Source organism: Cuculus canorus, chromosome 3 (genome assembly GCF_017976375.1).
Source record: "Cuculus canorus isolate bCucCan1 chromosome 3, bCucCan1.pri, whole genome shotgun sequence".
Lineage (NCBI taxonomy): Eukaryota > Metazoa > Chordata > Aves > Cuculiformes > Cuculidae > Cuculus > Cuculus canorus.
The window spans coordinates 58,464,690-58,608,868 of NC_071403.1; the positions used below are offsets into that span (position 1 = coordinate 58,464,690).

Sequence of the window (144,179 nt, forward strand, 5' to 3'; positions counted from 1 at the left end):
TCCCTGGAGGTGTTCAAGGCCAGGTTGGATGGGGCCTTGGGCAGCCTGATCTAGTGGGATGTCCCTGCCCACGGCAGGGGGGTTGGAACTGGATGATCTTTTAGGGTCCCTTCCAACCTGAACTATTCTATGATTCTATCCCATGCAAGGACAGGAGTTGGATTTGATGATCCTTAGAGGACCTTCCAACTCGGGTCATTCTGTTTGTTCCTGTCTTCCTCACCCCTTCCAGCTGGTTGGCCTCCAGGAGAAACACACAAGGTGTCCCTGGGCACCAGCCCTCTGCAAAGACACCAGGGGCTCTGAGGTGCCGGCAGAGGAAGAAGAGGGCAGGGACAAGCCGAGCTGCCAGGACAAGCCTAAACAGCCTGACTGGGAATCAACCATGCCTAGACACAGGAAGCACCATTGCTGGTAGGCAAGGAGCTGCAGCAGGGCCCACATGTGTGAGATTCCACAGCCACTTCTTGCTCCAAAGCATTTGGGCTCTTAAAACTGCGCACCACCCTTCAGCACATCAGAGTTTGCTGCCAACATTTCTGCTGCAGAATTGGTATCAGTTCATCCAGAATAACTGGTCTAAAACACTCCTCCCCTTCAGCTCTAGCGCACAGCTTCAGACCTTACCTCCATGAGGCTCCCACACTTGACATACTGCACCTGATGTGTTGAGGTAACAACATTCCCCCCATCCCACGCTGTATCACTTTAGTGAACCTACACAGGATTTGCTGGTATCACAAGAAACCCAGTCTTCGGAGACAGGCTCATCCTATATATTCTGGTCAGCAGCAGAATACCCTAGCAAGCAAGGTGCTATTACTCGCTAAGCAAACAAAGACAGAGAACTTACAAAGCTGTTCAGTTAGATGACTTAATATTTGCCTAACATTTAATTTTACCTCCTTAGAAAGCTCCATCTGTAACAAGATGCTCCTTCCAGCATCCTCAAACTGAAGCTGGATAAGTCTCTAAAGTCCTTGAAAATTTTCATACAGGAAATACAGGCAGTACTGAACAAAAACATTAAGTACAAGACTGAAAATTATAAGAATAGGAGCAACACTACAATATCCAAGTACATTAAAAAAAAATTTACTACTTTTTTTTTTTTTCCTTAACACTGGCTTTAGCGGGCCATAACATCTAGAGAAAAGGGAACCCTAGTCAGCAAGCGTCTTCAAGAAGAAACGTGAATAGTTCTGTTATGGTACTCCTTTGTAAACTTTTGTCCCAAGAAAAGCAGAACTTTCCTTTATCCATGCCAGACTCTAGGCCAGCAGGTTAGGTGACTTACAGCAAAACACTTTGCATCACGTGGGTTGGTGTGCCTGTCCTCAGATGCAGCCCCTGGGAGGATGCTGACAGGATCTCTCTACACCCTCAGGAGTTCGCACGCTCGGTTTTCTGGACTAACCACCACAAGCAGTTTAACTTGTCTCTTCAGTTACATTAGCTCCCATTAGTGTTCCTACTAACGCAAACCTGCTTGACTGGGTGGGTCCTCAATGCCTGACAGAGGCCCCTTTGGCAATGTGCTACTGAGAGTGGTGGGGAAGAAAAGGCTGCAGTGCCTCTGGGTTCACCATCGCAAGCTGAGCTCACGAGCTACAGTCTGGCAGCAAATTTATTTCTACAACCTACTTATCTCAAATGGAAGATGTCACTGACATGCAGCTCTCGGAGGAAAAATGAATTGTAAAGATTCACAATTACCTTTTCTATCCAGACTTTATTGCAGGTGTACATATAATTATTTATACTTTATTTCAAACAAGAAATTCCTTTCATAGAAAGGAGAAACTTTTACCATTAAAATAGTGATTATACCACAAGTATTTTACAAATATATACAAATATTGGCAGCTAGTTTCTAACATCAGCTGATAAATGCTTACACATTACCCTCTACTAAACTATCAAACCCCAAAATAAGAGACCTAAATCCAAAGACAAACAAAAACCTATATCTATTACTAACAGGAACAGGTTTTGTGGGTTTTTTTCCATATGAATACAAAAATTTGCATAATAGATATTCACAGTGCTTATAAGATATTAATTCATTCTCAGTCTACGCACAAAAGTGTCCAGTCTCCCCTTCATATGCATATGTAACTTAAAGTACTGGAGGGAGCTGTGTAGACCACTGAGAGAAGACAGTCAGACCTGAAGTTTACCTTCCCACCAGCCGTGAATAAATACAAGAAACCCCCATGTACAAACAAGGCAGTGGATGCTCATGCAAGAGCCAATTACACTGTTTACAGGCATTGGTGTATTTTGTAACCAGCAACAGCAGGATTATACAGCATTTCACCAAATCCACTGAATGTCTGCTAACTGAAAAAAGAAAATGACAGCCTGTGTGGTGGCAGTGAACACTTCAGTAAGGTGGTTAGGGTGAAGCAGCTATGAATGTGATTGTCTTTGACACAAGCATGCACAAATGTGAGTGCATGGTGTACCCATGTTTTATGACACCTTTCAAATATCTATACCTGCTGAATTTTGATCTTTTTTTTCCCCTGCTAACAACCATTGCCAGAACCACAAGTACCTGTACGTCTGCACAGGTGGGAGAGCAACAGGCTAGCAGGACTGTTACTCCGAACTCCCCTCACCTTTTCCATAGACAGATGGGCACTGCAGCAGTAAGAGCCATCCCTCCAGCTCTGTGGCAGCTGCAAAAACCAGCACGGCCACTGGTATCCTGGATCTTGGCCATGCCTGTCTTACACAGCTTATGGCCAAACAGGCCCCAACTAACAGTAGGGGGCATGACTGACTGCTTAGGTGTAGTCAGATTTCCTTTACGCTCTTACATCTATTTAGGCGAGTTCATTTTGGATGCATTAACCATACCTGAAGTACTCTGTAAAGGCATTTTGGCTTTGCTTGGACGAAAGGACAAGAGGCTACAGTGAACACACAGGTCCTAATTGGTCACTACAGAAAAAAAAAAAAAAAAAGAAACCAAAAAACCAAAACAACAGTGCACTCAAAGAGGGCATGGTAAAATGGTAAATTAAGTTGTGGCTACAGTGAGCTTGTGCCCATCATTCATTCCTCAAACACACAGCTAGTGTTTGGTGCTAGATTAATCTCAGAGGATGTACAGCCACCGATGCCACTTCAATCTGCACCTGTATGCTGTCTCCACACCATACTCACTTGCACAGAAATAGTGAGATGACAGACTTTGCTATTTTAACAGTTTAGGGGAACACAATTTACCAGACAGCAACTGCTAATCCAACAAGCCTATAATCAAAGAAGCAGTTCGAACCCTCCTGACCATGGTATGGTTTCCTTCTATTCCTGAATTCAGCCATCTTCAGCTTTTGAGTGATCAATACTGCACAACACACACTTCCTCAGCCAGCACAATAGCATCAGACTACTTCTAGTGTTTGCCAAAAAATTATTAGCTCCCATCTGCAAGGTTGTGAAAAGCTGGGCACTGGTTACACGTGACTGTAAGTACAAGCTTCCCAAATGCTGGGAATTGATGAGGGAAGGAGGTACTGGTGGAAGATGGGGGAAAAAAATAAAATAAGCATACATTTATTTGGATGTAACAAAGTAGCAGGATGTTTTCCACACCAAATGTTTAAATCAAACAGCATAATTATCATTATTTACTAGTGAGAGCAAATGCAGCCAGCTCCACCACTCAACATCGCCAAACAAGTACCCTTAGTTTGGCACACAAACACCCTATGCTTTCACCATCACCAGCCCTGCAACACCACACACTCATATTTGCATGACCTATGTATGACTAAGTTGGACACAGTCACTCTGTCTGTCCTTCCAAAGTGACTTTCTCCAGTTCATCCTTGCCTCCTAAGCAGAGGAAAAAAGTCTAAGGGACAGATTTATTTAAAACAAAGAAAAGAACAACATAAAAGTATGATTCAAAGTAAGGGGTGATCATGCCTGGACAAATTCTCCAGTCACACTCCTGTCTTCAACAGCCAGTAAATTAACACTCTTAACCTGTCTGTCTGCTGTACTCTCAGAAGCAGCAGAGTCACTTGTTTTAGCCCTTTCCCCATCTCCCCAAGGATATAAGCTTTATTTACTAATCAGTATAACGACAGCAGTAGACAGCTGAGAGACACTTCCATTTGTTGCAATTAAAAAAAAAAAAAAAAAAAGACCACCACACATTGTATTTGGCTGGATGCTTAGAACAAAACAACAGAAAGAGAAATAAACGCCTGGCAGAGCAGATCTTGCTCCCAGTAAAGCTAATAGGCAACTTGTGTTCATTACAACAGGAACAGGCTAGACACTTCCATACACAGCCCTCCAAATGTGCTCAGAGTATATCCTGACCTGACAGCTGTTGGCAGTATTGCAGCAGCACAAACTCAAGACAACCAAACTACCTGTACACTAGCATGAACATAAGTGGACCACAAGAGAAAGGCAGGAAGATAAATTGACATAGACTTTAAATTTGTTTCTGATAAATCCGTTTAGATACAGTGTTTGCTTTACTACCTCAGCATCAGTTTTGGTCCAGTTTTTGGTTTACGTTGGTTGTGTCACTGCTAATGGTGCAGGCCACTTCCATTTTTCTGCTCAGGCAGACACTTCAAATGCCAATGTTAAGTGCTACACCACAGTTGATTTGCCCTGTAGTCAGGTCTGCAGAAGTGATGCCACTTACTGATTATGGAGCTGAAAAACAAAGCCGCTTGCAATCTCTTGCAAGAACCACAGTGACATCACATGTGTTAATGAGGTATATATTTCCATGATGAGCTATTTCCTGGTATGGAAATGCTCCAAATCTCATTACACCACAAATTCCTCTGGGAGCTGGTCCTCTCCCAGAAGATCCAAAGAGAGGCAGTTCATAGATCGCTTCCCGTAAAGGGCGGACTTGGTTTTGCAGTCTGCTGTGGAATAAACGCAGCCATAGATAGACAGCTTATCCTCCAGGCTGCAGCCAAATGTATAGCTGTGGGATGTGTCTGAAGACAGCGTGGCACTTAGTGGTGGGTGCTGGTGCTTGTAAAGGCGGATGTCATCCAAACTCTGGCTATGCTGGTCCGTGCAGCTCCTACTTTTGGGTGATCCAACCTGCCAGTTCAGTAAGAGATACAAATAAAAACAATGAGCTCAGACACAGCCTAAGGATGCTGGCTATGCATGCCACAAGTTTTCCAGAATAGTTCTTCCACTCCTTCAAAACAGCCTCAACAGCTTTCTGAAGGATGCTGACTTAACGAAGAAGCTGTGAATCATTAAGAAATTACAAGTGCATTAAGCTGCCTTGCCATATTGAGCCAGGTCCTGATCTCTCTCCACTGTCCTCCCAGTATCCAGCACAACAAACAAAACACTTAACATGTGAATGACCTGCCACTTCTTGGCAGATCTGTGTAGTCATTCTCAAATGGGCAAAGCGCATGTAACAAAAAAGTACCCCAACTGCTCAAACACACTAAGTTAGTTGAAAGTCTAACGAGCTGAAATGAACTTTCAGAAGGCAACCATGCAAATTAATGGGTTATGGTGTACAAAAATCACAAAGTACAACATACAGTTTCATCTACATAAAACTGTGCAGCAATGAAGGAAACAGGAGTGACAAACCAATACTAATCCCCAGAAGCAGCATCTTGCTACACAAGCTGTGGTGACTCAAGATCTGTGGAGGGATTACTGACTATTTGAGACACTTCCAACTTCTCTACCTGTTTTTTCTTGCTCTGTCTCTTCATAATCAGCTTTCTAAATGCTAATATTAAGACTTATTTCAGGAATATCACTTTTAAGTCAATATCTTTCTGTTTGCAACAGAAAACTTCCTCCCAGTATCACTTCCCTCATCTCCAAAGGATGAGAATTTAAAAACCACCCTGAGGAAAACCTGCTGGCTCAGCCACACTCCTAGAAATCCATACACACTGCACAGTCTGGTCAATGCTAAGGAAACCCAGTCCCGCAGTGTGTAGTTATAAGGTGTTTGTTGTTTTTTGGGTTGTGTTTTTTTTTTGAAGATGCACTAAGTATTTGATGCATAGAAGTGGCAGTCAGGTCCTAGTGATTGCTTAAACAATCCTGTATTGGAGAAACACTCCAATAAAAATAGATAAATAATAGACATAACATTCTAATAAAATAGATACCTCCCAATCAATTAATAGCATAAGCATGTGTTGGTAAAAGCATTAACACAAAAACATTACTTTAAACAAGATGCTCACTCCCTGCCTTGCACTTTTAAGTCATTCCCCTCAAACACAGGAAGAAGTTTGTTATGGTTTTTACTGCACCGTCTTCAGCTTTGGAAAAAAAAGAACAAAGATGTAAATAAAAACTATAACACTTTACAGACTATTTTGCTGATACGTGAAAATTTCTTATCACTTTTGACGGGGGCCAGGGAGAAGCACAGAAAGAAAAAAACAAGTCCAAAGAAGTGACTGAAGACTGTTCAAAAAAGTTGAAGGAGTAAAGGGGAAAAATGATGAATAGATTCCAAAATTCTTTTAGCAGATAAAGGTAATTTGGATTCAGAGTTAGAAGAAATGGTGGAGGGTTGTTTTGTTTTTTTTTAAAAAAAAAGATAGCCCACACAACATTTCTATCCCTGTGTGTCAGCTGTACTTTGAGAAGAGATATTGTTTGGCCTTAGATGACATTTTAATTAGCTTTTTCCAAGCACAACTTATGATATGACATATTTTACCATATATAGTTGCCTTTTCTCAAGGGTTTGATGAAAAGAAAATGTTGACAAAGACTGTAGCATACACATAGTACAATCACAAATGATAGCAATTAGAGCTTGAGCATCTGGTTTTGCTCTGATAATATTTCCTTCTGGCTGCAGAAGCAAGAAGATGATCAAGTGTGCAACCCACATCCAAACTGCATGGATGGTCTTGGCTCTATGGTGCACTGAAAATTTGCAAGTGGTTTATTTCTCATTTCCTGTCTGGAAGCCTAAGGCAGACAATAGCAGGTTTGCAAGGATTTCACGCTGGTCCTTCCAAACCTCTCTATCCTATTCTAGATCCAAACGCTGCTCTCATTCTATTCCTGATAGCAGTAGCTGGCTAACAGCTGGTTTTGGTTACACCATTATATCAGTCAAATCCACACCAATCAAGTGAATCTGATTTACAGCTGTCTCCATTACACTAGACCTTGGTTCAATGACTACACACAGACCCTCCTGCAGAGTGCCCTGCCTTACCTGGTGAAGGGATTCCACACTTCGACCTCTCATTTTTATTAGCGTGACTTGCACCACAGACAGTGATTCCTGATTTACATCTGCAAAGGAGAAGGAGAAAGTGGGAAGTGTTGCAGGTTTGATGTTTTGTGGGCTGGGGAACAGGGAAGTTGTTCTCACAGGCCACATTCAAGCAGCGCTGTAAGTATACATCAGTAAGCACCCTCAGTGCTATGGGAGTTTTGCCTACAAGTACTTCTTTTTGCCTCTATGGATCAATGTCTAAAAAATCACAAGCAAACCACTTTTCACCAGCTTGTCCCATATTCACCCACATTGCTTTGCTATAAAGGCCATATGTCTTAAGGCCAGATGGCTCTCAACTGACATTGTCTAGTATTCCCTGTATAATGGGCCACAAAACTTCACCTATTAATTCCCGCAACTAGCCCATTAATCTGTAGTTGAAACCCGACTCTTTTGTGGTACACAAGATTTTAAAGTAAATTCCTTCACTACAACAGGTTTGCCTCAGTTATCTTCTTGTCATTAACTAAGTATAAACTTGGTACATTTGGAGAAGGGAGATCTTGAGGAGAACAGAGGAGAGCAGCGCTGTACGATACAAAGGCCTTTAACCTCTAGAGGAGCTGATTTAAAATGCTGTTGGAGTACAGCAGTGAGTAGCACTGCCAGTTGTTTGGAAGAAAATAAAGCTTTCTGAGATCCCTCACATTATATCAAATGTATCTTCCTGCTGCTACAGCGTAAAGAAAAGCATTGAGCAGTATCAGAAAGCCATCTCACCTTGGCAGCTAGCAGCATCTAGAGGAAGAGAGTCAACAGATTCTCCCATAATGGCCTCGTCTAACTGGTCTCCCTCTAAAGGCTCATCTACAGGCACCTCCTCTGGCTCATCTACTGCCAGCTCAAGCTCTAGGAGAAAGAGAGCAGCAGGAGAAGGGTTAGGATTACACTTCTGCTCCAAGCTGCTTCATGTTCTCTTAGTTCCCATTCTCCTCCAGGAGAAGGCAAGAGCGGGCTTAGAAGCTGCTCCGCATCTCCAAATTCTTTACCATCATCCTGAGAGTCGTCTTCAGCCCGTCCTTTGCTGCCACTGTCAATGCCAGAGCTACCGTAGCTGATGGTTGAGCTGCAGGATTTCTCTTTCCTATGTATTCGGTCAATGCTGAAGGGCTCATCCACTGACATTTCCACGGACACTCGGTGCCTGGAGTCAGCCTCAATGCCCGATGTGTGAGAGCTGCCATGACTGCCCGTGGACTGTCGTGAGAGACGGTTATCCCGCTGGCTGCCCCCGCTGCTCCCACTGCCCCGTGAGTTCTTATCACACGGGTCCAGGTCTATGTCTAGTGTGTCACTGATATAGGACTCTCGGTAGCGCTTCTTCTCTGAGGAAGAAAAATGACAGAAACGAGTAGAAACTTCAAGCAAGACTGTAGGAACGGTAGCAAAAAAAGTAAGTTCCAGGATTGGCACAACCCAACAATTAAGAAACAACTGCTGCAGCTACTGCACTTATACAGCGACAGTTATGTATTTTGTTTGCTGAACAGCTACTGGGATGTCCAGCTGGTTGTAAAAGAATTAGTCATATTTGCAGTAAAACCAGCATGTCCTTAATTAAAACAGACAGGGAGAGGCAGAAAATGATAAATAGTAACTTCCAGAATGAAGGAAGGGTCAAAATAAAGGGAATTACTTAGCTAACTTAAATACTCAGTCTTTAAAAAGAGAGTGCATGAATTGTTTCTTGTAACAGTCACCAACGCGTGGAGACGGCTAAGAACAGGATCCCTGTGGCTGGGTTTATTAAAGATTTATTATTTCTCCCATGGCTTGTATCTGTTACCCAGAGAGAGATGTGCTGAGGGTGGCCAAGAAATCCATGAGACACTAGTAGACACAAAAAAACCCCTCTGGCCTTTTTCCCAAGCACACTTGATTAGTGAGCTTTCCTACAGGCAGTGGCATGCGCCACTGGTTGTGCTCACAAAGCTCAAGGTCGCTTCTATAACACCACCAAAGAGAAAGACAGAAATAACTAAGCTAGATAAGACCAAGGGCTACTTTGCCCTGTACACCACTTCCATAGAACCACTATGTGATCACCACTTCAGAGATGGACACAAGCTCCTTAGAGGCAGTCAAGACGGGGAATAACCAGAAACAAGTTTCTTCAGTTCTTGTCCCTGGAAGGAATCAACCTATGTCTCAGACTGACTACTGCTGGTTGACTTCTACCACTCCACTTGCCAGTGCAGTGTTTAATTCGGTGACAGATTTGTCTAATGACTTGGAATGAAGCTTTATAAATCTGCTCCAAACTACGGGAATATTGTATGACTCTGACAGTTAAAGTCAGTTTACTTGGCAATAAATAATAGTGGAAAGGTAGTGAAGTGGACTGGCATGCTGATATTGAATGAAATCAGATCCTTTTCAATTTCAGAAGACTCTTTTCTTTTCCCGTTAGTATGAGGAATTCTGTGACCTTGAAGGTAACGATGCAAGCCTTAAAATCCTCAGAGAAGACAGAGAAGGTGTGAACGGAGAATACCAGAAACAGTGGAAAGAATTAAGGGAAATAAACATTCACGAGAAGGTTAGAGGAAAGGGGACGCATTCCTCTGAAAGAAAACCTATGCAATCCATTAAAAAGTCATCAGGAGAATGCAGGCTGAGAAGCTGGCAGGCCCAGAAAATGGAAGGAGACAAGCTGACAGGTGATGAAATGACTGAAGCCTGCCTGGGAGGATACCAGGGACTGTCAGTGTTCAGTCACTGTTCCTATGAAGAGGGGACCCCATCACAAAAGGCAGCTCTCAGGCTGTTTCTGGAACCTGCAACTCCTAGCTCTTGACAGTTCAACACTATAGATCAAATTGTGTGCAGTGTTTAGTAAAAAAAAAAAAAAAAAATTAGCACTAAAAAACTAAAACACAGGCTCATAACTTGTTTTTCTGCTTGAACACAAGAAGATCTTATCTCAATGGAAAGCTTTTTGTTCTAAATTACTTCCCCTCAGAAGCATGTGTCAATGCGCGCAAACTGTGAGCATGGAAAGCAAAGATCTCTTTTTAGAGAGAAATTCCCCCTCTACCGCTCTCACACACGCTTTCTGATCACAGTCTAGCAATGTGGGAGCCATAAACACTTCCCAGTAATAGACTTGAAACATATTTAACACTTCCATTTCTATCACTGTCTTCCTGATAAGGCAGAAATACCATTAATTTAGATAGAAAGCAGCCACTGTGAAACCACAGCAGAGCCTAATGTGCTGTATTCTCACCCTTACCAAAGCCACCTGCTCTTCCACCACATACCTTCAGCCTCCTCCAGTTTTTGGATCTGCTTCAACACTGGCTGGATATTCAGAAAGAGCCGGTGGCTGTTGCTGAGGAGCTGTAACAAGTGCCGTGACCTGAAGGGGCAACCTGTGTAGTAAACCAATTTCCGTGCAGAGGGCAAACCATCTGGCTGGATCTCAAATTTTTTCCCCTGCGTAAAGAGGAGAGATGCCAGCGTAATGAGCAAGAGCATGTTTTCAGCCACACAGTTACCAAAGATAGCTGTGGTCTTGCATGTATGAGTGACAGGACTTGACATGGCAGTTTGGGCAAGCTGACAGCTTTGCCAGCTCCCAGGTTGACAGCCTGCTGCCAGATGGCCTCTGTTCAGTCATACTCACCAGAAACGCCAGCTTCCCAATGTGTGACCAGGGAAAGTCGTAGAGGAGCTGGCGAACATGGTTCACCTCCTGCAACACATCAAACTCAGAGTGACACAGGGACTGGCAGGTACAGGGTGGAGTCAGTGATGTGCAAAGAATTTGCAAACAACCAAGAATCCGAGATATGCGGAGCCTGGTGCTCACAGGGAAGGCAGAGGAGCTGCAGTGCAGGGGGGAGGACAGGGGAGCTGGGTGGAGTTAATGCTACACCAGGCGGCTTTCAAGGCAATCTGTTACCTGATAGATGTGCATTCCTCTCAGGGTCAGGCCCAGGATAACAGTTGGGCGATCCTCCTTCTTATCCTAAAAGAACAGAAGAGCCTGGAGTCAAAGGTTAATCCACAAAGACCACACTCTTGTTCTGGCACCTACTGCAGAAGAGGTAGCAGGACTACTCATCAGGCGGATGCCATCAACTCATTTGGGTTTTATTGCGCCTGTAAAGTGCACCTTGCCTTGTTGACTCTTGAAATATCCACACCTAAAATTCCCTTATGCTGAGTGTCTCAAGCATTTCACCAGCAAACAGCCATCCTGGATGAGCAATCCTGTAGCTTTAGTGATTTGAGGACATGGTACCTTGTAGCCTCTCATAATGCCACGCGCTGTCTTTCCTGTCCCCACAAACATGCACAACTCTTGCTCTCCAGGTGACAGAGAGACTAAAACAGAAGTGATGCCCACCTCCTTCTTGTTATAACACTGCTGTTCACATCAAGAGACCTCCTGGATCTTAGATGTCCCTTGGCTAGGAGGGAGCTATCAATTCCCAGAGTTACATGGACTTAGCTCCTAACCTTTTGTTCTCAGCATAAGGGACAAGGTGATCTTAAATGTTTGTGTCTGGGTTTGAATATTGCCTTGTTTCTCCCCACGCTGTGTTTTGGTATGACATACTTGGTCACTAATGATATTCCTTTGGTTGAAGACCAAACTTTATCATAAACTAGTTCTTTCAGTCTCTTTCGGTATGGCAGAATTAGGGAGGGGAACACACACTGTTCTTGCTAGGAGCAAGGAGGAGCAGAAGGAAGAAAATTCTGGGGTAAAAATTTTGAGCTCACAGAGCTCAAACCTTACATCAAAACTTTCACTCCTCATCTGGCTTATGCAAGCCTTATGCCATCACATTACTTCACTCTTTGCCTCTGGTACTACCCATGTCTCCAGTTTGAAGTCACTATGAAATCTTTCTGCATCCTAAGGGCAAGGAGCTCTGTAAATAAGTACTGGGCTGGAAGAGAGATATGAGGCTCAGTGCTGTGTTTTCTTTCCGAGTTCCCGACCTCAGTAGCAGCCATGAGAAGGGCATAACACAAAAGTGACTGCTTTTGAAACCTCAGGGCAGCAAGCGCACCAACATCTTCATCTGGCACCCCTGTGTGCTCTAACAGGAGTTCTGTGACCCAAGTGTCACGCAGGAGGAGGAAATCTCATCACAAGATAAATTAACTGTGTCACACAGCAGGAAGAAGAGCACATTGTGGATCAAACAACACACGAAGGAGTTAGCAATGCATAAAATATAAGTTCAAGTCAGAAAGGAATTTAGATATTAAGAACAACCAATTTCACAGCCCCAGTACTTTTGGATATAAATTGTATCACATCCTGCCACCTGGATTTCTTATGACATTCAAGTGTAACCAACGCTCTCATGACCGCATTGTTAACAGCATTAGAATCAAAACAGAGAGCACAGAGAACAGGAGGGGAAGCATCTATGGTTTGCGAGGACCTGAAAATTAAGCCTGGACTACAGACCAAACCAGAACTTATTTCCTCCAGAAAATATATTTCTCCAGTAATTGCTATATCTGGTCTAAGGACACTGATACTTCCCAGAAAATTCCCACAACCAACAAGTTTAATTGTGAGTCTGACAAAATGGAGTATCTCCATTTGGGGAAAAAAAGGTCCAAGCCATGCTTAATTGCATGAACAGGTTTCACTCACCTAAGTGGAACTGAAAACTTTAGTCCTACTTCTAGACCTAAATTCTCTTAGCATGTGAAACTGAAGTGCATTCTGTTAAAGCAGGCTTGGGTAATGAGTCTAAAACTCAGAGACAACAACCCAGGAATCCAAAAACTGACATACAGCTGAAAAAACACCAACCACTCTGGCAGAGTTGGAGGAGGAAGGGGATAAAAAAGTCAGGATGACTCAGTGTCACGTTATTACATGGCATCTGCGTGAAAGCTGGCCAACCTCTTATCATCATTTCAATGGAGCACAACAAGAATCAGGCTTGTTGGCGATTTCCCTGATGCTACTCCACTGACAGGGACAAAAATGAAGTTTTGCCATTCCTATGGCCATTTCCTTGGCGAAGGAACAAAAGTAGATTCCAGCTATACCTGTGTATTGGAAACAGATTTGTTTGTGGGGACGGGCCTCAGTGGCTGAACATTTTAGACTTCTTTGGCCTCTGAATCAGAGGCAACTGCCCCTTGAGTAAACAGAAAGTGAAAAATGCAACGATGCACTCAATTAATTATGGAAGAGAAGTTCAAAATAAGAAGTTCTTTGCCTAACCTTCTGCAGCCTGTAGAAGTGGACAGGCACATCTTCCAGTAGGCAGGACTCCTTAATGAACTTCAGTACTGCTTCTTTAGCGCTCAGCCCTTCTTGTTCTCGGTGCATCTCTGGGGCATGTTTCAAGATGTAGTCACTCCCTCTCTTTGCAATTATCTGAACCACAAGAAAAACAAACAAGTCAGCAACTCTTTAGTGATCCCCATGGGAGGCAACTGTGATCAACAGCAAAGCAGAGATTGGAAGTGGAAGAGGTTCATACAGTCCCTCAAGATGTTAATTCCACATTCACCTCCACCTCCCTAGAGGATAAGCATTTAAACCAGCACAAATAATACTGATGTCTCCAAACAGATCCTACATGGCAAAATCATAACAGACCAAGACTACAGAGCTCATGTCAGCTCTTTTCATTCTCAAGTGCTGGAATTAGTTTTCCTAACTCTTGGCATCTCTAAATGCTTATGGGCAGATAACAAATACTGCTCTGCATACCAACACAATCAACAGCAACATCTCCAAACACTGCATAAATGCTAGGTGGTCCTTTTAAGACCAGAAATTGCACATTAGGCTTATTTAGTATTTCCATCCTCAAAGAGGTGGATAACGCTATCTCAAGGTATTTTCTGTCTGTTGGGAGTGGTTGGCAGGCATGTGGCTTTGCTAAGCAGTATAAAAACCCATACAGGGCCTTTTGCTCTTGCCCTGCAAGAACCCCATTGCCATGCTTGCCCATGTTCCCTCTTTGTACAAGGTACAGGACAGCCTAGCCATTCCTGTGCCCAACTGGCCCTTTCCAGGCTCTGAGCAGCAGTGAGAGATAAGAGGGGTGTTGCTGAATTCACTTCACAAAATCTTCCTCTATAAAGGGCTTTTAAAACTAGATCCCACCAGGCACCCGAGAACATCCTGCCAGCTGAAGCTTGCCCTGGCTCAAAGCAACCAGATCTTGCCCTGGCTCAAAGCAACCAGATTCCATCACCACCCAGTTCCCACTTCCATTTTAAATTAAGCCTCTTGTTTACTCTGTTCAGTAACACCTCTGCCCTCCTCTGCATGCCTTGCCAGATTAGTTATCCTCCCACAAAGAAGGCTGGTCTTGGTGGAGAAAAACATCAATGCCATCGGCTGAGCAACATCAGCAGAAAGAGACACATCAGCAGAAAGAGATGCACCAGACTCCACAGTTCATCCTGGGGCAGCACCACCTCTCCTCACTACCACTAGGCTTGGGGCAGCCCTTGGCCAAACCGCCTCAAGCACATGTCGGAGGAGGAGATAGCTCAGTATCTCCCCACGGGAGCCAAGGGGCTGGGAGAGAAGCGTCCCTATGCCTGCCAGATTTTGTTCTTTGTAATGATGTAATAAATCACCCACATACTTGCTTGGGGTTGTGGCTCAGTGCAGGTGAGCCAGGCTTTGCCTTGGCCTTTGCAATGTTTGCCAGACGAGCAAGTCTGTGATAAGATTCTTCTGCCCCACAAACAGCACGCACGAGACCCACCTATTCCAGCCCTTTGTAAGCTACCTCCTGCCAGGCGCTCCATAGCAAGGAATGTCATGGGATGAAGGCCTGTTGTCTGGGAGAACAGCGCACTTCTGCACAGCAAGGCAGGCAGGTTGGGACTTGCGCATAAAGGAGACCACCAGCCTTGCCTTCCTCATGCAACCCCTGTCACTGACCTGAATCTTCTCCCAAAAGCAGAGGACAGTGCCATCTTTCAGGGGAGATGTGACTTGCCTGGGGACAAGTAGCCAGCTACCAGAGGCATCTGGGCTTTTCAACAGCTATCCCAAAGTGCAAGATGGGCTAAAATCCACTGTCACAGCACAGAAGGCGGCTACAGAACTGAATCAGGTTGCAGAGGAAAGTCTGTCCAGGTCCCAGGGAACGCCCTGCTGCAGCAGATGTCATCAGACGTTGCAGTCACCTGTCTGTAGCAAAGCTAGCTTCCCTTTCTATTTTTATGGGCACTGAAGTGTTTATCAGCAGTTTTCTTGACACTTCACCACAAGAGAAGAACTCTTTGCAGGTAACCAGCTCTGACAGAGTCTTAGCTGATTTACCTTCATTTCACAACTACATCAACTCTTGGCTTTCTAAGCTGTTTGTAAGCCTCGAAAGGCACAAGCCCATAAGCACACGCTTAGAAACAAACACGCACACCCATTTTCAGGCCCTTCCTTCTTCTCTTACTGCAGTTAAGCCAGAGATTAATGATCACAGCAAACAATAGAGGCATTGTGCAGCAGTACTGCTCCTTAGAGTTTGGGTCCATCCATCCCAGAGGTAACGGTTACAGAGATAGGAACAACAAGCAATGGACTTGGCTTTGCAGCCCTAAGGTTTTCTGTAAAGCTTGGGCTGTGCAGATCTTGCTGATGCAAACACACCATCCTTTGAGCCACAGAAGAATTAAACAAAGACAGTCACACTGCAGGAGTTATTCGTTTGACACCAACACATTCCATAACCAAGGAAGGGTACACACCACCCACCTCAATGATGAGTGTGCCCAGGAGGAATGGGGACCTAGAGAGGAGATATCTCCTGAGGGAAATTTAGGATGACACCCTGCTACTCTGCCTGATCATTGCAATGGAGTTTGAGAAGTTGCGTGGTTGCAGTTAGGCATCATCTAGATACAGCTCCTGCTGCGTGCACCATCTGTTGACAGAAAGATCCCCCAAAACTTACCCATTGTGGGAAATAAGCCTGAGGTTCAAAGTATTTGCCAGCATGGACCTTCTCTCTGTAGTTGCCCAAGTCTGCCTGTAAGCTGTAGGCAGCCAGCAAGAAGTAGATTTCTTCTTTGTGGTTGCAATGAGACATAAGTACTTGCTCTTTGAGATGGCAGTAGTAGAGCTGCCGTGCCACCTTATCACTGCAAGAGACAAAGGCAAACTTACTTGAAGAAGCAAAGAAAGTTCAGGCTCAGCTAAAGACCCTCAAACGCATCTTCCTTCTGAGAGGAGGGACTGAACTTTGACATCCCTGATGTGTGCGCCAATGCCACCCTGATACAGTTATGTGTGTGTACGGAGCACCAAGCCAAGATTAAGGCCTTCTCCCACTAAGTGTTGCACAAACAAGGGAAATTGTAGCTTCTGTCCTGAGGAGCATGAGATCTAAGAAGCTAGGGCAGAAGGTGGATGAAAGAAAAATCATGTCACACCTGTTTTGGAGACTGACTACATCAAGCACTTCTGTTTCTCTGGAAAGCATGTAGTAGTCAGAAGAGTCAACTCCCTTGACTCACAGTCCTGTTTCTTGCACACCTGTCCTTCTTTCCCCCCTAAACCTGGCACTGCTTTTTCATTTCACCTTGCCTTAGGCTTAAGGTACTTTTCAACAGCTAATTCCCTGCAAGGTAGATCAAAAGACGCAGGAGCCTTGGGCTTTTTTTTTTTTTTTTCCTTCTTCCTCAAGCTGCTAAACAAGGATAGTCTGATAAGGCATAACTAACTCACAGCATTAATAACCCACGCCCCCAGCTCTAACATCTCATGGGAAGGAGGCTGTTGACATGTATGTCTAAGTGAAGTGTTGGACACTACAGTCTGCTCATAAAAGTATGTGTCTGTGTGTGTATAGTTCGAAGATGCCGTGTAACTAGCTCTGCATGGCTCCACAAATCTCTCCAATTAAATTACTAATGCAAGAGAAAATTGTTTGTGATGCTAAAGGATATGTACATCGGGGGTGGAAGAATGATATGCAATCTTCCTTTGCACCTAAAAGTAAAACTAAATAAAAAACACTTAACAGCCAAACCGACTCCAGAATAAAGACTGCGGAGGGAGAAAAACAATAAACCACTAAGCTTTGTTCAAGATGAGAACAAATGCCAAAAATCTGTAAAGATATTAATTCACCCGAATGATCCCAACTCTTGGCTTGCCCCAGGGCCACAGCCACACCAGAACTGCTGATGCAAATTAACTCTGTCAGTTGTTCATTTTTAACTACCTCATCCTTTGATCTCTACCGTGCATTAGGGTGGTGGTTTGAGTGCAGCCCATATTCCATGTGAATGGACTACACTCAAATGCAAAACTCTAACTTTCGAAGCAATTTCTTTTGTCCTTTTACAGAAGCGTATTTCCAGGAGTAAAGTGCACAGAGCACTGCTAAGATACAAAAACCAGATCCGAATTTGTATTCTGGAGTATAACTATCTACTTTTGGTATAATCATCTGATGCTTTTCATATAACCAGAAGATGTAAGCAAGAATGTTAAACATATTTTGATACTGTTGTCATTCAACCTGCTTTCTAAACACAGATGGAAGAGCAGTCACAGTTTTTATAGGGCCAAGGAGTATGATTCAGGGGGAAAACATTCATGGCTGGGTGAGGAAGTCTGTGATGGGTTTGGAAAAAAAAAAAAAGATTTTTTTTTTAAGCTTATTTCTGGGAGCTCTGAGAGGAGAGCTTAATATAGAAACATTATTTTTCTTGCCTTTTAAGAACACATTGAATAATTCAAAGCACAGTAACAACCACAAGAGGGAACTTACCTTATCACTCTTCCATTTTCTACATAGTATTGCACTCTGAAGAATGCAACAAAAGGAGGGCTGAATTTCTCTGTTCCCTAGAGCCAAGACAGAAGACAAGTTAAATAACACTCAGCATCCAAAATTCTGCCTGGTAACATTCCCTTCTCCCATGCCCACTCCCTATGCTGCTTTACATTTTCTGCTCTTGGCAGGTTTTGGGGAGGATTTGACTGTCTTGGAGGCTCACAGAAATGAGGCATCATAAAATATTTAGATTGAATGGCAAAACATCTTAGGGAGGGCAGAAGATTTGTGATGAAGGGGGTAAGTAGCTATAAAAGAGTCAGCACAGCCTGGGGATGCCCAGTCTGGCCCAGAGTGAACTAGGTCAGCACCTGGCAGCACCGCAGATGCATTAGTGCTGAATGCAGCAAGTTTAGCCCAGCCTCCCTCAAAGCACCAGGCAGGGCAGCGTGCCACGCTGGCACAGCTGTGGCATTCCCAGGGCACACCTAGGAGTACCCAGCTATCTCTGCACTGCACCACATCACTCAGCAGGGATACACGTGCTGCTGCATTCAGCATTTACTGCCTGAGGCTGAGGCGCACCAGCCTGATATTAACTCCTTGCCTTTTGTTTGGCAGGGCTACTGTTTAGTTATTCACACCTTCCTGCAGCCACAGACCAAAAGGAGACATTGATGTCTGCTTTACACTGAAGATATCTGTTAGAAGAAAGCCAGCAAGAGTTCAGTTGTTTTAACTTACAGTCTACCTTTCAGACTTAGAGGCATGTTTAAACAGTAGACGAAATGAGAAAAAAAGCGGGGTGACAGGGAGGAGAAGGAACATTTTATGTTTTTAGCTCATTCTTGCATCTTTCCTACTTTGCCACTCGCTTCTTTAATGTTTGCACAGGTAACTTTGCTCATACAGGCAGTTCCAAGGCTTTGCCGGTCAGATCTATCTCACTAGGACAAGGTATGTAGCATACCACGCTCTTCTGATGCAGACAGCAACTTCTTGATCGTCATGCAAATATTTACACTTTATTTCTGGAACTTGTTCATAGTCACACTATTTCAGCAGCTGGACCGGGCTTTCTACCTGAAGCATCTTCATAGGAATTAAACCCCTGTCTGCTACCCCACTCCAGTAGCCTAAGTCCTTCAGTATGGCCAACAGGAACTTATTCTGCCTTTTATGATTCACCTCACACCAAAGACTTGAGACTTACCTTGAACTAAGAAGTGCTGCAAGAATCCAGACTCAAATCAACCACAAAGCATACCCCATCCTCAGGTTACCAGAAACATATGCCTTGGGATAACCTCACCGGCTGGACAGACAGCCCTCTAAACAACTGTTAACTGTCTTTGAAGTAACCCTCACTTGTTTGGGAGAAGCAGTATGGGATAAAAGAGATCACTGAACCTCACTAGTCATCTGCAAACTTCTCTAAACAGCAGAAATAGCAAGCGTGCCTACTCTGCAAAAGAAAAGCCTTAAGGAAGTTGGGAAAAGTAATAATGAGATAATTAAGACATTTAAAGGTAATTGCATACTACACTTTGTTCTAGGTTGCGGCTGCTCTAAAAATGACATATATAAACAGGCACTATCATGTCTGAATGACCGGCACTAAAAAAATTACATAGGCTTGTCTTTATTTCATGTAGACGTTCCCTCCCTCGACAGGGCTGGCTAGCCTTAAAGAACTAAGACTCTTCTCTTGCTCCACTGTCCTTTTGCATGTCTGGAGGACTCACAGCTCCAGCCCTCTCCTTCATATCAGGTTCAAGTCTCCAAAGGTCACTTTTGCACTTATCAAGGCTGTTTTGCCTAAGGATAACGAGGTCTCCAGATTCTTCGTGGGCTGGGCTAAGTTCAAAAGGCAGACTGACTAGCTGACCTCCTCCCCTCCGACAGCAGCTAAGCAGCAACCACGTGGCTACTATTGCTGATACAAAGCCGTGTAAGGGGTTGTTTTAGCTCTTTTAATTAATTGTACAACTGTACATAAATCACTGCATTTTGCTATTGAACAGCATTCTACAGACCACCTTCAAAAAATGCTTTAAGGATCTTAGTTCAAGAGCATTCATTTTACTGTGTAGTCCCATACCAAAGCAGTAGTCTCCGAAATTAAACATCTGTCTTACTTTGGTGGTCTCTTTCTTCCATTCCTTTGAAAAGTATTTACTAAGCTTCTGCTCCAGGTCTATAAAAACATATTCATTATCTGAAAGATAAAAAGCAAAAGCATTTAACGTTAAAGAATTAGAAATTCCTATTAATGAAGTACTTAAATGACTATACAAGTTGTTTCCAAGCAATACAATCCAGAAAAAGTCTGACCAGGAAATTGACAGGGCAGAGGAAAGAGAGGGCCCAGTGTCTCTTAGGTACATAAGCTCCTCCAGACAGTATAGAAAACATATCAGCTGTGCCTTGATTCAAGAAATGCTGAGCTAGTTTCCCAAATGCCTTAGCCAGAAATGCAGAATTCTTGCTTTATAAGCAAGAAGCCACTTACAGAAGGGAAATATCATCTTAGCAAGCTAATTGTACTGTCAGTTTACCAGATTCAGTTGTTCATTATTATTAATCAAGCAAGCCCTACCTAAACTTCCACTCTACTAGCACGAGGACCATGGGCCAACATGGCATAAGCAAGAGGACAAAGTCAAATATATGACAGGCCTGATCCTCTACATATGAATGGAATCCTCTGAAATGATAAGAAGGAAGAGGACCAAACCCAAATGCCCTCCTGTGAAGGTCTGGCATCTCCTACTCACACCCAACTTCTTTCAGGGATGAATGAAAGGCAGGGAAACCTGGGCTGCCTCAAATGACCAGGACTTGCTCTCCATCCAGGTGAGAACAAACAAGAGGCAGCTTGAGCAGCACATAATCCTGAAAGACTGGTGCACCACTTTCAAAGCCAACATTTTCCAACACTGCTTACCAATTATCAAATCCAAACAACCCATTTTTTTCCCCCCCTAAGCCTTTTCAAGTCTCTTAAAAAAAAAAAAAAAGAGCTGAAGGGTTATGCGAGCTGAGCACATTCACCTGACCAATCCCTCTACTCTTTGGTCCTGTCCAGGAAAGTGTTTTGACAGGTGACATATGTGCCGTATTGAAGAGCTTGTTGCTTAGATATGAAAAGAGCAGGTAAAAGAGGGAAAAAGAACTGAACTGGTCACAAAACAATCTTCTGCCCCTGAAGACCAGCCCAAACTTCCAAAATTTGGCTTTTGTTTTCTGATGTCAAACAAAAAAAAAAAGGGAAGAGGAGGATAATGGTGAAAAGTTTCTAATGGGGGTTTAAAACCAAATGAAAGTCTGCACTCATGTCTGTAGGCAGATAAAAGACTGGCAGAGGCTAGCATTACAGCAGGTATTCAAGAGGTCTCTGAGCTACTTTGCAGTCATCTTCCTAGACCATTCCAGTTCCTTACAGGAGCAGACACAGCAAATACTTCCTTTGCAAGCTTCTAAAAACAAGCAAGCAAAACAACCCCCTACCACCACCTCCTTCAGCTTCCACCTCAAGTGAGAGAAACCACACCTGGTGCTAGCCAGAATTGGTCTGCACACCACACTAACAGGAAGCCTTGTATAAAATACCAGTAACATAGAACACAAAGACTACAATCCCCCAAAAGTTCTGTTTATATCTCTATGGTCATTCCTGCATTGTACTAACTACAGCTGTAATTTTAATATAATTACACTGCTGTCACCACATGCTTGACATGTCACATTCATATACAACACAGTATTTAATAGGACTGTTGAAACTGCTGTACAAAAATCCTGAAAAAGTTAGCGGTGGGAATTAAAGTGCTGAAGCACACAAGGTACTATAGAAGTTGTTTTACTATTTTGACAAGGAGAGGAAGAAGTTTTAGCATCACAGAGACTGCATCTTGTACCTGCCTCTTTAAATATGTCAGCAAGACAGGGTGGCTGGAAGGGGGCAGGGGCTATCCTAGCTCCAGCCCTTGATTCTCTAAATTCATTAAGATCAGATAACATTGCCTTGAAAAGGTTAATAGAAGTCCCAGTTATTTAGAGAGATGGGTTTAGTCCATGTCTTGGACTTGTCTCTGTCCCTTGTCAGCTGCCAAGCTGATAAGGGTCTCCCTGTAAAGCTTTTCTCAAAAAGTAAATAAAAGCTCATTTAGGAAGCAATCGCACAGCAAGTGACGAGACTGGGATAACACAGGGATGGCACCCACTCCCTCCCTGGACATTGGCAGCCCCAGGGCAGTGTGCTCTTTCCACTATGGTCTCCTGCAAGGGAACGGGCTGCTCCTGATGATGGCCCAGTGGTCTTGCACAAAGCCTGTATCAGTCCTGCCAGGATTGTGGTGTTTAGCTTACATTTTTTAAAGAGGGTAGGGAACCTGCATGGCTGTAACAAGCTATGGGGACAGTTTTCCCTTCTTGCTCAGAAGGGTCCTGTGCCCAGGGGCATTTAGCAAATATTGGAATTACTCCTCAGCCGTGATGAAAAGATGGCAACAGCAAGCGCAGTGATATACTCTGAGCTGTCTCATCACACACTTATGCTGGGATAGAAAGGGGGGAAAGGATGCCAGAGCAGTTCCACCATAGTAAAGCCACTTGTTACCCACAGCCCCCATTCATCTGTTATGTTCATTAGGTCAGAGAGAAGGTTCTGGAAGAGCTCAGATGCAAAGCCTGAGGACTCCAGGTCATTATCATGCCTATTGAGAGGTGCACATAAATTCCCAGAATAAGCCAGACTAAAGAAGGAGGACACCCTGATATACCAGCTCTCCCTGGGGGTCCTGTTCCTCCCCAGATCAGCCCAGGAACCTCTCTGTCCTCCCTCTCTTGCAAGAATGCAGCACTACATTCCTACCTTAATGAAGCTAATATTGCTGGAATGTCAACCTGCAGTGCAAGCCTCCATCTACAAAAACAAAGAGTCATTTCCCTTCCCAGACCAATGTGGGTTGTGGGTTTCACTTTTTTTCTTAAACTACATTAGCAGTGAAACTTAGAAATCTTTTGTCAGATGCTGAAGCTGTCTCTATTTGAAAACCAGCATCTCTAACAAAGACGAGGGCACCAAATTACAGCACCTCAGAGCAGTGCTGTAAAAGACAGTATAGAAATGCACAGATGGCCACCTTTCCAAGGGAGAAAACGTCCAATCCAAGCAGGACTGGATACTCAGCAGGTACAAACCCTTATTGCTTCACTGCCCTTAGATGAAGGAGGACAACTGAAAGGTACCAATAAGCTGGCTCAGAAGCATGCACACATGGATATATACATATCCACCAGCAGCTACTGACACTGCACTCATGAATCTCGTCTCAGCACTGCTGGTGAGCTTAAAACTGTATCATACCAGCTTTTCTTAATGGCTTCCCTCATGTATGTGTGTACAGACACCAGATCTGGCACAACACACCATTGCACTGCATTGTAATCCCACAAAACTCATCTTGACAGCCAGATCGTTCGAAGCAATACAAGCTACATGTTTCTCACAATTTCAGCTTTTAACATCCCTCAAGTGAGATGGTAAGTTTGTGCTGTAAAAAGTATCACTTCAAGTTAAGCAGTCACCAGAAATGCAAACATTCAAGTGCTCCTGCTCTGCAAGATTGGCTTAGCACATTTACATATAAAGCAAATATAGGACAAGCATTGTTGGAAAAAAATAATGGGCCAGGTCCCAGTCAGAAAAAAAGTGACACAGTTCTAGTGAGTTACACAGATTTACAATAGATGTTATTTACATTACAGGGAAAATAGGACTACAAAATTATGGCTGTAATACAGGGTCAAATCAGTTCTGACTCATTGTTTACTTCAAACACCATTACTTTGCATTAACCAGTGCTTTACTTTTCATAAAAAAACAAAATCATAAGTTCCCTGCAGAAAAGGTAAGATAACCTGTTCTCCTTCTGTGCCCCTTTTGGGCTAAGGAGCACAGAAATCCCACAGAGGTAAGTTATGCACCTGTATCAGGAAGGAGAGCTCAGGCTCCGCTGGCCAGGAATGTTCCATTAACTCCTTTGGTTGAGTCATATATATTTTAAAATTATAACTATTTTAACAGTCCATAAGATTAGGATTCAAATAAAATACAAATCAGTGCAAAGCCAAACTTCCACACAGCAAGCATTTCCTGTCTTGAAGAGAAGGGAAAAAAAAAAAAAAAGTGTCCTTGAATATCACTTATTTTCTCCTAGATATTGCAAGAAGCCTTGTGGTAACACCACTGCTATCGCCCTCGAGAGGCAACAGGAAAGAGACTAGGAACAGAATGGAGGGATGCTGGGGGATAGCTAAAACTTAAACCTGCACCCTCCCCAGTCTCAACCCCCCCCAAATCCAATATGATACACACATACACACACTCAAAAACACCTGACAACACGTCATAGACTTCACACAACCCTGTTTATTAAGAAAAGCCAGCTACACACTCCTTTTGCATGTGGAGCTCCCCAGGCTTCCAAGTGCTGGTGGCCTGGAACATCCAAATCCACGTGGTATCTGCTTCTATCACCTTCACATAACTTCTTGTTGCTCCTGGGGTTACCCTCCAACCCAACAGAAAGAACTGTTGCCCACTTTTCAGTATCTAGTTTATCGGTTGCTAAGGGGTCTAGATGAACTTGGTTCAGGATAACCTCATGGTTTTAGTTTTATCTTGGAAGTATATGTATCCCAGATGAAGGAGAGTAGGACCACAACAGAGCCTGGGAATAAAGCAAGAGAAGTCCTGGCTAAGGTCACTTTACCTGGCATGGACAGAAGGTAAATGGAGGAAAGAGTGAGAGGAAGCAGTATCAAGAAGACCAAGATACTGCTGAGGTCTGAAGACTGAGATAAAGGCTTAGTCATTCCTGATGATGGGTAGGTACTGCAGGAATTTTATGTTTGCATCTTACAGTTTGCAACAAGGCATGCCCAGGCAAAGTTCTCTGGACTTCTAGCAGTGTCACAGGTGGTTCTTCTGCACAAAGGCAGCTCCAGAATCATTTCCAGCACTGCTCATCCAGGAGCATACAAACCCCTTGCAGTCTTCAGGCAGGAGAGCACTTGGCTGGATGTTGGACTGATGCTGAAAGCGAAACATCTGACAGCAGGTGCAGGCTAAAAAAACTACCTTCCTAGGAAGAGACCATACAAGTACTTCCAAAGAGCATTATACACACGTTAATACCTGAACTCCTGCAATTCCCTCTAGGTGGCATATTTCTGCCCACATTTTCCTTACGTTGCATTTAACTCTTGTTGGAAGTATCAAAGTCATTATATTAGAGCTGTATCTTCTTAGGTTGGGATATAGAAGTGATTCATAAAGGAAAGGCAACTATCCAAGCACAAATCTGAGGAAGGAGAGGCAGAAGCATGTATAGCCGGGAAGCCCCGGGGTTGTAGAAATCATGTGAGTCTACTTTGGAGAACTTCTATTGTCACCTGTATTCTTAAGAGACCCTGTGTTTTAATAGATACCCACATAATATAAAAATATTGCGGTAGTGCATTCCATCCATGAGTTTCATTACTGGAGGATACATAGACACAGAGGAGTTAACTGGAGACAGAGTGGTCTTGTCACAGTTAACCAAGCTCCTTGGCTAAGCACACAAGTAAGGAGGACTAGGAGGCATGGGTCTGACATGGTGAACAAGCATGGCTGTAATAACTGACCCTTGAGGCAGGAGAGCTGAAGAAAAGTTATTTCTGATAAACTGGTAAGAGAACACAGAGAGATGGTGGCAGGGTACAGGAGCTGCAGGCTTGCTCCTTCCCAGTCAAAGGCTTCCATCTGCTTGGGTCAAGCAAGGTTGGCACCTAGAAATGAAAAGCCCAAGATTCCCAATCACAAAGATCCAGGTTATAACAACAAAGGAGGCCTGGCTGTTCTTTGCCTGCTGACAATCAGTTTTGGGTTAGAAGACTGAATTGTGTTGCTGTGTACACATTCTGATAACAAGAGGGAGACCTCCTGCAGGGCACTAGATAAGGTTGACCCTGTAGGAGGAGCTACAATACAAGACCCAGCTGCTGAAGCGTATAGAGCCAGCTTGAACCTGGCAAGGTTGCAGGGTCTTTTCCCTGCGCAAATGACAAGGAAAAAGTGCTCTTCAGTAGGCTATGATGATCCTGACAAAACTAAAAGAGCAATATGTCCCAAGCTCTATATCAGTGAGGCTTCCCTTTAATATACACTCCCGAACTTAGCTTTCTAAGGGATCAGATTCTTCTTTTAGATGCAAGTTTTTTCTCCTCAGTACAGATGGCTGAATGGGTTTTTGTCTTGAGAATCAAAAAGCTCAAGGAGTAAAATGGGTGAAATACTCTGTTCTGCCATCATTACTGTTGTCTCAAATAATGAAGCTTGCCTTCAGCATCTGTAACAGTCAGAAGTGAAGGCAATGAATTTTGACAACGAATGCTGGAACACATGCTCGAAGTCCTAAAGCTTAGATATCAAAGCATTTGTGATTTGAAGTTTGCACCACATTTTGTGGTGCTCTTTTCATTTTTGCCACACTTAGGGGTTAAACTTCTGTTTCTGATTAAGGAGCCCAACCTCTCCCCCTCACGCACATACTTACTATGAGACCAAATGAGCATTAGTATATCTGTACAACGTCTGCAGGTCAAATGGGCTCCTAATCCAGATAATCCACCCAATGTGATTGGTTACAGTTCTGTAGAAATCCTTTATTTTTCATTTTCTTGCCACTGCTGACAGTCAGGGTTTTGTTGACAAATTAGCAGCAACGCAACGCATACAGGTGGATTAGAATACCTTGTTCTGCATGTGGCAGCATCAGACTGCCAAAAATAAATACACATTAAGAAACTAGGAATTACAACCTTATTAAAACAGAGCAGTGTTTCTCAAAAAATGACACCTCGGAGGTGCAGCACGGACAGGTGAAACCATGATGCAGAAGAGGAATACTTGAGTCTGAAACATGGAGGCTTCCTCTCTAGTTTTGCTGACATCTAACCTGCCCTCACCCTGCAGACCAGCCCCATGCCTTCCTTTCACAGCCTCTGCAGGTCATACACAGATTTGCTGCCTGGCCAAGGCAGCTGACTTAAGATAACGCCGAGCAATGCAAAACCTACCCCGGCCTCCCCACAACTTGACCAGGCTGCTTCCCCTTCTTGAGATGACAGCTTGCCTTGACACAAAAATCCCTGAAAAGCAGTAAATGCCTTAAAGGCATTTCAGATACCAGAAATGGGAAGTGTAACATTTGCAACAGAAGCAAGACCACTGGCAGCGAAGGAGTCTATCGCCACTCTGTTGGTCAAAGCAAGGCAAGAGGAAAATCAAGTTTGGGAATAGAAAATAAAACATTTCCTTTGCTACAGCTCTACAGTAATAAATTTGGAGCTATTTAAAAAAAATAAAGAAAGAAATCTCTAAACCCCACCCTACAAGATTCCTTTTGGCTGCTTACTGGACTTTCATAGACCAAAGGCAGGGACCAAAGGAAGCTACAACAAAGAGATCAGGTTTGCTGCTCCCTCTCTCAAGACTGGGCTGCAGCCTTCCTAGTGGCAATAGCTATTCAGGCAGAGAAACTCACTGCTGACACTTTCCTGTTGTCCAGCCCCAATAGTTTCTTAGACAAAGGCACAAACAAAAATAAACCTCATCCAAAATCATGACACCTGCCTGCGCGTGGCAGAGGGAGATGGCTGTCAGAAGATTAAGTAGCTTTACAAACTGAGTTACTGTGAGCAGGAGTGAGGAATAGTCAGGAAATCAAAACAAAACAAAAAAATAGACGTTACTCAGGCTACTTTTCCTTGACATTTTTCAAGGAGCTTAGCAAAGAATTAGCTGCTCTAAAAAGGAAGAACACTCCTGTGAAGCAAGAAGAAGATTGTGTTTAAAGTTATGGGCAATATATTTTAAGGGCTAGTCAACACAGCCTTATTATGCTTTTTGGGTTGGGTAGTTATACTGCATTTCCAACAGACTGAAAGATACCTGCGACAACAGGATACTTTGAGGTCAGAGCCCCTGTGCTTCACAGGGTGAAGAAAACAGCTCCATGTAAATGGTGGGATGAAAGGAAAAAGCAGGGTACAGAAAACATGAAACAAGAAAGATCCAAAGCGGAAAAAAGAGAAAGAAACAGATGCTCTTCTCCAGTTCTCCTCATAATTCAAATAAAACAGGAATGAAATTGCCCTGTCTTTCAGGGGAGGACAGGACCCCCAATTTCAGGCAACACGTCCTGCAAGCAGAATAGGCAAAAACTGGTGTTATAAAACGGTGGCAGAGGGGCAGATTCACAGGAACACAGTAGATCTGTGAAAAAAGTAAGTGCATTCAAGTCTTCCTTACATCTAAAAAAAAGCTGCACTGGCTTAAACTATGGGATATTTGTTAACTACCAGTTTAGTTATGTTGATGGAATCTCTTGGAAACTCTACAAACCTTATGGAGATAAAAATCTTATTCTAGGTCTTAGTTTGAATGCTGTGCTCCAAAGCCCCAAAAGTTGTTAGAGAACTTAGAAACTATTTTATCCCACATACTCATAAGGAAGCAAAAGAAACTTTATTAGAAGGACTCATGAAAGACTATCCTCATTTCAATATCTAGAGTTGCAGCAGTAAATAATAACACACTTGAGAAAATTTCTGGAGGGATGAAAAGTCCTTTTCGCTCTTGTGAAAATGTGGTGAGGCAGGATAATGAGGTCAACAGATCCATTTCTAATTACTAAGAGTTGAGCGGGGGGTTGCCAATGCATACACTACCCTAGAAATGTAATATCTCGTATCAATTTGCTCCTTTAAGGCATCATCTTACACTATTCCTTGGACAATAATAAGGCATAGGACCAAGCAGACTGGACTTCAACCCATGGACTAACAAGTTTAGCATTTCACGCACAATAGTTGAAAACCCCATGTACCCACATATGCATTCAGACTCCTCAAATCATTTGAGTTTCTTCCCACTGGTGCCACATTCTTTGTGTATGACGTCAGAAAATAAGTAACACTTTTGGCCCCAAAGTCCTTTTAAAATTCACCTCCCCTCAAACGACTGACAGTTTTGAATTCAGTGACAAATATGTTGGCGAGGAACTCAGCTACAGGAGTGAAAGAAAACCCCACAATGAGGTGGAACATAAGAACAAAGGAGGAGAACAAAAGCCCCCCCCCTTCTCCCAATTTGTCTGCCCACATACCAAAGATCAAAAGAGCTCTGAGAAGCCCGTGCATAATCTACATACTTTGTGACCTTATTACAATCAAATTCCCTGCTGCTGTGTATATATGCACACACTGTAAATACACAAGCCAGTCTGTGGACATTTGCCAAGTCATTTGCTCTGCGCACTGAGTTTGCTTACTTTTAACAATGCTGAGGCCAAAGAAGTGAGGCTCTTTAATCTTCACTAAATCACAAACTTGCTGAAAGAGCTCCTGTCCGGTGGCTTTAACCTGAAAGAAACAATCAATCCAACATTACAGATGGCTCACACACCTGGGTGGAGCAACTCTCCTTTACATTGGCCAACACAATTTTGGGTATCAGAATAAAATAATAATTAAAAAACACCAAAACCACAGAGAAAGCTTTGTTTTCAATATTACTACTACTATCACAGAATAATAATTAACGAGTCATTCTCCATCCTTCATAGTGCAAAGTGGTTCAGCTCAGTAAGACATGAATTTCAAGTTTCCTATCTGTTGGCATCTTTGTATAAGGATTTGGAACACCACTGAAGCCCTAGTTTTGTGCAGTACTGACTGGCCTATTTATAGGTACTCTTACAAAAAGCACATTTGTAATTACAGAAATGAAAATACTACTCTCTTGTAGATTTTTTTTTTTTTTTGAGAGGGTAAGAGAAAAATCAAAATAAAAGAAAACTTTCATTCAAGCAAACCGAAAATAAGAGTACACAAACAAACCCAGGAATGCATGGTTTGGCAGAAATAGCTTGTGGGTTAGAGATGAGGTTGCTCTGTACCCCACGCAGAAGAACTTGTTCTGTCCCCTGCTGACTTCTTGTCACACAGCAATTAACATCTTCATCTTCTGAAGCTGTCACCAACAGCCAATAAGCTCTGGTCTGTTTCCATGCCACACTGAGACCTTCCAGTACCCTTGCCCTCCATAACAATGTACATGCACTGAGGAAACACAGGGAAAGCAGAGATACCAGCACACCAGCTCCCGTAGGCAACCAGAGGCTGGTTAGTATAACATCGGCAAGCATGACACAGAACAAGAGAGAGCCTTGGCACAGCTACTGAATGCACTTTTCTAGCAGGGCTGCTCGGAGCACAGTCTTGCCCAGCATGAGAGTGATTATGGCTACCTGCATGCACAGAGCTAGATGCGTACCATGATCAGAAAACTCCCCCCTGTACGTCCTCCTACCTATAGCTTCATTTCCCCTTGTCCCATTGCACCACACCGGGAACACAGACAGACAGAGGCACAAACAAAAAACCCCAAACCCCCAACCCTTAGAGGCCTGGGGGAAGGAGCTTTGAGCAAGAGTGGATAGGAAGAAGAGAACAAACCAACACAGACAAACTCAGCCCAGGGTGCTACTAGCTGCAATACGGGCCAGGACCTCTGAATCCTGTTACATCACTGCAGGACAATGCAGATTCACAGAAGCCAGTGCAGACTTCCCAAAGGGTGACAGTGCAGCATCTCCTTCACAGCAGCAAAGACGACTGGGCAGAAGTCAACTACCCAACTCTCCTACAAACCAATCACCACCACCAAACTACTCACCACCATAATTGTTCAAGCCCTGTTAATGCAGGTGTGCCACACTCCCCAGAAACTGTCTGCACTCCCCTCCCTGCCCCAGCATGTACCATGTCACTAGACATGGACAATGGGAAGCTGGAGGTCATTTACACAGTAATTTTCTTCTACTTGGCAAGGCATCACTAGTCAGCCGCTCACTACCACTGCATCGGGAGCTTTGTAACCTGTGCTACAGCAACAGACGTGTGTGCATATATGTACTCTGGGAGGGGAGGAGGTAGTGCACAGTTCTGCTAAGACCCCAAACCACATTTGTGTCTTAATATGTGAGACTGCACCCTTACAGTCTCACACATAAATGCAGTATTTGCTCAGTGGCCAAGAACACGCAGCTGCAAGGGAAAGCTGGGCATGGTTCTGCCTCCTTTCTCAAGAAAGCAAGCTCTGAGCATGTTCCCCTACCTGGGAAGGACTCAGTAAGGAATAAATAACCTAGCGCTAGCCAGAATGGTTATGTACATACAAGAGTCACTGGCAGCACAGGACTCTATGTAAAAGCCATATGATTAAATGAATTTTCTAAGTGGCATGCTTTCACACCTAAGGGAAGAAAAACCTGGTTTAAGATACTCAGTTCTAGGGAACTGAGCACTTCAATGTTTTGTGACACTCAGCTCTAAAGCAGTATTTCAATCAGGTTTCTTGTGCAGCAGGTATGTGAGCTACCACCTTGTCCATTCTCCTTTGGGCACTTCCCTTCTCTATCAAGTTTTACTTCTATCCTTCAAGGCTACGCAATACTAACTACACTTGTAATTACTGATCGTTCGTCCTGTCTTCTTCTCTGCTCAAAGCAACCCACTTCCCTTTGCATTTTTTATCTGCACACTTCTCTTTGGTCTTTCTTCTCTTTGTGCATGGTTCCTTTGTCAAGCTGCATCCCAGAAACACCATGAAGCATTCCTTCCCCTGATTCTCAGCTGTGCCCCGTGCCAGACTCAGAGCTTCTTTGCACATGAAATTTAGCCCAAAGTGAAATCGCATGCAAGTTTACAGAAAGTAACTACTACTCCAGGGTCATTCTGTGTGCAAATATTCATGCATGTGGATTAGCTGTCTCTTATTTTTCTCGGTCCTCAGATCACGACTTTAGACCTACACTTGCCATTCACCAACACAAAGGACCTGACCAGATTTCTTCCCCTGCAAAAATTTCTGCTTATGCTCTCAACATTTCTCTGCAGCTACACAAGGACCAACACCTGCTGCAGCTGCTTCTCAACTACACAAACACAGGTAGGGTAGCTGTCTGCTCATCTTGGCAACCAGGTCCTTTATGCAGCTGCTAGCACCCCAGAAATTTTTCAGAAACCTAGTCATAAAAAGTAGTTGATATTGATTAACAAGTCAAAACTATCAGGGAGATAAGCCATAGTGCTGGCAGAAAAACAAAACTGAATGAACTGGACAACACTCCAAGATCTTTGGCGTGACCAATACAATTTTCAGTTGCACCATTCTCAATCACAGCCTGCTTAAGTTCCCCATGCTCATAATCCACTCCCTCCACTGGGGCTGCCTGGAGCAAGGCAAACTGTTTTGCTCCGTGCTCTGATGTCTGCTCTCCCCAGCAGAAACCTCCAAATCATTCTCAAGGCAGCTGGTGAGCTGCAGCACCCACTAGTTCTCCTCACTGCTCTGCTCCTCCTCATGTACACAGTTGGTCCCAGGAAAACAGCCCTATCTCTGAAAGGCATAAGACATCCATTTTAAACAGCACAGTTGAATCTACATGTGACCACATAAAACACATATAGGTAAACTCTTATCTGGAAGGGTGGAATTTATATGGGAGGGTGGAGAAAGGAATTACCTGCATAAACACTGTGCTTATCACTGGAAGGATCTATAATTTATTCTGCTGGAGGGATAACCATCCCTACCTACCTCACTGAGCTGCAAACTTGTTTAGTATTTGCATTCCATACTGAAGAGGTTAAAAGGCTTTGGAAATCTTAAGTAATGGCATTATTATTCTAATAAAGGAACAAAGTATCATCTGTGGTTGTGCTAATTAAATTTGGGTTCCACCAACATCACTAGAAAGTTGCCTTGATGTTCCTTTGGTAAAAAAAAAATATCTCCAGCTGCAAAATCTTAATTTTTGTTGTTGTTTTGAAGGGGTATTGTGGTGAAGCAGAAGCCAAACAAAAAGCTGGTTTTGGTGACTTGCCCAGCTGTAACAGGTCATGTTTCACTCTCTATGCAATTAGGACACAACTGTGCATTGAGATCTCATGTTTTGGCCCGGGCAGCTATTCCCTTTCATGCACAGGCATCTCCACATATATATTTTCCCAACTTCCCAGCCACCAAAGCAAGGAGCAGCAAAAAGCACTACCGAGGTAGCAGGATCCCCTTTTTGGGACAAGGTAGCAATGCTCAAGGTAGACATGCTCAGACATGTAGATGTGGGACTTAGGAACATAGTTTAGTAGTGAACTTGGCAGTGTTAGGTTTATGGCTGGACTCGATCTTAAGGATCTTTTCCAACCTAAATGATTTTATGATAAACTGCAGGAATCCACTATTTAGCATATGGTCTAAGCCCTGCCTAAATTTAATACAGTGAAGTATGACCCAGCAGTGGAGGAACAGCTGAGTGCCCAGCCCAGGGATGGCTGCAGCGAGAAGCGGTGACAGCATCAGCCATGCCAGCACACTGCCCTCTTGCACACCAGTCCGCATTTTCCCTGTGGCAAGACTGGCTCTGCTATCTTGGATCTTTAGCCTCCCTGATAAAAGCTCGAAGGTGGTGAGATTTAGGGTCAGTGGCAACGGACCATTACCCTGGCCTGTGCACCTGCCACCAAGAACTTAATTAAATGATCATTTCACGGCTTGCACAAAAGCCAGCAGATTGCAAAGGCCTTCTGGGGCAGTAGAGGGACTGGGTTTGAACTGATGACCTAGAAGCCGAGCACCCCAGATTCTGCTGTTAAAGCCTAGTTCCATCCAGCCCTTGTGACTGTTTCAGTTCACGATGCCACACTTAAACACAGCAGGTAGGGAAATTCCTATGTGGATTTTGAAGATTAGCATGCATACTTTTAAAAGCCATCATTTCAATTAAGCGCTTAAAATAACAGTTCACCTCAACTGTCTTTTCCCCCTCCTCATTCCAGAAAAAAAACCCAAACAAAGTAAAACCTTCCCGCGCACACAAGCACATAAACATGTTCACAAGAGAGCACTTATCTTTGAGGCTAGCTTGTTGTTTGAACGTGAAATGCCCCTGTCAGCTCATTTTCTCACAAGTTCAAGGAGCAACTGGTGTTGCACAAAGAGCCACCGCACTGTGGTGGACACTGTGCCATGTCAGGCTGCCAGCTGACCTGGCTCTGCTGTCACTCATGCACACTCTTACGCATTTGAAGTGGTAATCAAAGAAACGAAGCAACTCACCTCTAGTTTTTGTGTGTACAAGTACTCAAATGAGGGAGAAAACCCCTCAATAGTTGTTTACTCTGCCTTAGAGTCTTTGAAGGGATCTGCAGACTATCGAAACTAGAAATGGCTACAGCACCAGAGCAAACGTCATGGGTTGGGCACGCTTGCTAAGTTGCCAAGGCATTTTGGGTTTAATTTTAAAAATAGTTAGTTTATTGCTAGTGGCAAGATCACTCAGAGCTAATAAAAAAAGGGAAATAACAGAAAAAAAGAGTAGAAGGGACCCCCACCCCCCAGCCTAAAATATAACCAGGACTTTTAAGGAGCTCTGCAAATGAGTTGAAGCCGCCCAATTAGAAAATGGAGCACCAATTACCCTAAGCTGGCTAATAGCCTTTCGGTCAGCAGACCAGCACCAGGCTTTTAGGATAACAATGGGAGCTAACAAAACTGAACAGTCAACACACTGCGACCTCCCAGTCCTGCTCCTGATCACTCACCCCGACGACTAGGCTGAACTGCTCCCGGGTGGGCAGGAAGACGCAGACATTCCGGCTCTCCGGCTGCATCCTGCCGGCCAGCAGCACCCTGCTCATGGTGGGCAGCTCCGTGAGGGTTGTGGGGAGGTCTCCTCTCCGGGCAGGCGTCAAGCTCCCTTCATCCCACAAACCTGCTGAGAAGGTGAAAGCAGCAGTGTCATTCTCCTGCCAGTGCTGGGAGCAGCCCATGCCATGCATTGGACAGGAAGATTTCCTCCTTGATGTTTAAAATAAAACCCATAAACAAAACACTCATCCACTCTACAGCACCATGGTCAACATTTCCACCAGCATCACAGCACAAACCGGGCACAGGCAACCTTTAAATAGCCTCCAAGTCCCAGCTGAGTGCCATGAAACAATTAGGTCTCTTTAGAATAACAAACGAAACTAGAGATTAAGGATAAGGCAGATGACACTGCAGACTACTTCCCAAAAGCATTCAGGAGGGAGGGGAGAGCACCCTGTCCTTCAACTGGGTATCTTGCTCCTGCCCAAAGTGGAGTTTTCAATGAGCCATCAGCAGGCACATGTCAGAGCAGAAGACTTCTGAGCAGTCTTCCCACTCTCTCCACTCCTAGTCCCTCGGACACAGCTAAACCCAAATCCTCTATACCTTAACTGAAAGAAGGAGGTGGAAACACAAACTCACCGAGCTGAGCTGTTGTTTCATATTTCTTGTGAGACAAGCCCTGCCTGCCTCCTCCCAACAGCTGCACAAGCCCAAACTGCACAAGCATCTTAGAGCTGAAGTTATGATAATAACAGAAATAAGAAACAGAAATTCAATTTATGCCCAGAAGTACAGTAGTCAACATCATGCTGCAGCTGGATTAGACAGTTTCCTCAGGCACTCTCCAGGGTGAGGAAGCCTTCTGTGGCACCTCATAAATCCTGCAGGAAGGGGAGAGGATCCTCGAGGGTGGGTTAGGGACCCACAACAGCAGAGAACTGAACTGGTGGGACACCGACACTTTATGGGGTCTGCGCTATCCCCATAGAAGGCTTGATGCAAGCCAGCAAACCCCAGCTGCCCTGAACAAAGTTACCCTGGGAGGACTCCCTTCCACCAGGAACACTTGGACACGCATCACCGGTGCAGCAACAGAGGTGCTGCTTGCTGATACCTGCCCACAAAGACCCCACACCCTGGGGATGGGCACAAACCCCAGCAAAGGCAACCAAATACACCAACTCTGTTAGTGCCACCTTCTGCTGCCACCTGCTCACTGATGGTGGCACAGCTCACCTTCAGGAGACAAGCTGTGCAGGGATGCAAGGGCTTTTCCTTCACCCTCCTAAATGGATTTAAGGACAAGGGATCACAAGCAGCAAGGAAGCAGGTCATGTAACGCTACCACATGACATGCACACCTATATATATAAATGCACATACACATGTGCATTATACGTAAGTTTTAAGTTTGTCCTGCTTCGGGGAAAAATATGATGGAATCAAACTCTTGGGGAAGAGATGGGGAAAAAGCAAGCTGTCACAGGAAAACACAGTACAGTACAGAAAAAAGAACCTGGATTTACCCATCTCCATTCAATTCTGTGCTCAAAGATTTTTATTTTTTTTTAAAAAAAAAAAAAGCAAATACAAGAAGAAGATCTTTAAGTGTCTTTTTGCAAGCACACAAGCTGTCAAGCTGTTCCATGTATCCCTTCCCTGGGATGGCATATACAATGCATCTTAATAAAACATTTTTTGACACAAGTTCTTTAGGCAGAGCTTCTCACATGAAACAGAAGTACACAAAAATTGCACTACTCTATTAATGAAAAGAAGGGGTTATTAAAGGCTACTATTTTCACTTTTTTTCAAGATCGGAATTTAATTAAACAAGAACTAGGAGTCTGAAAAAGGAGATTGCTCTTAATTATAAGCAAGCAGGAAAGACATTTGACTCCGTGGGACAGGTGAAAGCTTCTATAAAATGAAATATTTAAAGAAAAAATCCAATTTAACCTCTCTTGTCGATATAATTATACTGATGAGCTCTCTTAGGCTCCAGGCTACACGCTACTAACAGCTGTATATAAATTACAGATGTCTACAGAATGACTTAAGGGCAACAAGGCACCATTATTATTGCCAGCTGATGTCATACACACCATAAACTTTATCAACAGCATAAAGATCTTGGAGTATGAGATCAGACTTTCCAACATAAGGAGGTTTGTCTTAATTGTCAAACTGCTGTCCTGGCTGGTACATATTCCCACTTGCAAGGGGAGATCACAGCCAGCGAAGATGTTCATGTGGCTCATTAGAGAATTGAAAATGGGACAAAGAAGTGACCAAGAAAAACACGCGCACACAATTTTCTGTGGATAACTGAAGAAACTGAATCCACTTACCTATAGCCCCTATAAAACAAAGCTTCTCTTTTCCCCTATCTCATACCTACTTTGTCCATTTGAACTATTAAAGAACACCCGTGGCCCCTGGGAGCAAGGAAGTGAGAAAGGATAGGGAGTAGTTTTTCTTCTTACATTTTAAAATGAATGAGCTTGCGGACTCCACAGCAGGTAAGAGGTTAAAGAAGCAATGTCCTTAATCTGAAGGGGGAGGTCAAACAAGCCCAGCTCAGCCTTCTCTTCTTTAGAGGTATGTTAGGATGTGATAAAACATAATGAATCATTAACTTTCTAGCATTGCATGTTTACACCTTTTTTTTAAAAAAAAAAAAAAAAATTACCCAAAGTTGTGAGCCAAGAGTAACTGCCCAATGAAAACAAGTGGCCAGAAGGAATGCTCTTACTTAAACATACACAATTTCAGGCCGCCCATATGCCATTCTTTTGTTTACCACAGATTCTAACCTCTTAACCTCAATTAAACCCTAAAAGCTCCAGCAAATGCACTGCAGATGAATTAATAAAAGCTAAAGTCAATCATCGCTCTGGGACACCCTAAAGGCTGTTTGGTTTTGTTTTATTTTTTTAAATAACAACACTTCATGTTTTAGCTCCCGGAGAAGTGTATTTTGAGATGTAATTGCCTCGTCAAAGGCCCCTGCAGTCTATCAACGAAACAGTCAAAGGCACTATTTATTTGTACTCTTCTGGTATCAGTCAGGAGACTTATTAGTGGCTCAGAGTGATGGCACAGCTTATTTAGCACTGTTTACTTTATATAAAAACACGTGCACTAGAGCTTTGGAAAACACACCTATCACTAATTTTAAGACTTCTCTGACAGAACAACTTAGATACAGCCACAAAAAGTCCCCTAATCTTACCCTCCTTTCTCGATGACTCCATGAGCTCCCTCCCAGCACCAGAGCAGAACTTCGGCATTTTCTGGGTCAAAGCAGTAACAGCTGAGGTTTGCCTCAGCAATAGGGCAAATAGTGGCAGAGCCCTCCAAGGGAGACGGATGAGGAGGAAGGAGACTCCTTCAGATACTAGTGGGGCAGCTAGATAAACCCCCTTTGCACAGCCTGTATACACAATAGCATGAGGATAAACAGCCACCTCTGAATTTGGGGCCACGCTCCAGGTGGCCCTTCTGGAAGCAGGTCTCATCCAAACAGCACGTGGGTTTGCGTAGCCTTACAAGCGCTGCTGTATTTTACACATTACTCACTGGGATCACTGTGAACTGGGTCCTAATCCTGATTTCAGACTCTAGGTTATGCCACAACCACATCTCAAAGGGATGAAACAATCACCTACCGACTCAAAGCAGCAGAACAGAACAAAGTATTCCTCTATTGAGAAAAAGAGGTAATTCTGTACTTCTCTCAAAAACACTTGGAAACATGCCTTGTAAGGTTTATTACAGTGAAACATCTTAGGAAAGGTGGTATTGCCGGAGCTGACAGAAAACAAGCTTTAATTATCTTTGTGATGAAACCTTACCAGGTGGCCCTATGAAGTCCCACTAAAAACTGTCCAGAAGCATTAAGACTCTTTTTAAGGTTTTCCAGACATTATCAGGAGATGTCTTAGGCTTCTAAGACACATAGACTCTTAGGCTGCAGTTTCACAATCAGCTTAAGCAGCTTTAATCAAGGCAGTCCTGCAGCAAGACAGACAGACAACTGCCTGGAAAGAAATCTTCCTTTAGCAGCAACCCACACTTGAGCAGCCTCATACTCATGATGAAAGCCTTAAAACTGACTCCCCCTCTCCTCCCTCACCTTCCAGGTATTTTGTCCCCTCAGAGGCATACTGTAGGGCAGCAGTACTATCTGCAAAACAGAGTAATAAAGAGACAGAGCAAGTAAAAATGTAATGATGACATATATTGGCCTTTCTCAGCAACTTGAAGACCCCACCCATCTCCTTTGACTATCCCTAAGATGATGAAAATTTCTCTGGAAAGATGCGTCAGTCAAGGAGGGGGTGGAGAAGTTGCTTGGCAGGGCACAAAAAAAGACTGAAGCTAAATAGCTTTATGTCATGGCTGCAGATGATGTGAAAAGTGCCACCTGCAACCAGCAGCCAGCACAACTAGGTCATGTTCTGCAGCGAATTCCCAGAAGCACATTGACTTTTCAAATCTATTTGCCTCAGCATCACTCCAAGACTAGCATGACACATCCAAGGGCGAGGATGCCACAAGGAGGTAAGGTACTGAATTTGATATCCACACACCTGCCTGCAAGCACTGAACACTGCTTAGTAGGAAGCCCCCAGTCAAAGCCACTGAATAAGGACTACCAGGACAGTTACCTGTCACTTGGGTGCTGGGTGCTCTGAAGGATTGGTTGCCAGCACTGATGCAGCTTGCAGCTTAGCCACAGGACAGATGCAACATGAGCAGCAAAGACAACTGGCTTTCGGTTCACAGATGTGAGAGATGCAACTGCAGCAGGCCTTCTCCATCTGCTAGCAACATCTGTTAGATCTGAGTACAGTCTTCTTGCAGGAATGGGATGTGGACTTGGATTCCATCTTTCGTTTAGGATTTTGAAAAGGTACAATGGGATATGCCTCCAAAAACACCAAGGCCATGGAGTCCTAGCAGACTTAGCCTTTACCCTATACTTTTTGGGACAGGGGGAAATGGCTGAACAGTGGTCTTAAGACACCAAGCGACATTCTTTTTCTTTTCTTCCTGTACAAGCAGTACTCCCTGGTGACATCAAGCTTTAACAATGGAGAGGAAAATGCTTTCTCATTAGTCTTCATCACAGGATTAGACACAGCTCTTAGTTAGGCATGACTGCCCACACTCCACCTTCCTGCTGCGAAGTTTTACTCCCCCAAGTTAAGCGGCATGAGTGAGTGCTAGAACATGGAACGCGCTCTTGTGTTTGTAACTCTTCTACTCTGCACTTCCCACAATATGGCCAGAAAGTGTGTGTCAGAAAGACGGGCTCTCTCAAAATTCCCTGGGGCATCCATTCCTAACCCAGGACCACACTGCTACGCTGCTTTGTCTGTAGGTTGCCCTAGTCCTAGAGTTCAAAGACAGGGCACAACTCTTGTACCCAGGGATGGTAGCATTCTCTGATAACCATGTAAGAGTGATCCACAGTTTTGGGCACACATATGTTACTGCTGCTAACTAGTCCTGAAGGAGGAAAACTGCTTAGCTGAGGACAGAGCACCAAAGGAGGTGCTCCTACACTGCATGGAAGCACAATGGCAGGACCACGCAGGGCAGAAGGGCCATGTTTCCATCCAGCTCTCCTACAGGATGAAAAAAGCTCCTCAACAGTTTGCTCCCTGTGCAGAGAGCCCAGCATGGATCATCTGGGCTTAATCCTTCCTTGAAACCAAAACTGAATTCAGGAGCCTTTTGAGAGAAACAGACAATAAGTACTAAACGCTCCAGGCAAAAAAGGATGAATTAAGCTCTCATAAGGACTCCATTTTTCCATGACTCCCAAGTGATGGAAAGTATCTTTGAGTTTTTGTACACAGAAACATGCAGGCTTTTAAAATACATTATTTTAGCAGAAGCAGATGCAAAACTTAACAGTGTACATGCTGTAAACAATACCCAAACAATAAAGTCTGCAACTACAACATGCATCTCCTTTCCTGCGTGCCTTTTTCCTGGTAACATAGGAAGACCAGTGTGTCAACTGATCCTGCCTTTTCATTGATTGGTAAAACCAATAGCACGTACCCTATTATGTCTGACTGCCACCATGAAGCTTCTCATTACAATGAATTTGTTTACTTCTGCATAATCTATTAATGGACTTGTTTACTGATCATTGATGGCTTATAGGACTTCCTCATAAATCGAGCAGATTAGTTAAAGCTCATGAGTGAGTAGCAACTCAAGTTATTGACTGGCCTAGGTAAAGGCAGGAGGATAAGAAAGAACCAGTAAAATATGGTTCACTGGCGTGTGCCAGCCTCAGCATCCATTACACTGTGCATAAAGCAGCTGCAGAGGAAGCCTGCTTAGAAGTGCAAAGCTCTGTTTTCTCAGCTGGATGACCAAGACAGCATGGCATGAGATCTTGCAAAGATTAAGGGAAGTGAATTGCTTCAATAGCCATTCAGTAACAGCAAGTTTGCCTCCACTTAAACAGGCACATGCCTTTTGAGAAGGACCCTTACAGGAAGCTTATTCATGGGCATACATATGCAGAGCCAGGAATGCAGTAAAGAAAATGCTGTAGTCTGGTACCTCAACGTGAAAGGCAGCAACAGAAGATGCTTCAGTTTGGCACTTATGTGCTCATCCTGCCTAATTCTGCCAAGTAGTGCAATCTAAAAACTGCTCATCTTTTGCATCTATGGAAACAGGAGAGGTAAAGCAAGGTCTTTAAAATATGAGAGTGAAGTTTCATTTCCTACTACTGTTAACTGTCATGAAGCTTAGGAAGTGCAGGGAGAGCAGCAGCAAGATGGGGTCTCTCTACTACCAACTCAAGAGAGAAGCATCTTTCTGTATCATTCAAATTGCAAATGTGAGGTCTCATGACCCAAAAGCCTATTGGTCAATTCTCCAAATGCGAACATACTCTTTTTTTTTTTAAGTTTACCAAGGCTACAAAACCAGGATTTCTTCCAAGCCGACCTATTATACTCTTGCCTTAAGCACAAGAGCTGAGAGCTACTCTCGTACAAGACTAATTTTGCAGAAATTATTCTACAGTGATGGTATTTTATATTTGAGCTGGACTGGACTAAATTGGAACAGATCATGAAGACTCCTGAAATACTTTGCAGGGCTGTCAAAAAAGCGTGAATAAACTCTTCCTTTGTTTCCTGCTCTTACCAAGACCTTGTAGCAGTTCTAGAACCAATAAGACTGTGCAATCTGCATTAAAAAACAAAACCAGAAACGCATCATTATAAATTTAGAGGCCATACCTGGAGTTACAAGACGAGTAAGAACAGACATGCTTTTACCAATATATCATGTAAAGAACTCCTCTGAGAGGGAATAGTTTTACTAACAGTAATAACTAGGGGAGAAAAAAAAAAAAACCTAACTGGCTTACTTCCCCATAGGAAGGAGAAAGTCCACTGCTGATCTCATGGCGTTTGAATCACTATCTAAATATTCAGCCCAACATAGCCAGCTTCTGCATCAGTCTGCTTCTAACTCCTTCCCCCTGAAGTGTACAGCTAGTCCTGAACACATTCAGAGCAGAGAGGAATATGGATTTATGCAAAGGAGTGACTCCTAGAAAGAATAAATAAAACTCCACGTGGAACACAGCTTGCTTCTATTACAGGTATGAAAATGCCCATCTGCCAATACCTCGACAAAATTAACACAAACACACCCAAGGTCTTTATAATTAGATGCAGCTTCAGAGGCTGCACACAGTACCGCCAGACATCACCTTGAGCAAAGCAGGAAGGAATAGAACAGAGTGCTGTAGCTTTAAAGAACTATCAGCTCTGCTTTTTTAAAAAAATGAAGAAAAAAACCAACCCCCAAACCAGAATTATATGGCCCTTATTTCCTTACACTTCCTCTATCAAAAAAAGCCTTAAATCTGAAAAACACAAATAAATGCATTTTTTTCTTGTTTGCTTTAGGATTCTTTTTGTTTCAAGAAAAAAAAAAAAAGGTGATGCAAATTTATTAATCACTGGTGTTTATCCCATTCATACAAAACTCTAGTGAAGAACAACAAAAATCCCTAGGGAAAAAAACATATCCAAAGAGCACAGAGTGTATGTTTTGGCAAACTGCTGAAAAGAATCTCTACAACTCATGTTCTTCAATCGCATTTTGTAGACTTGTTTTGTTTATACTTGTTTTACACTTTTATTGTTTCAGTCTCTCTGCCCTTTTTATTTCTTAAGTTGATCTCTGAAAAAAGCACTTTTTTCCCCCCCTTTTGGATTCCATTTTCTTCTGATTCAGTATTGCTTGTCTGAAGCCAAAACACTGGCTACTATGCAGACTCTCAATATTACCAGTGCTGAAAACAGAACACTTTGTTTAAGAGTGCATGACAATTAAATGGGAGGAATAAACAACAGAGTGAGGCCAAGGCATTCTGTTGCCCTTCCAAGTTTTCCAGGAACAAAACCAAACAAAAAAAAAAAAAGATGAAAGCTAAACAAATGAATGGGAAACCAACATTCAAAAAGTTGGTTTGTTTTCTTTTTCTTAAACATTACTCCAGATGTCATGAGTGCCAGAAATGCATCCTCATTATTTTCTCCAGGAAAATGTGCTACGCTTTGGAAGCATTTACTGTTAAGGCCTGGGCATCAGGGCGGTTGTCTGAAGAAGGGACAAGGTTCAGCACATTACAGCTTCCTGGTGTGGTGGAAAAACACCGATGTGTATTTTAAATGACACTGAGGAGTTAACCTGAGAGCCCATCACTGAGCAGCAGGAGAAACATTCCTTGATGCAGAGGATGATGATTTCTCCGCATTGGAAATCCAGAGCCTTTCCCTGTAAATCAGTACCAATAAAAGAGGTGGAGAAACAATGAAGTATGGAGACTTTTTCCTTCCCCCTTCCCATACACTTACACCTCTTGGGACACTCATCTCCTTCTCCGTCCTGTCCTGTGCTAACACATGAGAAGTCTGTCACCACAGTCAGACCACCCAGACCAGCCGTGTAGGATGCCTCTGCCCAGCCCCTCGCTCACGGCAGCAGGCACCGGAGGAGGTCCAGGTGCTTGGCTATCTGCCTCCCACAGCTCACCCTGTCTGAGGCGTTACAGCGTGCAGGGATCTGTATCTCGCTGGTCCCAAAGCTGTCCTGCACCACCCAGCCGTGGCTGTGTCACCCTCCCTCAGCACCTGCAAGGCAGGTGGCAGCCAACCAAGTGCCTAGTGAGAAACGCAGACTGATAGAATAGTTTGGGTTGGAAGGGACCTTAAAGATCATCCAGTTCCAACCCCCCTGCCATGGGCAGGGACATCCCACTAGATCAGGCTGCCCAAGGCCCCATCCAACCCGGCCTTGAACACCTCCAGGGATGGGGCAGCTACAGGTTCCCTGGGCAACCTGTGCCAGTGTCTCACCACTGTCATCGTGAAGAAATTCTTCTTTATATCAAGCCAGACCCATGCCATCTTCTGTCCCCAAGAAGCCTTCGGGACACAGCCAAATGTCCCGGAGAGTACTGGAGGTCTCTCTCACGGCGCAGACAGTGCTATTGCTGCGCCAGGGAACACAACCCAGCATCACCTCATCTTCTAGTACCGGTGAGACCCGCTAACAGCACAGGACAACGGTGAGGGATGAAGGAATCGTCACGACTCCAAAACTCCTCCAGAGCCCCATTCCCTCCCGTTTCCAGCCAGATCCCTCGCTGCCTCCGGGAGTCACACCTCTACACTGACGGACACCCTCAGCCCTGCGCTCACCACTGCTTCGACGGCGGAATTCATAAGGAAACTACAAATCGCTCCCGCCGGCGTTCACACCTCCCTTTACCGACAAAGCCCCAAGTTACTCTCGCAGCCACTAACGCGCCCTGCGCAGCTCCGCGGGCAGCAGGCACCCATGCCCTCCGCCGTCCAAGGGCTCCCGCCGCTCCCCGCCGCCCGCTCCGGCGCTCTCTCCGCTCGAAACGCCGCTCGCTGTCCCCACGGGCTCCCCGCAAGCCACCGCGGGCAGGTGTCGCTCCCGCCCCGACCTCGGGACCCGGAGCCCATCCTTTGTCCCCGGCAGCTCACCGGGGTGAGCTCCCCGCTGCCGGAGGAGCCTCGCCGGGATGCGGGAGCCCCGGGAGCTTTTCCGTCCCCCGGAGGGACGCGGGAGCCTCGGGAGCTCCCCGGTGCCAGTAGAATTCCGGAGGGATGCGGGAGCTTCCCCGCTGCTGGAGGAGCCCTGGAGAGATGCGGGAGCCCCGGAGGAATGCGGGAGCTTCCCCGCTGCTGGAGGAGCCCCGGAGGGATGCGGGAGCCCCGGAAGCTCCCCCGGTGCCAGTAGAACGCCGGAGGGATGCGGGAGCTCCCCCGGTGCCGAAGGAGCCCCGGAGGGATGCGGGAGCCCCGGGAGTTTCCCCGCTGCCAGCGGAACCCCGGAGGGATGCGGGAGCCCCGGGAGTTTTCCCGCTGCCAGCGGAACCCGGAGGGATGCCGGAGCCGCGGGAACCCCGGGAGCTCCCCGTGCCGCTGCCCCGCACTTACCGCGGGGTCACCCCGCTCTCGGGTCTCCGCCTTTCTCTCCGGGGCGGCATCCAGCGCCGAGCGAGGCAGCGTCCCGAGCGCCGGTGCCCCGAAGGCGGCGCGGGGGGGTGGCTGGGACCCGCCCCCGCCCCGCCCCGGGACGGCGACCGCGGCGGACCCGCGAGCGCTGACCCCGCCCCCTCGCGCCGCCGCCTCACCGGATTGGCGGAGACGGCGGGGAGTGGGCGGGGCGATATCGTGACGCGGCAGAGGATTGGCTAATCCGGCTGTCAATCAGCGCCGCGGCTGGTGGGGCGGGGGCTGAGCCGCACGGGGCGCGGAGCGCAAAGCGGGGGCAGTGGGAGGTGGAGAGGGAACCTGGGGAGTGAGGGGCGGGGGAGGGAGCTGCGGGTGGGAGCGGTTTGGTCGCTGTTTGGGAGCAGTTGTGTTCTTCGCAGGGTGCGTTGCACTGTGTGCTGACAGCGATAGAGTCTATGTAGGTGAAATTTTAATTACAGAACTACAGAATCATAGAATCATTAGGATTGGACACGACCTATAAGATCATCCAACGATCAACACACCACCACCATGCCTACTAAACCATGTCCTGAATCACAGAATCATAGAATCACCAGGTTGGAAAGGACCCACCAGATCGTTCTTTGAACACCTGCAGGGATGGAGACTCCACCGCTCTCCTGGGCAGCCTGTGCCAAAGCTTTACCGCTGTCTCAGTATAGAATTTTTCCTAATATCCAATCTGAACCTCTCCTGGTGCAACTTAAAGCCATTCCTTCTCATTCTATCCCTTGTTACTCAGTTGAAGAGACCAGCGTCCACCTTGCTATAAACTCCTTCTGGGTGGTTGCAGAGAGCAATAATTATGAGTGGTCGGAGCAAGGCATGAGAATTCTGTCTGGGTTGCTTTGCCCTAACCAGGCTGGCTGGGCAGTGCTGGTGGGGTAGGAGATCGTGAAAAGTGTAAAAAACGTGCAGTCGAAGAGGCAAGGTCAGGTTTGGAAACATGGAGCACCCTGAGGGGTCTGGGAGCCTGTGTGTGCAGCATGCAGCGTGCTTGGGAAGGAGCTGCTGCGTTGTATGCATGTTAGAAATCTTCCCTCGCTCTTCTATATAATTTGTTTTTTATTGTGGTAAATGTCCCAAAGAAGACCAAAATCTTCTCAGGTTCTGTAGTGTTGTTCCAGCTCCCTCTCCCTCATAAGCAGGGTGCTGCTAAACTTCCCCACATATCCTGTTGTTTTGAGGGATGCAGCCTGCATGGGAACTAGGGTGACAGTAAGCTGTAATGGGAGCAAGTGGGAAGGCTTTTGTATGGTGTTGCATGGCTCTGCAGAAAAAGAGTTGAAATATGCCTGGTAGGGAACATGAGATCAAGCCTGACTCGCTGGTGTGACAAGACCACCTGATACGGTGGAGGAAGCAGGGCATCAGGTCACCAATCCTTGCTCTCAGGTTTTTCTCCTATGTTTTAGGTTGAACACGAGACCGAATAAAATCTGGATGACTCGTTGCCCACTCATTCTCTTCCCACCATGGTCTTCTGAGAGAAAATATTGGTGTCTTACTCATTATCTAAGCAAATGTGTAAGCAGCTCATTTCAGAATTATTCCAGGGCTGTGGGTCCTATGTGGATAGAGGTGAACCCCAGTGACCAAGATTAAGTCCTTCACGGCTTGTCCTTTTGTTAAACCTAGGCTGATTTATAGAGTTGCCCTCACAGCATGCCAGCTGTTTCTACTGCCGTTCTGAGGTGTCTAATTGTGGTTTCACGGGCAGATGAACTGGCATGACAGCTCCCCTCTGCCCATTAAAAGATGTCTCGCTGTCCTTTCCTTTTTACTCTTTTTCATCTTCAGCCTTCTGTGTCCTTCGCTTCCTTTGCTGGTAGCTGTAGCACCTTCTGGTGCACATTCTGGTTGTGCCAGCGCTGGAGCAGTTCAGACTGCTAAGCTGATTGAATTCACTAAGGGACAGAAAATTACAGCTTTTTTTTCCTGGAAGAGCGGTCTGTCATGTTGGTGAATTAGATTGTCACATGGAGCGGTCCAGCCAGTGCTGGAGTTAGCATCTTGTAATATCATCACCTATGTCTCCTCACTTACTTTCCAGCATGGATTGTGGCCTAAATGCAGTTCAGTGCTCAAATGTAGGCTCTATTTTTGCACTTATTTAACCTGCCTAACACCATGCATGAAGCCTGCAGCAGATCCAGCGCAGTGCTCTGATCACAGGTCTTTCTGTCATGCCCTGACAGCTAGTGGAGAACTTGAAATGTTAGCGAACAGCTCTGAACAGTCACAGCATGCTTCTGGGTTCTGATAATTTGAAAAAGTAAATATTATGTTTGCTTACAAGCTCCTAGCTCAGCTTTCCTTGACAAGGTCCTGTGGCTATCTCAGGAGCAAAGGACCACATATAGGCTGCTGAGACAAGGGTGTGCTTCATGGCACACCGCGTTAACCTGCCGTCCTTGTCATTCCCACCAGAAACCTTAGGGCTTTTACCTTAGGGCTGTATTTCCTTCCCACAGAACCTGAGTAAGAGAGTAAGAAAAGTGTGGGTTGTGAGCAGCTAATGCTCCCAGTCTAGCCACAGTCAGAATGGAGTATAGTACAGTATGTCAGGTATGATTACCCTAATTATAAATACAGTAATCATCCTGCATAGCGGGTCTCCTAGGATTGGCAGACCTTATGTGTCACCCTGGAGAAAACAAGCTGCATCTTGAGAAACATCAGAACTGCAGGAAAATTGAGATAGTGTTAGCCTGTTTGTTTTTGAAGGAGACATCAAAGTGTTGGAGACTGAAGATATCTGTGTTCCAAGGAAATACCATTGCACATTTTCAAAGTGTCAACTCCAGCTCTCCTTCTTGCAGTGCAGATAAGCAATTTCATGCAGCTTGCTCTGTAAAGTAGAAGCTGGAGAGGGGGATTTGTGGAATGGTTCTTATAAACCAGTGCCTTAATTCAGAAAATAGAGCCCCTTTTGTAAGCCTATGTCTCACGCAGAGTTGTGCCAAATTCAGAGGGACCCCATGCAAATGTAAAAGTTTGCATAAGCAGATGTCTTTGCTCCTGGTTGTGTCTGCATTGCATGTAGACAAAGAGATTTCGCAGTGCAAAAGGAAAAGCTGGGGTTTGCCTTTGCGGTCTTGGAAAATTATCCCTTTCCTTCTCTTACAATAATTTTAGCAAAGCATACAGGAGATTATTTTGTTGCTGCTGTTTATTATCTAATTCACAAGCAGCACCTAAGCTTGGAGAGAAATGGGTTGTTTCTAGAGTCCCGAACAAAAGAAGTTTTCACTAATGATCTCGGGGAGCTGAAGCTGGCTTCAAGCTGTTCAAGTCATGAGAGGATGACTCAGAAGTCAGAAATTTGAGGCATCCTTATGTCTAGCGTTTAATCAACAGGCAAAGCGTGGGGAGGTAAGCAGAGGAAATCAATGGCAAATCAAAAAAGAATAGGTCAGCTATTCATTAAAGAAAGGATTGATCTCGGGGATATTAACAGAAAGGAGGACACGAAATGAATCCTAAAGAAAGTTTGAACTAGCTGTGGCTGCAGTAAGCTGGCAGTCAGAGAGCCTTAAAAAAATTACTCGACTTGTCTTGCATGAAAGGTTATTTGCAGAACTATGCTCTCTGTTTAAATCAGTCAGATTTAACTAACCAGCTGCACATGTTACAGACCTTCCAGCTATAACCCAGCTCTTGCAGGAGTGATACTTATTTGTGTACATTTCTCATTGTGTATACAGTCATCATAGGTATTAGACATGAAATGATAATAATCTGCTTCTGTTAGCATACATGCTGAAGCAAAACCTTATTTTATGATGTTTTCAGTGCGTGTTAGAGCTTGATTTTGATGGCTCTTGCCTTATTCCTAAAAAAATCATTGATTGCTTCAGTGGAACTATTCATCATACTAGGGCTTTCATGATTAATATGCGGCAAAATCAGGTTGAATTTTGATCTCTGGTATATGGAATTTTCTTTTTTTTTTTAACATCCAAAATATCAAATTCATCTACAATAGCATGCAAACAATAAAAAAAATAAAGTTGCAGAGTAGCTGATATGCTAATAACAGTATTGGCTACATTAAAAGTCATAATTAGTCATTTTACCAAAAGCTGTGTACAAGGTATAGATATCATTAGTGAAGTTTGAGACACCAGTTTACATTAAATAAAAATCAAATGCTCGTTGTGATGATCCTTGACTACATTACACTGCAAGCAAAGCCAAGGTACAGCTCTGGTGCCGTAAACTGCTTGTGGGCAATTGTGGCATGGCTCCTGTGCTAGGGATGTGACTGTGAGGACATGGGAAACACTGCATTATAGCCTATTGTGTCTGGTGCATTATACATGCTGTGTATCATATCTTTCACCTCAGAGGATCCTGATGTGCTGCTTCAGTAAGTTTTTTTCATTTGCAGTTGAAACAGAGACACCTTCAGGTAGTGAGGGAACAGCTGCTTAACACTGCTCCATCAACAACCTTTGGAAACCATGTGGGGAATCTGCAGAAGGAGAACGGATTCATAAATCAAATGTGGCCTGAGAGCACAGAGGCTGTAACTCTTACCCTTGGCACAGTATCCGTGGGACAGCATTTACTAAAATGGTCATAAGCTTCATTTTACTTCTAAAGGGAAATGAAGAAATGGAGTCTTTTAGTAACACTAAATCATTTAACATCATTACAACTCATGATTCTATTCTAACTCTGACCAAATTCCCAGGGCCATTAGTTTCAAGATTTCCTAACCCAAGCTCTAGTCAAGCCCAAACCTGTATTCATTGTACAGCCTCCTGAGCTCACAGCTACTGATGGTGTTGCCACTGGCCATGAGTTTAAATCACATTCACTCTGATAAGACCCATTTGACATACATTTGCCTATACGGATGCTCTGGCAAGCTGATAGATGTAGGTAAGTACACACAAAATGTGTAAGCTGCTGGTATGAGTCGGAGAAGGCTCAGAGGAGATCTTATAGCGACCTTCCAGCACGTGAAGGGGACCTACAGGAAAGCTGGAGAGGGACTATTCATAAAGGCTTTTGGTGATAGGACCAGGGGGAATGGGTATAAACTGGGGAGGGGCAAATTTAGACTAGATATTAGGAGGAATTTCTTCACGATGAGAATGGTGAGGCACTGGCACAGGTTGCCCAGGGAAGCTGTGGCTGCCCCATTCCTGGGGGTGTTCAAGGCCAGGTTGGATGGGGCCTTGAGCAGCCTGATCCAGTGGGATGTCCCTGCCCATGGCACAGGAGTTAGAACTGGATGATTTTAAGGTCCCTTCCAACCCAAACTATTCTATGATTCTGTGATTCTATGAGTTCCTTTCTGGGGTCTCAGTAATGCCACTTCCCTGTACTTCATAAACCAAAATATAATAGGTCTGTACCAGCTCTTCCCCAATGGGGTTTGTTCGTGTTAAATACTGTAATGACACAGGAGTGGTCTACTTATTTCAGTACACACTGTGATTTGAACTGTGAAGTTTTGGTTACTTTCAGATGGCTTTGAAACCATGCCAGGGCTGTTAAATCTCTGCCCAGGGTTTCTCAGTGCTAATTAACATCTGTGCTAGGCTTCTATCACAACACTAAAATAATTACGTCCTCTACATGGCAAACATGCTCACGTTGTCATTCACTGCTTAATAAAAAAAAATCCTTCCTGCTCTCTGTTCCATACAAGTTTTTCTCTCTCAGCCCCAAAGGACAACAACAATCCTGCCAAAGGCATACCTCCCAAAGGAGTAATGGCCTCTGCTGTCTCTGAAGATGTGTTTCACAAGGGCTTTTCTCTTGCTTTTATTTTCTCTCAGGTATGTTTTTATTTTTGCCCTTACTAGGATTACTTTCTGTAATATTGGTTCTTGTGTTTTGTTTTGGTTTTTTTTACTTTTCTGTTTCTAGGTTACTTAAATATTTTTAAGCCAAAAGGAAAAATAACACCACTAGATGATGGGGAAGGGTAGGTTTTGGCTACAAAAACTGATTTACTTTTGAAATATTTGGAATAGTGTTCCCTGGTTCAGCTTTTTTGATACCAAATGCAAATTTTATTTTTCATATGAATGTATGTGTTTTATCTTTTTCATATTTTTTATCTGCATTTCAGTGTTCTTCCCTGGATTAGGTAATGGAAGTGCCTGCAATCACGAAGTATTAGAGTAATGATAAAGAGGGAGTAGAATCACATAAGATTGTTCTACAAAACCACTGTGTTTTTTTGTGCCAAAAGTGTTGTCCTTTCCTTTTTTTTTTGAGGATGTTTTATGTGTTCCCTCTGATTTACTCGCCCAGCAAACTGGGATGTGGAAGAAATGTAATCTTGGCTGCTGGGGTCCTGCCTGCAGCCTCCTGCCTGGGGATCGCCTCACCTCTTCACACAAAGGAGAGCTGGTGTTTCTGGTGGGGGAATAAGGAGGGGTCCTGGAGGACATGGGGAGGGAAACGTGCCTGGGAGCAGCTCCACAAGCTCCAAAATCCAACGTGCAGGAAACAATTGGCTGAACAGAGGCCACTGCTTGCAAATGCCCCAGCCCTTTCCCTGCCTCCTGCTACCAGGCAGCATTGCAGATTCCCATGCCTTGGAATTTCCTGTTCCTAGATGGGGAAACACTGGAAAAAAGTGTGGAGAAAGCCAAAGAAGAGGATACAAAATTGCACGTTTCGGGGAACAGAATAAATACCTTTATGTGCTATCTCATCCTGCTTCTTACATGAGAAATCGTGGATGAAAGGGAATAAAAAGCCACATTTAGGCTGAACATTTCCATGAAGTAATGGCACTAAGATGATTTGAATTACTCACAGGATGAATTCAGCCTGACATGTAAAATCTATTTCTACCATTATCACTGCTAACCTAAGCCTATTCACATATAATTAGAGTCAAGTGCTTACCCTGCTCTTGCTCATCTGTTTTTCCCTCCTGCCCATTTAGGAAATGCATGAGTTATGTATTAACACTGGTATGCTGTGTCAAAGCAGCAAGAGCTTTGAAATTAGGCAGCAAGAGTGGAGTATAATGTGGCAGGAAAGAATCAGTGAAATCTGTAAGCGAAGGGTAGTAAAAATGATAATCAGAAGTCAGTTATCTAGTATCTTACAGTGAAATAATTTGAATTTGCAACAATGTCAATGCAAAAGTAGATCAAATGTAGTAACTTCGGCTAAAGCATGTTTCCCATTTCTTGTACTGCTCAGGGCAAAATAGTTCCAAACATGAAGAAAGGCATTGCCTGTACCTGATGTAAAGGCATTGCTTGTACCTGATGTAAAAAGCTATGGAAATTCACAAAAAATTATCTTTTTCGGTACTGTGTGCATCTCCTGCACAGAAAAGAAAAAAATCATAAATACTTCTCTTCTCTCCAGCATGTTCTGGATAAAATTACTAAGGTGTGCAGGTCCTGTCTGTTACCTTCTTCCTCACATTACCTGGGCACTGAGCAATTAATGAATTCTCAGCTCCTGTGCAAAGCTAAGAAAGATCACTGAGCAGAGTGCTATGTTACTAGCCAATATAGGAGGTGACTAGGACAAGTGCCTGAAATGTGGGATTTATTCCACTCGGAGAGCATGTTTTGAGGTAAATGTATAAAAGAGGCAACTAAGCCTCCCCTTATTGCCAGTAAATGCTTTCTGAGCAGATGGGTGGGTGTCCCAGGATGGAGTTAGTCAGGCTTTGCTCTCTCCTCCAAAAATGGGGTTCAAGGCTAAAGGTGCTCCACAAGCTCCACGCAGCCCCCCCTCTTACTTACAGATGCTCCTACCCATCACAAGCAGTGCTGCTCTGGTCAGAGTCTTGGTTGCCTCTAATAATTGCTCCTGCCTATTCATGGTTTTGCCTTGGCCCTACCCGGGACGTGGTGGGTCTTTTACTGACTGAACAAAACAATTTACTCAGAAGTGAATGTTTCAACCTGTCATTCTCCAGGAAGAAAAAAAATTACGTGTTCTTGAAAAAAAATCGAGCTGATTTGAAAGCTTATAGCAAGAAATATAATCATATTTCACCAGTAGTTTTAGAGACTGCCTGAAGGTGTTAGGATGTCTGTTGTAACTCTCCTTATTAAAGTATTTCTGAATTGAAACCTATTTCATCACATTATAAACATTTCATGAAATTAAAAAAACAACTGAAGTATCTTGTAAGTATAGAAAGTCTTGAACGCTGAAAACCGCTTGTAAATAAAGAATGTGGCTGTGAAATATAATCCTTGGTGGGATCGGTTTCTCCTCTTTAGAAAGGACATTATTTCAATGCAGGCAAAGACGAAGTAAAAGCTGGAGATGAAGGGTGGGAAGTGAAGAAAAGCCTAAAGTAATAAAAAATGTACACAGAGGGGTTACTAATCTGCAATGACTGCAAGCGTGTCTTCTTGTCTTCAATTCTGAATAAATCATCCTATGTATGACAAGGTTATCTCTTGTCATCATACATCAAGTAAAGATGAGAAACCGATTCTTTGTATATATCAGTTATGTCCCATAAAACCTGTTACTGCTCTTGATTATTTTAAATCTTCTAGTTAAAAGCTGAGGGTTGAGTTTTGATTTTTTTTTTCCAGCAAAAGATGTGCACAGCATCTTAGAAATAATCCCATAAAGAACTGAGTCCTAATTTTTAAAAATAGCTGGTACCCTACATTAAAATGACAGAGGAAATACTCGTCTTAGAGCAGCGAAAGCAATTTTTAAGAGTTATCCCGTGCCACCTCCAGCTGTAAAACTGAGCTCTAGCAGAGGGAAACTTTGCTAGAATGGAAGAGAGTTCCCTGGGTGTGGGTCTCATTCATCTAAGGGGATACAGTGGGCTCTGGACACTGTCCCAGATATAGAGCTTGGTCACGTAGATGTGAACAAGTAAGCAAGCTGCTGTAAGAGGTTGTTTCAGAAAAAGTCAAAGCCCATTCAACCAAGTCTCTTACACTGCAGGCTCCCCCTTTTCAGGCCACTGGAGAAGTAAGGCACATAGCACATTATAATGCCTACCCTATATTTTTATCCTTTTAGATGGCTTACTTTTAGATGACAAATATTTTTTTCCAATCAGTTTTGTGTTGAAAAGAATTAAAAGAAAAGTAGAGTTAGGTATTAATTTCCACTTACCATGCATATGCCAGTTTTGTGCATCCATGCTCATTAGGTTTTTCGTTTACCATATTGACCCTACAGGGTAAAAATGAGTGGGGCAAGCACTTTTAAGTAAACAGAGGTCACCTTTGTCACCTTCTCAATTGCGTGAGGTGTAGAAAGCCAATTCGGAGTCCCTGCACTAACAGGTATCAAGTACTTTCAGATACCTACAACATTTTTGCTATCTAGCTATTTAGCTCTTTCCATGGAAGCTCACCACTCTGGAACAGAAAATAGTGTTTCCAGAATATTTTAGTATTGATCATGTCATTCTGCTTCCTGGATAAATACCCATGTGTGTGCATCCAGGCATGTCCTACATCTCAAAGAAGGGGAGCATCACTGACACTGATGTACTGGGGATGCCCATGGTAAAGGTTGTTCTTCTCCGTTGCCCACACATGACCTGAAAGCAGGAATGTCATGACCTCCTAAGGAGGCAAGTAGATAGCATGACACAGTGCTGACCTTGTCACTGCCATGTGGTCTAAGGATTGCTTCTGGGTGGCAAGGGAGCAAATTCCTGCTATCTGTTTTTAAGGCATCTAATTTATGGTATGGTTTCATGTTACAGCTAAGCTGGTCCAGCCAAAAGGAATGCTCTGTTCCACTTTGCCATACACTTCTGCTGTTTCTTTGGTGTGCCGCCTAGTGACTGTACAGTTGCAGGGTGAATTAATCTGTTTGGCCAACCCCAGAAAACATATCTTGTGGAACAATTGGACTGCTTTTATCACTAGAGCCAGCTGAATTGAAGCACCTTGCTGCCGCAAGATGTGGGAGGGATGGTAGGGACACCACAGTTGGAAATGTTGCCATGGTAAACCACTTATTCAGCAGAAACCCACTTTTTTGATCAGGTTTAGTAAAACGTCAATTTGGGGAGTTGGGAAGTTGGTCTGTGTTCCTAAAAGTGTCAAAAGAGATGCTATGTAGCAGAGGGGATTCTCAAACTTTTCATACTGTGCTGCTTCTCTTCTGCAAGAGTGTTGGGTCTCCATATATATCCACGTTTCCCAGCATCCATTTGCTCTCCTCGGCCCTGAATAGGCACATCAGCCGGTTTGAGAAAGAAACCAAAAACTCTACCTCTAACTGGACTTGGAAGACCTGTCTCCCTTCTGTGACTGTACAGGTTGCCTCACCTAAAATTAGACTGCATAAATAACTCTAAATAGTCCAGACTTGCATTACTATGTATGCACCTGACTTCAATTATATGAATGTAGTCATGTAAATAAGACAACAGCGTTTGTAGATCTGGACCGTAAGTATTTGGTTTGCACTGCTAACAGTGAAAATTTGGAGCTTCTTGATTAGTTGTAGATGGGATGAGAGAGACATTTAGATATGAAACCCTGACGTGACATCTTCAAGTTCCTGACTTGGATTATGGAGGACAAAATGAAGCTTGCCTGAGTCCAAGTGAATATGCTAAGCCACATATACATTTGGGTAAGACTTAGGGCCGTAGACAGCACTTGCAGATGATTGTGAGGGCTAGAGAATTGCCCCTGCATGGGGCACAAGCCTTCATTAGGACAGGTAGGTCCCTTACTGAAATTGTCAGTTACTGGTTGTTGATGCTGGTTTACTGAAGGTACATATTGCACTGTCACTGCGAGTACTTAAGCAGATTGCAGCCTCTTCTTTGTTAGGACATGAGCTAAATAGCATCATCCATCCTGTATTAAGCTACACTTAGTCTTACATGAGGATAAACTAATGAATGAAGCCAAATACAATGAGATAATGAACAAAAAACAATGCCAAGATTTATTTGTGTTTAGGCAGTAGCCCAGGAATGAGAGCTGTGGTGGCTGTGGTGATGAGCCAGAGGAATGCTGCTGGTATTGAGCACTCTTTGCTGTGTCACACATTCCTCTATTTTGCAGTCACATTAGGATCTGAAGGAATTAGCCTCGGGAAAGCTCAGAGTTTATTTCAGGTGGGTAAACTCTGTTTTCTGGTCTTTTGGTTAGCAGTGGGAAACAGTCACAGCGATTGAAGAAAAGATCAACAGGCTAGATAAGAATTTGTTATCTTCCAGATGGCAGGTTATGAAAGCAGAGAAGAGGGCTGCGTCTGTCAGGTGTAGGCTAGGAATGACAAAGAAATTTAACTCCATTCCAAAAATGTTAACCATATTGTTCACGCTCAGCAGTAAGGGGGGCTGTGGCTGCTGTCAGATTAACCTTGTGACCCTGACAAGAGTTTAGACCAGCCTGTCAAAAGCATTATGCTTGAAGGCAGTAATCATTCTTTATTAGAAGAACAGATACTTTGCCTGGTTTCTGCTGCCCACCTATGGACTGCATATTGCCTGCAGCACCACCTTTAGGAAATGAAGTGTCATTTAATCATTAACAGCAGTGGATTCCTAAAGGCTGTGCACAGCCTCTTCAATGTGGTTTCATTCACCCTTACAAAGCAGCCTGATATAAAAATGTACTTACCTGATATACCAGTGATTTTCCATAGGGCTGTTACAGAGATGGCAGCAGTCTGTAAATTCTTTCAGAGCATGTAAATGTTTTCATTAAAGAAATTTGGGAAAGTTTGAGTTTAAATTTTCAAGCAGACTTCAGAGCTAAGTTTTTAGAATGGCTGTGCTTCTATTTATGGTCATTGATTTCAGATCAGGCTGTTGATACATCCTGTGAAAGACACTAGTCTGAAGAGTTGCAGCACTGAAATCATTGCAGCCTCGGTGGTCTGGAGAAGTGCTATTAGGGGGCAGTAACAGCTCATACAGCTGTAAAACGTGAGTGAGCTTTTGGGCCCAGAGGCTTTTCAACAGATTTGCAGAAAGTCATCAGCTGCTCCTGAGTATTCAGCTTCCAAAGCTTGGTGAAGCTGTGGCAGCTCTGCCAAGTCTCCCAACAGTTACAATCGTTACTGTTTCCCAGAGTGGTGGGTTTTCACATTCTCTGTTGACAAGTTCTCTGTAAGATAAAGTGTGAAGCGATTTAGAATTTCCTTCAGTAGGCTGTTTCACTACAGTATGGCTCTGTAGTGGTTCAACTATTCTCGCATGACTGTGTCACAGCATGCATTTTTAATAAATATGCACTGAACACATGTAAACAAGAAAATTGATATAGGCAATAAGATATATGCATTATGGCCATAAAAACACCGATATCAAAATAGATGACAAGCGTTTTTTAAACAAGAAACACTCCTCTAATAATAGTATTTCATGTTGAGACTCCTGCAGAAACCTTGTAGCTACACCAAACCACTTACACCATTTCTTGCAAACATCTAGATCCTTGTTGCATCCACTTGTCTAACTTTTAGTCTTTCTGTCTTTCCCACATGCTGCATGGATGCTGAGGGTGACATTTGGGAACATCGTGGTTGAACACACCTCATGCTTCTTTTTTTTATGACATAAAGGAGAAAGACAAAAGATGTTATTTCTACTCCTCGGGAGCACTGTGGCTGTTCATACTACTAAAGCAGTCTGTAATTCCAAACTCCTACTGTTGCTGACTACTTATACCCTGGGAGAAGCTAAAATAGTGGTTTTCCTCTAAGTTCCCCTTTCTCAGTTTCCATGCCAGCCACTCTGAGGTGCTTGATTTATCTTTGTGTTTATTTTGATGGGCATGCTGTCACCTGCTTTTTGCAATCAGTAGATGCTACCAATATGATCATAATAGGGCATGTTCAGCTGCAATCTCCCTTGGGACTGGTGAGTGTCTCTCTCCTAGCCTTTCAGGACAAAAAGCTGCAGCAAAGCCATTCAGCTCAGGGCACAGGCATTACACCACAGGGGGAGGTGCGGAGTTTTTGATGCATGAAGTCACTGCCATTCAAAGTGAACTAATGAAAACACTGTCTTTAGCTATGTTTAAAATCTCTTGGATGCCTGTGTGTGTGCGTGTGCACTGAGGGACAGATGAATGATACTGTGAGGTCTTTGATACCTTTTTCAAAGAGGCTAATTGTCTCTGCATAATTTTCGGACAAGCCTGTGATAATGATGTTTGGTTGCTGAGCAGGATTAGCATGTTCAGCAATAGGAGAAGGAGAAAAAGGGAGAGATGGCATCCAGTACCTAGGTGATGGGCCTGGCTCAGTGACGTGCATCTGAATGAGACGTGCCTATTTAACTCTAGAATCATTTTTCTAGCTAATCATGGAATGTGCATGACATTTGTTATTACTGACATTATAATGCATCCATTCACACTACTAGAACTGCTAAGCTGTTCCCACTGAAAGTAATGGGAGCTTTGTATAACCTGAAGGGAAGCAGGATTGAGTCTCTAGAGCAGGTCAGGAAGTTTCTCTACTCAGCTTCCTTTGAAGGGAGCTGGGTAACTGAAGCAAAAGCCCTCCTGCTACAGTTTTGGTAGGGACACACGGGCAGATTTGAAGTTAAAAGCTTTATTTTCATTTCTATTTCCACATTATTAGGTTGTTTTAAGACATCTTTTAATTTCTTGACTTTCAAACACGTATTTGCTTGTTGTATTTAATTTTGCTTTATTACTGAGAACACTATAATTTAGTTTTCATTCCTGCCAGAAGCACTGTGTGATCATGAAATCATGATGCACGGCAGGTGGACTAGGAGGCTGGAGAAGGAACCTTAGCCCTCCTGATATCAAGAAGTGTTCTTCCATCTGCATCCATTGGCTTCTTGTCCCAGTTTTGTCACCAGCAGTGGTGTATAACCAAAATACCAGCCTTTTTGTGTACTGATTTTGCCCTAGGTAAAAACCTCATCACTGCACTTGACTTGCCTGCCTCACAGAAGTGCTACAGAAAATGTCTGAGATCATTTAACAAGGTCCCACTACGAAGAGATGGAAAGAATCATGCCCTAAATTGTTAGATACTTAACTCACTGATGCCTATATGCATCTTCTGGCACCCTATGTATCTTTGAAAAAGTGGGCCAATATGTACTAGGACAAGATGTCAGTATTAAAGCACTCCGCAGTGTGCAAATAGGTATGGAACTGGGATAACTTTGGTTCCCGGGCAGAAGTTTTCTCAGTCTTAGCTGGAGCTACATATTGGTTTGCTATTGCACAACCAAAGGGTGCTATAAAGATTGTTTTGTACACTGCATATTTTCTGCTTGGCTTTTTAAAATAAGCTTTGAAATACCTCCCCGAATTTCTTGTTGACAAAAGAAACTAGGCTCATACAACAGGCACTTTTTGTTTTTTCTCAATCTGTCTGGTATGTGAGTGATCTGATGCTGAGATTTTCATTAAGCCCAAGGTGTTTTTAAGGAATTGATTAGTACTCAGAATGCCCTGATGTGTTCTATTTCCGCACTTTATATAACTGAACTTAGACAACCATCTAATAAATGGATTTTAAATGTAAAAATAGTATTGCTCTTTCTTTTTGAAACAGGTGGAAAACCTCCAATTCCCCTCTATTCATTACCTGTAGAACCTGGCAAAGCTTCAGGGACAGGAATAATGTTTTTTTAACATTTACACAGCGTTAGGTCTACATCAAGTCACGGCTCCCTAGAGCCTAAGGCTCTAATCAATATGAAGCCATATCCCTTGAGGAGAGAGTGCTGAATAATTAGCTGAATTATTGAAGACTGTGAGTAAAAATGTATGTGTCCGTAGCTGGGATAGCTGGGACACTTACTGTGCAGCTTCAGTCCCATACTCAAGTATCAAGAAAGAAAAATATTCTGAAAAAAAAAAAAAAGCCTCCTGACTGTGTTCTAGAGGTCCAGGTGAAGACATGTGGTTGAGCAAGTTAAGGTGACATACTAATAGCAACGCCTGAGTCCTGTCCACCAAGGATGATCTGCCACGCTTCTGCCAGGGCTGTTGCCACAGTGGTGGCAATGGCAGGGTGGGAGAGTTGGTGAGATACAGCAGCGAAGGTGGAAACCTGAGTGAAGCAGCTTTAGTGGGAGTCAGGCAGCCCGCCCTTTGAAGTCAGAGAACAGTTTCCAAGTGCCATTTATGCCCCTGGCTTAGTTTGCATACACGGCATTACATCACCCAACAAAGCAGCCTTCAGCCAAAGCCTGCACAATGGCAGGGGGCTGGCTGTGCTCGGTGGGGGGCTAACAGTTGCCCTGGGAACACCGCATTCCAGCATCAGCTGCTAATGTGAAAAGCATGCTGCTGGGGGCTGGCCCGAGCGGAGCATGGGAACATTCTTGCATAGTTTATGAGACAGAAACAAACCGACTTTCAGCGGAACAACAACCAGGCATAATCCCACCCCCCACCCCCACCCCCTCGCCCCACTGCCTTTGCCCACCCCTCTGAAACCAAAATACTCCGGACCATTGTGTGAGGGCTGAGAGCTTCATACTCCAGGGTATTTTGCCAATAAAACAAACCGAAGATATGTTGTGATCCAAGAGTGAATTTTCCACATCTCGGGAGATGAATGGGCTTAGTGTTGAATGTCTTAATTGTAATTTCATACAGTCTTTTAGGCTGGTGCATCCAGATAGTCCTGGCTGGACCCTCCTGTTGAAGGTTAACACCTGGGACAAGTGAAGCACCAGCTGACCTAACATCAAGAAACTACTGTCTGTCTTTCTCAAGCCTTCTTTCTTACTTTTCTTGCACTGACAGCTTGCTGCTTGGAATAATAGCACCACAACACTAATTTGTTATCCCAAGAGCTCCTATTCATGCTGAAGCAGCCTACTTATTTACCATAAGGTGATAGTTCTAGATATCACCACAAAGCTTTTGTGGGAAATAATTGAGACCAAGGAAGGCAAAATGGTGCTGTGGACAAGTTGTGACTATAGGGTTTAGTATGTGGGCGTGCATCAGTGTGTGCATGCATGGGGTTCTCACCTTAACCCCCTCTTACGGGCAGAGCTGGCCTCTGCAGAGGCAAAACTGGTTCATCTTTAGAAGAAGCTGAACTTGTAACTTCATTGAGTAGATAATTCAAAGCACAACCTACGTGTCTCTGTAGCATATTGATGTAGCAAAAAGGTCAATGGTATGGATACCAATAGAAAGCCCAGTGTTGATACCGTCCATGGTCCTCTATCTAGACAAGGTGTCCACGTGCAGCAGTTACTTATGTTTTGTTCTTTTACACACAGAAAAAACATACAGCTTCACCTGTGTAAGGCAAGCTGCAGCTGCACAAGGCAGCTTGCATCCTTTTTCGACTGCTTTCGGTGACAAATAGAGCACTGAAGTACTCCACACTCCCACTGTGCTTGCTTCAGAAATCATCTTTAGGAAAAATGATGGGCAGGTTTTGTGTAGCTGGTTTGCAGTTGTTGGCCATTGGGGCTGCAGATCCAGTTTGCTGCTGACAGTGGTTCTCACATACCTGCAACTCAGTGTGCCTTCATGTCACTACTGGAAATAAATTTGGTGACAGGTCTTTGCAAGCTGGTATTCTAGTAAATAGTGTTAATTCCAAACCCAGGATTTTAGGGCACAGCTAATGCTGCAGCAGTGCATGACAAACTCTTCAAAGGAAGCCTCTGTCCCATCTGTGCTGCACAGCTAATAGCTGCATGCTGTACACAAGGCTCTTTTTAACTAAAGATTTGAGAGAAGCTTTGCTACTGTCTCCCCAGTTTGTTTACTTTGTAAACATGATGTTATGCACTGTCAGTTCAGCTATTTCCCCCCTGCAGTCTGGTTCTGGAGATTCTTTGTATCTTGCTTTCACACAACATCTGAAGAGTGAAATGACTATGCCATACGCCTGTGAAAATGTTACTGTTGATAAGCAGACTGGAGAGTAGATACAGCACTCACTGCAGCTTTAGTTTTGTGGTTTTTTGTTCTACTGAGAACCCTAAAGCTGGATTTACAATATCATCTAACTATGCCCTGGATTCTTGAGGCCCTGAATAATCTGGGACACAACTGTAATAAGAACATTTCATCTCTAGTTCAGTGCTTCCAAACTGTGTTGGTCATGGCTGAATACTACTATTGTTCCTCACCTCCTGACACATCTCTTCATCCAGTTGCTCCTCAGCTGAGTGGTTGCACATATCTTTGCAGGCTGCCTTACCCATGATGGAAGGATTCCTGACCTGTGAAAGACCAAGTCTGGCCATCTGCAGCAGTAGACAGATGTCCTACAAGAAGTTTGGAAGCAGTCCAGCAATGTTTACACTGTACTGAATTTGAGTTAACAGTTTCAGATGACTCCACATCGTGTTCTCCATCACGTCTAATTCTGTTCCCACGGGTGAAAACAGACCCAAAATTTATCTTGTGGCATTCACAGTGCTCCCCAAAGGAATAGGCCAGGTCACAGGCAAAGCTAGACTGTCCTCCAGGACCCCCTGGCCCCAAGCACCTGCATCCTCAAGGATTTATCCTGTTCAAAGTACAGGCAGAGAAAAAAGTCTCTAGTTGCCAGTCCTATTCTCTGTCTCCTTAAGATGTCTCCACACCACCACTCCAGCCACAATCAGCAAAAATGTGGTGTCATTCAAATGAGCATATAATTGAATTAAGCAAAGTGAATGCCTGGAGACATCTGCCTGAGTGTTAACCATCAGGCAAAATCTGCTCCTAAGCAAGCAAGAGGGAAACATACTGAAAAACACATTTTCTCCACAAAGCTCCTTTCTGGTGAACACCCTTCCCCAGTGACTGTGAAAGCATACTGGGATTTTCAGCTGGAGGTCCTTCTGCTCACTACAGGCTTTTTGACTGTTGCTGCAAGAACAGCTGCTACTATTTAGAGCTGATCAAACTGTGCAGCCCATCTCGGGGCTAGAGCTGATAGCTGTAGCAGCTGTTGTGTTTGTGAGGTCCAGCTTTGGCTGCAGTGGTGCAGGGAGTAGTGACACAGACAGCCCAGAGAAAGCCCACCAAAATTTAGAAGGAAAATTTAGAAGCTGCTTTGCTTACCCGTGTAAATGAACTGCTCCAGCCCCAACATTTCTCTGCATGGAGAGATCGGGCTGGGTCATTAACGCGTTGTTTGCATTATGGGAAAGTTATTAAGGGGCTCCACAGTGGGCTTAAGGGCTGAGTAAAGGAGTAAGTCCCACCAGTTCTGGGAGAAATACCACTCTACTCCATCAGTGAGTGTAAATGTACCATTGCTGTGAACATTGCACAAGCACATCTCTTGGCAAATTGAAGTCTATCTTTATTGTGCTCTCTGGAATTTTGTAGTGTTTCAGTCTCCAGTTCACGTAGCAGGGTCTCTGATATTCGCGTGCCGCTGACTAAAGTAAATCCAAACCAGATTTTGTTTGGTTTTCCCATGCCTGTGTATTCCCCAAAAGGTGTTTTTATTATTTTAAGTATTAGACATGTGCATGGGAAAGAATTTTGTTAGTTCAGCTAGACCACTCCCTAGGAGTTTTCTTGGCTCTCTCAGCGTCTCCTTACCCTCAGGCTGCTCATATCTTTCAGCAGATATCACTGCTGGACTCAGCAGCTCTCGTCTTCCTTCCCTGCCTCTCAGTGCTGTTGCTGGCAGGGCAGAGCATGCACCACCTGCACCAAGTAGGGGGAACCCCTGGCCTCTTACAGGGAGGGGTGTGCACTTTCCAAGGGTGAAACTGTTGGTGGAGTGCAAAAGCCAGTACAAAGTTTGTACACTACTTAGATCCTCAACAGATTTCAGACGCAATCTCAAACAGTATGGAGTTAGTATATAAGCCTCATGCCAACCTTCTGCATATTAGTGGAATTCATTGCTTGCCCTTTATTCAAATACTCTGTTCCTTTCTTGCTCTGTCTCTTGTCTGCATAACAACAGTGCAGTGTAGTGCTTTCCTCTGGCTAAGCACAAGGTGACCACACTGCATTTTACACCATCTGAATTCCCCAGTTTCTGAATACTGAGTAGTAGGTGAGCTGCAACAAAAGGGGCAAGCAGATAAATTCAAATGGGCAATAAAGAGCATGTCTGAACGCTCAAGCCCATTCAGGGTAAAGCTATTGAATACTTTTGGAGCAGAGGGGCCAAAATGTGGTTCAGTAGTTTCTTAAGGTCTGCGTGAGTCTAATCTACTGACACTGGTTGTGAATAATGCAGGAACAGATGTCATAGGCAAACAGAATATTGCAAGCAAATTCCTCCCTATTTGTATTTAATACTATTTGTATTACTTGAATGATACGCCTCAGTTCAGCAGAAAGCATCATGCTGAGTTTTCTCCTGGGCTGCATTAGCTTGTCAGTCACCAAACAGAAAGCCACAAGCTGCCTTCAGTCATACACTGTTTGTCAGAGCTGCCCAGGTTCACAACATGAACGCAAAGATGAGGTAAATCTCTTCAGCTGATCATGTCCAGGTGCTCTTTGCTCACCAGACTCCTGCTGTGACTTTGTCTTTTGTTAGCTGAGCTGATCACATCAGGCAGAACAAAGAATAAATGTGAGTGAAGTGATGAGAAGCAAGAGAGAGTAGACAAGGTGGTGGGTCTGTGCAAACACTGGTCCTCTGGTGTCACCAGGGCAGTATCTGGAAGATTATTTGCAAAGGTCAAAAAGGGGTAAAGAAAGAAAATTCCAAATGGTGTGATGTTACTAGCAAAACACTCTCAGCTCGGGGAATTTTTCCTTAATTTAGTTTATTGCCAGTTTACACAAGCTTCTAATCACTGATTTGGATATTGAAAAAATGAAAACATGAACAATTAAACAAACACTTCGACAATCAGCTTTCTTTACTCTTCCCCAGGTACAACTTCAGTTAAGCACTTCTCCATCCTTCCTAGTCTTGCCTCCTTGTGATTTTCCTGAGTAACACCAGAGGTTGGGCCCACGTACATAATAGTTTTGAACTGCTGCTCTTCTATGCTTCTTATTGGGATTCTTTTGGTCATCTGCCATTCCTACTAGTTTTTCTCACTCCTTTGTGCTTCTTACTGGTTTGCCTGATGGCTACAATCCCTCAGGGTTGTCACTTTCCCAGTGTTGGTCAGCCACAGCCACAGTCTCTCAGAGCTGTCCTTACCCCAGTATTCGTCACCCATAGTCACAGTGCCACAGGGGTGTCCCTACCCAGTCTGGGTTGCCTACGGACCATGCGGTGCCCCCTTTTGACAAGGAGCTTTTCCTTCCAACAGTGCATCTCCGGCTTGACGTGTCCACAGTTGTCTCTCCTTCTATTTGTCTCCTCAAGAGTGTCCCCTGTGTGTCTCCTGCCTGCAATGGCTGCTGATCTTCCTGAAATATGTCTGATCTGAGGTGCTGTAGGATCCCCTGCCTGGCTACGGCTCTGGCCTGTGATGACCACCTACACTAGTTTCAGAAGTAGCAGGACCCAGACTGGTGCTGGGAAGTTCATGGCTTCGCTTCACACAGATCCCTACCACAGCCTCCGCTGCCGAAACCCAGCTATGCATGCTCCATGCATGGGGAAAAATACCTCAAGCAAGACTGAGAGATAAGGGAACTATTTTTTTCTGGGAAGGGACAGAGTTCAAGAGGGATGCAGCACGCAAAGAAGATACGCAAGGAGTGAAGGTATAGCTGAAATTAATCTCTTTCTGTACAGATAAACTTTTATTCCTCCTTGTGTAATACAGGAACATTCAGTGAAATGAAAAAACAGCACTTCAAAAAAAAATCCTGCAGTAAAGTAGAAGGGTTATGTGGTATTAGGAAACAATAAAGAGCAGAAAGGAGATCTCTCTCCCAATGTTGGTCATTCTTTTAATGCCAATTTTTATACTGTAATTTACTATACTGATGAAAACACATCCTTCAGCAAATAATTCCACTGCCACATCCCATTTATGTTTGCTTCCAGTAAGGGATGAAAAGGCAAAGAGCACCTTGGCTCTGCTGCAGGAATCCCAGGCATTCCTGCCCCAATCTCCACCTTCTTTTGTGAGGACATCACCAAGGTTGCTAGTGGCCCTGAGAGGAAGGGCAGGGAGGAACCATCACAGGCTTGATCAGGACTTTCAGTTCCTCACCTGAGTGAACAGGCATGACCTGTCTTCACAGCACATATCCTGGATGAGTGGTGGAAAAGACCAAGGTCCCCAGTGGAATTGTAATATGCCAAGTTTGCTCAAGTGTGACAGAGGCTGTTGTGATAAATTGAGACCCACAATATCTCCTGTGAGGGAGAAATGAATGGTCAGGCACATGTGAGGAGCTACAAAAACAAACAAACAAACAAAAAAGGCAAATGAAAATGCTCTGAGTTCTGTCACACACAGAGAAATGCAACTTGGATTGTGAAAAGGGAGACAGGGGAGGGTGACTTTTGTTTTTATGGCCAAAGGCCTGATTTTACAGTGCAGAATTGCTCTCTAGGACTGTAAGACCTGTAGGGAGAGTTGGCATAGGATCAGTACCCTCCTGAAGTTGGAGCATTTGACAAGATTCCTCAAAATAGCTATAGAAAGCAATTTTGTTCTTACACATCTTCGTGTCTTCATCCATGTGTGAAAGGTCCTCATCCTTAAAGCCAGAGTATTGACAATGAAGTGTGTACACCAATCCTAGCTGATATGATAGTTTGCAATAAGACTTCCAGTAATCTCTGCTCTGCTTCCCCTATCTCACCACTCCCATATCAGTCCGTGCCAACCTAAAAGCCTTTCCTACATCACAGAATTGCTTTTCCTTTTTTTTTTTTTCTGTATGAATAATGAAAGAAGTTGTCTGTGTATGCTATAAAAATAACAGAGTGAGAGAAAGATGATGTTACCTTGGCTGTAAATCATCCTGGGGGTCCTGATGTAATCACCTGCCTCTCAGACTCTCTTTCCATGGATCGTGATATAATCAGAGGGCCTGGACTTGCTCGGTCCCCACCTGGTACAACCTAGCTGGACTTGGTTGTAATTTGGTTGGTATAACATCAGCTCACTACAGTGCAAAGCTGCAAATCAGAGACCCAAGCTGCCATTCTGTGTTTGGAACAGAGAACACAAAGACACAGAGAGCCTGGCAGAGCCCTGGGGTGGCTATCCCTCATCCTTTCTGTACATGCCCCTTCCATGGGCTTTTGTGAGAATGGAAGGAAAGTCTCAGCAGAGGCAAAGGGCATTCCTGGAGGCTGCAGTGCTGCAGGCAGTGCTGGACATCTTCAGGCTGAATGGATGACTGGGTATCACTGAAAGGTGTGATACGACAGTGTAGATATCTGACTGCACACTGCACTGAAGGGCTGAATGAGTTTGAATAATGAGGTGTGAAATTATGACAGTCAACTTGCAGCTGCCTCAGCTCTACACAGTTTGGCCAGGGATGCTGCTGCTCTGTAGTCCAGGAAGGAAATATGTGAAGGATAAGACGTGTGGAACTATTGTTACTGGCCTGGAGCTGAATCATAGAATCATTAAGGTTGGAAAAGATCTGTAAGCTTATCAAGTTCAACTGCCAGACTAACACCACCATGCCTACTAAACCATATCCTGAAGTGCCACGTCTACAAGTCTTTTAAATACTTCCAGGGATGGCGACTCCACCACTTCCCTGGGCAGCCTGCTCCAATGCTTTACCACTCTTTCAGTAAAGAATTTTTTCCTAGTAGCCAATCTAAACCTCCTCTGATGTAACTTGAGGCCATTTCTAGCACTTCTTACTTGGGAGAAGAGACCAACACCCACCTCGCTACAACTGCCTTTCAGGTAGTCATAGAGAGCAATAAGGTTTCCCCTCAGCCTCTTCTTCTCCAGGCTAAAAAAACCCAGTTCTCTCAGCCGTTCCTTTTAAGACTTGTTCTCCAGACCCTTCACCAGCTTTGTTGCCCTTCTCTGGACACGCTATAGCAACTCAATGTTGTTCTTGTACTGAGGGGCCCAAAACTGAAAATAGTATTCAAAGTGTTGCTTCACCAGTGCTGAGTACAGGGGCAGAATCACTTCCCTGGTCCTGCTGGCCACACCATTTCTGATGCCAGCCAGCATACTGTTGGCCTTCTTTGCCACCTGGGCACACTGCTGGCTCGTGTTCAGCTGGCTGTCGACCAGCTATGCCCTGGTCCTTTTCCACCGAGGGTGCTTAAGGATGTGGCAGCACTTTAAACCAAGTATTTCACTTTCTGTAAAGCATTTCTTTCATGCCTTGTGCCTATTATTTAATGAAAACTTGAACAGTTTATGAGGTTTAAGTAACCAGTGTGTCTTAGTTATATTTTAAAGATTTTTGTCTAAAGTTTAAATTTTGCAGGGGTGGAAGAAAATGTTTATTTTTATAGTCACAGACCTCAAAGTCAGCCAGGTGGGTTTTTATTGCTGCTTCATTATGATTCATACTTTATAAGCAGAACTGAAGAGATTCACAACTGTTTCTGGCTGTGCTGGAGAGAATATCTCTTGCGCAAAGCCCAGAGTATGAGCTGTATATTATTTATGTACTTACATACTTAAGGAGAGTTGTAGGTAAGCTCTAATGAATTAAAGAAATATCTGTGGTTTGACCACTGGGAACACAATGAATGTCCATACACAGCACTCCCCTACCTACCCTTTTTTTGTGTTCAATGTACAAGTCAATAGCTTCTTGCCTCACACCAAGAGATAAATATTAAGCTACAGATCCTGTTTAACAGAGAAGTTTAAGGCTTTCTGCTCCCTTGTCTTTTGTTTGTTCTTCAAAGCCTAACATGAAAGCCTCCAGTACCTGTCTGGTGATGTCAGGGCTACGTGCAGCCAGGGGTAGGGCTGTTGGCACCAACATCCCACCAACAGAAAAGAGACGCATCCGAAGTGATGTGAGGTGACAGCCTTTGGCATGGTTGTGGGATGACCCCTGGGTGAAATCCTGCCTCTCAACCTGTGGAAAATCTTGCTTATGACAAAGGAGCCGGAAGGAGCCCAGTGAAAACTTGAGGGCTGCAGCTGGTTTAGCAAATTTAAGATACCCAGGGCTGTCTTCTGCCCCTGGAAATGACTGACACAGTTTAGAGACATCAAAACTGCTCAACTCTTTGCATCCAGAACAGAGTGTTCTCAAACCTGGCCTCAGAAGTTGCCTGGAGGAGTGCTCATGGGCCTTGGTCGGGCTCTGTGAAGCGCTGACTGTGCAGGCAGCTGGTGGGTGAGCAGCGTAAGCAGCTGAGCTGCAGCACCGAGTTCCCCACCAGCACTGGTGTAGCCTGACTGAAGTTGAAATTTTAAAATAATAACAAAGCAGGCAAAAACACCCCAGAAACTTTCAGATTGTCTTTGGAGATGTTCAAATAACAGACCAGATGACTAATATGGGATACTGAAGTTTTGGTTGCCTTTGCACAGAACTGAGTTTCTTTGTCACCAGTGATTCTTCAAAACAGCGTATACAGTGTGTTGAAGCACACAACATTCAAGCCTATGAGTATTTAAGTGGTAAATCCTTGAAGCCTCACTAACTTTATGGATTTGTTAGGATGATGGTTATTTGGACGGGGGTTGTCTGAGCTGCTTGTCACCTGGGAGACACGAAAGGTTGATACTCCTGTTACTCACATTGTAATAGTTTTTAGACACCAAGCAGTATAAAAATAATGAGGCTGGAGTCAGAACAGTTTCTGAGCAATTTAGGTTCAGGTGCTGATGCAGAACATGCTGTGAATTCAGTTTTGAGATAGTGTAGATGCTCAGTCAGGAGCAGGAGGAGGATGAGAGCAGAGTCTGAACGTTCTTGCCAGGAGGACCCAAATAGGGTGTGAAACTTGGCTTTGAACTTTAAATGTTCTTTTATATCTGTGGATGGGCTGAGGCCCACAGCTGGGCAAGACAGGGCTGACGGGAACTGGAGACCAGCCCTGCTGTAGCACCACCGGGGCAGGGTAGCATTGGGGGCTGACACAGGGCCACAGGCAATGTGGGAGGAACCCAAGTGGGGCTGAAATGCAGTTGGACTGAGATAGGCAGAGCTGGCAGTACTCCGGTTCTACATCCCCCAAACCAGCACCCACCCATTCCTTCTTGCCAGAGACGATGGAGATACACTGAAAAGCCATGGTCACTGGAGGTGCTCCAGGTTACACCTTATAGCAACTCCTCAGCATGTATAGTTCCTCCACTTGTGTAGACTGTACAGGGGTCTCTAGCCCCTGTAAATTCTGTCCTTGGTTACACATGGCCTCTTCCCAGATGCAACTGCACGACCTTAACTAAAATAAAAGTAACTTTAAAATATTATGTTTAAAGACATTAGGGACATCTGGAAAGGTGTACCTGGACAGGCTAGAGACTTGGGCACAAAGAAATCTATTGAAGTTCAAAAAAGGCAAGTGAAGAGTTCTGCACCCAGAGAGAAACAATCCCATGTGCCAGTATAAGTTAGGGGTTGACCTGTTGGAAAGCAGCTCTGCAGAGAAGGACCTGTGAGATCTCATGGACAACAAGGTAACCATGAGCCAGAAAGGTGCCCTTGTGGCCAAGAAGGCCAATGGTATCCTGGGATGCATCAAGAAGAGCGTGGCCAGCAGGTCAAGGGAGATTATCCTCCCCTTATACTCTGCCCTAGCGAGGCCCCATCTGGTGTACTGTGTCCAGCTCTGGGCTTCCCAGCTCCAGAAAGATAGGAACCAAAGGGAGAACTGGAAGATGCTTAGGGGACAGGAGTATCTCTCTAATGAGGAAAACGTGAGAGACCTGGGTCTGTTTAGGCTGGAGAAGAGACGACTGAGGAGGGGACTTATCAATGCTTATAAATACCTAAAGGGCAGATGTCAAGAAGATGGGGCCAGACGCTTATCAGCAGTGCCCAGTGACAGGACGAGGGGCAACAGGACCAAACTGGACTACAGAAGTTCCATCTGAACATGAGGAAAACCTCTTCATAGTGAGTGTGATGGAGCACTGGAACAGCTTACCCAGGGAGGTTGAGGAGTCTCCTTCTCAGGAGATATTAAAAACCTGCCTGTATGTGTTCCTGTGAAACCTGCTTTAGCAGGGAGGTTGATCTAGATGATCTACAGAGGTCCCTTCCAACCCCAACCATTCTGTGATTCTGTGAAAATCACACGATTCAGAAGCCAGAGGTAGGACTGTCTTCAGTCTTTGGCTGATGAGGAAACTGCACTATCAAATCCTGGTTTTTTACAGGGAATTTTACAGGTATAAGACACAGTCTTACATAGACATAGGTGTAAGACGTAGTCTTACCTCTCTTTGGAGAGGAGGGAGCTGGCCTTTTCTCCCAAGTGACAGGGGACAGGACAAGGGGGAATGGCCTCAAGCTCTGCTCGGGGAGGTTCAGGCTTGACATCAGGAAAAAATTTTTCACGGAAAGGGTCATTGGGCACTGGAACAGGCTGCCCAGGGAGGTGGTTGAGTCACCTTCCCTGGAAGTGTTTAAGGGATGGGTGGACGAGGTGCTGAGGGGCATGGTTTAGGGAGTGTTAGGAACGGTTGGACTCAACGACCCAGTGGGTCCCTTCCAACCTAGTGATTCTATAATTCTACGATAGTCACCCTTGGTCTTCAGCTCAGACTAAGGAGCTCAAAAAGATGTGCAAAGGAAGCTCAGACCTGAATTTTGTTGTAATTAAAGCCTTCCTATCTTTTTCTTTTTTTTTTTTTTTTTCAGCACAAGAGAAGATATGAATATCTTTTCTACTGCCTTCACTGAAGGCTATTCTGTTCAGCTGCTCTGCACAGCTCTCTATGATTTGTGCTTGGCACAGGGCTGACACATTTCACACTGAACAACATACTCTGGGGCTGCAGTCAAAGAGGAATACAGAAAAAAAGTAGCATCTGTGGAATGAGGAGAGATTGCTGGCAGCTGGTGAAATCCATGTGTGTGAGGACTAGTCTTTGTAAACTTGCTAGCCAGCAAGCCATCCTGATGGAGCGTGCAGCTCCATGAATATGCCTGTGCATGCTGTCAAGGACAAGGATGTACAGGCTCAGGAGCATGCACTGTCTTTGGTGCCATCCCAGTTTCTCGCACATGCTTCACCTGTTTTCACTCCCACAGATGCCTACCCAGGCACAAATCCTTTTTCTGCCTACAAAGGTTCACAGGGAGAAGCAGGGGAGCAGAACATCCCACCTGCCCCCCTTGCCCATTCCCAGTCCCACTCTAGGTTTGCAGGAGCTGGGGAAGCATTAACAGCACTGTGCCAGGGATAACCCCATGCTCTGGCAGCACTGCATGGGGTGACAAGCCCCTGAGTAGTCCATATCCCCTTTCATCAGGTACTCTGTGGTTAAAATTGGAGTGATAATATGCATATTTAAAGGTTTAGCCATACCCATGTAGGAGCCCTTGGCCAGCATGGTTGTGTCTGTCAGGGAACACTGTACTTCACGCTCTCATCAGATGTAGCTTTGCCAAGTAGAAGTCTGTGCTGTAGACCTGGCCTCACTCCGTCTTTCATGTTTGAAATGTGCTCTCACAAGTATTTTTCACACGAGATAAGAAAGCAGAGGAGGAGGTTGAAACAATGGCCAGTTGTTTTCCACTCAGGATGGTATTGTTCAGTGGGTTTATCTTATTTGTATTTTTATCACATCACCTCTCAAATGTATCTGTACTACCTGCAGTATCTCGTGGAAAAAAAGAGGAGAACTTGGAAAAACCAAGGTTTAGAGTCACTTAACCCATTCAACTATGGGTCTGGACAGCTCAGCTCCTGTGCCAGCAACCCTGTTCTCACCAAGAAACTTCCCAGCTTTCAATGAGCAGTGGGCAGATGGGCCATACTGCAGTGCTGGGGTCGGCAGTAACCATCCCACAGCCTTCCCAACAGACAGCACACAATGGGTGTCTATGAAGATGAGCATTGGAACAAACATACCTCTCACTGGCACTGTTCCATGTTTAAATAACTGGCAGACTGACAAAAGGAGATAGAAAACCCGGTTACTGTGTGTTTCTTTGCTGTCTGTGCTGTATGCCCGATATCCGTTTCAGCTATTGGAGGTGGAGGAAAGGAAGAAGTATAATGGAACTCTAAACAAGCACGTTACTGAAAGAGAATAGGAAAGCATAGCCATCTTGGGTACAATAAATCTTATCTTTAAATACTTTGAGCAGCTTTTTACCGATAATGGATTCCTTGGAGAAGCCTAAATAGAATAGCTAGTTAGGGAGCTGAAGTCCTCATTTGAGATCATCTCTCAAAACTGGAGCTAAAGCCCTGTCTGAATTAAAATTCAAACTGATTTTGGCTAGGCAATAACATGTGTCTCCAGGGTGGTTTTGTAGCCATATATTTCCAACAGTACTACAAAGAACGGAAAGTTAGCACAGAGAAGTCCGTGATGGTGTTAGCATGCTGGCACAGGTACAGTTGTAGACAGTCTGAGGCTAATACTTGTTAACATTTGAGAGCACAACATATGTATATACCTTAAAAGACAAAATAAAGAAAGGAAACATTTAATAGACACAGTCCCATACTTTCCCGAGATTAATTCTGATACAGAATACATTCTTTAGCTTACACATACACACCTGTAATGCTCAAGTCATATCTGTGACTGATTAGACATTGTGAATTTTCCTATTACAGTAGCAAACTTAAAGAAAAACAGTGGAAAAGATCAGACAGGAGAGCCAGCACACTGCTATGCCAGAATACTCTCTGCTTCAGTCACATACAGCAAATAGTTCCTTCTGTGAGATGTGGGCTGAGTCTGACCTCAAAAGTCCCGATTTATCAATCCCATCAGCATTAGCAATGGCACCTGATGAAGCTGCTCCTAGCTCCAGCTGTCTGCTCCCACTTTTGCTAGGGAGCATCCCTCCCTCCAGGGAAGTGGCAGGACAGATGCTGTGCTTGTTCCTCATCTGGCATCACTCAGTCTATTTTAGTAATGATTAACTGAATGAATGTGTTAAATTAATGTTTTGAGTAGTGAGTGGGGAAGTTCAGCAGAGGACAGGCTACCTGTTCTGCCAGCTCTGCTTCTGTGGGAACATTGATCTCTAAGAGATTGAGACAGGCACCAACAGCTTGTATCATCATATCTGACAGAGGCTCTTTGAATCAGAGAGCTGGTATCAAGCCACTATGAAGAGCATTGCTCTTGCCATGTAATCACAGCAGTAGGGCAGGGAAACAACTACAGGTGGTTGCATCTTGAACTACAGCATCTTTATTTGACAACAACTGCAGATCAGAGCTGTAAGTCTGACTACAGGCAATGCATATTTTGCCATAGGCTTTAACTGAGATATGGGCAAGAACCAAGAAGTATGGCTTTTGAGTGTTTCAAAATACTTTCCTTCCGAAAACATCCTAAAAAAGGAAAATTGTGTGCTGAGAACCTATCTTTTCCCAGGGATGACACAAAGCTTTGAGAGAACTACACCACGTGTCACATGTGCTGGCTTGCATGAGGACGTTACTTGATTCACAATTCAAATACATATAGTTCTCTTTTATATCTACTGAAGAGGTTTGTAAAATTTCCATATAGGGCTCAGGAGGATCTATTGCCATGATGTTGGATGCTATTAGATCACTATACTGGTTAATTTTCCGCCACCCCTCTCCTCACACCTGCATAGGCACTTCCAAAACCTCTGAAGAACCATTCTATCTCCAGCATCTGTGAGGAAATTCTCCCCATCAAATATAGTGGATTCAGAGTTTAATGAACTACAGCAGCACATGCTCTGAGGCACAGAACACCTGCTGAAATAATACTTGCACTCACCTGTAATTCACCTACCTGATAATCATGAACACCATAGGAAGACTGGATTATTCCATGCACAAATAGACATCTTTGTTCAATGTTTGTACAACCTGTCTGCATGGCACATACATTTACAAGTACTGTGAGAGCACATTCTGCTAATGACACCCTGACTCGGTAAAACAAAAACAGCAACTCTTTTCTATTTCTTAGTGTACTTCTATTTTACTAATATTTTGTATGTATTAACAAGGATGTCTCTGACTGATTGACCAGGAACCTTAGAACATTACCTCTCACTGTCATGACACTCACTGTCATGACATGGGCTGCTGAATGAAGCTGAGTGACTAAAATTGGATATGCTGAAAGAGAAGTCTTGAAAATTTTGTGGGAGACAGAGGGAGTTGTTACTGGCCTTCAGAAATCAAAAGTAAGTGCTCTGAATTTTACTACAATGGCAAAATCTGTGTAGTGTGCCTCCCAGCGCCATGTGGCTACCACCCAAAGGGCTTTGCTCATGGTTCTAGCTGCTTGATGTTAAAGTAGATTGCCTAGACTTAAACCCAGAAGATTTGTTCAAAGATTACGTCTTTTCATGAAGAATGGTGTGAGGCTTTTTTCCCCAAAGACAGGTGGAACTCAAAAGTTTGGACAAATAACGTGCAAGAGCAGAATGATTCAAGTGTGTTTGATCTGGCTTTTTGCCTTTCCTTAGACAAGATGAGTTAGTTCAATAACAAACTTCATTATCATCACAAGCTGGCAGCCAAATACGCTAGAGGTATGCTTATTTCTTAAATAAATACAAGGAGTATGCTTCACTGATTCACCACACCCACATGAAGTTCTGAATAACTGCAGGCTTGTTGCCAGACAAGCTACAATTGTTGCGTTTTGGTTTTTTTTTGCAAACAGAAGTCTTATTCATAAGTCATAAATAACTGGCTTTGGTGGAGGAGAAATTTGTCACAGAATTGCTCAGTGATAGTTCTGAGTGGACTTCTGCAAACAGAAGGCAGGCTGTATTTATTTATTGCTAATAACCATTCACTGCTAAACATCAAAATATAAGTCTTCTACCAGATATAAACCAGAATGAGAAAGCAGAGCATTATGTTCCTAGCTCCTGTCTAAGAAACACTCAGAATTATGTTTTGGAGAGTAAATTTTGCCATCTAGGAATGTACCAGTCTGAAATGGTGTCATTTTGGCTCTGAGTATCTTCATATTCTGCTGGCTCTCAGTAGTCAGTCATGCTCTCTTGCCTCATTATGTGGCAACCTCGAAGGGAAATGTGATTACAATGCTTTGTTGCTGACTGCATCCATTCCTTAGAAAGGTTGAAGTGGATGAGTGCAAGTCACTGCCCTTTAGACCTGGTCTCTTCCTGGCATAGGGGGAGAGTAGTATGGAGAGTCAATTCTCCACAGCTTTCTAGATGGCGTCTTTCACCACATTTACACAAAAACTAAGAAAGGGAAGGTTACTTGCTCTAAACATCATCTCCTGGTTAATATTTTTAGTCACATCTTAAGCTGTTTTTATTGACTGGTCAGCAGTAAGAGCCTCAACTGCCAGCAGAGCACCAGTCATCACATGGCCATGCTGCCATGGAGTTACAACAGAGTTAGCGGACAACAAACTGGTTAAAGGTATTGCATGCATCTAGAAAGGAATGCGTTGTACATTGCTTGGGGACACACATGGTGGGTATCCACTGCTGACCAGGCATCCTCTGTGCTGTGGGACTGCACCTGGATACTGCAGCAATCATAGAATCATAGAATCATAGAATCACCAGGTTGGAAAGGACCCACTGGATCATCGAGTCCAACCATTCCTAACACTCCCTTAAACCATGTCCCTAAGCTCTTCATCAACCCATTCCTTAAACACCTCCAGGGAAAGTGACTCCACCACCTCCCTGGGCAGCCTGTTCCAGTGCCTGATGACTCTTTCCTTGAAGAATTTTTTTCTGATATCCAGCCTGAACCTCCCCTGGTGGAGCTTCAGGCCATTCCCCTTGTCTTGTCCTCAGTCACTTGGGAGAAGAGGCCAGCTCCCTCCTCTCCACAACCTCCTTTCAGGTAGTTGTAGAGAGTAATAAGGTCTCCCCTCAGCCTCCTCTTCTCCAGGCTAAACAACCCCAGCTCTCTCAGCCGCCCCCTGTAAGACTTGTTCTCCAGCCCCCTCATCAGCTTCATTGTTCTTCTCTGGACACACTCCAGAGCCTCAACATCCTTCTTGTGGTGAGGAGCCCAGAACTGGACACAGTACTCAAGGTGCAGTCTCACCAGTGCCGAGTACAGAGGGAGAATCACCTCCCTGGACCTGCTGGTCACACCGTTTCTGATAGAAGCCAAGATGCCATTGGCCTTCTTGGCCACCTGGGCACACTGCTGGCTCACGCCCAGTCTGCTGTCAACCATTACCCCCCAGGTCCTTCTCCACCATGCAGCTCTCCAGCAACTCTTCCCACAGTCTGTAGCGCCGCACAGGGTTGTTGTGCCCCAAGTGTAGGACCCAGCATTTGGCCTTGTTGAACCTCATGCCATTGGCCTCAGCCCAGTGGTCCAGCCTGTTCAGATCCCTTTGCAGAGCCCCCCTATCCTCCAGCAGATCCACACTTCCACCCATCTTAGTGTCATTTGCAAACTTGCTGAGGGTGCACTCAATGCCTTCATCCAGGTCATTGATAAAGGCTTTGAACAGGGCTGGACAATATCCACTCAGTTATGCTCCTTTTTTACCTTTCAATGCCCTTGTTTAGAAGAATGAAGACAAGTAACAGAACTCTTGGCAATTCTCTATCAATGCCACATGGTCTATGCAGGTCCACATATTCCTAATGCTGGTGGGAATAACCAAGGCTAACAGGCTTAAAAGCAACCGATTAACAGAATGGGGCAGAATATTTCTCTCTCATATTTTTCTCCCCTTGATAAATGGGTCCTTTGGGAATCAAAACTATCTCTTAATCCTTTTTGCTCCTCTGAACCATTATCGATTATTTCCCTAGTCATCTTTTTTTCTCATTTTGATAAAAATGGTACATAAAACATGTTGCAACATTTCAAACTATTAAAAAATTTTCTACACAAATTGACAGTTTTCCCCTACAATACTACTAAGGATGGATGCACTGTGCAGAGTTTGAGTCTCACAAACATTCACTTCAGCCTCCATGGCTGGTTACTCTTGTTTTAGAAGCTCTTCAGGCTTTTCAGTTGGGATTTATTCCTCCTGTAGTTTCATTATTCTCAGTCTACTCTCTCTGACATTTCATTAGGGTAAGTAAGAAAAGGCTGTCACTACCGTACAACAATCGTTGTTTCACACACTCTATATCTCTAGCTGATTTATATTTCTAGAAGTTGGGGCAAGGAAGAAGGGTTGTGATGATGTGTGAGGAACAATGGCATCCTCTGTCTTACAGGGAGAGGCCGAATTACAGTCAAGACACTTGGAGGTAAGCCACTTGCTAGATTAGAATTGCAGAGTCTACAGTAGGTTGAATGGGAGAGGTGGAGGGGAAGCTGTGAAGAAATCTTTTACAAAACCTTCAATGCATGGCATTTTTGTGGCTTTCCCTCTCCAGGAACTGGAGATTGTTAATCCCTTTCTAAAAGGTGTTTGAACACCGCTATCCCCAGGGGTCCACCCGTCTCTCAGCTCCACCTCCATATTCCCCACTCCTTTGTTTATGTATCCTGGTCTAAATCCTTATGGGAATGATAAGAAAAATAACTGCCTTGGCATTGCACGCTGTAGCACCAGTATGGTTGCCAAAGTTGATTAATACTGGTCAAAGAATAGTTCAGGTTGGCTAATCACTTGCCAAGCTCTGCAAGCTAGGGAGAGGAAGCTTGCACAAGAAAAGAAGGTATTCCTTCTGTCTGCCTTGAGTGAAACTGGTTCAGGGAAGCTTTCAGAAAGGACACTGGAAAAGACTGGAAAATACGGTGCTTGTCATAGCAATGTTGTTAATTACTCTCAGATTATTGAGAGCCCTTCTTTTTGGAGGAATGGTTGAGGAAGACCGATAATAACCCATGGTGATATCCATCTGTTGGAGTTTAGAGATTTGTGGAGTGATACAGTTATTCTGCTGCTGGAAGTGACCTTTTCCCAAGGAGACAGTTTCCTCATTGCACAGCTTTGCCCAAGTTAGTGGAGCTGACTCCAACTGAAGTCGTGGTCTGAAGGCTGTAGTCTCAAAATCTCCACTGATCTTTTTCATGTTGCTTCTTATTTCCTAGTAGAAATTCAGTCCTCAATAGGATCTAAACACTGTCACTTTAATTCACCCCTAGGCAAAAGGAAGTTGTAGTGAAGTGGCTATTAGTCTCTTCTCCCAAGTAACAAGTGATACGATAAGAGGAAGTGGCCTCAAGTTGTGCTAGGGAAGGTTTAAACTAGATAATGGAAAAAAAATTCTTCACTTTCTGGTTGTCAAACATTGGAACAGATGGCCAGGGAGGCAGTGGAGTCATCATCCCTGGAGGTATTTAAAAAACATGTAAATGTGGTGCTGAGGGACATGGTTAAACGGTGAACTTGGCAGCGCTAGACTGGACTCTTATGCTTGGACTCTATGGTCTTAAAGGTGTTTTCTAACCTAAATGATTCCTTTTTTCTATGTATGTCTACTGAGGTCTCCCACAGGCTCCTTTGGGATGTGCTCTCCTGGGTCTCCCTGAGGTGCCACAGGGTCCTGCATCTGCAGCCTGACTTATTTGAATAGTCCCCCTGTACCTTTATTACTAGTAAACTGCTGAAGCTGTTCCATTCAGGCCTGACTTTGACCCCATAATCTGTTTATGGAGTTGAAGAGGAGGGATGACACACAGAACAGCACTAAACTGGAGATGCCATCAACAGCAGCAGAGAAAGACATCTACTGCTCTGGAAGGGAACACAACTGCATAGTTTCAGACTCAGGCTTGTCCAGGGCTCGGGTGGTGCCACCTTTCCCTTGCAGGCAAATCGTGACCTGTTTGTCTTCTGAGGTCTATCAAGGTACTCAGAAACAGTCCAGCTGTGTGAGTGTGTAACCAGGGCTACTGCCCTGGCTGTCAAAGCTCTTGTAGCTGGGGACACATGAGCAAAATAGGCTCTGCTGGCATTCAGCCATACGGCTGAGGCTGCCGTTGGTTTTACTTCGGAGGATGCAGGAAGTTTTAAACAAATATTCTGCTCAGGAGGGCAAATGCCGAGGCTCAGATTTAATGGAAATATTAATCCCAGAGGGAACTGTGCATCGTGTAGGGCTCTTGCAATGAGATGTAGATTTCTGAAGATGTCTCTTAATGACATTATTTATGTTTATTTTTCAATGCTGTGGTAGCTCCCAGGAGCTATGAACCAAGCACCTCTTAACCTTGGGACTCTATAAACACAGGCTAAAAGGGTGATCCTGCTCCCGAAAGCTTTCTCTCTTTGGCAAGCTGACATCTGAGCTGATACTGTTTTGCTTAAATGAAGCTAGTAAAATATACAGTGAGTGCCTGTTTTTCTGGCTGGGTGCTTGCCTGTCTCTCTCTATGCTTCACTTGGCCGCATAACTTTCAGCCTTGTGTACGGTGGCATTCCTTGCGTTGCTTCATAATTTCCATTTTCAAGTGTATGCTGATTCAGTCATGTCTGGTAGTCACTTGAGATAGTGTAAATAATAATAATTAAAAAAAAAAGCACACAAATAAAGGAAAAAAGATGCATTTTTTTTCAGTTTTCCTGACTTTATTTCATCATGTTAAGAGCTTTCTGATAAGGAAAATTTTGGTCTGTGAAGAAAAAGCTATAAAACCTGACCCTGAGCCCCGCTTAGCACAGTCCCTGTCCTAACTTGAAATGGGACAAAAATGAGGAGCTTCTAGAACATTTTATTCTAGGTGGACATACCTTGTTTCTTATGATGGGCATCGAGCGGGTTCTAGTCTGCTTTCCAAAGTGCTTAACACTCATTTTCTCTGCTACACTCAGTAAAATACACGAACACAACTAAAAGGCAGCTTCTGCTTTGGTCAAAATTACTTCCAAGTGTATTTAATATTCCTTAGGGAAACAAGAAGCCACACAATTTTTATGAAATTAGGTCCCTTGTCTATATTATTTATGTCCAAACTACTTTTTTATGGTGGATGGAAGCAACATTATCATAAATAGAGACAGCTCATGGAGAAAAGGTATTTAATTTTTTGCAGAGTTTTTTATATACAGAATTGCTATAGCCTACTTTGGCTTGTTAAAGTTAACCTGGAATTGGTGCTTTAGATGCTAGGCTTTAAATTACTGGTTTGGCAGCTGTTCCACAAGTGTCAGAGCAGTGTTTGTGGCCCAGCTAATGCTTTTGAAACCAGAGCTGGGCCTGAGTGTTAAAGACAGGAACCGTTCCACTAGTCCCCAGCAAGCCAGACCCTCCTGGTTGTGTAAGAGACTCGCAGCAGCAGGTTTGTAAAGACCACTTTAGTCTTGCCCTCCCTCCCGCCCATCTATCTCTGCGCATCCTTGCCCTCCCCTTGGGTGCTTCTTTGCCCTCTTGGTGAGTTGACCTGGAAATCTGAACAGGCTAAAAAATGACCCCATAAATAAAAGCAAGTAGCCTGTAGTTGGTTAAGATCCATGAGCAGATGGCAACTGACAGCGTGGCCTCTTGATGGAGGAACAGCAAAAACAAGCCAGTGACAGAGAGAAGGATCAGGGTAGATTTTTATCAGCTGCAGGTGCTGTGGCACAGCATCCTTGGAGACCCAGGGCAGGGAAGAGAAATATGGAGAAGGACTTCTTGCACCCAGCATGAGCTGGAAATGTGTATCCTAATTTAACTACCTGTGGAATGGGAATTCACCTCTGTGTTGTTAATACGAACTCAGTAATATTTTTGATGCATTTAGCTCTTCATGAATCTCTTGGGCCAGTAAAAAAGAAGTGACTGAGAAGGAAACAGAAGAACACCGTAAAGCACCATTAGTGGTATGGAAGAGAGAATAATTATTTACCTGCTAATTACAGTAGTCACTAAGACCCACCCATTGAAATGATCAGGTAGCAAATAAAAGGAAATGAAGGGAAATATTTTTTCTCACCATGCAGAAGTAAACTGCTGGGATGGGAGAGGTGGAACTCAAATGTCTGGAGCTGCAGGGAGTTGCTCCACACCTCAAGCTACACTGGGTAAAGCCTGGGGGACACCCATCATCAAAAGATGAGAATTACAAAATGCTGCTCATTAAGTAAGTGGTCACATTTTTTGGATGTGCTGAGGAAAACATTTGCCCTAGGGGAAATATTACAGGAAAAAATCTTTGTAGATCATAGCATACTTTAGCTTGGAGAAGTCTTAGAGGTCATCTGGTCCAGCTCCTGCTCAAGCAGGGCCAACTCTGATGCAATGTTGTTACATGATTGAGTAATTTTGATGTCCATGTGGTATTCAGAAGGAAGCTGATCTAGGTATGCATGGACTACTTTTGTTCTCACTTTTCATTACTTTGAAGCATTTAACTTGTTAACAAAGTCCTTGCAGTGCGCTAGAGGGCTGTTCCCCAGTGCTAGCCTTGCAGAGACAGTTGGGTAGTTTGATATGTAAGCGTTGCAACTTGTCCTAGCAATTATAAACCCCACCTGTAATTATTTTTAGGCATAAAAGGGTAAGCTAGCTTTAAAAAACATGTCTTAAGAACTATATCAATCTAGCAAAATTGCAACATTGCCATGAAGAAATGTGCTGAGGCATGTGAGGCTTGGGCAGATTTAGGCTGCTGACAGGCTGAATCTCGAATGGCACCATCTTAGTGAACCAATTAAATAAGGGGTGCTAGTTTCCTAAGGCTATGACCTAAGGGAATTTTACATTGTTCAGCTGAAAGTTGCAATTAGTGAGTCAAAGTTTTCCCTGAATTACACTAGTTTAACTGTGACCTTAGCTTTGATAACCCAGATTTCCATTAAAAAAGACCCAGGGCCCTATACTGCAAATGTACAGTAGAAGGCATTAACCTTCCACCTATTTTTTAATCAAATCTTTCTCATTTTCTCTGAAATAAAGTACCAATCATGTATCTCAAGAACATGATGAGGCAAAAGTTTATTTTAATTTGGAATAAAAAGGGAAAATGCATTAAAGTCTTCATGAAGGAATGCGTCATGTAGGGTATGAACTTTCAAACTTAGGAAAGTGTGAAGCTACGGATGCTTGAACAAGCAGGAAGGTGAAATAGGATCTAAATATAGAGCTCAGTCTTTGATCTAGGTTGGGATTTACAGGGCAAGGGATGGGGTTTCGAGTGAAAAGCTACACCCCACCTGCCAGCTGCACTGACTGGGGTGGTGGGTTGACACCTTCACAGATATAGGGCAGAGAGCTTGCACACAGCTGGGAGCTCCGGGAGCTCCAAAGCTCTCCTGCACTGACTGCGTATGCACCGGGACACTGAGGTCTTTGCAAGACAGTCTACTGCAACAATAGACAATTTGGAGAAAAACTGCAATGAGCAAAGGCTAGAGCTGCAGAACAAATAAATGGCACCAAACAAAAGGAACCAGGAGGCAAAAGAGAGATGGGTCAATGCAAATTGACTGTGGAAAGCAATGCCTTTACGTACACTACATGAGCTGTGCAAGGCAGCGCAGTAATGAGATGCAAACAGCAAAAGGAAACTTTACAGCTTCATACAGGCCAGAATAAATCAGTCACTTCTTAAAGGCAAACCCAGCATTGTCACAGCTCAGTTTGCAGGACAGGGATTCTTAGATGGGCACCCAGTGAAAAACTGATCAGGAAGCAGAAAGTCTGCTTTGTAGTATGTGGGAAAACTTAAGTGCTATGTTGAGGCTACAAACCACCTACTACTGATGCAAGATTCATATGATTGAGCAGTTCACCACAACAAGGGAAGACGCTTCCCCATGAGGACTCACAAAGCAATGACAATATTGAATCAGGAGTGCAGACAAGAAAGGTTTTAATGGCAAAAGAAAAGCAGGAAAAACTTCCTTCCAGTAATGCTCCATTGCTGTGAGCCAGGCTTTGACGGGTTGTGTGACCAAGGTGCTGCTTTCCCCCAGTGATCTTGCTTGCTGCTGCCCTCATGGAGTGACATCCCACAAGACACACAAGACAAGAGACCACCGCTCCCTGGCTAGGCAGCAAATGGGAGCAAAGAAGCTGAAGAATGGAGACTACAGGCCGTTGAGAAGGTGAGACTCCCACTGGCTAACAGCCCAGCGAGGCAAAACAAAAAGCTCAGCGAATCATACAGATCATGGAATATAACAAGGGACTGGGGAGGATGGTGACAGTAAGATTAGTAATATGCTGGAGTCTGCTAGCCAGAAACTTGGAAAAGGTCCAGAATATGAAGAACATCAAGTCATCTGGTCGTGAGGTAGAGCCACAAGCAACGCAGATGGGTAACCAAAAGGGACAGCCAGACCCTGACCAGCAAAGGCAAAGCAGCTGGAAGACAAAACACTGAAACAAGAGGGTTTAATGGGTTTCCCAGAGTTTCAAGGCCCATCTTCTTTAGTGGGAGTTAGTGAGAGACGTGTTCAGGAAGAATTACATATATTAGGAGAGTCCTACCCCAGTGAGACAGAAAATGCTTGAGTAGTAGTATGCAGAGAATAAGATGGAGGAAGTCCTCCAGAGGCTGGAGCAGGAGGAATTTGAACACAGCAGCACGATGCTTGTTTCTGCCCATTGGGTCACAGGCTATGAGGATGAAATGTCAGTAGGGAGTCACTGAGCCACTCAGGTTTCACAGCCTGGAAAGCTTTCATATTGATGACCTCAGTCCCACAGGTGAAACAGCAGCACCCTTTTACTGATGCTGGTGTTGGTTTGAAACTGGTGCTGTCCTCTATGTCTGTGCCATGCTCCACTCCTGGCCTTACTACAAATAGGAAAAAAGTTCCTAACCAGTCTGAATTCTTCACCTGAGGGTTTTAGTTTTTACCTCTGCGTCTCTGCTGTGGGAAAACAGCAACAACAACAACAAACCAACATAGAAACTGTTTGTTATCATTTTACAATGGGGTTCATTAGCTTTGATACCAGTAGGAAAAGGACTGCTCTTGTGCTGGTGTGCCTCAGAGGAGGGCTTCACCGGCTCCCCCCAGTTGCAGAACATATCTGGGTGATCATCCTGTTTCAGGCAAAGCAGCTTTTTTGTGGATGGCTGTGGTCCTGCGCCTTGGCTCCCTATCCGCAGAGCCACAGTGCCATCTGCTGGGCTGCACTTTCTTCTCCACGGTGGGGTTCATAAACCACGGCAGCTGTGGCAGTTCCCTGTTAAACCTGGATTGGGACATAGCTGTTTTTCCACCTTTCAGGTCCAATGAGATCCTAGTAAAACAGAAGGCAGGTCCTCACCTTCCTTATGTTAGGAAATTCAGGTTACGAAAGTTAAGCATTTCATAATCCTGATGATCCAAAGTACTTCATAAATTATATTAGCATGCCGCAGTTGGCTTTTTAATTTATTTATTTGTTTAAATATACTCCTTTGACTAATTTCTCCATTTCTATCATCTAAAACACAAATGTTGCTCCAACTGTGAAAAAGCTCCAGGGCACTATCCAATTCTCTATTTAGATGCATTCATTCCAGCCTCACTTGTCACTGGGATGGACAGTCCTTGCGTCATTACGGGTCCAATCTTCTGCAGCTGCAGGCAGCTGTGACCATTAATTGCTTTCCTTTGTCCATGTGTTCAGAGAGGTCTGGAAAATCAGTGGCTAGGGTAAATGTCCCTGAGAAAGTAATATTTCAATGTAGATCCTCAAGCTGATGAGCTGGGGAATTTATTTGCCTACAGCTGTGAGTTTTGAATTATTTGCCTCTACTGAACATAACTGAACACCACTGACTGATTTTTGTCAAATAATTTCAACCTTGCAGGAGAGTTATTGAACAAAACAGACACACACACACACTCAGAGCTGGTTTGAGAAACACATGATTTGAAGTCCCATTGTTCCTCAGGACTTGCACTGCCTTGTTTAGGTTTTACCACACTGGGTGATATAGAGAGCTTCATTAATTGGGGTCATGGATTTCTATGCTGTACATTGCTGTGAATTGACATATACTTTCCTCTTGTTTGTTTAAAATTATTCCAAGTGGAAGAATACTGAATACTACTACTGGGTACTGATTTCTGTCATTACTGTTTTTTTCTAGGAAGCACGAGCCCTGCGAGGTGTTTGTTTTGGGACTAGAGGTCTGATTGCTACCAGTATGCATGTGGGCAGTAATGCCGCCTGCAGGATGCTTTGGGTTCTGTCCACAGCTAAACTAAGAATTCAGTCCCAAAATCTTTTATGTGTCTCTGGATAAAAACTTCTAGAAGTGAAGTGTTTCACATTGAATCAGTTTAAACCACAGCTCTACTTGGAATATCTCAGACTTTGAACTAGGTTTGCAGATGTTTGAATTTCTGCAAGCCTCGTGAGAGAACCTGAGCCAGCCTTTAGAGTTTTCTGACTGCAAGTTTTAGGAGCTAATATCTTTTCTAATGTCACTTTTATACATACTGTAATGGCCTTGCCATAGAGAAATTCTACTGAAACTAAAAGAAAAAAAAAAAAAAAGCAGTCCACTTGCTAAATGGAGTTCAAATTCTGAATGTTTCACAGAAATGTTGACAATGGCTACTCCCTATTCCTTCAGCTGCCCACATAAAATCACTTTCTATGCCATTGCTGGTGTTTCCAGCAACTCTAATCAGAACACCTGAAAAGAGTTTGAACACAACATCTGTAGTCATGCGTCAAATATAAATATATATATATATGTATGTACACACGTGTGTGTACTTACCAGTCATCACGAGTGGATAAATGGAATATGCTTTTGAGGACAGCTTTTCTGGTGGTCCAGGTCTCATTGTGTCAGCACTTTAAATCTATGAAACCTAGCCTCAGTGGAATTTCCGCTGCATTTTCCATCTCTGAGGCTCACTCCACATCTCAGAGCCTGACTAGTAGAAATATTTTTATTAAAGGTCTAATTGCTAAAATAAACCCCAAACGCTTAGATGGATAAAATCCAAAGCCTCGTTACAGTTTTACTGAGATACAGGTAATACATTCCAGCTATTTTTAGTAGATGGGATTAATTATTATTATGTATTTTTTTATGTGCAGGAACATGACCAAGTTCTGGCCAGTTTCCCCTCTAAGCCTACCTCCTTCTCCCAGGTTTGTAGGCAGAACATATATAGGGATCCTACATACTTCTGTATCCTTTATAGCTAGATCACTCTGATTTTTCCTTCTGGGTGAGGATTACAACATTGTAAAGTGTGTTTAGCAAAATAAAATGTAGTTGTGTCCAAGCTCTATCTGAGTGTGGGTGTGTGGGTGTAGAAGGAAAAGCTGGATCACTTTGGTTGTGTAAGTATAGTTAGATAAATGTCAGTGGTACAAACTAGTTCTGGTTGGGTCAAAATACAGTCCTGAGTATGTGGTGCCTTCAGATTCTGTAAAATTTGCAAAAAGGAAGCAAATGTCTATATTACGACAGATATTTTTTTTTTATGTGTCTTGCTGCCTCTGTTTGATAAATGGCCTTAGTAATTGCTTGATGTGTTAGGCAGTCTGAGGCTGTGATCTGCAAGGAGGAGGGAGTGCTTGGGCATCTGTTGCCTTCTTCCCACGGTGGTTGTGGGTAGTGAGGTGAAGAGCCTGGTCTTTTTTGTAGCTAGAGTTTCCAAAAATTAGTATGTTAATGAGGAGCTGCTCAGGAAGCCACTGTTTAATGACCAGCTTGGTGTTTTATTTATTGGAATGTGCATCAGAGTACTCTTTGAGAACGGTACTCTGGGTTCTGCTGTGTGCTATGTGCTGGAGATAGTAGTTGATAAAGGGGATTTAATAAATGAATCAATGATAATGAACCATTTAAAATACTTGTAGAATACTGTTAATGTACTTTCTGCCACCTGAGGTGTATACAGGTCAAACAGGACACGTAGTGATGAAGGGTATACATTGTATTGGTGTCCAGATATAAATACTCATGTTGCTCAATTGAGATTTCTGTACTTGTGAGTCATGTAGACCTCTGGAGCAATTATTTCTAAAACCTTGGCACTTCGTAATAGTATTGCTAAACCAAGGATTATCCTGAGCAACAGACTGGAGAAAGAAAAAGAATGGTTTAGGGGAAAGGGGGAGAAATATATACAGAGAAACTAAAAGGAAGAAGAGATAAGGTGGATAGGCTTCGGTGGAGGTGGGGGAAATGGAAGAAGCAATATTTGTATTGAGGTAAAAAATGAAATGGAGCTAGAAAACTCTTAGCAAATGGTTGACATCACTGATTTAATCCTGTGTAACATATTGGTCCATGCATTTATGTAGCGGTATGATACAGTATTCTACTAAAACACAAAAAACCCCAAACCATAGAGTTCAAATGCTGTGCTTTTGGTAATGAACTGTTCTATCATATGACTCATTCAGGAAAACACATTAAAATTCTTTTAATGCCAGTTTTATAACGTCAGTTAACTGGCTACACTGAAGACTTCTAAACTATGACTCCTTGGCTGAGCTGACCACTCAAAAGCTGTAAAACTCAGTGGTGTTGAGCACTAATCTGAGTCATGTGTTGAAGTTGCCATCAGTCATCCACATCATCTAGGCTTCTTCAGGTCCTTTTCCTTAGACTCACACACACCATATGGCATCCTCATTTGTGTGCAGCAAGGCAGATTTATTAAGGCTCCTGCAAGAAAAGGAAGCCTAAATCATCCTGAATTCACAGGTCTGCCTTCTTTGCTAAGAATGAAACTCTGGCCTTCCTATCAAGATCCAGTTTTAGCTCTGGTCAGTTCCTCAAGCATTTCCTAGGAAAATTTGCCACAGGGAGCATGGACAGAAGAATTGGCTGAGACTCCACAAACAGAAGATGACTGACAGCATGTGATTATCCCTGCTCAAAGGACATACTGGGTAGAAGTTACGTTTTATGTCTAGTTAAGTCCTTGCTGGACCTCTCTTGTGGGAGAGCAGCAGAAGGTGCTGGAGAAATTTAAAGGCAGAAGGTGTTTGCCTCCCACATAGCCAACCTACAATACTGCTCTTTAACTTAGAAATGCCTTCAGGTGGAGACACTACTTCTTTGTTTTAACACTCAGTGCCGGAAGCAAACATTCATGCAAATCTCATGGAAGTAACAGAATCTGCACAGGATTCTGCATCAGGCTGAATACATAACAGCTGCTCTGTTATGTATTAAGCTACTGATCATACACCATATACTGATACAATGGGCAGGAAATCATCTCATTTCAAAGAATCTAGTAAAAGAAGCCATTACTGTTAAGGCCTTTTATTTCCAAAAGGCTTCTGTGAATCAGTACACTGGAGATAACAAGCCTTGAAAAAGACTAGCTGGAGCAAGGGTTACTTTGATGGTTAAGAGTTCAATACTTGGGCTTATGAATTTCTCCTTCAGCAATACTTTGACTCAAAGCTGAAATGTTCTTGGTGACTGTAACAGTAGATCATAGAAATGTGGAGGGAGCAGAAAAAAAGTCTTCAGGTCATAGCAGGGGGTGCACAATGCCAGCAAGATTAAATACCCCTAGACCTGTTGTAGCCACTTTCCTTGATCCAGTGGGATCCTTTGTGGATCACGGAGCAGAGCACAGCTGCTGTTTGTCACTGGGACCAAGCAACACCCAACTGTCCCTACCAGAATGGGCAACTGCATTGTTTTTTCAGCTGGTCTTCTCTTCTATTCCTTTCATGTGTGCTGCAGAATGGGGAGAGCTACTGAGAATATCAGTGAGTAAAAGCAGGAAAAAGTCATCAGAAGAGAACTGCACTTATTTTCTAAGCATGGTAAGTAGAGGATGAAATTAACTTAAAATAACATGTCTTGACTAGATCTTCCTTGTGAATTATCAACTCATTACTCAGGAGACTGGACTGTTTCTAAGAAAGACTTCACTACAAAGAGGACTACAGATGACATGTACATAACAGGTGATAGAGACCTCAGTGGCTGAGAAGACAGACAAGAGGCTGGATAACTTTTCTCCCTGATTCTTCTGATCCAGGTATTGGCACAGCTGAGTCTCCCAAGTGTAGACTAGAGTACGTTCCTGATGACATTTCATTTGCCTCTGATAAGTGATAGGAAGGTTTGACTCTGGTCTCTGGATGATCTCTTAGACATGAAATGTGATTAAATGTGCAAAGTTAGCACAGAAAATGATAGCTTGGAGCATCAGTGACTCTCAGCCACTGTACATTTCCTACAAATCAGCATAGCAACTGAGACAGAAGTCACCAGTACTATTTGCAATGCTTTGGAAATGGACGTACTTATAAATTTCAAACTTTCTATGAGTCCTAAAGAAGGAAAAGGTGAGGAAAGCTGGGGAGTTACCTGGTGCTTATAGAAAAGAGCTCTTTCTACATGGATTTTGGTAGAGCTGATTCTTCAGACTGACAAAAGGAGATGGAAGGATGTGCTTGCAGCTGTTGTCCCTCTTTCCTGCTGAATTAGCTCCTGTGAGTTAATTCTGAGAGTTCTTGTGAACACCCTTGTTTTCACTGCAATAGTTACCCAAACAAGAAGGAAAAATGTGATAAACAGCAGAAAAACTCTTCAAAGTATATAAGAGCATTTAATGCTAGCAGGAGATCAAGGTAACTTTTCCGTTCTCTAAAAGCCTTCTGGAGGAGATCCAGCAGCCTTTTATTCTAGCAATTATATATCTGCACTTTCAGGCATTTGTATTCTAATGGTTCTTTAGGATTGTTGAATTTTTTTTTTGTTTTTGGTTAAACTAATGATATTGCTGGATATATATAGATTTAATTGACCCTTCAGGGCATTAAGCTAACTGTCTGAATATTTAGGAAAAGCAGCCAAGTCTGACATTGTGTAATAAAATAAGGGAGCTTGCCAGAGCCTGGACATAGAAGCCTTGTGCATGAAAGCTTGACCAAAACACAAGCAGAAATCTGATAGCTGGAGAAATATCCTGTAGTTAACGGGCTCGTAAACCAAGGAACCACTGTGAGATTAAGTATCAGGTACTATTACACGCTGACGCACTAGGACATCTTTTTGGTTCAAAGACCTATTTATACTAGAGACTTTTACCAGGCCTGAGCTGAGTGTATAAATGCAGACCCTCTCTATGTATAAGGAGGCCTTTATTTTCTCATAGTGAAACAGAGGTTCAGCTGTGACCTTTGCCGGCCCTGGCTCCCACCTCTTCCCAGGGCTCTCCTCAAGCAACTGTTTGAAATTGGGGAGACCAGCAACAAGGGAAATTTGTATTTGGTTCCACTGATGCTTAATGAGACCTTTATTTTCGCTTGTCACTGCCGCTACTGATGTTGGAACTCAGAGAGTTTTTTAAACAGATCAAGGCACTTTTTAAACTCTTGCCCCAAGGCAAATTGGCCACTTTGTCTGATCACAGCCTCTGTGCTGATATAAAGGTCCATCTGTGAGATTGCACAGACAGCTCTTGTAAAAGCCCTACTGACCTTGGTACGTACTTTAAATGTTATGTACTCAGTATTAGTCAATAGCCTCTCAGCTGCTAGAGTTTTCTTATGGCTCCCTGTGTGTGTCTCTTAATCACCATAAAGGCAATATGCATTCTTTGAAACAGCTAAGTAGCTTTTAGGAAGGTATTGGAAAGGTGAGGTGGCTATAATAGCTGCAGAGAAGCCTTCCTTGTTAGCCAAAGTGCTATTGAAAGGATCTTGGCATTTTACACCATACAACTACTCTGTTTGGAACAGGAGGGCTTAGAAACCTTGAGGTGCTAAGTCTGCAATAAAACTGTATAAATAAGTGATTTGCAGTTTACTGGCCGTGATTAAAAAAAAAAAAAAAAAAAAGAAAGTACAAACCAGGAAAACAAACAAATTCACCCAACTTTTTAAAAAAATTGCAAACTACCGAATATTTTTATGTACTTTCAAGAATATTTTTTTTGTCTTTATTGAACAAGAAAGTAGTTTAGATACATTGTGCAACAAACTTGGTTTGAAATACAAAGCACGTTAATGGATTTAAAAAGTTAGTTCACATTACAGGAGTTATTGGGCATTTGTAGTTGCATAATAATAAAAACAATAGCATGTGCTTATATATCGATTCTCATCTTCGAATGGATGGGTCAGTATTTACTGAGATTTTGTTTCATAACACTAAAAAGTGCTCTGGTCATGGTAAATTGCTTTGGGAGAAGTGTTTTTGATTTTTTTATTTTAAATTCTTTTTCACTCATATGTGTTTAAAACTCCATAGTACACTATGGAGTGTACTGCATGTTTTTGCAGAGCTAGGCACATCACTTGCTTTTGTATACTCCAGTAACTACTGTATTCTATAACTTGTGGTGCTTAACAAGGGTTTTAACCCACATATTGAAAACATAACATCTAGGAGCCTATATTTTTAATACAATTAAATCTCCAAGTCATTAAGAAGCTTTTAAGTATTTTCAAACACGTTTGTTTACTGAATGAAAAATAAAAAAACCTGTAAAATAATATTCACACATCAACAACTGAAATAGAGCAATAAATATTCAAATTGTTGGAAATACCAAAACCCATTCACGGAGGTGCTGTGGATTAGCAGGATAGCAGGGAATAGCTCTGATACACATCTGCTGCGTATTTCAATATCTTTTCTGGTTGCTTCCTTTCTTTGTAAATAATTTCTGACATTCATAGAATGCTTTGAGCTTTAGCTAAGTGTATAGGAAGTAGGGCAAAAATCTCTTGTTATCATTACCAACACTGCTACTGCAAGTGACATACTTTTGCTGTTTCAGAACCTACATACCCTGTATTGACTGCCTTCAGTGAGTATGGAAAGCCTCTTTTTCCTCCAGGAAAGACTTTGCTCAAAGGACAGTTAAATACCATCTCAACCTTGTGCAGTGTTGGGTTTATGTTTGGACTCAATGTTCTTAAAGGTCTTTTCCAATCTAAATGATTCTGTGATCGCAGGCATACCATGAATTTTAACTTTCTGTATATGCTGGCATTGATGTGTTCTTTGGTGTAAAGTGCTTGATCTAATGTATATAAAAACGGCGGGGCACCTGCTTTCTTTGCCTCAGTTCTTCTAAAAAGTGCTGTAACATTCTAAGGTTGCAAATGAAAGCAAATCCCAGCCCAAGCTGCTGCTTATTGAAGATCTATCTCCGTCTTGTTGCTGTGGATGTTTTTCCTCATAAGAGAGTTCCCATTACAGTAGGACATCTGTCCCGCTAGAGGGTCCTTGCGGTTTCAACAGATTGAAACATTTTGGGGTTTGGACCTTTACAGATGGGGTAAATTAAAACTGGTTTGTGGATAAAAAGCTGTTCCTGTGTTGTCATGTGATCTCAGTGACCCTTGGCTGGGATCTTGCATCCTCAGGAAGGGGCACCACCATCACTGCCATTTGGTGGAATCATCTGTTTGATTTGTGCCAAGAATTCTGATTTTGAAAGAAAACCAACACATTAAAAAATGAATACATTGATAAAAGCATTCACAACTTTTTAATTAATTTTTTTTTTAAAACAAATTCTTCCTGTAGTCCCTCTGTGGTCTGAACAGTGTTGTGCATCTGTACCCCAGGGTACAACAACACAGAAGCTGTTGTCATCAGAAAGCAATTTCCCCTCTAGGTATGAGGGCAGGGTCCCCTTCAGCCCTCCTGGGGTGATGAGCAGTGAAGAATAAGAGTTAATTGTTTCTTTTTTCCCAAACAGTCCTAATAAAAGCTGCAATATATATAAAATAAGACTATATTTTTAAACATATAAAAATATTATATATATAAAATAGACAAAATTTCAGCTGCTGTGCTTAGTGGGCATAGGATTACTTCTGCGAGGCTATAGTGAGCTAGGTCTTCAAAGGTCCATAAGTGTCAGAAGTTGTGGAATTTGCTTGAGCTTGTAAGTAGATTTGGTTCCTAATTTCCATTGCCCATTTTAGGAGATTCTGAAAGTCTTGATGGGCATCTCTTGCAGATTTCAGCCAGGTAAATAATTAAAAAATCTTCTCCTGGTGTCTGGAAAAAGTTGAGGACATGTGAAGGACTAGCAGTGCACTGTAGCCTCCACCTTTTTCTCCAACAGGGTGGCCAGTTCAGTGGGGTGGGCAGACTGCTGTCATGAGGGGCAGCTTTTTGTACACTTTCCCCATCAGGAAGGCTGAGCACTTCCTCTAGGTTATCTTGTATCAGACCCTTCACAAGACAAATCTGGCATCAGAAATCAGAATTGATGAGAGTACCAGCCTATTAGTTTCACTCTGAAAGCCTCCCACTAAGCGACTGGTGTGCTGACCTTTTTCATGGTGTGTTCTCCTGCTGTCAGAGTTTTGCTGGGGAATATCTGTCTTTCAATGTGAATGAGAACAACAAAATTAGGCCTTATTTTTCCTTCAGTCCTATCGCAAGCTAAACTTCAGTGGAATTTATAGTCCTCTGCCTAACAAAGGCAGTAAGGTCTTCAAGGCTTGGTCTGTAATTAGGTCCACTGTAGATCAGAGGCTGTCAGAGCAGATGGTTTTGTTCTGCCACAGTGGCTGATAGAAGATAATGGTCCAGTGTGTCATAGTCCATGTAGTATAGGGGAAGCTGCTTTTCCAGGGCTGCTACTCTGCTGTCTCAAGGAGAGGTGGCAGAAACCCCCCATATTTCCTTCTATATTTGCATGATTTACCTGCCAATGTTTTGTTTTTCCAAGTGTAGGAGTGTCCCATCGAGTAGCAGACAGCGAATATGTGAAGGTCCCTCAAGTTATCAGAAACTTGGAGGAGCTAGGCTGGGTAATGGGAACAGAGAAAAGACACTTGATTTCCACTCAGGAGTGGTTTCATGGTTTATCCTGATGGTGTCTGGGTGCTTGGATGCAGTGGATCCTGCTGCAGATACCACAGGGAAATATGTTTTCTCAATGCATGATGCTGCTGTTGAATTGTAGCACCTTCCTTCTATTCTGGAGCTCCATATGCAGTGTGATAATCTGCACTGGTGCTGCAGTGAGGCATGCAGTGATGCTGCTCAGCAAAGGCAAGGAGCAGCTACTGTTCAGGAGGGCAGTGACAAGGAGGAGAGTCTAACTCAGTGTCTTGCACTCAGTTGACTTGACAGATTTGGGGCTGTTCCCACGAAAAAGTATTGAGATCTCTGCATCTGGGCGGTATTAGGAAACCTTCTCCTTTGGTTTGCCAGTCGACTAAGCTGGCAACTGAAGTTTGGTCACACGTGAGAGTGACAGGTCCATTTCCCCTTTGCAGTGCAGTTCCTGGCAAGAGTTCTCTGAAATCCTGTCTGAAACAGGATTTTGTTTAACAATCAAAAAAGCCTCAGCAGTAAGTTTATGGACACTTTTAACAGTAACTAATGAGCACATAAGTGGCTGAGGTGAACTCTGATGCCCCAGCTAAAAGTCTGAATAAGAGCTGAAATAGCCATTAAGTTATTCTTTTGTTTCCGTTCATGGTGAGACAACAAATAGATCTGGAGTTCTTCCAGCATATTTGTGATTCAAAATCATTCACTGGATTTCTTCAATTAACTGACTTTGCTATCTTTGCACTTTCACAATAGCACAGTTGCACATCAAAAATTGTGCCGTAACAGTTAATGGATCTGAGAATCTGATCCCAGTGAGTATGAAATCCTGGCATTAGTGAAACAAAACAGGAGTTTTGACATTAATTTAATTGAAACTAGGATTGAATCCTGATGCACTTTTACTGAAGTCTTCTTTACACTCTTGTTTTCATGGCAGAGATGAATTTCAAATATGTACGTTGACTGGGTAATACAGGCAGACAGATCTATTTGAGAAAGAAGTCAAACATCTGCACCACGCTGTTTGATTAGTGAATTCTAAGAACTTGCACATAAATCAGTAGAAGAAGAAAGAAGATTAAGCCTCCTTCCTTTCTAATAGATCGCTGCAAGCATTTTCACTGAACTGCACATTGCTGACAAGGTTTGACAGATGTTGAATGATTTTGCTCTTCATGAATATTTTTCAATGGCTGATTGATAGCTGACAGGCACTTTAGACAACAATAAGTTAGTTTTCCCCATCATTGAATTTATAGAGGCATTGATGTCCTCATTACCAAATCTGACATGGATTTTCATGGTCTGGACCCTCTTCAGGGCTGGGTTACCTAGTTCAGCATCCTGGACTTGTGGCAAACAGGAATTAACGCAACAGGAATGGCCCACAATGAAAACGCAGGTAACAGTTGGCAGCTTTCATATGAACACAGATCAAGATCGATGTTATTGGGCTTTGCACCAGGAGGTGGCAGGGTCGTGCTGTTCATGCAGCCTTTAACAGCAGAGGTTACTGATCCCATACATTTATAGGACTGGTTTTTAATTTCTCCAGGAGCTACTATACCTTGTTTAAAAGATATCAAGCCTGTGACTGGCATTCATGGAAAACACACTGTGTGTGCCCAGCTCAAATTATCACTATTAATTTGAGGTTGACCTGAGTTAAATCCCCTAAATTCAACCAACATCAAGCTTTATGAAAGTGCAAGAAAAGGACAGAAGTTTCAGTTTATGCTTTCTTTTCTCTGGAATCTTCCGTTGTGCTCCTTGTTCCTCACATACCTAGAAAACCATGCAATAGGTGATACCAATCCAACTCATCTAGCTGATGTTTTCTGTCCCCTCCTCCTCCCTGGTGGTTTTCTTTTATTAAGTATACACTGAAGCTGAGTTTGGATATGTTTTTCTTTTTTTTCCTTCCTGCTGTGCTCATCTTCAGCACAGCTCATTCAGTCTTTCAAGCTCTCAAAGACAGAGGGATGATGGTTTCATGCATAGCACAGAAAGAGGAATCTTAACCTGTTCTACCTACTAAGTTCACAGTTTCATTCAGCAGTCACAAAAATCATATAGGTAAAGAAAACATCATTGCCTGTTGCCGTAAAGTCCACTTAGTCTGGCTCAAGAAAAACAAAACAAGGCAGTTTGTTCTGAGCCCTTGATAAATTCAGTAACTTTCCATCCCTAAAATTTATAGCCTTATCCAAAATATGGGTTTGGTACTGCAGTGACTTTCCAACCACAGATTAAGTGTGACATTTGTGGTAGCGGATTTTTTGACCTGTTTTGGGTAGTGGCTGAGGCCATGCGAGCTACCTGGAAAGCTGGATTTTTTGCTATTCTGTTATGTATGCATAAGAGGGATTGCTATGAAAATGGAATTGTATTTTGAGGTAAATCATTAGTTATGGTAATAGCAGTGGCAATGATTTATTGATCAGGCAGAAAGCATGTGCCTGATCCATGACGAACACTGGAAATGAGATACTTTTAGTCAGTGGTAGCTTGTTGTCTGGGAGACCACAGTGTTGGCCACCTCTGTCAACAGTGCCCAGGTCAGCACTTGTTCCTGCAGAGCCCATCCATCTCTCAGTGCTAACTGATGCCTACCTGCCTCCAATTGAGTCTGTGTGGTGTTTCATTATGAGAAAACTCAGGTTCACCAGCTAACTCATCCCACTCTCAGCTCATCTCCTGCTGCCATACTTGCTCTCACTGGCTGCCTGCACTGTGCCAGGTAGCCCATGGTGAAAGGTCAGTGGCATCTGTTGTGGCCTGAAATATGCCTGGGCATTGCTTGGAGAGACCCAAAATCATGCCAGAAGCTGGGCTAACTCTTTCATGTTTCAGTAGGCCAGGGCCAGCGTGTGGACCTGTGCTTGAGGAGTGCTCTGCAGCATGAAGTTGAGAAATATTGTGTTTTCTGGGCTTATGGCCTGGAAGCACACCGTGAATCTGCAAGACCTGCTGGCTAACATGTTGAGAACTGAGGGAGATTTGGCCTAGAGGCTTCTGTGCCTGTGTCATGCCCAACTAACTTGGAGTGGTGCAGTGTCAAACCACGCAAGTTCCTCCCGCATGCAGAAGATCCAGCAGGGCCCATGCTAGATGTGACCAATCGCCACCCCCCTGTGCAGGCAAGGCAGTGGGGCACAGAGCTTGTAGCAGAGGATAAGCCGAGGCAGGTGTAGTTTGAGGAACTCTGGTTCTCCTCAGAGTCATGTTTTCAGCTACCAAATGTGCCTTCAAATGTGCAAATAGTGGAACAGGATGAATGGCAGAGCTACATGGAGAGAGGCACATCCTCCTCTCTCCTATTTCTCTATACCGGAGGGCTTTAATGGTGATGGCTGTCTCATGCTTTCGCTGTATAGCAACTGTGTGGACAGCATAACACTGTCAGGACAAGAACAATGAGCAGGCAGCGTTAAGTTTCTCTCTGTCAGGAGCCTTGGGTGGTTATTACAGTACATGCTCTGACGCTGGCACAGTTCATCAGGCACAAACAGGACTTTAGTCCTGAGGAGCATGCATGATTTACAGCTGTCACCTTTATATTATCCTCCTGCCAGAGCCTCTGTACCCTGAGCTGCTCCAAACCATGCTGTGTTATGCCAGTGGTGATTGTGTCGGGTTAAATGGAGGGCATGGCTGAACTGCTCTGTTCAGAGAAAGAGATTCGTGTCAACGACAAAAATAAATGTGTTCCCTAGCTTGAGGACTGTTTTGAAACTTGCTCAGCCTGGTAATACCAGACGTATCTCCCCTATGCCATCATTCTCAAGTGAGCCAGTTCACAGCATGGAAAGAAAAATTATTTTCATCAAAATTTCCCATCTCAAAGATTGTTTCTGAAAGCTCCCATGTAAAATAGTACTTTGGTACCATGGGACTCAGACAAACTGGCTGTAGTTATGATCATCTGGTTTCCAAGTTACTCTGTAGTTACGATCATCTGGTTTCCAAGTTACTCTCTGAGATGTTTCATTAAAACCCCAAATTCACTGCTTTTTGTACCTGGACCTGGTCAGGAAGGGGACAAGGCTGAGCTATTTTTGCTGTCACACAAAGAAGGGGACTGTATTCCACACCAGGTTTGGTAATCAGTTCGCTAACATTAGCTTTAACTTTTTTTCTCAGCTGCCATTCCTTTTGTACTGGTGCAGATCCCTTTTTGTCAGCTTGTTCCCATCTCATTCAGAAGATCAGCTGGTCTCTGTGCTTCTGAAAAGCGTCTTTGTGTTTTTTACAAACAGAAGGAAGTTTCAGAGATCCTGTAGCATGCAGAGGCAGCCCACTTCTGTTTGGTTGCCTGATGATTTTATTAATTATTTCAGTTGAATGAATAGGAGGAGAAAGTCTTTGCATGTGGAAGTTTGATTGGGCAAAGGTAGCTAAACAAGGAACTGCATTCTTCATCCATTGTGTGCATTTAGCTGTCATCACTTCTGTAGCCCATGGAATTCATAGCAGGTGGCTTATTAGTGCAGGCTTACCTGGCAAGGCACTGGGTCAGTACCCTATGGACTTGATTAAATAACATGAAGTTATTTTTTTCAAACAACTTCTCAAGACTTAAATTTATCTTTTCCTCTTAAAACTTTATATTTTCGCATTCTTCCCAATATTTGGAAGGCTAGGACTGTTGTATGTAACTGTACAAAACCTGGAGTGAATGTTCTAGGAAGCAGTCACATGAGCTGGCTACATTGTCTATGTAGAATATAGATATGGGTCAAAAAGGCCAGATCAGTTTGGGGAATGGCAGCGCTAAGCATCAGGGAATACAGGTCTGGTGGTGCTGCAGGGTTTCCATGGTAGGTGGTGGTAAACCAGACTATCTGCTTGCTGGGAAGAAAGATACTGTACCCACCCCTATCTAAAGGTAATGACTTTTGAAGTTATTTGGGGAGTGGTTTCTGCCTTTGAACACTCCCTGTATGCAGTAAAGAAGTGTGCCAGAGCACTGTTAACATTGTAACAAGTTTCCCAATTTTTTACTTAGATTTCCCCTTTTTCACCATATAGCCTTCCTTCAAGAGCATACCTTTACATTTCTTGAAAGGGGCCCATAGCTTGACCCATTTGCTTAACATCTTAATTAAAAGATAATTGTTTCTCTATACTGCTAAATGGATTTCAGTGTTGGAAACTGCTGTTTTGAAAGCATTTGGATGTGTGGAATGAGGTTTATCAGGCCACCTTCATAACACAGGAACTCAAGGATCTGTAGTCCTCCTCCGTGTTTCACATTAAGCATGTGCTGAGGTCTTGTCCCATCCACATCATGACAAGAGAGAAATTATTAGTATTGCTAATCTCTGTCAGATTCCAGAGGAGATACTGAGTCTACTTCTGCTGCAGATACCAAGTCACGAATCCCAAGATGAAGCATCAAACACAAGTCAAAAGATGTGGAGGACCAAGGGTGCTGAGGACATTTTCTTGACAGAGAGTACAGGATAGCTACTTTTCCCAGAAGAGCAGATGGAGCTAGCAGGAAACAACAGATGAGTGGAAAGGAGAAACAAGAAAGTTAGACTGGGAAAGGTGATGTGAAGTCCCACACAAGTAAAGAAGAGAAAATACATGCTTTGGTGCTATCTTGGATTTGATCCAAAATGTCTTACAAACGTGGTTAACATGCAATAATCAAGATCTGTTCTGCTTTAATTTTGGTATATCATGTTTAAATTAGTGTACTAGTTTGTGTCAAATACATGCTTTGTAATTAAATTTTGAAACATTTTCTTTTCAGAGAAAGATATTTTAAAAATGAATTGGTTATACTTCAGAAACTCAACTTTGTTGACAAAGATGGTTTCTGTTAATGAAAGGCTAAAGTGGATGCACTAAGAATGAAGGGAATATAAACCATATGCTGCTATGTTTGATGTACAAAAATGGTTCTTCTTTCTACTGGGTTCCCTGAGGCTGTTTTCAGACTGGAGGCAATACTTATATTTCATATTGTGGTTTAACACTAAATAACCCAATTGTGTACAAGTTGGAGGAATTGAATGTTCTTGGTTCACTTCGAAGAGTCTTTCTGCTGAAAAACTAAGGAAACTAATTCTGAATGTCTTATTCTTTACAAATCAAACTCTAAAACTAGAATAGTTACTTTTCAGTGTTGAAACTTGATGTCTTGCTACTCTTCTGTATTTTCACTGAAATTTAAGGAATGTATCAAACCTAGAGTGTTTCCTTTTTGAATAAAGAAAATCTTGTATTTTACACTGGAGGCTTCAGTATCCTTTTCACAGAAGGCTGCAAACCACTCTTTGGAAGGCGAGTTTGTGTTACTTTCAGCAGACGCCTCTTTACAAGAAGTTGAAGACATTCAACAAACTGCATGAATATGTCTCTCATAAACAATTTTAATACTTTAATTTTGGGATCTTTGAATTGAACAACAAATGTTGGCCTTGGCTTCAAGAACCACCAACTTTGAAAACTAAATAATCCCATAGAGGGAATACATATGGTTGCAATAGATTTTTGTAATTAAAAGCATACCATTCAGATTGATTGAATGCTTATTCTGGTTGAACTGCTGATGTTTATTAGAGTTAGAACAAGTGAGAGGTAGTTGTGAGTATGCTTATGAATCCCAAACAGCTCTTGTATTTTGGTAGAAAAATATGTCTTTATACTGTTTGTGTTTCAAGCACACTGTATGTCCCCCTGTTCTAGAAAGGCTTTGAGCAATTGCACTGAGAAGATTGCTGTCACCAAGACAGAATCTTCTTGACTGGCTCTGTTAAAATCAATGTTGCGTGTCTTGTAAAGCTTGTAATAAAAGCAAACCTGATTCTATTTCTGATAGTAGGAGTATTTTCATCAACTTCAATAATTTTTATATAGATTAATAGAAAAAATTAATTCACTTTGGCACAGATAACTACCATGTCCCCTTCTTCCCAATGAAGTACCTTATTTAGCTTCTGAGCATCCAAGCCATCCTGGTGAGGTCTGAAGTCTCAGTCTTGCATGTCTCTAAAGAATGGTGGGGCATTAAATGGGGAAATGAATAAGCTTACCCATGTGAGAAAGCATACCTATATGAAAATTTGGTAATGAGTATTACCCAGAACTGGAATAAAGCAAGCTCTATTTCACTGCAGCTGTACCACTGCCTTTGGATGAATTCCTCCTGCTTTGCCAAAAGCTGCTTGGGAGACAAAAAATTTAATGCAGTCACAAATACTCTTGCTTATCCAGACCCACCTTGCATTTGTTTTCTAGCATGTTTGATGCATGTGTAGAGAGATCATTGTGTGTTTATAAGGACATCTTATGTCTTTGATGCTTGGAAATTAACGTTGAAATCTTTGTTGTGGTTGTTTGCTAGCCTTTTCCTACCAATGTACTTGTTGATTTTTTGGGTTTGTGTTGTTGTGTGATACTTTTCACTCTTCTGATTCGAAGACCACTGGTTCTATCTGCAACAGGGCTTAACAGGCCGGTCAGATGAACATGAACTTTAGTTTCTGATGATTGCCCCAGGCAACTGCAAGCTTCATTAGGGAGGTGTCCATGTGGATTCCAGTGGGAAACTGGGGCACAAGGGCAGTTGGAGAAGACCTGTTGTAGATTAGTCTTTTGTCTGCACTTTAAAGTGAAGTATATAGAGAGGATTTCTGTTCTTATTGCTCTTTGTTGAAGATTTGATCTCTGTTTTCTGACTCAGTGTGAACTGCATCTTAGCTGGGTAGTTATTTGCTTCTTTGCAAATCTTCCCAACATATTCCTTAGTGCTGCAGTTTAGTGTTGCCAGCTCAGGTTTCAAGCTCTTGACTCTACCCAGGATTCCTTTGTGAATCACAGTGTTATACCTGCTTGTATCATCACCTCATCAATGTCTTTAATCTTCTGAAATGAATCTAATATGAAGGCACACTGCACAAGTGGAACATGCCTTTTGTATTCCTTAAGAAACAAAACAAAAGGCCGGTGACATCAAATAAGTAGAGCTTGTGCTTCTTTTGCTGTGGTGTCCACACATCCACTTGCTAATCTAATTTGTCATATACTATGCAGAAGTGTGAGGACTGCCAACATTTGCATATATTGTAGTTGTTTTACCTACTAAAATCTTCATGGAATTTTGCAAAAAGGATAGAACATTTTTCTTCCATCTTTCCCTGCTTTCTTGCTTTCTCTCTCTCTCTCGGCAATGATATGTGCCTAAGAACACCCCAGAGATTGATGTGAGAGCAAGTACACTTCATAGAAGTGAGCTGAGAAGATCTGAGTTTAAGATTTAAGCCTCAAGCCTCAAAATACAGGAGAGAAAATCTTTTTGTCACCTAGAAAAAGTAAGTGTTGCACTCCTGATCCCTGTCATGATGCTGACAGCTGAACAAGGTACTTGCATCTGCTCCCAACACTGTATATGGGTGTGTACACCACATGGATGTTTGCATTCATGTGTGGTGTCTGTGTACACCACAAAGGTATTTATCTTCTGGAGCCTGCAGTAAACCCAACAGACATTGCTTTTACAGAGAAATGTATCTTTTCATTTTTCTCTTACAACCGCCTTCACAAAGATGTTTTCGTATAAGCCACAGTCATGAAGCAACAGTTCTGCTGACCAGGCAAATACGCTTAACTTAGTCATTGTTTTAAAATATATTGTTTTTCTTAAGAGGGCTGATCTGCTACACTTATGAACCCAGAAGAAAGCATCTCTGTATGTAATCATTTTCAGAGCAGTTAACCTATTTAAGTAAAAACAAAAGGAGGTAAATTGTCACAGAAAAAGTGCCTTTGTTCAACTGAGTAATTGTGTCAGGTAGTATATGCTTGTTGTGGTATTCCCAGCTTCCAAAATACACAGTGCAACAGGCATCTCTCCAACTGCCAACAACTAATAGAATCATTAATACTTGAGTTTTCACTCACTTTCTAATGGTTTTCAACACAGAACAGCAATTAGAAAAGGAAAATTTTGTAGGCCTCCAAACAGCACAAACGAGTGATCATACTTCTTCAGCCTAAATTAGTCTTCCAGTGCTAGCAGTCAAGATGGTATTCACACATGATTTTCTAAGTAATGGAGCTACTAACAGTGAGATTTAGTATCACCCAGAGCCAACATAAGATAATGGTACAATTGAAAAGTATCAAGCACCTTTAACCTTGAAAATATTTATTTCTGTTTCAGAATAGCTGATCATATAATAATAATAAATGAGATGTCTCAAATCTGGTAAATTGGTAAATCTGGTTACATTTTTATTAAAGGTGATAATGCCTTTCCTCTTTGGCAACATCCCTTTCCCTTTCGGCAGCATCAGTCTCTGAGGTTAAATAAGCTTCTGAATCACATGATGATGACATTTTATCTTTGATGCTTTGATGCATAAATGACAGTATAGTTCCTTTTATATAATTAGCAGCTTTTCGTGAAAGCTGCAGAATTCCTTATGCTTTCCTGGATGAATTTTTCTACTCTAAAAGTTAACTGCTTTCCTTGGTTCAGCAGTTGTGTTTATTTATGTCTGGGTGGTTTTAGCTGCATGGACTTATGATAGAAAATAAAATATGATAAATGATAGTTTTAAATTGAATAAATGAAATAACTCTCAGGATTGATATTCTTCTGTATTGTGGCATCCAGGTTAACTATCAGACTAACCTCTGTTAAAGGAGGAAATCATATATTCCTTCATAATTTCCAGCAGAAAATCCTAATAAGATCCTAGGATATTGTATTTTGTAGCAGCAGAAGAAAACATGCTTATGGGGGGAAAGTAGAAAAACAAGGATTTGACTTTCTTCTAGATATAAAGAATTTTTATTTAAGGTCAGTTTCTGCTTTGTTTTATTTCCCACTATAGACCTAAGCCAGAAACAGAGTTTAGCCTTTGTCTTGCTACCATTTGAAAGGCCAAAATATATAGTTACAGATATATTTCTGCCCCACCTGCTCTCTTTACAAGGAACTCCCATCAGGGATGTGTTCCTTGGTCCCTGCCCTGTTTGGGGAGCTGGTGTGATGCTTGAGGTGATTCGCATTACTGCCCAGTCCTCCCACCACAGCTGCGGTACCATTGTTGTTCTGTCACCTCCGGATCATTAATGATGCTCTGGACAAATGGAACAAGTTGTTTGCATAGTTAGTTGTAGATGAAGAGCTAAATATTCCTCTGATGTATGTTTATTTTAACTACAGATTCTAAATTTCTTTTCCTTTGCATGGATGTGATTGGCTTGGGAAGCAACAAGGATTGGTCTGAAAGTATATATAGGAAAACACTGTCATACAGAAGTGACAAAGTGAAGAACACATTTTTATAAACAGAACTTGTGTGGCTTCGCAAGGCCAATGACTTTCCGTTCCCATAAGCTTTGAATAGAAAAAGCAACACTTACTAAATCATGCCCTCAGCCTTCTCTTTTTCTCCCCTCCAGCTAAAAGCATAGCACCTGATTTGAAATGTATGAATATGTATGTGTAAAGATGGACTCTCAGTTATAAACATTTAGATGTTAAACGTTTAACTATATCACCTTTTCTTGCTGGTGCTCTTTGAGATTGCTCTTTGAAATACAAAGGACTTGACAAACACCAGCATTTGCAGTCCATTTCAGAAAAAACTGTCTCTGCCACATGTGTGCTTGTACACTTTTTATTTTCACACAACGTGGGAAGATGAAAGCAAGAGTAATGGTAGATAAGGTGCCTTTTCCTCTTCCATCTGTAGAATATACAGTTTCACAACAGTAGTTTCTAAATATTGCAGAAACTCCTTGGTAGCCTGTTAAAAATCTCACAGAGAAGCAGACTCCTCGCATAACAAACGAAAAGCTCTGGATGCTGAGGCAGGGGATTTTCATTCCTGTGCAGCTGGTTATGCCCTTGCTCTCAAGCGGGGAGTCAGTTACAAAGTCAGCAGCTATATCTCTAGGTAGTATAATTTTCACTTTTAACACATCGTTAATAGATAAGCAATTACCCAGTGGTTGCATGTTGTGATGGTATGAATCTGTCTAATGTTTCTTCCCAGAATCATTCATGAGCACAGCTGGAAGTGACAGGGACTCTCAGGGGCAGAACACCACCAAGTAGCAATCCTTAACTAGCAAGACATTTGGAAGGCAGCATCCTTGTCTGAGGTACCAGGGAAGAACAGCTGATACATGAGTGAGGTAGAGCCTGTAAATCTGAGACACTAAGAAGTTTGGAAGACAGACCAGCCAGCTCCTTCTTTTAGGTGAGATGGAGGAGTAAGATAGGTAGAATCACTGAAGGTGTTCCAGTGGCAGATAATCAAGGTTAGAGGTGAAAAGTGCAGTAAGTGACTAGCTGTCTCCTGAGATGCCCAGGCTGTGATCCTCTTGAGTTTTGTAGTTCTTAAGAATCATAGCCTTTTGGCCCAATCTGAGGAAAATTCAGATAATGCATAAATTTCATCAAAGAAGTAGCATTTGTGATATGCCCCAATGTGACCATTGGGATTTTCTAGAGAAACAGAGAGTGCATATTTCTCTGTTGGGACTCTGCTTCTTCCCTTTCAGTGTAGGCATCTTGAAGTTTCACTAGCCAAAGCTATGGCCATATGTCTGAAATGTTGCATGCCTTTCTTCTTGCTGCTTCTGCCCTCAGTCTTCCCACTCTTCTTTCCATATTTACTTCAAAACACTTCCCTGACTTCTTTTTTGTTCTTCATGTGGCTGGCATTTATAGCCTGTCTCTATTACTGTTAAGTATCTTTCATTTCCAGCTTTGGCTCCTGTCCCACTCCACTTTGTCTCCTTCTAGGACAATTTTCCCCACATCTCATGGGAATGATGTGTCTGATCCTGCTCCATTCTGTCAACCTGTATTACTGATCAGTCCATGAGAGTTCACAGGGGTAAAATCTGTTGGGATGTCAGTTTGTGAATGCTGTTACCCCTAGAATAGGAAGCCAAAGGAATCATGGTGTGTGATACGAACCTTAGAATATGAGTCAAAGGAATGAGGCACATAGTACAGATCGAGAAGTCATGTACAACACCACCGTGTTTACATAAAAACCTTTCAGCTCATTACTGCACCTGGAGACTTAGTAGAAGAGTTTCTTATCAGTATCTGTTTAAGAGCTGTGTAGTAATTAACTTTTTTGTTTGCCCGACCTCACTGAACCAAAAAAAGAAAGAAAAACAATTTGTATTTACCTGAAACAGAAGATGTTTAGTTTTCTTCTGGAAATGAAATGAAAGCAAAAAATCCCTACCCAGTTAGGACCAGCATATTTCTTCCATTCCTAAATGATACGTTTTGTGTAGTGTCTTGGCTTGACTGCTAAATGATAAAAAGGAAAATACTTCTCCTAGGCTATATAAAATAATACATGTATTTGCACTTTTGAAATAGGCAGGTCAAGGTAAATAGTTTAGATTTATTTTCCTTTTGTTTACATTATGTATGCATATCGCTGAAAAAATATTTTTCAGGAAACTATTCTCTGTAAAAAAACCTCATCTACCTCTTTCAGTAGAACATAACAGTGTCATATCCCCCCAACTTGCTCTCCTATTAGATCTAGACTTGGGAACAATGCCATATCCTTCAGTGTGACCGTATGCTCGAGAGGGGGCTGCAGATTTAAATCAGGCAATTTAATGTTTCCAATTATAGGAAATGTATTTGGAAAGATGCCAAAATGCTAAATAGCTTGATAAGAAAGAAATGTTCTTTGTTTCAATTATTTCTTATTGCACTACATGCTTCCCCTGCCACCACTTAATTAGAGACAAGAACACCACAGGAGATCCTGTTCTTTATTAATTTATTTTAAAGTTCTTGACTGTACTTGCAACAGCAATACCGAAACCTGAATTCAATGGCAAGCTCTAGGTAAGGAAAGATAGTCTGGTGGGTTAGGTCATTAGCTTGGGTCTGAAGAAGAGTGGCCACAATTCCTGCTCCTGACAAAGCCTCCTTGTAGGATCAAATTACTTGGACCCAGATGATTAGAGAAGTCTCATTTTACTGCCATAGAAAATCATGCAAGTCAACTTCTAGTGATCTGACGCTTCATTTTTCTCTGTGACATCTGCTTCTGGAAGGGTTTGTGAGAATAACTATCTGAAGAATTGCTCAATGATTATTTAAGAAGTCTTGAAAGAAAAGTAATACATGCATTTTTGGGCTTCATGAGCATTTTGTCTCACTTTGCAGTTTAAAGGATTATGCAGTTTAAAGGGTCACAGCTTCTTGTAGCAACTAGTTGATGACTTTAGGAGCTTAACACTTACTTGGATTTTGCCAACAAAATGTAGATGAGATAAGAAAAAAAACTAAAGCAGAACTTACAAACCAATTACTCAGCATTATAACAAATCACTTCACAAATGAAGACATCAATACAAATATTTATGTTGCGGATTTATCTAGTCTTTAAGCTATCTTGTTTCTAGTTTAAAATACTTAGCTCTATTCACTGAAATATTCTGCTTGCAACTTAACACTGGGTTAAATACAACAGAACAACATTTCAGATTGTTTGTGTAATGACTTGTGGGGGAGTCTTCACTCCTCACTTGGTGCAATTTGGCAGGGATTATATGAACTCAAGAGTTGTCTACAAAATTACTTGTCAACTAATTTGTTCTAAGGCAGGATCACTTCATGAAACATTTCACTAGTTACTGAAACGTGTGATTTTCATGTTTCTAGCTAGTGAATTGTATAAACCACAATATCCTCATTACTCTGTGGCTCTGAATGTTTATGTTGCTGCCTAGGACATCCGTCACACAGCTGTCTGACTATCTGGCATTGCTTTGCTGCATAATCTACTGAATTCTCCTGCTGCCATATGACAACACTGCAAAGAACAGTGTGATGGTCGATGGAACTGGATTGAACAAACCTAGACATATCTGCACCGTACCAACATGTTGGACTATCCCAGAGCTAACATGTAATCCTGAACTAATGCCTGAACTAATCCTGTTCAGGCCCAGGATTTCTTCTTTGCCATGCTCCAGATCATACTCAAATACTTCTCTGTTGTACTGTCTCGTAACCAAGTTTGGCCCTGAGAGAAAGCTAAGAGCTACCTCTCCTGCATAGGATAGGTTTAGCTCTTTTTAGAGATGCTAAGTAACTGCAGAACTCCTTAGGAAGGAAGTGTGAGTTGGCTTTCAAAGGCCAATTTGGCAGTATTGTCAGAAAACCAGAAGAATTGGGCATAAATTTCAATTAAATAGTCATCATTATAAAATACTACACTGCTCGCTTGTATTTACATGCAACAATTTCATTTCATTATTTTTACTAACCATCCAATAGTTACAATGACTAGTTTATGATCACTTAACAGCCAGAGTCTTAATATTTGTAGTGCAATTAGCCTAAAGCGGTCTTGAATAATGTCCTGTTTACAACTGAGGTAATAAACCAAGAGCACCAGGGGACAGAAAGGCTAATTAAAGTGGATGATTGGAGAAACAGTCCGGTATTGGGTGACTGGAAACACACTGTTATTGTTCCTCTATGGGGTAGATTTATGCTAAGAGTGATTAAACCTTAAAAGTATTTGGTTTCTTTTTGCATTTCTGTTTGGTCTCTCTGGACCTGATTCTCTTTTTCAGTCAGACTTCTTTACACTTCCAGTGGCAGTATAAAAAGTCTTTAGGAGGATGTTTACTGCCAAAGAAGTCTAAAGAGGACCTAGCATAAAAAGGCAATAAAAATCAGGCTGGACAAAAAAGTTAATAGGAACAACTTTCTTAACCCTAAATGCTCAATATTTATAAAGGATGTGGGATCTTAGGGAATTAATGCCACTGCTGTATAATGAACACAGACTGACTGTATCCAGATATATTTCGTAATTAATGCTAATATCCAAACCCTCCTAAAGTGTGCTGGAGTGCTTGGCCACCAGTCATAAACTGACTTGGGTAGCAGTGATTAGGGGCCTCTTGTCAGGCTTACAAAATCTGCTTTTTAAAAGGAGAACTATTCACTGAGTGTCTGTAACACACATATTCATTAGGAACTCAGTGTTTTAGTTCTACGTGTGGGCTTGTAATGAGATAGAAGTTAAAACTCGAGACACCTGAAGCATAAGACATTTTAAGGCTTTTGTCACCAAGTTTGGAGTATTAGGTTTTCAGGTTTTTCTCTACAACCTGCAAAGCCAAGATTATTTTTCTATTTAAATTTTTAAAGAAAAGCTGATCTCCTCTTCTGTTTATATGAGTCTAAGAGCTTAAGCTTTCTTTCCAAAATATACTGAGATTTGCGACGGAGATGCAAGAGTTTGTAATGCTCAAAGTTTGAGACTAGTAGCGTAGCTTCATTCATGGGCCATATAGGTATACTGTGCCTTCAGCTGAAATCAGTAGGAGTTTTACTACTGTTGTCTTCAGTGGGGAAAAAAATCAGAACTGAGTAAGAATATGATGCTCATACCTGAAGAACTATCAAATTAGAAGATATGGTGTGGGTTGTAATACCTGGATAATCAAGAATACGTTCCTTGGTTGTCTTATACATGAGCTATTTCTTCTATATCTGACATATATAGAGTTGGTTTAAGATGTTTTAAGGGTAGTATAACAGACTATATCTTATACTCCAAATTAGTGGTTATGTGTGCATATAGGAACTCAGGAGCACCCTAGAGATTCTGCTCTTTCATGACACAAGACTCCACTTGGCTCTTTGGAGGCAGCTTGCTTCTGTGCAGGGCTTGAGCACTGCTGCCTGCTGAGTGTGAACTCACGTGATCACATCAATGCACATTGCAGGATGTTCTGGCCCCTGGTTCCTAGCCCTGGGCTAGCAGCGTTTTAAGTAGGCCTGTGTGTCACCTTTGCCATGTATACTGTAGGTAGCACGCTTAGTCAGTGTGAAAAAGGTCCTTCAGGACTGATACAGTCAATAAAGACACTACAGAGGGTGTTTTTAGTGTAATATGTGGGCTGGTTCTTTGGTTCATGTCTAACTCTCTTTTACAACATGGTCCTTAATGCATGATAGCTCTTCCTTTATTTTTTTTCTCCTTCTCCATATTTTTATCAGGTAGATATGATATAGAATGTGGCTTGTACCACCTCCACTGTTGTGCAGGTCAGCCTCACACTAGGCTGGTGGTATGTACCAATCATGTGTATACCTGCCAGTTCATTTCTGATGTAACTCCAGAAACGATGGAATAGATAACACTTGGGGAAATCCTAACTGTAGAGCTTTCCAGGATCCCTTTCACCTTAATAACCAGATGGAGGATAATGTCACAAATGTTGCTTTATCTGGTTTCGCAGGGGCATATCAGGCAGCATGATTCAGGACTTTTTGAGAGGATGAATATTTACTGTTTCAAGAAGTCTTTGAAAGTTCAGAAGCTTTTAGCTGCTCAGACACTGCAGTTCCGGTGAGCTGGGAGGTTCATAAGGGAATGAGGATGAGTCTGCAGATGTGTAAAGGGAGGTATGCTTTCAGTGAACATTATTAAGCATACTGACCAGGAACTCTGTGGACACTGGTAGTATGAAGTTGAGAAATATGGCAAAAAAAAAGAAGAGGAAAAAGAAAAAATCAGATGTGAATACTGAAGTAGCCTGATCAGCCAGGCTACTTGGAACCTTGGAGGAACTAATGGGAGAGTATTATACAGGAAACAGTTATGTCAAAAGAGATTTGTAGATAATGATCAGGCTCAAATTGACTGTAAATTTTCAGTACATTTTTTCCATAATAACTCAATGTTCTTCTACTATATACAGGGAAAAGATTTCTTAAAGGGCAGGAGAATTCATATTATTTATTCATAATTTAACAGGAAGAACTGCATAAGTTTTAACAGGATGTCTAAATGACAGAAAGTTGAAATGAACTAGGGAATCTAGGACATAGCCCATCTTCTGAGGAAACTGGAGAGGAGCATTTATAAATTGCTTGTGATGGATCTCATTCGCAAAGTCTGTCCTCCCCAGGGACTTTGAATATGGGAATCAACTTGCAATATTTATTGGTCTCATGGTTTAGATTCCAGGCTTGTTAGTAGTGCAAGTGCTGAAGAATTGTGTGTTTAAGACGAACTCACTTACTGGTAAGGGCAAGGGCACCTTGTTAAAAATGATTCCCATCATACATTCCCCTGTTAGCTTTCAATATCAAGGTGATAAAAAGGCTGGTTAAATAGGACAGGATGTTATGGGAAATGCCTGTCTTTAGAGGCTGGCAAATTGCCTCTATGTAAACAGCACTAAATGCCTTTTTTTTTTTTTCTTTGTAATGAAACCCTGTGGAAGCTGTGCCTGAAGAAGGCTTGTGAAAAACCACCAGAGGCACAACACTGTAAAACTCATGTAGGAATGGAGCAATCCGCAAGAAGTTCTGTGAAATGCTTACAGTTCTAGGCTTAGATGGAAAGTTGGCAAAACTTCACAGGCAATGGTGTCTTCTGGGGACTTGATCCTACATAAATTAGGAGAGAATTTTGTCACAGTCTAGATTTACGAATGTAATATTTATGTCAGAGAGGGAGAGGAGAGAAGAAAGATAGGTTTTTAAAACTGTTTAAAATACTTTTAAAAAAAGTCTTATACATTCGTATCTTTACAAACTAGCTGGATAAATCAACGGAGAACAAATTTAACTGCTTTAAGATTTTGGGAAGGGCATTTGCATCTTCTTTTCTTTTCTTTTAGTGATTGCATTCACTTCTCTGTTTCTGGAACCCCCTGGGGTATGGATTTATAGAGATTTTTCTCTACACACAAATGACGGAGCTTACATAGGTCAACACAGGTCTTTGCTGGGTATTCAAGTGTGAGAACAGCATTGAATCACAGAGTATATAAGGAAGTATTGGATGTTCAGGAAATAAGTGATGGACCCAAGTATTTTCACCCTTAAATCACTGTGGAGAATACAAACTTTGAGTGACAGAGAAAAGTATTTACATTTGCAGCCCTCAGTTTGCTGAAATACTGTAGTTTTCTTGTAGTAGGTTCCTTTCCCTTGTGTTCCAAAAGGCTGGCCTTCAACCATAGTATATCTGGATCTTGAAACATAAGCTTTGACAACAGCTATACTCTGTTTAGCTACCTCCACCCCTTAAAGAAAATAAGACATCTAGTTTCTAAACCATGTGGCTATGCCATCTAGCTGCTCAGGAAGTTTGAGGAGCAGCACTATCTTCAGATGCTTAGCCCACGAAAGAGTCATTGAACTGTTTTGGCCTTTTGGGGACATTCATTGTTGGGGCTTGAATCTCGGGAGACTGTTGTCCCTGTCAGCATTTCTCTACATAAAAAACATTCATCAACAAGGAGAGAGAAGGAGATTGGTGGTTCTCCTCCCCCTCCTCACAGCCAGCAGGGTCAAGCTCCTTCCCTCTGGAGGTCATTTCTCCCCCTGCCTTGCTGCAGTGAACACAGAGGCAGAGACAAATATCGCTTATGACCCAGAGCTGAAGGTTACCTGTCTGTGCACATGAAATCTGGTGTGTACTCTTCGGTGGTAATTACATCTCCTTTGTATACCATCCAGGAACAATCAGCAGCCTGAGCTGAGAGCAGCCTGAGCCCCACTGTGTCTGTGTCTCATTCCCTCCATGCACCTAAGGCCAGGGCTACTATTTTACATCCAGAAGAGATGGTCTTTGCTTTCTTCTCAAGGACTCTAGGGAGACACAGAAGCCACATGCAGACATGTGGGCTCTTTGTGGCCCTTGAGTGTGAGTATTTACTGGCTGCAGATTAACCACATTCACATTTGCCAACAAGGAGTAGTTGAATTTTCTTTAGGTACTTTCTTTAAGTGTCTTAAAAGGTTGCCCACCAGCTCCTGCTCAGGGCCAGACTATCCCTGATGTCCTTTCCAACCTGGTTTTCTATGATTCTATGACTGGTACACCACAGAGTTGAAATTAGGGCTCTAACAATTTCATAACCTCTTGAATTTTCAGGATAAAATCCTTCCTGTGGGAAACAGTGGAATGCAACTGTCCAAACAGCCTCTCCTCAAGCAGTGTGCAAGTGACAGCAGTGTGATTGCCTGTTCAATGTCCCTCACTGCAAAAGAGCAGGACTACCATGTAGTGCTTTCTCTGCCAGCAGCAAGAGCTGCCAGCACTGTTCACCAGGGAAAATCTGTCCCGCAAGGAGCAGTGTCTATGCAATTATGTGGTACATCAGCGTGCGTACCCATAAAGTTATTTATGATTCATGTCAGTGCAGTGGATAGCAAGGTAGGTATAATTAGGCCAATAAGAGAAAATCCACCTGGGGTGTGGAGTATTGTCTAATGTTGCCAGTTTCAAGGGGTTGCAATGACGTACTAGTCCAGGTCCAGACTTGCTCTAATCAGTTCCATCTTTATTATATAGCAAATGAACTCTCATGCTAAAGCAGAGAAAAAGCATGCAAATAAGTAAGCCCTGTGGCCTGCAGCTTCTGCTGTCTATTCCATCTGGGAAGTGAGCAGAAATGCAGGCAAGGACCACAGACCAAGGAGATGCATTTACAGATCCTTTCCTAAATTCCTGTTGCAATGCACATGGATCCAACTACTCCCTCAGTGCCTAACTGAGTGGCCAAAAAAGACTAGTGGTGGAAAAAAGGACTTGAGTAAGAGGAAGATGGTGCCACTTCTCAGGCTGAGCACTTTCCTAGAGAATTGCTGTGTCCCTCCATCCTTCCTACTCTCCATCCCCAAAAGCTCATGTCCATGGGAGAGGTATAACAGCTCTGTGGTCACGTTGGGTTGTGGCTCGTAACCATACTCACTGATTACCCATTTTAATTCTCACTCTGGTCCTTCCCATTGTTGGTTTGTCAGGCCCGTACAGGGCAAGGCACTTGTCTGATCAAACATCGCTTCAGCCACAGGTTTCAATGCCGGCATAGGAAATATCTTCATGGACAAGTGGACCCCGCAGAATGGCAAAGATCAGCAGCAGTGATGAATTAGCTGTTGAAAACATCTTCTTATTAATGTCACTCATTAAGCTGAAGTATCCATAGCTGAATTGAGTGGAGGGGCTGAAGAGTGGGACCAAAGAGCCTCTCCAGAGACTGAACACAATCCTGCCAAAGTGCCTCTTGGGGTCTGGGAAAATCCCAACCACTGGTGACAAACTGTAAGAAAATTTAGTGGATATGAAAGATGATGTGACAGAGGCTTATTTGTCTGTGAGATAGTTGCACTGGTTGGCAGGGAAGGATCTGTTAGATGCAGTGGCTGTGAATGCTGGAGAGGGAAAAACAATATTTTGGTAGCTCTGGCTGTATGTAGACCATTGCTCTGTTTTTTTTTTCAAATGATCATGAACTTCCCATGTTTCCTAATGATCTTCTCCCTGTGCTGATCCTTTGTGTCCAGAGGAGCATCACTGTTAGTGGTCCCAGAAAAGGAAGTTCCTCATCAAATATTTCCAGTAGGGAAGAAAGAGAGACAAGTTCAGTAATGGTGATCAGTTTTAGGAAGGATCTCTTATCACTTTTCACCTATCCCTGGCAGTTACTGGCAGCACTTGGTAAGTTAGGATGCTCTTGTGGATACCACCTGTGGAAGTGAAGAGTATGACACAGGTCATAAGACTTTCTTGGTTGCTCTGCCTTCATTTGTAGGAGGAGATGGGCAGAAGCTGCAGACTTACTGCAGTGTTTATGTGTTTTAACTGTTTTTCACACAGCCTGATGTGGCATAATGGTAGGGCTGTCCTGTAGCCCATTGTAAATGAGTATGCTGAGTCCAGCTGGGGCTAAAAAGAACAAAAATAACTGATCCCTCTTGGAAATTCTGGCTGTACTACCTAAGAGCTGACAATCTGAACAAACAAACTTGAGATAAGGTGGGAGAACAGGGACATAACATTAAAGAAATGTCATTTACTATGATGAATGACTTAGCAGTGATTTAGGGTATTGAAATATTATCATACAAATAGAGACTTGATGAAAGCAGAAAGAGAAATGCCTGAGGTAAAAAAGATTTATGGATTCCTGGTTAAACCACAAGGATTTAGACCAGGATGGGAGTGAACAAAACAAGCCTGTTGAAGTGAAGATCACTTTTTAAAGAGACTAAAAAGGAACTAACACATGCCTAAGTGAAGGGAAACACCACTGCTGGGGGTGGGAAGGCTTTTCTGCTCACAGCCATTATTTTTCTAAGAAGAATAAATTACTCCTCAGAAAAGCTAACTATTGCTCTATTTGATCTATTAATACAAGAATGATGGTGGTAATAGTGGTAAGAGTGGTTATGAAAGAAACACAAACCTGAGAAACAGAACTGTGGTGTCAAGAGGTCACTGAAGGAGTATTTGGAGCACTCACAGCCAGATGTGAGTGGCTCACTGTTCATGAGAGAGAATTGTAGCTCTGACTGAAGTCATGCAAGTACTGATTTTTTTTCACACTGTTAGTAAGCCATGTATAGAGAAGAAAAAGAACAAGGAGGCAAAATATTAAGCACAGAGTGGAAAACAGAAAAGGAAGGGCTGTCACACCAGTCAAAGTAGATATTCTTGTGGGGAAGAGCAAGATCACAAGAGTCAAAATAAACTACAGCAATACAAAAAAGTCAAGTAAAAAGTGAGCGATTTTCTGGCTCACTACCAGACATTGTGAATTGCACGTGTACAAAACAGAACTGGTCTTCAAAATAACTGAAGATCTTTTAAAGTTCTTGCCTATCTGCATTAGATAAAGCATGGCTGCATAAATATTTAGGATAACTTGATTCACTGAATAAACTGCATAAATAATACTAGATAATTCCTTTGGGGTGAAATTTTTCACTTTACTCTGTAACTACACAAATCTCAGGCTTCGTCCAAGTTCTCCATCATCCTTGAAATAAGATTAAAGAGGATGTCAGCCATTCATGGTCATGACCCTCATCTGTCTAGGATTATTTCAATGTGTGCACATGGAGACTAGGGATGCAAATAAACACAATAACCGTGTTAAGCACGTTTGCTTGAGAGGAAGGTAACAAAGTGCTGTAAATCTATCTCTTGGAAGGAAGATCTGTGTGGAAAGTGCTAATATACAGTGTGCACCTGTACAGAGCACAGTAAAAGGAGGCTGTGATCATGACTGATTCCTCCAGGCATGACCTAAATGATCACAGTAATGTTGTGTGTAGGCAGATATATAAGAGTTGTTTGTCAGTACTAACTGCAAGGGTTGCACAAGCCTGGCTGCGTGTCCAGAAAAGGCATGGATAACTAGACTCTGCTATGCTTTCTAGCTAAAATGATGCTTGACTTCATATTGGAAATTTGAGCTGCTTGTGGAACAGGAATAAGACTGGATGCATAACAATTTTTCTCCTTGCTAACTGTTCTGGTGGATAGTGAGCCATTTTCTCCTAGTGTCCAGAGAATTCCCAAAATGTTACTTATCATTTGCCATGAAGGGTTTTCAGCATCTATCATAGTGTTGGGGTTTCAGGGTCCTTCACCCCAGTTAAAAGCGTACAGCATCTTTATGATAGTTACAGGAACAGTTTACCTGTTACCACTTGTATTAGATTATCAAATTGACTTACTGACACAAAAAATATTCAGAACTAGGTCCAAATAGGATGTAATTAAGAACACGAACTGATGAATATAAGTCATTAGCAATGGGAGAACCCACTGCATTGTTTCAGATTCTGGACACTTAGCTCAGGCCATGGCTGACCCCAACTAAAACAGCTGATACTGGCCTCCTTCTGAGCCACTGGATGCTATTCTGTTGCGGGGAATAGCCTAGAAGTCCAACACTCTCCCTCAAGCACTTCTAGTGTAGGGACTACACTATAGCATTTCCTGTTTGATGATGCATCATTCAGTATGCTACAGTCTCATGACTGTTGATTTGGCCTGATGCTGTGAACTTTGATTTCATAGCCCACTGTAAAAACTTATAGCTTGGCAGATGGTGGCAATATTAAACATTTTCACTTTTATCTACCGACATTTTTAGTGGAGACTGTTCTGACTGGGTCAAGTTTATTTTTTGCTTAATCCCTTGGCCCCAAGCTTTCATGAGGGAGTAAATGCCTTGGTGCTTTCATCTTCCTGACATTCAGATCTAGACATGACTGAACAGTAGAAATATGCTCTGATAGATGGGTCTAGGATAAGATGCTTCAGCTCAGCTTCTGACTTTCTTTTTCAGAGAAACCTGTATGGGATTACAAATCAAGGAGAACATGGTAGAACCAGGGGACTTGAGGTGTTTTCTACGTATATTAATACTTTTCCTCACATTTTTATGGTTCTATACCCACTACCTGGGTATTTCACTGGGAGTTCAAACAATGCCAAGGCTATGTCAGGGCAGAAGAGAATGGGAGGTGGACTGGCAGATAAGCCTGTGTCTGGCTCTCCTCCAGAGCTCCAGTGACCGCTGCGGTGACCCTGCCAGGTCTGTGGGTCAAGCTCTGCACTCTGCTACCCTGGGTGGTGTGAACACCAGCCCCAGTGCACTTTCCATGGTCAAGGGAGGGTTCAACTTAATTATTTATTAGGGTAAATGAATTAACTAGATAATTCCTGACACAGAGTGGGAAGGATCCAAGAAACTTTTCTTTACCTTCTTTGCCCCAATCTGGGAGAAACTTCTGTTCGCCACTCCTGAAATAATCAGATAGATTTTATGCAGCTGTTTCTGCATAGTGTACATACTGATTTCCTTAAACAAATCCAGAAATGCTTCAGCCTTTAGGCCAATATTTTCAAACTCGAATGCCTACAGTTATGCTCCTCAGTTTGAACTGAGATACTTAAAACCAAGTCAATTATTACAGTTATATATATCCTAATCAGAAATGAAGATAAGCCCCAAATTGGAAGAATTCTCTGAGGAAGAGCAGTGGAAAAAATATGGGCAATTGATTAATGTGGAAAAGCTGGCATAGAAATGAGACTTTCGTAACAACCACTGCTTAATATTTTAGTTTCCAAGCTTCATAAACAGCAGCTTTCATCAGAAGGGAAATTTGAGTGGATTTATGCGCTAAATACCAGATACATTTGTTTTCAACATGGTCATATAGTCTATTTCAAGTATGAATATTCCATATTCCTATGTAGACTATGTGATTTTTTTTATTACACTATTAGTTTATAACAGTTACATATTTTGACCAATGTCCCATGATGTAACTTCATCCCTTACTACCTTTATCAAAAAAATATTAAAAATCAGATGAGATCCCAGCATAAAGGAGAAGAATCAACAAGAACTCTCTAGAGTATGTGGACAGAACTGAGCTCACAGACCTTACACTTTGTACTTTACTTGATTCACAGAACAGTCAAATGTTGTGATTATATTCAATTTTATAGGTGAAAAGCTGGGGCTGTCTTTTGAAAAGGTCCATATTACAAAACTGGGAGAATAATCAGCTTCCTTACATAAGTCCTTCCTGAGTTCTCCCACTATACCATGACCCTGATGCAGAGAAGATCCATATATGGTTAACAAGGTGGGATCTGGTTCACTGCCTGAAGCTATATTGACTGCTGGTATGCTCAGTTTCTTCACCTGTAGAATCAGGATCACAATACTTGACTGGCAAGGGGTGATATGAAGACCTGTTCGTATCTTCATCCCAGTTACAACATGCAAAATACTGTCGTAAATGCAAAGGGTTGATTATGACCCTTATGACTAAAATTGGTTTGCCAAGAACAGTGAAATAGCATTAGAGCCAATAGCAGATATTTACCTTCACCTGTGCCTGCTTGGGAGAGCAGGAAAATGCCCAGAGAGTTGGTCAAGTTTTATCTTTTAACCTGTGCATTCAAAAAGTCACCTAAAAATGAAACTTCATTTCATGGACGTGCAGCATTGACTTGTTAATGATAATCAGGTGTTTTGTTTTTTTTTTTTTTAATCTGAATCAAAATGTTGCTATAAACTGTGGGTAAACATCCTCTAGACTGCCTGGCAGCAGTAAAAGAAAGAATCTTTCTCTGGGCTCATCTCCTGCTGCTCCCAGCTGGACTCCCTAGCTGGACCATCCCCTCACTATGCCTGGGACTGCCCGTGGGCCCTGTTACCAGTACCAGCTCTGCCGCTGTGTTCAGCCCCCAGGAGGTGATCCCCATCGGTGACAGCATGGCCCGTGTCAGGGTAACCTCTGGTCCCATCTCATTCACCCTCCAGAAGCAGCTGCTGCTGCCTGAGAGACATGAGAAAGTCAAGTAACATCATGGGAGTTTATTGGATCCACCAGTATGGAAGATGTATGATCTGCTTTGGTCTCCATCCCTGTCAGCGTGGATAATCCTTCAAGGAAAGTCATCTCCTCTAAGGTGCATTGGGCTCCTCCCAAAGAGTGAGGTGGATTAGAAGGGCGGGTACTCAGAAGCTCTAAAAATCAGGCTCTGGTTTTGTTGGCTACACGTGGATGATGCATTCATAACACAGCCTTTCTTGTCACTTTGAAAAAAGGCTGACCTGCCTTATTTTGCACCCAAATGGATTATTAGTTTTCATGTAATGTAGAAACATCCTGCTGGGAAAGTCCTGGCAAAAATAAGGATGTGCATCTGTGACCTTTCTTTTAATTCCCAGCCAGCCTTCGTTGTTGGGCTGACCTAAACATGCCCACTGGCTTCTTAAATTAGCTTCATGAATCTAAAAGACGCTGTACCTGTTTTGAAAGCATTTTTAATTGAGCTGGGTTACAATTACCTGATGTAAAATTCTCTCAGGTAAAAAGTGCATATATTCATTGGTACATATGTATCTTAAGGTATGCAAAACGAACCCACAAATTTGTCAACTACAAGAAGAATCATGCTCCTTATACTGTTGATTACATATAATTAGGATTTAAAAGATATGCAGATGGAAAGGCAAACGAGCTAGGAACTCAGCTTGGGTTGAAGTTACTCATTGCACTCAGTCATTTTCACAGCAAGCATCAATTGTCAAGGGCTGCTTTATTTTTTTATTTAAATAGTCACTTAGACCTGAGAATTATTTTGATTACATTAGATTATGGCAACACATCTCCCTCAATGTGCTCTTGCCCATGCAGAACCAATTAATGTATCATTTCACCACAGCTAGTGAGACCAAAGAGAAGGGTGTGGATGTGTGAAGAGAGGAGGAAAAGGGAAAGCAGATGTGGTTCAGAGATTTTTTCCATCTGATTTTCAAAATAATTTCCCATCACCCTAATTCTACTCCCCCTGGCGTCAATTGGAACACTGCCATAGATTGCAGTGGGAGTAGGGCTAGGTCAGTGCACAAACCTTTTGAAACCACATCCTCATTTGTTACATAAATGAAACCTCTGTGAATCATTTTAGCTCACTGTGATAGCTTTTGAAATTGAAAACTGTCAGGCATGTGGAAGAACCATTGATTTTGAAATACAAATGTCAGCATAGGTATCTTTTGGAGTTGCTTTTTCAGATCTTGGGGTTTATTTCTCCATGCAGAGTTTTGGGTTCATGCTGCATCACCAAGGTCCTTCTCTCAGGAGGCTGACAGACCATAATCCTTCATTCTATGACATGGTGAGGTCAAAAGACCTCAGAAAACCAGCAGAAAGCAGAAGTACGTGCTGGTGATTGTCTGGATAGAGGCTGTAAGTCATCCTTTGTGCCAGCAACCACTACGGGGCCATGCCAGGATATGCTTGGGAATGGGAGAGATTTGTTTTCTCCCAGTTGGCCTAGGATCCCTCACAGGAAGTCAAAGAGGGAGTTTTTACACTGCTTTTGCTTCAATTTTGTTCTATGTGAATGGAACATGGCACTGCGAGAGGATGAGTCAAGTGGGTAAGAAAACCAGGTAGAACTCCTTGCTTTTTTTGAGACAGAGGTGTTTAGTCAGGGAGGATAAGGCTGTTCAGAACCCTCCTTAACTTTTGTACACGATAGTTCTATGACTTCCTTCCCAATTTTACAGTACTTAACAATACATGCCACTGTATGTTCTATTATAGTGTATCTTCCTAAGGACATACTCAGTGCAGACCTTGTGTTAAAGCTTGACTCAGAAACGCAGCCTTTGAATGGTCCTTTGGCCTGTTATGTACAAGTACAGGCAAAGGTGAAGGTCAAATTACTAACTTTCCTGACTGTTCCTTGGTTAAAGAGGTGGTTTTGTGCTTGTGTAATATATACATATATTACACGTTATATATATATATATATATGTAATTATGTATGTATTACACGTATACATATGTGACCTGTGGCTGCTGGTGAAATTTTTTGAATTGTTGCCCTAAATTTCTGCATTTTGTGTAACACCGTTTTCATCTATAAAAGTTCTGAACATTTTGGGGGTTTCACTGTACTGTGATTTACTCAGTGAGATACAGCTTCTTGCACTGATGAGGACTTTTATCTGTGACTAATTCCTGAGGAGTAATTCTTTAAATAGGTTAATGAATAGAAGAGAGTTACATTCACAGATAAGAGGGAAAATGCATTATATCACAAACATGATAGAGAAATTCCATTAATAAGGGGAAAAAAAAACCTCAAACCATGTTATTCGTCAGAGAAAATACTTAAACAGAAAGCTTACTAGCACATGTTTTTTAACACCTCAAGAATACTGTATAGATAGCAGATAGCAGATATAGTACATGATGAAAATACTTCAGAGTTTAACACAAGAACCGCTGAAATCAGTGAAATTATTATCTTGGGCTTTAGCCCAGAATCTCACTATTGCAGCAGACACTTTCAAACAAATGTGAAAAGTGTCCTGTGGTGGAGGTGTTAGGCTGGGACTCATGTTTTTGTGCTCTCTGTCAGCCCTGATATGCTCTCTGAAGGAGACAGTGTAAATCGTTTAGCCCCACCACAGTCTAGTTCTCTTATCTAGTAGTACTGTGCCACTAATACTGTAGTTCCTTAACATTAATTAATAATTACTTTGAAAAAGCTGAAGCAGATGATGCTGTAGAAATGCAGAGTATAATTCTACTTCAAGGCATAGAAGAAATTATAGAGTAAAAGATGGAAGGGTTTAATGTATTCTGTTCAAAACTGAGTTTTCCACAGTTGCTGCCATGGAAAGAGGACTTCAGAAGTACTAGAAGAAATACTAACTTCAGTGCTCTGTGACCATCTCACAGTGTTGGGTATTGAAAAGGAGAGCTGGAGAAGCCACAGTTTTACCCAAAGAGAGGTCAGTTATCTACACAGAGACTTGAAAACTGGTTGCTTACAATAATTCATCCTCTTTATTGGGGCATTACTTATGACAAGAATATATGGAAATTATGGAAGAACGTACATAGTCTGTTAGGCAATGTTGTGTTTACTCCTACAGTTCATTTGCATGAACATCCTAAAATCCTGTTTTTGAAGAAAACTTGCTTTAAGTGTTTGATTTAATTGATTGCTCTGTCCATTTTGAGGTATTTGGGAACCTGACACATGGAAAGACATCTCAATCTGAAAATGTCCTTTAGCACGTCTAGTTGATATGCTAATTTGCATGCCAAGTCCATAATAAATGGCCTCAGGAGTTTGAAAAACAACTTTGAAGCCCATATGGTAGCTGGTGGGCTCTTTCTCTCAGATTTTAAGGACATGGGTGAAGATTCTGGGAAGCAGAATCAAGCCTGTAGAAGTTTCAAAACAGTGTTCTTGAAATGGCATAACCATATGTTAAGAAACAGACAGTGTTTGCTGCTATCTACCACCTTCTGTAGTGAATTTTGGGTATCAGACGGAATTTATCTTAGATATTTTGAGGTGCTTTTCCATGCTGACATGTCACATGTTGCTAGGTTTTAAAGATATTTCTGTAGGTCTTTGTCCAGTCTAGTGCTTGGATACCAACATTGAAAACACTAGTGCTGAGAGTTTGAATATCACTATGAATATATACAGTAATTAGGTTTTTTGTGGTGTTACTTTGCACTCCTTCATTAAATGTGAACGTTTTCATCTTCTCCACAGGTGCATATTAGACTTCTTAGGTGGCTTGTTTCTGCCCTGCTGTAATTTCTGACTTAAATGTCTGTGGTTGCTTTGTGGGTGTGAACACACTGGAAATTGCAATAGAAACTATACGACTGACTAGTACAGGAGGATTTTTCTCTCCTGTAGCATTGTCTAACAGCCTACTGTACGTTTAGGGGAGTAAAATCCCTGGAGTTGGCCACATGATGCCTCTGGAAGGTACTGAATGGGTAGGGCAAGGAGCTCAGCTCTGGCTGAGAGAGGGCAACCCCAGCTGTTTCACTGACAATTATGGGCTGTTAAGAGCTTAATAGAGATGTGGCACAGAAGAATATCCTGCTATTACAAACTGTTTTGTATCGATCCACTTTCAGGCCCTGACAACAAGGGAGTGCCAGAGATGGGCAGGGCTATGTTCATGATGTTCTCAGCTCTGGGATCTCTCTGCTGCTGCTGTGTTTATAGATAATCTGCAAACAAGATCTGCAGTGTTTGGATGGTGTGGTTTATTCCCTGTTTATGTCATACTCTGGAGGTGTCCCAAATCCATGATACATAATGGTAGATGAAAACCACCATTTTTTCCCTCTTTCTGAATGGTTACATTTGCGTTTCTGGGAGCATAGCAGAAAGCCTCGCACAGGTGCCAAGGTACTTATGTCATTAAAAAATTATTTTGAACTTTCCACCTTTTTTTCCTAGGCGAGCAACAACAGCTTTAAGAGAGGTCATAAAAAGACTTTTCTTTTAAAAAAGATTATAAGTGGAGAAAAAAGGAAAAGGTAAAAAAAGGAAAAGGTAAAAAAAGGAAGAAAGAAGCAACATAATCATGCTCTGGCCTTCTCATGGGGTTCTTTAATTAATTACTGTTTACTCTTACTAGTTCATTTCTACTCGAAGATTTTCTTTTGTTGGTTATAAGCAGAATATGCACCCAAGCGGAAATTTGTCTGAAAGAGACTAAACCTGTAAACATCACTTCCATCCTAACTGGAAGCACATGCATTATTATAAAACAACTTTAATTATAGGCAACTTAAAAAAGATACCATCACTCCAACAGCAACAGCTGCATGCTGAACAAGATGAAACTCAATCCCTTGCAACCAAAACAAACAGGCTATCACAAGACACTAAGGTTTTGAAATACGGTGCTTTCACTTAGGAAGGAATTGCCAAATAATCTGATAAAAAACCCAAACATTTTCTGGGTCACTCATCAAACCTAGAAGTTTTTTTTTCACTCAGAAAGATTTTTTAAAGGATTTGGGAACTACAAAGACCCTAGGTTATTATACAAATATTATAAATATATTCAAAGACTGCAGGTGTTTTGTGATTTTCCCTCAGAAAAAAAAAAGGGAAGCCTCATCTCAAAGCTCTAATAGCCAAAATCCCAGAACCACAAGGGAGTCTGTGTTCAGTTACACTTTCTTTCTGTCATTTAGTACCCCCTTTTGTGAAAGCGCTGATTTGCCCTAGTGGCAGATCAGATCCCATGCCACTGCAAATGCTGGGTGGGCAGCAGTAGGAGGTTTTCTCCACCCTATGGGTTTAGAATGCAATTTGTAATAGGAGGCAACAAACAAGATTGTCAAAACTGAGGGACAAAGGGAGAAATAAGGTAAATGACCCATGGTGAAACCATGTGGGCAACTAATCAGGCAGTAAGTGTACAGTAAATGCGTACATACACCACAAGTGTAATGAGCATGGACAGCTCTGATAAAAATAATGTCAGAAGGTGTACTTGGAAATTAGTAGAAAGAACCACAGTATTGCTTCAGTTTGCCCTGGCTAAGTAATTTCAGCAAAGATGCCACTGGCATGATGACTTCCACAAAGAGATGAAGTGAGCAGGAATCCAGATGGACCCATACTCTGTCTAAAGCTGCCAATACTGTGTGCCTGGATTGGCAGAATCCCCCTGAGGTGTTTAGGGTTGCTATTGATGTGCATAGAGGTGAATCTTGTTTGTGCTCATTTACTAGAGGTAAAAATTTGCCCTTGAAGTTAAGACTAAGCATTGGAATAAGAGATTCCCAAGGCACAGTTTTAAGTGAATTTTATAGTTAGACACCAAACTTACATTTGGTTCTTGAAGCTTGCTAGTCTATTAAAAAAAATTCCACTGACTGCCTTCAAACACATTTTTGATTTAAGTAACTGAAGATCTAGATTTTAAAAGTGCCAGGGTAACGTGTGATGCCTGCAAGACTTCGGTAGATCTTTTGGGTTTTTTGCACTGCCCCATTCAGCTGTCTGTGTGCCTGGCAGGGAACTGAGAGTTGAGAACCGGCATTGGAAACAGTTTGCGGTAACAGAGGATGATAAATACATGTTGGATAGTGGTATGTAAGCCAAGTTCACTCCTAAGCTGAAAGCCTTTGAGGGAGACTGAAAGGAATTTTGCCAATTCTGTGTAGCACCTTGAATAATGGGTTCAAAATCTAATACGGTTACTACAAAGAACTGAGTGGCCTGTGATGACATGGACTAAAATGTGACAATGCTGGTGTGTGTTTGTTGTGCAATGTTCAAAGCAACGTGCACAGATTTTGTTGCCTTACAAATCTGAATGGCACAATTTGTCCGCAAGCAGCAAGGGTCAGCTCCCACAGAGGCTGTCATGGCAGGATCTGTCAGCCAGGGCTCGTCTCATTGCCCAGCAGCAGAGGGGCAGCCAGTGGTCCTGAACATCAGCATATTTGTGATGATGATGGGACAGGGCTGATGTGCAGGTGGGAAGTCACTCTGTGGGTCAGGGTGAGCAAGGTACACAGCCAGACCTTAGAATGTTTGCAGTGTAGCTTAGGAAGTGCCAAGGGTGAAAGGAGCTAAATCAACCCTAAAGCAAGTGGGGAAAAGCCCCGACAAGCATCCTAGCAGCGTTCCCTTACACAGCTTTTCTCCAAACAACTTGATCAGAGGTCCAGAGTTGTGCTGTCCCAGCGCCAGGCAGGAGCATAGGAGGGCAGAAGCATGTGCTCAGGGCTGTGATGGGATTTTTAGGAAGAGAATGAGCACATATTGATTCTGCTGAAACAATCTGTCAATGTGAATAACATGCCTCATTTTAAAACCTCATTTTAACCTCCAAACTCAATCATTTATGATTATGTTTATTTACCATCACATTATATTTTATAGACCAGGTCTATTTTAAACGCAGCTCCTACAAATCAATGTACCAGGAATTAATTTAACAATTTATGTCTATCTCATGCAATTTCCTTCAGCTTTGCTTAAACAATTTGATAAATTTGCTGTAGCGAATTTGGTGCCTCTCAAGGTGTTGTGACTTCCATTAAGTGGGTGCTTATAGGTGCTGCTGTAGTCAATATTGTTGAGTCTGAACTCAGTATGACTTTCATCTGCACAAGACTGGCTATTCTTGGAAGAAAGCAGGCTGCAAGGAATTTGACCCTGCTGGACCAGGATGAGGCCATTGCAGGACAGTGGAATGAAGTCTGGAAATGCCATTTGGTAGGGCACATACACCTGCAGGCTCCTTGGAACCATTCTCTGTCTCTTTTTCTTCTCTTTCCCTACCTCTTCTTTGGTTTTGTTCTGGAATGTAAACCACCTCCACCTTTTACTAGAGGAAGGTGGCAGTCATGCACACTTTGAAATGGCTCTAGAGTTCAGGATAAGAGAAAAAAACAAGCAAGGGAAGGGTGTGATGCTGTGAAACACGCTTGTTTTCTGAAGCAGTTTCACCACAGACTAATTTTCCTTTCATATCAAATAACCTGCATTTTGATTTAATGCCTTTGTGTGCAGATGCAAGTACATGCATGCTGTGGGACACACAGGGTCAAATTAATCACTGAGTCCAATCCATTTCTCAGTGGCATTATCCTAAGAATAAGCTTCACTCACAGTATGTAGCAGGAAAACCAGTTTATGTCAATAACAACTGGAATAAGCAAGCCCACCTATTGATCATTCTAGTCTTGCTGATTTTAGTTTCCATGCTGCGTCACTGTATACTTAATTGTGGGTCTATTGATTTGGTGACAACTGTTCAGATTACTTGTCTGAATATTGAAAATGAAGCTATTCTAGAATACATCTACTTTCTTTCCTTTTCCTGTTTGCATCTCATTTTTCTCTCTGTAACAGCCACCTGTGCTGATCACATACCAGTTGCAATTGCTTTGACAGGCTGAGAGAAAAGAAACTCTAAATGTACTATTTCTCAAGTTGATATTTTTCCTTTAATAAGTTTTTCTGTTACACTGCAAATCTTATACGGCTTACTGGATTTTCCCTTCTTCAATTAGCAATCAAGCCTCTCCATATGCATGAGTGTTGCAAATCAATACCCACTGAGCCGATTGCTCTTTATAGTAATAAGAATAAAATAACTGATGGAGGAAAAAGTAGCTGTAGGAGTTCATTTTAAAAGTTTCATATGCAAGTGAAAGAGACACATGACTGAGGACTAGCTAACCGGTGTATGTGCTGATAAAACTTATGTAAGTTCACCATGAAGGGTTTTGGTGCTGGACCAGGCCATAACATGTACCAGAAGGACATATGGGAGCACACTGAAGGGGGCTGGCACCATCTGTGCAAACAAGACTTATTGCAGCCTCAGTTCTCCCTGTGACCCTGCTGCAATTGTCTCTACACATCTTCTATGAACAAAACTCAGCAAGGCCTTCCTTTCCAAAATGTGTGTCTCTTCAAGATCATGTGTGCTGAACAAATACCTGATTCAAGATTTCATGAAAAAGATTCTTTCATTTTCAAAACCACATATTTATTTCAGGGTCTCGTTTCCCACATGGCAGATATAAAATTGCCAGTGTTCCTAACTCCCTGTCCTTTAGAGCCAAGGTCTGTGTTGTGTTGCTCAGTCCCATTTGTTTAACTAGAAAGTATGCTACCTCTTCCAGTCCACTCATCAGAGAGCATCAATCCATTTCTATGAAAGATTTGAATCTTGTCCTGACTACTGCCTTGGGCTTGCTTATACTGAATGTTTCAATGTGTTTGATTAACTCTCTCAATTATGAGTGATGGCAAAGCAAAGTGATCACCTACTTGCATTTCAGAGTGAGTTTATAATGGATAAACCCTGGGATTAATGAATCTGCTATGCCTGACCACAGCTGGTCAAGCAGTCTGGAATACACAACCCTCCTTGTTGCTTTTATTGCACAGAGTGAGATAAATCACATAAGGCTTGAGAGTATCTTGGCCAAGTCTGTTGAATATTTAACTCTTGCCAATGAATTCCCTAACTTTCTCTGGATTCAGAGCTATTAAAGAGAGGTAAACACATGAGTGTTCAAAGGCTTTCCCTTCCCTCTGCGGCTCTTCCCATGTTGCTCTTAAGTGGAGATGAAAAGCAGAGGACAAAGATTGCTCTGTCCCAACACGCATTTCAGGTAACGAAATAATTATCTTACAATGTGGCTTAGTATGGAGTAATTGTAAAAGAAAGCTACTTGGCAGTGTGTCTCAGGGCGAGCTACTTCTGTGATGTTTCCACTCCTTCACCCAGTGAGAAGCTCAGCAGGAGCGGAGGGATTATGCAACACTGCATGTTTTGGAAGTCCTGTCACTGGACTTTGCACAGGGTGGTGCTAGAGTGTGCTTTTGAAGCCTGTAGTTTCTTTCCAAAATTTGTGAAGCCTTGTGGAGTAGCCAGTGCTGCGTCTTCTTCAGCAGATCCATTAAAATGCTTAGCCTGTCTTATATATAACATTTCCAAATCCAGTACTGTTTTGGCTGTCTCTGAATAGATGCCTAGGACAGTGATTGATCAATTCTCTTGTATGCTTTAAAAATCAGTTGGTGCAGCGCAAGGCGGAGAATTGATGGCAAGGCTGTACAGAAGCCCTGCCAGCATATATGTATTTCCTCTTGGGACTAACAGTCTAAACCCCAACAGTCTGCAGGCACAATAACATCAAATTGCAAAGAACTGACTATGAGGGAGCGCAAATGTCACCTGACTGGTTCATCAGACCCATGTATTTGTCCTCCATTTGGTGTAATTAATGGTCACCTCTGGGTTAAATGTCATGAGTTTTAGGTAATGGGGAGGTTTAGTGAGGGGAGAGTGTCCTGTTCTTACTGTAGGCTTTATGAAGGCACATTTATAATGATCAAGAGTAAACTGAGCAGGGATGCGTGTGCTATTAGTTTATGGATTCTGAAAGGCTTATAAATTCCAGCATCACAACCCAGGCAATCTATTAGATATGCAAATCCCCTGGACAATGCTGTAAAAGCATAGGACATTTGGCAAATGTTGGATCTCTCATTCCAAAGAAGCTTGCAGCTGCAAGTTATGAGAAAAGGTTTTGCAACTCTAGGGACAGGATTGTCTCTTAGAAGAAGACTATTGTCACAGAGGAAGGAAATATTAATGAGCCTGATCTATCAGGAACTTGGGCTTCTGAACTTTCTCATCTATTTGAAAAACAGGAGTGGCATTGAAGCAAAAATTGACAGTTCTGCAGGAAACTGGGCCCTGATTAGACTATCTCTTCAGCTCTGCCTACATGCTTTGTAAGTTGCAAGCAAGTAAAAATAAGGATGGTAAGATGCATGGTGGAGATACACCATCTAGGTGTTACCTGCACAAAAACTATCCCAATTTAATTATTCCGACACTTTTTCCAGCACAACTACAGACGTGATTGTTCTTAAAACAGTGCTGTTAAGTAACTGAAAGTACAACAGTTAAAAAAAAGAACTAAACTATTTCCGTGCTGGACTTGCTTGATTTTCGTGAGTCTTGTCTCCTTGTCCACTTAACTCATCTTTCCAAATGCTTATCAGACCTCTGTGCCACAACAACATTTGTGTTCATTGTCCAATTCCAAAGGAAGCCTCCAAGATACCTCACTCCTACAGATTTTATTAAAAAGAGGGGCTTGGTAAGACAATGCCCCAGTAAAGACTTGATTTGTCTGCACAAGGCTTTGCTGACAATATCAGCCTTGTTTACCCTCCACCACGTCTTGTGGAAAAAGCTTTGCCAGGAGATCCCAGCTGGCTGCAACTGTAGTGGGGCCAGAGTGCTGCTCCTCACCCAGACCCAGCCCATGACTGGCCCCCATGGAGCCCTGAGCTCTGGGGGGCATCTGGAGGAGACCTGGCTGAGGGGCTGCAGCTGCACAGGTTCTTGCAGGGGGAGCTGAAGGCTACTGGATGTGGGTCATTGACAAACCAACTAACAGCTTGTTTTCTAGGTGATCTCACTGTTCTAGGTGATCTCACTGCCATGATGTATTGTTGATCGAAAGACCTTCATTTTAAAAAAAATTATGTATCTGTAATAGCAAAAAATCTAGCTTGTAAGATATAATTGACCTGTGTGGGGTGAGGGAAAAGGAGGAGGTCTCTGCTCTCCAGCCTTATGATATAAGCCAGAACCAAGCTGCTTTGTACTGTGAAGAAATCCCTCATATTGATGCGTGCAATTCCCCTTTGGGACAGTACATCTCTCTGCAGCACTCTGAAATCAAAATACAGCATTAGATGGTCATTAATTCAGTGTGACTGTTCCTGCACCTCAACTGTCTATATATCTGCTCCATCTGTGTGTTTCAAGTCTTCTGGAGGTAACTGCAGGGAGCGGTGTACAAGGTTTAGTGGAACAATAATTTGAAATATTATGAAGAATCCCTCACTTTTGCAAGGGACGCTGGATGAAAGGGAGGAATCTGCTGGAGTTCTTTCCCCAGCATGAAGGTTTTAGAGGGCATATATTGTGTATCAGAATTTGAAAGTGTACTTTTTAAAAGAATTAAGCTGCTTTTTACACTCTTTCTCTCTATTTTTTTTAATTGCAAAAGATTTTTTTTTATAAAGAACTGAAGCCATTCTGAGATGAGAAAGTTTTGATTTCTACAAATAAATCCCCCACAATTTCCCTATGCATGCATGTTTTTCTACAAAGAAAAAATCCATCACTAATGAGTAATGAAAGACAAATCTGAAATTAATCTGCACATTTCACTGAAAATCCAGATGAACAGGAAGACCTGTTCCATGTACCCAGCAATGAAAGTATCCATTGTCTCTCCTCTCCAATATTGACATAATATAATTTCCTTTAGTCTTTTAGGTCCGGGAAATGCCAACATAAAAGTCAATATTTAACACTGAGTTTGTATAGGAGTTCCTTGCCTTGACAGGGCTCCACTTCCTTCTTTTTCTCCAGACTTGATAAGAGCTACTCAGATGCCATTGATCTTATTGAAGAGCCCTCAAGGAAATGCTAACCCCCATGTCAGTGCAATTGTCCCTTCAATCAGTGTTGCACAGTAAAAGATCTATACTACTTATTTAGATTTCTAACTATGAACTTAGTTTTAGGCGCTTATTAATTTCTCCTGTGCTGCCACTATAGCCTTCCAGTACCACCAGTACACCAGCTGAGAGTCTGTTCAGGATTGTCCAGCTCAGGATTGTCCAGCTCATAAGTGAACCAAGAGAACTGAGCTGGCTGGTGGGTTCAGAGCCGTGGGCAGAGCCTTGGGGCTGCATCTGCTGACAGCAGCCAGCTCACTCAGCAGGGCTGCTGGATTTTTATAACAAGAGCATGTAAAAGTCCTGGATTGTTGTTTAGACAGGGAATCTGCCCAATTTATCAGGCAAGTGGGTTGTTCAGGCACAGCATTGTCGGAAAACAAATGACGCAGCTAAGCTCAAGATCTGCCCTGTGTAATTCCTCTGGTAGAAAGGGATTGTTGCAAGGTATCCCATTGCAAAGAGAAGCTCAGGCCTTGTTTTTCCTTCTCTTTTCAAACAGAACCTAAGAAATTTATGCTGTGGTCGGCCATAATCCCATACCCTGCCAAAAATAAATAAACTCACTATTTTTTTGCATTAACAAAACTGTTAAAGTAAATTTGCTTTGCTACAACCCTGTTTCTGTTCAACTCTCTTCCTTGAGACACTAAAAAGTACACTAGTTTTGAGGATAACGAATAAAAAAATTCTCACTGGTATTCAAAACACAATTTTGCCTTAACTGTATCTAAGCCTTACTTTGCTATAATATGCGAATGCTATATTTTTCACGTAAGCGTTGATTGAAAGTACTTTTTAAGGTCTCAAACCAGATAAATTTAAGTTCATTCTGCTTGTAAACCAAGGTTTAAATTTTTTTCTCTTGAAACTGAAAACTTGTAGCAAATATACATTAAATACATTTTGAATTTCATGATTTCAAACATATTAAATTTTATTTGTAGCATAAGGGAACAACTAGGCACATGAAGGAGTGAAGTGTGACTATCTTGTGCTGCAAGGAATATATATATATAAAATAATTTGTCACAAATGGACCATTAAATTTTTTAAAAATATTAAACTGGTTAGTAAAGTTCAATACTTCTGATTAAAGCTTGTTCTTACTATTCATGAAAAGCAGTAAAACCTAAATTAATAATTTGTTTTATTGTACTTTTGTTTAATTTTCTGTTGTTCCTGGTGTAGTAGGACTTCGAATCGCTGGCCATTAATCAGTATTCATTTTACAATGGATTATTCAAGTAAGGAGAACACATCCTTGTCCATAATGCTTAGAAGTCTAAGCTTGTGAGAGCTGGCATTACACAGGGACTGGACAGAGACTTGGTGTTACACGGGACTTCAAAGAGCAGTTGAGAAAAGAACAACAAAAGAACAATTTCTACTGAAAGCAGGATTCAAGAAACAGTCATAACTGGAGGAGCTGCAATGTTACATGTTAACCCATATGCGTATATTAACCCGAAGACTGGCTGTCACAGGTCCTGAGGATGTTGAAAATGCAGGGAGGCATCTGAGACTTACACTCACATGACCAGCTGTGAATATGCCAGGAACCAAAATGTAGTGCAAGAAGTTGTCCCCTGGACAGGTTATCTGGGGGAAGGTGTATGAGGGTGTGGAGCAGATTTGTGTCTCACTTATGCTTTCTGGACACATTTAATTTACTGATATAGACATGGTCTTTGGTTCTCTCTGTGAGTTCCTGTGGGAACTGGGACTTGGCACAACCACCAGATTTGTCATTGCCTCTCCAGAGACCTTGTACACCTCTTTCCCAGCCCTTGATTCCTCTTACTGCACTGGGTAGCTGGTGGAATAATTTTAAGTCTCAGAAAAGTTTTAGCCTGTCCATACTATGGATGAATCTAGATTGATAGAAGCTTTCGGTTCACATAGCAAACATTAGGAGCAAAAAGATGTAGCCTATATTGGTGATCTTGTGGGAAGTAGGATATACAGTAGACTCCATGAAAGTGTTCAGGTGTTGTGAGAACATGTATGGCATGATTTGAACATGATGGATCATTGTGCAAGAAAACATTATCAAGTGAGTCTGGTTAATCACGGAAACAAATGCATTTCTTCATCCCCCTAGTGCCTAGGTTGAGTGTCAGCCAAACAGCTCTGTTGTTTCAAGGTGTTTTATATATTATAGTGACTGAAGTGGTGTTCAGCCCTACCACTATTTTTCTTCTCCTTGAATCTTACTCGAAGTGGTTTCCTTCCCAACAGGAAGGAAAAAGAGTAGAAAGCATAGCAGGAAGGAGTAGGGAAATCTCAAAGCAGTGTAAAGATTAAAGATTACAGCTGGGAGACCAAAGGATGACATAATACAAGGACTCAAGGGGAACTCAGAGAAGAGTCTATAGAAGACGAAAGATGCACATGAAAGAAACATAAGAAGACACCAAGAGCACTTATTGGAGAGGTCATACAGAGATCCAGGTTAGTGACAAAGTGAATCTGAGGACAAATCATGTGAAGCTTGGTTAAAGCGAATTAAGGGCCTGAAGGATGAGGGATGTGAGTGAGGTTCACTCAGGGACCAACTAGGATAAAAAGTATAGCTTGGGGGCAGGAGGAAGATGGAGAGATTGAAGGAGCTTCCAAAATGTTGACCAGTCAGATGAGAAAAACTGATAAACATCCAAGACTGATATTTTCTTCAATAACTTCTGGAAGAAAATAACTTATAAAGAGTTTTCAATAAATTCTAATACAATCTACATCTTTTACAAAATTTCTAGTTGTGGTGGGTGGGGAAATATTTGAGTTGGGCAGAAAATTTCTGCAGTAAAACTTTGGATAGTTTTGGTCATTATTTTAATGACGTATGTGTATGTTGATGACTCCCTGACTGTATTTATTATTCAATCAATGCATTTCTATTGATCAATTATCTGTACTCAATATTCATACTCCAATGCCACCAATGCCGAGACTTTATTGTGACACTCGTTACTAAGTGATTTGCATTTGCTGAAGAAATCAGATGATTTTAAGATCTTTACCTTTCAGTAAGAACCTGCAGTTCTCTGAGCTATGGGTAAATATTTTAAATAATACCTATAAAATGTTAAACACAAAAAGAAATTAGAGCTCCAAATACATTGCTTGAAATATTTTTGAGATTTGGAAGACATTAGTCAATATATAAACCAATATTTAATATTGAAAACAATACAGATACAGACTTTAAAACACATTTTACCCATATTTTAAACAGATTTTTACACGTATCTAAACAGTGCATTTTAGACTTTGTATTCAGCAAATGCTAGTATTTAAGAGTACAAAACTTTACCTGAAAGATAACCAAAGATGGCAAAAATTGTTCGAGCAAAGGTCAGAATAATCTTGTCTGTTAAATCAAAATTCTTGAAAATGTTTTTTAAAAGATTTTTGAACTAAAAATGTTGTTCAGTTGCAGCGAAGAGGACTGCGCCTTGTTTAGGCTGGTCACTCAGAACTGAGCAACTCGATATTAAAATATTCACGGTCAGTTAGGTAGGGAAACTGAAAGGCAGAGTTGATGATGTGCATAAGAGTGGGGGAAGTTCTGTAGAAATGAGATACCTGAAAGTAAAACTTAGTTTAAATAGTGTGGTTCAGGCTCCACTGACACTTGCAAATGTGGTCAAGTGTCAATTTAAAAAAAAGGAGAGGATGAGTAAAATTACCTAGAGAAAAGGGAATCCAACAAGCAGATTCAGACCAGGTAAGCGAACCCAGCTTTGCCACCTTGCCAGTCCAGCTAGCTTGCTGTCTGCACGCACAGTCTGACTAATCTGCTGCCTGCAGTCTGCTGCTGCTGGTGAAGCCGTTTCTTAAAATAATGGCTGACCTAGTTATGTAGCATTGATGTGTACCTTAAATGTGACTTTGTTCTTGAAATGCATACTGGATATTTTGTAAGCCAGTTCCTAAACCTGACATAATTTCATTTCACATCTCATCTCATCTCATCTCATCTCATCTCATGTTCCTTCGCAGAATACAATTAAAGTAGACGTGTATTCATGCAACAAACATTACAGAAGAGTTTTAGAAAGCAGACAGTGTTAAAATGATTGCTTTTCATGAGTAGTCACCAAGGAAATGGATAAAGCTGGTGCAAAAGTTATAGTGTCATTATCCAGACTTAAGAACTTCTCTAACACAGCGTAGAAAGTTCCTAGATGGATAAAACTGTCTGTGCAGTAATGTAACAGAGCGGATACATGCTTTGACTACTGTATTTGTTAAGTAGCCTACTAAGTTTCAGATCACAGTAATTAATTATTATGAAGGTGTCAGACATTGCATGGATTCTCATGATCTGGAGTCTATTTAGCATCTTCTCTATTATAGTGAAAAGTTACATATTCTATAGGTGAAGTGATTGGAGACAAACTAATTACCCACCACCCATAGATTAGTATATTGCAGAGTGAAATTGTGATCAGTCCAGAAACAGGTTTACAAATGGGTCCTACCTACTTTCTTCGTACAGAAAATTGGTTCACAGGCTACAGAGAGTAGCTGCATGCTGTTGTCATAGGTGGTTTCTGCAGTTCTTGTTCTCCACTCTTTTTACCCTGGACACCTCGATGTTTCTACAAAAGCTGTAGTCACAGCTTCAAATGCATTGTAGGCATGGTTAAATCAAGGTTTAGACCTCCCGCTGCATATTCCTTATCCTGGGGCTTCTGCTGGAATAGTTGTTGCAGAATTGGTTTTAAATACTTCTGAAAAAGTAATGAACTTTCTTTAAATGTCATGATCTTTATTTAGACTGTTTGAATTCAAAGCTGCTTAAACAGGTTGGGTATGTATTTTCACAATGAATTTTACAATTTTAATTTTAAAATATCATTTTTCAACTAAACTTGAGTGTTATTAAGTGACAGAAGAAAAGAAACAAAATATTATAAGGTGGTTCAATAGTTTGAAAATGAACTAAATTTAGTCAAACAGAATGGCTTGTCTTGTTCATCTCTCAATTAAAATACTCAAACTTTCAGGTAGCCTACCTCTTATATTCCCTAGGCTTTTCACCCTTGTTGACATTATGTACTTTGTTAAATCTAAAAAGATCTCAAGCTGACAAAGGTAAAATGATACAACTGGAGGCTACAGTTAGCTATTGTTATTAGAGACACTGTGATGGACAACTGCTATATGTGGGGATCTTTGTGCAGGAGGAACACAAACAAAGTCTCTTGGATATTGTATGCTCTTGGGTTTTGTCCTTCCTCTATATGACAGGTGACAAGATCAGTGCAGGGCCACAGTACACCCCAAAATGTGGAAGGATGAGAAAACAGTGAAATTTGTGAACCATGGAAAAGAACTTGAAGTTAGAGGTGTTTCACAGAATCATAGAATCATAGAATCATAGAATCACCAGGTTGGAAGGGACCCACTGGATCATCGAGTCTAACCATTCCTAACGCTCCCTAAACCATGCCCCTCAGCACCTCATCCACCCATCCCTTAAACACCTCCAGGGATGGTGACTCCACCACCTCCCTGGGCAGCCTCTGCCAGTGCCCAATGACCCTTACCGTGAAAATTTTTTTCCTGATGTCCAGCCTGAACCTCCCCTGGCAGAGCTTGAGGCCATTCCCCCTTGTCCTGTCCCCTGTCACTTGGGAGAAGAGGCCAGCTCCCTCCTCTCCACAGCCTCCTTTCAGGTAGTTGTAGAGAGCAATAAGGTCTCCCCTCAGCCTCCTTTTCTCCAGGCTAAACAACCCCAGCTCTCTCAGCCGCTCCTCATAAGACTCATTCTCCAGCCCCCTCACCAGCTTCGTTGTTCTTCTCTGGACACGCTCCAGAGCCTCAACATTCTTCTTGTGGTGAGGGGCCCAGAACTGAACACAGTACTCAAGGTGCGGTCTCACCAGTGCCGAGTACAGATGGAGAATCACTTCCCTGGCCCTTCTGGTCACACCATTTCTGATACAAGCCAAGATGCCATTGGCCTTCTTGGCCATCTGGACACACTGCTGGCTCACGTTCAGTCAGCTGTCAACCAACACCCCCAGGTCCTTCTCCACTAGGCAGCTTTCTAGACAGACTTCTAGTCTCCTAGTTTCCATAAGTAAAGAAGAAGCAAACCAAATCCATAAGCTCCACAGAAACTGGTTTTGGTGGAATGAGTTTGTCTCACAGTTTGTGCACAGTTGATCCCACTTGCCAGCAAAATCAATGGTGAGTTGTAGACAGAGTCATCAGCACTGCTTGTCTGCAGCTCTGGTGCCTTCTGTGCCTGTGGGCAAGGTGGGATTAGGTAGTTCCTTCTGAGCTTTGCAGGTAATTAACTCTCTGCTGGGGCCCTGGTGATGAATAAATCCTGCAACTCAGTTTGATTGCAGAGAACAGAAAAAGCCTAATTTCAGTCCACTCCCTGTGGTAGGAAATGGGGTCTCTTTCTTCAGATGCCTGTTGGATCACAGTGATGTTGCATCTGTAATGTTGCCAAAGTGGGAGAGAAACTCTGGGCTAGGACATTAACTACTAAATGTTGCTGACCCTCTCAAGCAAGTAAAAAAAAATCCTGAATTAGAACAGTTGTTTTCAGGTTCTGATTTATCCTGTTTTCCAGTCTTGCAATCTGGACTAACTCCTCATGACTTTCTCACAGGTTAAAGCCCTCGGAAGGTGGTGCAGAAGTGGGGGTGGAAGGCTTAGATTGCATTTTTCCCACAATTCCAACAGATTAGCCCCCTCCAAGAGGATAGTTCTTAGCATTTCTGTGGCGAATATGTTTGGTATGAAAGAACAGAGTTTTTACCCCACATTTATATCATAAGACTTAAATGCAATATTCCAGTGATTCCTAGAGTGTATGATCCATAAATATGTTCAGTATACTGTGCCTAGCAATAATCTGGACACATGTGAATCTTATTCAAACACCCACTGCCCCAAAACATTATGCCAAAGATGATTTAAATGTAATGCTTAGTGGTGCAAAATCATCAGACCTACCTGAACTGGCCTTCAAAGGCAGGTATATACTCAAAAGTCTTACTGAGTTTTTAGGCTTTTAAAAATTTTTTTCTATTAATGATACATGCAACTAACACATTTCCTGGATGGTAGAGTTCCTAGATTTGTGAAACTTATATTTATTCATGTCAAAGGGTCTAGACTGTATCTAGATTTTTCTTTCCCTCTCTGAAGAAGTTTCCCAGCTCGGTAAAAGCATTTGGGCATTTAACTTAGACAGCTGAGTTGAACTCGATTTCAGTGGAGTTTGGTGACATGCTTAAACCGTCCACTGAACTGGGGACTCTATAGAAGTGACTTTATAGGGGCCAGAAGAAATACCAAGGTGACACAGCAGCCAACAGACAATGACTGCCAATAGTCACATAACATTGAGGATGTGTGTAGTTGTATTGATGTCAGGCAACACAATGAGTAGCTAAATGATGTCAAATGTCTATTAGCCTCTCCTGCATTTACATGCTGTAGAGGTGTGTTGATGGAAAGCGGTATATTTTGCCACACTCTAAAAAGTGTCTGTTGTCATGCACTCACTACCTGCTCAGTGCCTGAGGAACTACGGAACTTCTTACAGCTAACTGAACACCTTACAGCTACCTTTCAGCCATGCCCCAGGTGATTAATCAAAAAAAAATTAGGAAAGTTCAGCAAGCCACTCTGTACTACTCGGTGAACTTGATTAAAGAGAAACACCTCAAATGAAGAGATTTAGTGATGTTTTGGAGGTTTTGGTGGTTTGGTTTTTTTTCTGCTGAGGCAAGTTTTTTTCCCCCAGTGAGCCCTTTTCATCACATTGTCCATTCTGTTTAGAATGAACAGGCAATGGACTTCCCACATTTCCCTCAGGAGGCTATCCCACAGTGTAATAGGTCTGACCCTTCAATTTTTTCCCAATTGATTCTGAGCCAATGTTTTTTTTTTTTTCCCACTTTGACTTGATGCCTCTAGCTGTGCCCCAGACAGAATAGTCTCTTGGCTGTTTTATGCTCTGAAAAGAATTTAGTTTTATTTTCCTCTTCCTTTCTCATTTAGTTATGCTAAATATATTAAACTGCTATCATCACTTTTCATGAGTTGCCTTCAGTCCTTCCAGATGTTTTAATTTCACTTCACTGACTTCTCTCCTTGACTGTGTTCCTTAAGTCATTCCCTGTTTCTAAGCTTCCTCTCTCCTTAAGTGCTGCTGACATCCGTAACAGAGCATATGAGCTATGACGTAGACCACAATCACTATTTAAGACAATAGGTGTCCTCAACTCTTCTGCTTCTTTCTGTGTTACTGAGTATTGTGATTAAAAAAAGAAAGGCTCGGTAACACGGAGATCTCAGAGGCCTTCAGATTTAGAAACCAGCTGAGCAGAGGGCCATCTCTTTGGCCATAGACTATCCCTGTTCCCTTCTGAATTTGGTTCAAAGATGCACAAATTCTTATGCTGGGATTATGCAGGGAGTGGCACAAAGGAAGAAATACACAGCTGCAGAAGACCTCTAAAGGGGTGGCAGATGTCATCTAAGCCTGATTAAACAGTCCTGCTGCTGCAGTGTAGACACTGAAAAGTGGCATTTTGTGGATGAAGTTTCATGGGTCTTCAGTACAACACTTTCATTTCTCCTCCTCGCCATCCTCGTTTGTGTTACGACAGTCCTTAAGAGATGCTTGGCTTTTTAATGAGCAGAAAGAGACGGTTTGGCCAGTGATTAAAACTCTGACTCGGAAGCCACTGCAGAGCTCTGCAGCCTGGCTGCCAGAGGTGGAACTGGAGCTGACAGTGATGGGTACAGTTCCATACCCTGCATCTCTGTATAAGCATGGGATTAATGGAAGGCCTCTGCCAGAGTCAATGAAGCTGATTTAAGCATAATATAAAATGTTGCTGTAAAATGATCATAAGTGCAGAGGAAGAAGGGAGGAAGCATTCTTTTATGATAATAAATTTTTAGTATGACAAACATTTAAATGAGTCAAAAATCTAAGCTTTGCATGTGGTGTCTGGAGGTGAAGTAGAGAGACAGGAAGGAGAAAGCTTGAATACCTGTTAACTGTATTTTTTTATGTCCAAGTAAAAGATACTACCCACTTTGCAGGCCTTCCCAGAAAATCAGTGCATTCAAAGCAGTACAGTTCTACATTTCTAGCGTCTGACCAGCAGGGAATTCTGTGTCCCATGTCCCTTCCAGCCAAATAAAGTAATTTCATTTTCCGTCAGCGGTTTGCAGGGCCTTACTCTCTTTGTGGCTGTGAGAGCACTTTTAGCCAGGACTTGTCCCTTTACCAGGGCTCTGCAGCAGGAATGACTCTGCAGAGAATTAGCCACTCTATATTAGCCACCCTTTCAACACCCTGATCCTGCTTTTTCTCAGATCTCCTGCAAATTGGCATCCCAGAATGGTGAAGCAGTTCAGTTGGTTAATACAATTGCAGGGAAAATAAAGGGTCTTACGGGTGTCCACATCCCCTGACGCTTGGTAATGCAACTATCAGCTGATCAGAGAGTCATATATAGCTGAGGGCAAGAAGCAGGGAAGGCAGCAGGCATCTTGTCATCAGCCTCTTGTCACAGCTTCTGGCTGACCCTCCCCATATCAAAGCAAGAACTAGGGGGGCTGGGGGGGCTGGGAGAGTGTGAGTGTCCTGCCTTTGACTGGAAATTCATCCTGCCCTTTGCAATTTGCCTAGAAACCCTTTTTTGGCCTTTGCCTTTGTGGGTGAGTCAGAGGGGCAGACTGACTGGTAAGTGAAATAGGAGGCAGGGGGAGCAGCTTCCTGTGCCTTCTGCTGCTGTGGATGGAGGATGCCCTCCGTGAGAGGGGTTCAGAGGGTGTCTGTCAAAATAGGACAGGCTGAGGGCTGTCTTTGGGACATAGGCGATGGTGTCAGGGGTCACAGTTCAGTGCTATAAAATGTGACACACCAGGAGACAGGGGGAGACGTGTCATGCACTGTGTTTGTGTCCTTGCCACCCGGTATCCTCTAGAAGAAACAGCTTATTTAAATTAGTGATGGTCTTCACTTACAACATTTGGAATAACAGGACACTGTGACAGACCTCCACCCATTTCAAAGTACTTGGCAGAGAGAGTGCAGGGCTGCTTTGGCTGAGGGAAATCCCTTACTGGTGGGTGGAACTGGAGATGGGAGGAGGCATGGGACAGCAGCCAGACCTACAGCCAGTGGCCTCAGTGCTGACGACAAGGCTAACCCACCCCTCACTGTGCTGGAAGGGAGCAACTTGCCCTCCAGTCTGTGAATGGTAAGTGAACTGGTAAACGAATTGAGGGAAAAGGGGACGAAATGCCTGTAAGAGAAGGAAAAACTATTTGATTTTAAAAGTGATGTCAAGATAAAGCAATTGTGCTGGAGAAGCAATTGTGCCCTGTCTTTAGAGGGAAGTGTTGAGCGGAAGTGGTTGAAGTGAAGTGGTGTAGATCAAGCATTTGAGGATAAAAAGATAAGGTTTCCTCAGCACCTTCAATATGCCCTTGTTCAAAGCTTCCTTATATTTACTGTAGGAAATACCTCCAGTATCTCAATAGTGAGATTATCTGACTGCAAACACTTATTTAGTCATCTAAGTAACTTGCAGAAAATAGGTAGTTTAAGTAATGTTATTCCCTCAGTCCCAAAGGAGCTCAACAGGTTTGCTGACATATTCTGTACTGTGCACCTTTGTATCACTTACTCCTTTGCTCATGATCCCAACTACCACCAGGATTCACTGAAATCCCTGTTCTGCTCACATCCTTTCCGTACTGTGAGTATTAAATGGGTTAACTGCTTTTAGGAGAGACCTAACCAACATTGCTTTTGGGTGGCTTCCACCTTCAGCTTTTTCACATATCCGTTGAAATTATCTATTCCTTTCTATTCCGAACCTCTTTACTACCAGGTCAAAAAGGCAGTAGCACCTAAGTGGTTCAAAATATTGCATCTTTAGCAAAGTGTTTTAGGCAGTGCAGATGGATATAACCTGTAGCTGGCTGCTGAACACACAGACTTTGAGTGTAAAATGCCTGCAAGCTGGAGACATCAGTCAGAGGAAGGCACAAAACTGATGACTGTGCACAGCGCAGCTCTCCCAGGCAAACAGCTCACCGCCCTGCCTGGGGTGACTGGGGCAGCAATGACCAAAGGCGTAAAGGTGCAAGCACAAACTGTCCCCATGTGATGAAAAACAAGCTGGTGAGGAAGAAGACCGGCCTGTCTGAACAGTGAGCTTTGGCTGGAACCCAGGGAAAAAAGGAGAGTGTATGACCTTTGGTAGAAGGGGCAGGCAACTCAAGTGGACCACAAACATGCTGTGAAGTTATGCATATATATTTATATTGCTGTATAAATACAGCAGCAACCAAAGGAGGGCTAAAGGGAATCTCTTGTTTAGTAGATGCAAAGGCAAACATTACAAAAGAGGATGAAGAAAACGCTGAGATGCTTAATGCTTTCTTTGCCTCAGTTTTTAACAGTAAAAACACTTATTCTCTGGGTGCCAAGCCCCCTTAGCTGGGAGACAGAGACACAGAGTAGAATGGAACCCCCATAATCCAAGAGAAAATGGTTAGCGACCTGCTACACCTCCCAGACATGCACAAGTTTGTGGGACAGATGAGATCCACTCAAGACTCCTGAAAGAACTGGTGCAAGTGTTCACCAAGCCACTTTCAGTTATTTATCAGCAGTCCTGGCTGACTGAGGAGGTCCCAGTTGACTGGAGATTGGCAAATGTGGCACCCATCTAAAAGAAGGGACAGAAAGAGGATCTGGGGAACAAGAGACCTGTCAGCCTGACCTTGGTGCTGGGGAAGGTTATGGAGCAGATCATCTTAAATTTCATCACACGACATGTACAGGACAACCAGGTGATTAGACCCTGTAAGCATGCATTTAGGAAAGGCAGGTCCTTTTTAACTTACTTAATTTCCTTCTATGACAGGATGACCCACTTAGTAGATAAGGGGAAACCTGTGGGTGTTGTCTACCTAAACTTTAGTAAACCCTTTGAGACTGGAGGCTGAGAGAACTGGGGTTGTTTAATCTGGAGTAAAGGAGGCTGAGGAGAGACTTTATTGCTCTCTACAGCTACCTGAAAGGAGGTAGTAGAGATATGGGTGTTGGTCTCTTTTCCCAAG

At 42.7% G+C, this 144,179-nt stretch overlaps 1 protein-coding gene across 4 annotated transcripts; it reads right to left on the minus strand.

The window, feature by feature from the left end:
• Positions 1–1,727: 1,727 nt before the first annotated feature.
• FRMD1 (FERM domain containing 1) lies at positions 1,728–45,446 on the minus strand. 4 transcript variants are annotated; one of them, XM_054063809.1, is made up of 14 exons: positions 45,325–45,446; positions 34,747–34,916; positions 29,412–29,502; positions 20,166–20,245; positions 18,022–18,098; positions 16,198–16,384; positions 13,497–13,652; positions 11,196–11,261; positions 10,917–10,985; positions 10,552–10,726; positions 8,278–8,613; positions 8,009–8,137; positions 7,223–7,302; positions 1,728–5,097 (listed from the first exon to the last, which is right to left on the minus strand). In XM_054063809.1, the coding sequence occupies exons 2-14, from the start codon at positions 34,840–34,842 to the stop codon at positions 4,810–4,812; spliced, it is 1,830 nt and encodes a 609-aa protein (XP_053919784.1). In that variant the 5' UTR covers positions 34,843–34,916; positions 45,325–45,446; the 3' UTR covers positions 1,728–4,809. The 4 variants fall into 4 exon arrangements, with proteins under 4 accessions (XP_053919784.1, XP_053919783.1, XP_053919786.1 ...); XM_054063808.1 differs by having other exon boundaries at positions 34,747–34,919; positions 45,325–45,428; XM_054063811.1 differs by lacking the exon at positions 13,497–13,652 and having other exon boundaries at positions 34,747–34,919; positions 45,325–45,428.
• Between the last annotated feature and the right edge of the window lie 98,733 nt (positions 45,447–144,179).

Bases quoted from the DNA above. Each gene is read 5' to 3' on its own strand.
- FRMD1 (XM_054063809.1), bottom strand. From the start codon at position 34,842: ATGAGCAGGGTGCTGCTGGCCGGCAGGATGCAGCCGGAGAGCCGGAAT. The intron at 10,727-10,916 runs GTGAGTATGACT...CTCTTTACGCAG, and splicing joins TTGGGAAGCTGGCGTTTCTG to GGGAAAAAATTTGAGATCCA. The intron at 7,303-8,008 runs GTGAGATGGCTT...TCTCCTTTGCAG, and splicing joins AGATGCTGCTAGCTGCCAAG to ATGTAAATCAGGAATCACTG.